This window comes from Erinaceus europaeus, chromosome 12, assembly GCF_950295315.1.
Source record: "Erinaceus europaeus chromosome 12, mEriEur2.1, whole genome shotgun sequence".
NCBI lineage: Eukaryota > Metazoa > Chordata > Mammalia > Eulipotyphla > Erinaceidae > Erinaceus > Erinaceus europaeus.
In genome coordinates, this window is record NC_080173.1 from 51,723,237 (window position 1) to 51,867,415 (window position 144,179).

The window sequence follows — 144,179 nt, forward strand, 5'->3', positions numbered from 1 at the left end:
TGAGAGAGGGAAGGGGTAGATAGCATAATGGCTATGCAAAGAAACTCTCATGCCAGAGACTCTGAAGTCCCAGGTTTAATCCCCTGTACCACCATAACCAGAGCTAACCAGTGTTCTAGAAAAAAAAAAAAAAAAAGGGAGAGAGACATTTGCTTCACCACTTTTAAAACTTTCCCCCTTGTTCAACCAGGAAGCAATTACAGAAGCCAGACCTTCCACCTTCTGCAACCCACAATGACCTTGGGTTCATACACCCAGAGGGATAAAGAATGGGGAACCTATGGGGGAGGGGTGGATATAGAGATCTGGTGGTGGGAATTGTATGGAGTTGTACGCCTCCTATCCTACGGTTTTGTTAATGTCTCCTTTTAAAAATAAATACCAAAAAAAAAAAAAACAAACTTTCCCTCTGCAGGTAGGAACTGGGGGCTCGAACCTGGGTCCTTGTGTATTGTAAGATGTATGCTCAACCAGGTGTGCCACCACCTGGTCTCCCTGTTGATTTCTCTCTGTCTCTAATGAATAAATAATCCCCCCCAATACTGCATTTTTTAGTATGAGTATGCCCATGAAACATTTAAGATATAGTTAAAGATAAAACAGGGAGTCGGGCGGTGGCGTAGCGGGTTAATGCAGGTGGCACAAAGCACAAGGACCGGCTTAAGAATTTTGGTTCAAGCCCCCAGATCCCCAACTGCAGGGGAGTCGCTTCACAAGCAGCGAAGCAGGTCTGCAGGTGTCTATCTTTCCCTCCCCCTCTGTCTTCCCTTCCTCTCTCCATTTCTCTCTGTCCTATCCAACAACAACGACATCAATAACAACAACAATAATAACCACAACAATGTTAAACAAGGGCAACAAAAGGGAAAATAAATAAAGTTAAAGTATATATCTGAAAATAAAATCTAACTAGATGCTCTTTTTTAAAGTTTTATTTTATTTTTTTATTTTTTCCCCTTCTGTTGCCCTTGTTGTTTACTGTTGTTGTTGCTATTGTTGTCGTTGTTGTTGGATAGGACAGAGAGAAATGGAGAGAGGAGGAGAAGACAGAGAGGGGGAGAGAAAGACAGACACCTGCAGACCTGCTTCACTGCCTATGAAGCGAACCCCCTGCAGGTGGGGAGCCAGGAGCTCAAACCGGGATCCCGATGCGGGATCCTGATGCGCCAGGTGCACTTAACCCTCTGCACCACCGCCCAGCTCCCAGATTTTTTTAAAATTTATATATTTATTTATTCCCTTTTGTTGCCCTTGTTTTATTTTTGTAATTATTGTTGTTATTGTTGTTGATGTCATTGTTGTTAGATAGGACAGAGAGAAATGGAGAGAGGATGGGAAAATAGAAAGGGAGAGAATTTCCAATTACTTAGAGTGGTAATGGATTCGTTATACCAAGCAAAGATTGTACTGCATTTGAGTCTCTAGGATTTGTTTGTATAGGGGCTAAGAGCCTAGGATTATCCATTTGAATGTAAGAACTCAGAAAACTTGTTTCTCTTGCAAGGTTTGCTTTTCCTTCTGAGGAATGAACAGACCTGATTTGGTAAAGCAGCTTGAAGGCTTTCTCGGATTCCCCAGAACCCCGCCCCAGTAGGGAAAGAGAGAGGCAGGCTGGGAGTATGGATCGACCTGTCAACACCCATGTTCAGAGGGGAAGCAATTACAGAAGCCAGACCCTCCACCTTCTGCACCCCACAATGACCTTGGGTCCATACTCCCAGAAGGTTAAAGAATAGGAAAGCTATCAAGGGAGGGGATGGGATACGGAGTTCTGGTAGTGGGAATCGTGTGACGTTGTACCCATTTTATCCTATGGTTTTGTCAGTGTTTCCTTTTTATAAATAAAAAATTTTAAAACTACATTATATGAAAAATTATTTTTCCCAATACAGTCATTACCCTACCCCTTTCACTACACTATAACCCACGTTATTTTACTTTATAGGATTTACAGTACATCAGCTCTCCAAGATGGAAGTTCACTTTTTACCCCATATTTATTTATTTATTTATTTATTTATAATAACCAGAGTTCTGCTCATCTCTGGCTTATGGTGGTTCTGAGAATTGAACATGGGAACTCAGAGTCTCAGGCATGAAAGTCATTTTTGCATAATCACTATGCTGTCTCCCCCACCCTGGAAGATCATTTCTTTCTTTCTTTTTTCAAATTATTTTCTTTTTTTAAGTATTTATTCCCTTTTGTTGCCCTTGTTGTTTTACTTTGTAGTTATTATTATTATTAATGTCATCATTGTTGGATAGGAGAGAAATGGTGAGAGGAGAGGAAGACAGAGAGGGGGAGAGAAAGATAGACACCTACGGATCTGCTTCACCGCTTGTGAAGCGACTCCCCTACAGGTGGGGAGTCGGGGGCTTGAACCTTATGCCAGTCCTTGCGCTTTGAGACACTTGGGATTGACTCGCTGCTCTACGGCCTGACTCCCGAAGACCATTTCTAACCGAGACTGTACTACTGCTGTAGGAAGTCTGAAAAGAGCAAGGTTGTTGAGTCTGTTTTAAGTATTCAAGGAAAGGGCATTCTTCTCAGCATCAGCTGACACTCTGCAGTATGGGATTCTATTACCCTCATTTGAGCTACCTGGTTATTCTAGCAATCAGATCTTTCTGTCTCCTTCCTGTTGCCTGGCCTTGGCACCAGCTATCACATACCCTATTTGCCTTGACTCCTAAGCACACAATTCTTCTTTCATTTTATTTTTTTTAAAACTTGAATGTCAGAAAATCAGAGTTTCTAGGATATTTGCAAAGCTGTAGCAATAGTGGAGAATGTGCGAAATCAGTACTGCCCTGTAAAATCTAAGGTATATGGTTGTCATAAAATTTCAACACTGTCCTCTGGCAGTTACTAACAACAGCCAAGTTGTTTGTTTCCAACTTTGGTATCACTTTATTGAGAGAATGTTGACTTATGAAATTGTTGTTGTCCTGGTAGTACATTCCCTAGGTACACCTGGTTGAGTGCACAAGTTATAATGTGCAAGAACTCAGGTTCAAGACCTTGGTCCCCACTTGCAGGGGGAAGCTTCATGAACAGTGAAGCAATGCTGCAGGTGTCTCTTTCTCCCTTTCTATCTCCCCCCTCAATTTCTGTCTCTATACAATGAATAAAAATATATTTTAAAAATAATTTATAAAAAGGAAGTATATTTCTCCTAGACAGGTGTCAGTACATTTCACCCTCTATCCGACCATCATCCTATTCCACCATAGGGACTGAGATCTCCAACCTCATTTTCATGCTCCTTCCTTCGCCCCTTCTGAGTCTCCCTCATTTGCTAAGATAGACTACAGACCACTGAGGTAGCACCCTGCATTGTCCTTTAGCAGAGATATGTGCAAGGAAATATTACTACAAGTAAGAAATTCTTCACATCATGACTTTAGTCATACTTTGCAAGTAACCTTTGGCAAATGACTGCATCTATTTCTGTCAATTTTTATTCTTATTTATTATTATTTTACCAGAGCACTGCTTAGCTCTGGCTTATGGTGGTGCTGGGAGTTAAATATGGAAGCTCAGAACCTCAGGCATGACAATCTTTTTTTTTTTTTTTTTTTTTGCGTAAGTATTGTGCTATCTCTTCCTAACCCTCTGGGTCAACTTCTAGTCCCCTCCCCCCCCCCTTTTTTTTTAATTGCCACCAGGGTTATCACTGAGGCTCTGTGACCAGCACTATGCAGCTCCAGGCAACAATTTTTTTCCTTTTTTTTTTTTTTTTGTTTCTCAGTTTTATTGAACAGGACAGAGATAAATTGAGAGGGGAGGAAAAAAAATAGACAGAGAGAGACAACTGCAGACCTGCTTCACCACTTGTGAAACTTTTCCCCAAAGGTAGAGAGTGGGGCTAGAACCTGAGTCCTTTCACATGGTAAAGTATGGCTTAACTGTGTGCATGACTGCCTGACCCCCCTCTAGTACCTGCTTATTTGAATTTCCCTATAACAGTAATAAAAAAGAACAAAATAACTTTCCAACTTAGATTGCTTTACCTTAAAATTTAGATTTCCCAGCATAAGGATCCTGGTTCAAGCCCCCGGCTCCCCACCTGCAGGGGAGTCACTTCACAGGCTGTGAAGGAGGTCTGCAGGTGTCTAACTTTCTCTCCCCCTCTCTGTCTTCCCCTCCTCTCTCCATTTATCTCTGTCCTGTCCAACAATGATGACATAAATAACAAAAACAACAATAAAAACAACAAGGGCAACAAAAGGGAAAATAAATAAATAAATATAATAATTTTTTTTTTTAATTTAGATTTCCATCCCAGTGGTTATAACATGATGTATTGGGCTTCTCTCACTATTTCATGAAAGGAAGAAAAATTATGGAAAACAGAGATCTTTAAGAGTTTGCCATTTTTAATATTCCTTATTTGGAAGGATGAAACATGTCAGTTTTCAGGACTGCAAGTTTTAAAATTGTAGTCTGATCCAAACTGGATAGAACTACAGGGTTCCAATTTCTTTGAACAACAAAAGAGGTTTATAAGGAAAAGAATGTGATTTACCCATTTAGACTCAGAATAGTACTTTCTGTAAAACAGTGACTCCTTTTTCTCCTCTCTACCACTTCCATTCCTTTGATCCTGTCATTCTCCCTTTTACGTATCCCTTTCCTCTTAAACTGAGATAAAACAGCAATTTATTACTTTAGCAAAATGACACAAGGGCTGAACAAATATGTCATATTCTGGCATCTTTTGGCACCAACATATATCAGGATAGGACTTAGTAAGAGTCCTGGGCTTCCTAGGACATAGTTCCTAAATCTGTGGTTTCCAAATCATCATTTATGGAAGTTTGGGGCAAGAAAAAATTAAAAACCTCTCTCGAAGGTCTGAATTGTGCCTTCTTGCCTACAAAGCTTAGTTTTTCTGTTTTGTCTGCCCTAATTCCTGATGTCAGGTCCCTGGGGTATCTGTGCCAAGCCTCCTTCTCAGTGACTGTGAATGTATGTTTTATACAGTGTGATTGCACTTTGAACTAAAATAGGCCATATCTACAAATCTGTTGGTGCAGCATGAGCTATGTGAGGTTCTTTGGTTTTTTTGTTGTTGTTTGTTTTGTTTTGTTTTTGTTTCTTTTTCCTTCTTCTTTTGGTTTCTTCTTGAATCAATTTATAATACTGAGCTGTTACCATATCAATTTTATTAAGAGAAGAAGAAATAATAGAAGATCCCAAAGACTTGCCTCCAGAGTGAGACTGTGTTCCTAGAAAACGCAGGAAGTCTAAAAATGAAAGAGCCCTAAATGCTTACCTTATAGTCTCTCTTCGGTGCTGCCATTACTTACTGGGGACAGGATGACTTTCAGTCCAAGCTTGTGAGTAAGCAAGCCACAAGTCAATTTATAGCTCCCTTTATGCCTTTGAAGTGTTTATTGATTTTGACTCCTATGCAAATTCTCTAGGGAGGCTGGCAGCAAAAGATTTTCATCTTCAGTTATTTGCAGCTAAAACTCCAAGGAAAATGCTCTCAGAGAATCACATTCCCTCAAATGTGATATAGTAAATTGGCAGGCTTTAATCTTGGGTGTCTTTTCTTCACCCCACCTTTAACCTAGGGTTGAACAGAAGTTCAGATTATTTTCTTTTCTAGTCATGGGACTAGGTATTGAGTGTAGACTAATTCTGATTAAATTCTCATAAGGATTTAAAATGCAAATAGAAATAGAGCCAAGGGTGGAGAAACTGAGGCTATCTGGCAATTTGCTGTCAACCTGATGAGCCTCCCAATCCTCTTAGCTACGCTACCAGTCTGGTTATTTTTTTTTTATTATTATTATTTTAGATTTGACGTTAAGGCAAGCATCATGGCTAAATTAAGTCAGCATGCCAACTGCAGAACACTGTAACCTTTAAAGACTTAGGATTCCATGAGAAATACTATAGCAGCATTCCAGAGACCCACACAGACATATACATTCTTGCCTGAAACAGAGGGCGTTGGCTTTCCTGCTAACTCATGTTCTATGAAGACCTGGTGGCTAACCCTTTATAAGAAGACACTGTCAAACAGGCTCATCTCAGCTTGAAGACAACAAACAAAGGGCCTGGGCTTAGTCATGTGGTTGCCAGTCATTCAGGATTGTTAAATAACCCTGGAGTAATAGTTGTGAAAAAGGAAGCAGAAGTACTGAAGAAAAAAAAAAAAACATAAAGGGGGAAGGACTAGAAAGAAAATAAGACAGGTGGAAATTTGACTTTTTCAACTTCCTGATGGAAAGATACCAAGAGAAGCAAAACGTTTTCCAATATAGAGGACCTATCGTCTGTTACATGTGTGTGTACATGCATTATCACAGTGCCATTCTCAAATATATATATATTTATATGTATACAATATAGGTGCTATGCTACATACTAAAATACATACACATACATATATACCATCTATAGTTATTATCCATCAGTATAGTATACATTTAATTTAATTTAATTAATTAATTTTTTATCCAGGAATTGAATCCAGGGCCTCATGCATGCAAAGCATGTGCTGTACCACATCCTGGCAAGTAAACATGTAAAAACATGTGAAATTAATCAAACTAACTATTTATTAATGAGAAAAGATATGAGGAGAGAGAAGGAACTAGACATCACTCTGGTACATGTACTGTTGGGGATTGAACTTGGGATCTCATGCTTGAGAGTCCAATGCTTTATCTACTGTGCCATCTCCTGGACCACTCAACTTACCTTTCAAATGAAAAACACAGTATGGATTAGCAAGATTCCATCTACTTCCCACATATCTAATGGTCATTCTAAGAGCCATTTTAAGTTACAGGAAAGAGTAACTAAGATTTCATGAGATCAACTTCCAGTGGATTGCACTTCAACTTTTTGTGTCCCTGGTTTTTGGAATTACTTCAATATCTTCTACAAGTAAGATTCATAGTAGAAGAATTAGAGTCATAATTGTAATGCTTAAAATTGACATTGAAGCACATAATTTTTGAGTCAGGGAGGCTGAATAAATAACAGTGTTTTGTAATGTAGTGAGTTTTGTAATGGCCTCTTAAATTCTTTCACATTTTTTTCTCTTCCCTTTTCAGTGTTTCACAGCCAATGTTTCTTTCCCTTCTGTCTGAATATTTTGGTTCCCTCACCAAATGTTTTAATATTCTCTTTTGCTTTGAAGCATTTCTTGCAGTGACTTCTATTTGCTCTGTGTATTCTTTACTCCTAATTCTTGCTATGAAGACCATTCTGACATTAAGAACAAGATAGACTTTTTTTTTTTTTTTAGAAATTCCAAATCTAAAAAAAAAAAAAAAAATTCCAAAACTACAGGTAAAATAACACTTTTATTTGAAAAAAGCATGCATTATTTATACTGTCATCTACTTTGTAATTGGGCAAACTGAAGCATGGAAATTTAAGACTTGCTCTAGGTTAGAGATAAAGTCAGTTGTATAATTGGGGCTATTTCCTCTGACTAATGAAATTCTGGAAACTAAACACAAAGCACCCAAGAATAAAGTCTGAATAGATTTAAAGAAAAATACTTATTTAAAAATACTTTGTGAGATGTATACAGAGGGAAATCAGAGTACTGCTCAGCTCTGGCATATGGTAGTACTGGGAACTGAGTCTGGGACTTCTGAGCCTCAGACAGGAAAGCCTTTTGCATAACCATTATGCTGTCTCCCCAGGCCAGATTTACTTATTACTGAGAGGAAGAGGACAGAGAGTCAGAACATCATTCTGATCATTATGGCACATGTGATACTGGGGATAAAGCACAAGGCCTTATGCTTTTATTTATTTTAGATTTTATTTTGCTATTATTCATTATATTATTTTTAGTTGGTTATCTTTTTTAATATTTATTCCCTTTTGCTGTCCTTGTTTTATTGTTGTAGTTATTATCGTTGTTATTGATGTTGTTGGATAGGACAGAGAGAAATGGAGAGAGGAGGGGAAGACAGAGAGAAGAAGAGAAAGATAGACACCTGCAGACCTGCTTCACCACTTGTGAAGTGACTCCCCTGCAAGTGGGGAGCCGGGGGCTCGAACCGGGATCCTTATGTCTGTCCTTGTGCTTTGCACCACTTGCGCTTAACTCGCTGAGCTACTGCCCGACTCTCTAATTAATTATCTTTTTTTAAAAATATTTATTTATTGGGAGTCGGGCTGTAGTACAGCGGGCTAAGCGCAGGTGGCGCAAAGCACAAAGACCGGCATAAGGATCCCGGTTCGAACCCCGGCTCCCCACCTGTAGGGGAGTCGCTTCACAGGCGGTGAAGCAGGTCTGCAGGTGTCTATGTCTCTCTCCTCCTCTCTGTCTTCCCCTCTCTCTCTCCATTTCTCTCTGTCCTATCCAACAACAACAACAACAATAATAACTACAACAATAAAACAACAAGGGCAACAAAAGGGAAAAAATAAATAAAATAAATATAAAAAAAAATATATATATATATTTATTTATTCCCTTCTGTTGTCCTTGTTGTTTTATTGTTGTAGTTATTATTGATGTTGTTGTTGTTGGATAGGACAGATAGAAATGGAGAGAGGAGGGAAAGACAGAGGGGGGAGAGAGAGATAAGACACCTGCAGACCTGCTTCACCGCCTGTGAAGCGACTCCCCTGCAGGTGGGGAGCCGGGGGCTCAAACCAGGATCCTTATGCTGGTCCTTGTGCTTTGCGCCACCTGCGCTTAACCCACTGCACTACCACCCGACTCCCAATTAATTATCTTTATTGATTTATTTGGATAGATACAGCCAGAAATCAAGAGGGAAGGAGATGATAGGGAGGGAGAGTGACAGAGAGACACCTGCAGCCCTGCTTCACCACTTGTGAAGCTTTCCCCCTGCAGGTGGGGGCCGGGGGCTTGAACCCAGTTCCTTGAGCACTGTAATATGTGCGCTCAAGCAGGTGTGCCACCACACGGGCCCTTATTTATTTATTATTATTATTATTTTTACCAGAGCACTGCTCAGCTCTGGCTTATGGTAGTACAGGGGATTGAACCTGGGACCTTGAAGCCTCAGGCAGAAGTTTTTTTGTATAACCATTATAATATCTCTCCTGCCCTACATTTATTCATTAACAAGAGAGAGCCAGAGTACTACTCTGGTACATGTGATGCCAAGGACCAAAATGAGAACAACAGACTTTTAAGTCCATAGCTCTAGCCACTGAGCAATGTCCCAGGTCACAATTTGATTATTTTTTCCTCTCTGCCCCACTCCTTTTTGGTTGAAGTACACACAAGTATTCCATGTGCAGATTGTAGAGTTTTGTTAAACAGAGAAGTCTATAAACATATCAGAAGGAGGGCTAATGATGTTTAAACATTACTGACTTCTCTACTCTTTCTGAAGAAGCAATATGGTGGTGGTTGGTGGTGGTGGTGGTGAAATGAATTTTTGAGAACCCTATATTTCTCCTTTCAGTTTTTCTAGAGAAGCCTGTCTGCAGCACATGCTATTCTCTTCTGTATAGTAACTATATGCTACTTCTATTCCCCTTTCACACATAGGAAGCAGGTGTGTAGGCTCACTCCTGACTTGTTGCACTACAACTACCTGGGTCATGGACCTTGGCAGGATGCCAAGGACTCTGCTCCTTCCTCCTCAGCAGAGTCACAACTATTGTTGCAATGGTATCTGATGGAGTGATGGGGTTGTTTGTTTTTTTTGGGGGGGGGTATGTGTGCTCAATCACTTCTGTGGTTTTTTTTTTAATTGACTTATTAACACAAGGTAGAGAGAGAGAGAGAGAGAGAAAGAAAACCAGAGCATCACTATGGCAAATGGAATGCAGAGGATTCAACTCAGTACCTCATGTTTCCAAGTACAGCATGCTTCTCATTAGGCCACCACTTGGGTCTACTTCTTTGATTTTGCAAAAGAAGGTTGCCTAGGATGGACCAGATAGCTCACTTGGATAGTGTGCTGCTCTATCATGTGTGACCCACATTCGAGCCCAGCCCTTGCATTGAAGGAAGCTTTGGTGCTGTGGTCTCCTTTTACGCTGCCTATTTCTATTGGGTGAAGGGGGGGGGGAAGAAAAAGGGGACAAGGAGAAGGAGACAAGGGGAAGGGGATTGTGTATAGTTTTAGGTTCACAATTTCTTTGTAGGGCACACATCTTTTAGGTAAATGAAAGACTACAGCTTGGATAAAATAAAATAAATGGGGGTATATAGCATTATGGTTGTGCAAAGAGACTCTCATGCCTGAGGCTCCAAGGTTCAATCCCCTGTACCATCATAAGCTAGAGCTGTGCGATGCTCTGGTAAAAAAAGAAAGGAAGGGGTCGGGCAAGGGTGTGGGTTAAGCGCACATGGCGAAAAGCACAAGGACCGGCTTAAAGATCCCAGATCCAGTCCCCCCTCCACCTGCAGGGGGCTTTCTTCATAAGTGGTGAAGCAGGTCTGCAGGTGTCTCCCCACTCTGTCTTCCCTTCCTCTCTTAGTTTCTCTCTGTCCTATCCAACAACAATGACAGCAATGAAAAGAATAACAATCACAAAAACAACAATAAAACAACAAGGGCAACAAAAGGGAAAAAAATAGCCTCCAGGAGAAGTGGATTCGTGGTGCAGGCCCCAGCGACAACACTGGAGGCAAAATAAATAAATAAATAAATAAATGAGAAATGAATATGCATTAAAAAAACTTTAGGGGGCTGAGCAGTAGCGCAGCAGGCTACGTTCATATGGCACAAAGCACAAAGCACAAGAACTGGCATAAGGATCCCAATTCGAGCCCCCAGCTCCCCACCTGCAGGGGGGTTGCTTCACAAGCAGTGAAGCAGGTCTGCAGGTGTCTCTTTCTCTCCCCCTCTCTGTCTTCCCCTCCTCTCTCCATTTCTCTGTCCTATCCAACAACAATGGCAGCTATAACAATAACAATTACAACCATAACAAGGGCAACAAAATGGGAAAAGTGGCCTCCAGGAGCAGTGGATTCATGGTGCTGGCACCAAGCCCCAGTTATGACCCTGGAGGCAAAAAAAAAACAAAAACTTTAAATAAAATAGGTTTCACTTAGTCAATTGGTTAGATAGGTCAATTATAGTTGAGATATATTTTGTACAGGGCTTAGTACTGATAAAGATTAGAAGATGAGCTTTGGGGGCCGGGTGGTAGTGCACCTTGTTGCATTCACATGTTACTGTACACAAAGACCAGGGTTTGAGACCCTGGCCCCCACCTGCAGGGGGAAAGCTTTTCGAGTGGTGAAGCAGGTCTGCAGGTGTCTCTCTGTTTCTCTCCCTCTCTAGCTTCCCTCCTTTCAGTTTCTGGCTGTCTCTATCTAATAAATAAATAAAGATAAGATGGTCCGGGACATGGTGGAGTGCATCAAGCATGGAGTCTCAAGCATGAGGTCCTGAGTTCAGTCCCCAGCAGCACATGCACCAGAGTGATGGCTGGTTCTTTCTTTCTCTCCTCTTTTCTTTCTCATTAATAAGTAAATAAAAATAAATCAATAAAAAAAGATAGGAGTCGGACAGTAGCGCAGGTTAAGTGCACATGGCGCAAAGTGCAAGGACCAGCTTAAGGATCCTGGTTCCAGCCCCCGGCTCCCCACCTGCAGGGGAGTCGCTTCACAAGCAGTGAAGCTGGTCTGCAGGTATCTATCTTTCTTTCCCTCTGTCTTCGCCTCCTCTCTCCATTTCTCTCTGTACTAACAATAAAGACATCAATAACAACAATAAAAAACAACAAGGGCAACAAAAGGGAAAAATAAATAAATATAAAAAATAAAAAATAAAAAAGATGAACTTAACTGTTCATCTGGAAAAAATAGCTAAATAAAACCAATTAAAAACGGAATTGAAGGGAGTTGGGTGGTAGCGCAGCGAGTTAAGTATATGTGGTGCAAAGCACAAGGACTAGCCTAAGGGTTCGAGGCCCCCCCCCACCTTCAGGGGAGTCCTTCACAAGTGGTGAAGCAGGTCTGCAGGTGTCTATCTTTCTCTCTCAATCTCTGTCTTCCCCTCCTCTAACCATTTCTTTCTGTCCTATCTAACAATGACGATATCAATAACAACAACAATAATAACTGCAAGGGCAACGAAAAGGAAAATAAATAAAATATTTTAAAAAATGGAATTGAAGAACAACAGAAAACATGCAAACAAATCTGCAAAAACAGAAAGTCAATACTTGGGAGTTGATGGGAAATGGGCTAGAGTTGAGTAGAGTTACTAATGAACTCTTTCCAGAAAAGATGACTTTTGACACCTAATCTTTGACAAAGGTGCCCAGACTATTCAATGGGGGAAAACAGAGTCTCTTCAACAAATGGTGTTGGAAACAATGGGTTGAAACATGCAGAAGAATGAAACTGAACCACTATATTTCACCAAATACAAAAGTAAATTCCAAGTGGAACAAGGACTTGGGTGTTAGACCACAAACTATCAGATACTTAGAGGAAAATATTGGCAGAACTCTTTTTCCGCATAAATTTTAAAGACATCTTTAATGAAACGAATCCAATTACAAAGAAGACTAAGACAAGCATAAACCTATGGGACTACATCAAATTAAAAAGCTTCTTCATAGCTAAAGAAACTACTTCCCAAACCAATAGACCCCTCACATAATGGGAGAAGATCTTTACATGCCATATATCAGACAAGAGGCTAATAACCAGAATATATAAAGAACTTGCCAAACTCAACAACAAGACAACAAATAACCCCATCCAAAAATGGGGGGAGGACTTGGACACAATATTCACCACAGAAAAGGTCCAGGAGGCCGAGAAACACATGAAAAAATGCTCTAAGTCTCTGATTGTCAGAGAAATGCAAATAAAGACAACAATGAGATACCACTTCACTCCTGTGAGAATGTCATACATCAGAAAAGGTAACAGCAGCAAATGCTGGAGAGGGTGTGGGGTCAAAGGAACCCTCCTACACTGCTGGTGGGAATGTCAGTGGGTCCAACCTCTGTGGAGAACTCTCAGAAGGCTAGAAATGGACCTACCCTATGATCCTGCAATTCCTCTCCTGGGGATATATGCTAAGGAACCCAACACATCCATCCAAAGAGATCTGTGTACACATATGTTCTTGGCAGCACAATTTGTAATAGCCAAAACCTGGAAGCAACCCAGGTATCCAACAACAGATGAATGGCTGAAAACGTTGTGGTATATATATATACAATGGAATACTACTCAGCTATAAAAAATGGTGGCTTCACCGTTTTCAGCCCATCTTGGATGGACCTTGAAAAATTCATGTTGAGTGAAATAAGTCAGAAACAGAAGGATGAATATGGGATGATCTCACTCTCAGGCAGAAGTTGAAAAACAAGATCAGAAAAAAAAAAAAAAAAAAACACAAGTAGAACCTGAACTGGAATTGGTATATCGCACCAAAATAAAAGACTCTGGGGTGGGTGGGTGGGGAGAATACAGAAGGATGACAGAGGACCTAGTGGGGGTTGTATTGTTACATGGAAAACTGGGAAATGTTATGCATGTTCAAACTATTGTATTTACTGTTGAATGTAAAACATTAATTCCCCAATAAAGAAATAAAAAAAAAAGACTTTTGAAGGAAGGGAGGGGTACAGGCTTGCCAATAAGAATGAGATCTTTCCAGTTCCTAGTGCATAAGCAATGGTAGAGAAGAGAGAATGAGCAAGCTGTTAAGCAGGTTAGTATGCCAAGACTGGTGAATTTATGCTAAAGAGTAGTAAATAAATAAGTCTAGGGTGGGGGTAGATAGCATAATGGTTATGTAAAGAGACTCTCATGGCTGAGGCTCCAGGTTCACTCCCACACACTACCATAAGCCAGACCTGTGCAGTGCTCTGGTGTTTCTGTCTTTCTCTCTCTGCATCTCTCTCAAAAATAAAATAAATAAAATACTTAAAAGAACTATCCCTAAAAAATAGTAAGTCTAGGGGCCTGGAGATATCTTATCTGGTAGAATGCTAGTGTTGTCATGCAAGAGGCCCTGGACTCAAGGTCTAGCACCTTAAGAGATCACCACTAATAGCAAGTACCCTAGGGAGCTCCACAGATAGTGGGGTGGTGCTATGCTATGGTCTCTCTCTCTCTCTCTTCCTTCCCCAATAAAAATGAAAAAAAAAGAAAAAAAAAGGACTTAAGAGGTAACTCAGCAGTATAGCAAGTCCCTGAATTCATACTATAGTACCACATTTAAATTAAAAAGAGGAAAAAGGAGGAGAAGGCTCAGAGAGACAACAAACAACTTTCTTTTTAATAAAGATTTTATTTATTTATCAATGAGAAAGATAAGGAAGAGAGAAAGAGCCAGACATCACTCTGGCACATGTGCTGCCAGGGATTGAACTCCGGACCTCATGCTTGAGAGTCCAATGCTTTACCCACTATGTCACCTCCTGAACCACAGCAAGCAACTTTCATACCTGAGGTTCTGAGGTCCCAGGTTCAATCCCAGGCACCATCATAACTCAGAGCCCAGCAGTGCTCTGGTAAGATGGTGATGATGATGATGATGATGATGATGATGATGATGATGATAATGATGATGAAACAAGTCTGAGAAATGGTAAGGACAATTTATGGAGATCCTTTAATAGTTACAAATCAGATTTGCTCTGACAGGAGGGAACCTTGTGGTTACTTGCAGAATGGAGATAACTTTTAAGAAACTGAACTATGGAGGGTTGGGTGGTGATGCACCTGGTTAAGCACACACGTTACAGTGCCCCAAAATCTGGGTTCAAGCCTCTGGTCCCCAGCTGCAGGGGGAAAGCTTCATGAGTGGTGAAGTAAGGCTGCAGGTGTCTATCTCTCTGCCTCTCTATTTCTCCCTCCTCTCTCTCAGTTTCTCTCTTTCTAACCAATAATAAATAACAGAACTAGAGATGGGTTAAAATGAAACAAAACTTGAGAGACAGAAAAACTGGAATGCTGTTGCAAAATTTTCCAGAAAAAAAAAGTTTGATTTCTTTTTATTTTATATTTGTTAACCAGAGCACTGTTCAGCTCTGGCTTATGGTGGTGCAGGGGATTGAACCTGGGACTTTGGAGCCTCAGGCATGAGAATCTGTTTGCATAACCATTATGCTATCTACCCTCCGCCCAAAAGCTTGGTTTCTAATGCCAGCTCTGCCATATATTAACTATATGACATTGAGCAAGTCACTGAGTCTCTGTGTACATGCTTTCTCATTTATAAAATGGGGATGATGACATCTACTTCTCAGAGTTACTGAGAGGATTAAATGTTTAATAAGGACTCAGTATATGATAATTAAATTAATCAGATTTATATATTACTAAAACTTCATTATTCCTATGACCACTCATAGAAATGTATTAGAGAAGATCCCATCTCACATCCTAGGTTGAAAAGAACACAGTTTTTTCTTCTAAAATGTATATACTTATGCATGTACAAACTATTGTATTTACTGTTGAATGTAAAGCATTAATTCCCCAATAAAGAGCTCGCTTCGGCAGCACATATAATTCCCCAATAAAGAAATAAATTATTTAAAAAAAAAAAGAAAAAGGAAAAAAAATGTATGTACATGCTGGGGAGATAGCATACTGGTTCTGCCAAAGGCTTTCCTGCTTGAGGCTCTGAGGTTCAATCCCCAGCACCACCAGAAGCCAGAGCTGAGCAGGGCTCTGATGGAAAATAAATAAAATGTATATACAATTTGAGATGACCCAGTGTTCAGGACAATGCTTCCTAGTATAATAGCAACTTACCACATTTAGCTATTTTAAAAAGTGCTTATTTATCTATATATTGTCTCTTTTCCTTTTTCTTTTCTTCTTTTTAACTGCCATAGCACTGCTTACCTCTAGCTTATGATAATGCTAGGGACCAAACCTGGGACCCCAGAGACTCAGGCATGAGAGTTTTTTGCGTAACCAGTATATTGTCTCTCCAGGCCTGCTTAGCTACTGAACACTGCAATGGGGGTACCGAGAGCTGAGATGTGTTGTAAAATGTAAATACAAACTGGAGTTCAAAAAATACTTGTATGGAAAAAATATCAATATTTTATATTGACTACATGCTGAAATTATAACATTTTGCATATGTTGGGGTAATTTCACTTGTCTCATTTTCTCTTTCTTTCTTTGACTTGGATAATATTAAATTTCATTACTGAAGACAAAAAGGAAAAAGAAAAAAAGAAAATAGGAGGGTTGGGTGATGGTGCACCTGGTAGAGCACACATATTACAATATGCAAGGACCTGGGTTCAAGCCCCCGGGCCCCACCTGTAGGGGTAAACAGTAGTGAAGTGCTGCAGTTGTCTATCTCTCCCACCCCATCTTGATTTCTGTCTCTATCCAAAATAAATAAATAAATAAGTTTTAATGGTTAAAAAAGTTCGGAATGTAAAAGAGAATAATAAATAGTAAAAAAGAAATAAAAACTCATTAAAAAAAAGAATCCTCTAATTTTTGAAACCACTCCCCTAATGACCCAAATTACATTGGTTTAATTAAACTGGATTAGTGAATGTTTTCTAACGAAACTTCTCAACTCATCTTAAGTCGCTACTTAGAACAACAGGAATAATTATGGTCAAAAGAGCCTCAGGTCAGGGCTTTCTTATGAGATGTAAGTAAAAATTTTGTTTGCAGGTTTTGCCCTGTATTTTTTTATTATTAATTTTTTTAGCCATAGGCCTGTGAGATAAATAGCTCACTTGAATAGTGCACTGCTTTGTCATGTGCGGCACGCAGGTTCGAGTCTGAAGGAAGCTCCAGTGCTGTGGTCTCACTCTCTTTCCGTGCCTCGCTCTCTAACTATCTCTATCTAAAACAACAGCAACAGCACTATACAATTTTCGCCCTGACTGTTGCATACACTAGTTTCCATTTCCAAAGACAGTCCTGGCGACCCTCATGCCACTCTCTCGGTTTCTCAAACCCTTCTCAACTTCTTCCAGCAGAAAGCAGGGGCAGCTCTCCAGCGGCGCTGACAGGTGCAGCTCAGGGAACCTCGTCCCGCGCCCTCGCACTGGCCCCTGGCACGCTGGCCGCGCTCTCGCCGCTCCGCCCCCAGCCTCGGCGCGCGCGCGCACGGCGGCGGGGTCGCGCCCGACCTGCGGGGCCGCGCACGCAGCTGCCGCGGCCGCCGCGGCCGCCTCCCTCCTCTCCCCTCCCTGCCACCTCCCTCCTGCCTCCCCACGGGCCCTCCTCCCTTCCCTCCCCTCCGCCCCCTTCCCCGTAGGCAGGCCGCCCGCCCGCCCGCCCGCACTGCCTCGCTGTCGGACCCTGGCGCTCGGGCTGGGTCGCTCCCCGCCCCCCAGGCTCTCCGGGTCGCTCTCCTCACGCGGTCCCCCGCGCTCGGTGGATGTGGCTGGCAGCCGCCGCCCCCTCCCTCGCTCGCCGCCTGCTCTTCCTCGGCCCTCCGCCTCCTCCCCTCCTCCTTCTCCTCAGCCGCTCCTCTCGCCGCCACCGCCGCCTCCACAGCCTGGGCCTCGCCGCGATGCCGGAGAAGAGGCCCTTCGAGCGGCTGCCCGCCGACGTCTCCCCCATCAACTACAGCCTGTGCCTCAAGCCCGACCTGCTGGACTTCACGTTCGAGGGCAAGCTGGAGGCCGCCGCCCAGGTACGGCGACCCTCGGGCTCCGGGAGCGAGCTGCCCGGCCAGCAGTTAGGCCGCGCCCGCGGGCTGGGCTGGGCTGGGGGCCGGGCGGCCGGGCCTGGGCGCTGCGGGCCGGGGCCGGGGCCGGGGCCGGGACCGGGCGGCGGCCTGGGGGCCCGGCCGGCGGCGTGCGCTGCCTGCTGGGCCCGCGCGGCGCTGCGGGAGCCGCGGAGCCCCGGCCCCGGCCCGGCCCGTGCGCCCCCCGAGGGCGAGCACACCTGCGCGGGGCTGCGCCGCGCCCGGGAGGGAGGCCGGCGGGGCCGGGGCGGCCGGGGCAGGCGCGGGGGGAGCGATTCGGCGCCTGGCTTCAGCCGCCTGACTCAGTCCTTTTCCCCGCTTCAAGCTTCTCCCCGCCAAGGGCGCATCGGAAGGGGCGGCGACCCGGGACTCCGGCCGCCGCGCTGAACGGGGAGGGGAGATTCTAGAAGGGGGAGCAGGCGAGGAGGAGAATGTTAATCCCACGGGCGGCTGCAGCCTGGCGGAGTTCTCTCGGCCGCAGGCTCCGGTCCCGGGGCCGGGTTTCCCGGGATGATCCGCCCCCTCTTGCCTTCCCCTCAAGTGACAGTGCAGCAGTGACTTTGTTCTCTCCTAACCTCTAGAGGAGCTGTAGGAGGGACCCCGTAGCTCGGCTCTTCCTCGTTGGCAGCCTTTGGAGCAGGTGGATTTATTGCTACAGTGATGGTTGCTTAGCAGTGCCCTCCTCTGAAAGAAGCTATTAGTTTGAGCATACCGCTGGTGGAAATATTCCATTACTCTTCATTGCAGCTTTTTGGTGAATCATGCTCCTCCTTCCCCACCCCCTCCACCCCTCACCAACCGTATTTGGAGTATTGTGTGATTTTTGGAGCCCTTTCGTATCCATGTCTTAGGCAGTAGACGTTGATGCTACCATGCTGTATGGTGTATTATGTGAGATCTGTAATGAAAAAAGGGGAGGGGGAACTCGTTTATTTGTCTTAAAAAGAATGATGGCTAACACATTTTGTTTCATGTCTGACTGCAGTCGGGGAGAAATCAGTAGGCCTCAGTCAAGCCTTAAAGAACAAGTTGTATGTGGCAGTGGGATATTGGAAATGCAGACTAGTATTTGGATGGATTGAAAGTTGGGCAGTTCTTTGAAAGCCTTGAGTACTCTGAAAATGACCAAAAGTGTAGAATTAAAGCGAGCACTGGCAGATTTGGGGGCCCTTACGTAGGGTCTGAATGCATCAAAAAGCAAAAACTTTTGGTGAAAAGTCAGATGACTTAAAAAATTTCCACTAAGAATGTGAAAAAGAATGAGTGCGTTTTAGGTTTAAATTAGGATCTGAGAGGGTTATTTGGGAGACAGTGTTTGTTTAAGACAAGTGACTGGAGTGTTTGCTATATATATATTGGCAGGGGGCAGATGGGAGGGATTCTAAACAGTTGTTTGTCCTGTGACTTGGCAAATCTGTGGGAAGAAGGATCTAGCAATGAATGAGTTTGCATTATATGAAAAGACTGACATAAAAAATTGTAAATTTACCGCACTAGTTTTAAATAATGGGTTCAGAATTTTGAGAAACATACATATTTAGGGGATTTTTTTTTTTTTTTTAAAGATCAGTATTGGTATTGTAGGTGATTGTTAAAAAGTGACAAGTTATTGAGTCTGGGGATAGGGCTGGATGCACCGGAGATCACAGGTTCAGACCCCATCATTACCATAAATCAAAGCTGAGTGCTGTTGTAAAAAAAAAAAAAAAACATTAATAACAACAACTAGTTGTTTAAGTATTAGGATAAACCAACAAGGAAATGCTTCTCTACTGCTTTTGTACTTACTTTCCTAAAGTTAAATACATGGTTTGGCCACTGAAGGAACACATGGTTGGTAATGTACTAGATGTTAGCAAGGGCATGTTGTCTTTTGGTTTTTACTTGAGCACTGGTCAGCACTAGCTTTTGGTGAGATCAAATCAATTTGTTGTACAATTGCTGTGCTATCTCCTTGGTCCAAGGATGTGTTTGACCAAACAAGAAAATAATGATTTTTTTTTTTTTTTAGTAACAACTTTTTTTTAACCAGAGCTCAGCTCTGGTTTTATGTTGATGCTGGGGAAATTGAACCTGGGACTTTGGAGCCTCAGGCACAAGAGTCTCTTTGCATAACCATTATGCTGTCTAAACCACCCCCCCCCCCCCATGAACTTTTCAGAGCATTTCTGTTAAGGAATCTTTTTTTCCAGGCTAGATGGTAACATAAATGAAGATGGCGTGATAGTGAATTTAAGTTTTTATTTATTAAAAGATTATTTGACTTTTAAATTGTATGCATTGTCACCTTTGGAAGCATGTACTTAGTAAAAATTAACATTAAAAGCATATTTTTGAAATTCATGTGTTGGAGCAATCAGTTAAATTGTGTCTTGTTGCAGAAATCTAAAAGTGTAGACTAAAATCTTATCACTAGAGTCTATAGATTTTTTTAACTGGCTTTGGGCTAGATTCCTAAGCATTGGAATCATATTGCACAAAGTATGCAAGTTGCTTGATTGCTTTAGTTGCAAAATTTTATGATAAGCCCAGAGTATTTGTACAGGTTACATATTAGAAAGTTAGTGGATTTTTAACTTAGTCTAGGGTGTGGACTCCTGGGGAAGGTGAAGAAATTAGTCAGTATGCACTGATTTAAGAAGTATCTGCCTTCTTATATACTTGAGTGTGGTCTCACTTGACAGACTTTGAAAATGGGCCTACAGAAATGGGACATTCACTTACTCTCCTCCCTTTGTATTAGGATATTTGGGGGCAACTCATTTTTGTAGCTATTTCAAATTCTGACTCTCTTTTTGGATAGTCAATTCCTACTTATGAGAGTGTAGTGGCTTGCATTGGGCTTTCTCTTATGGAAATATTTTACATGTGTCAGAGAAATTAACTTTATACTTCAAGGCCACAAGAATATACTAGACAGTTGGAGACTTCCACTAACAAAATATTCCTATTAGTGATGACTGAAGTGGCACTAACAGTAGGATAGTTACAGATATAGTCATTTATTTGGCAGACTAAAAACTTGGCACCAAAATGGATATTATTGTCATGCCCTCTGTTTTGGAATTTTCTGCCCAAATTTTGCATATTGTCTGTGCAATTATTTGATAGTTTTTTTTTTTTTAAACAAGGAAGTCAGTACTTTACCCAACATTATACTGTATCATTAAGTGATCCTATGAAGTTAAGTTTGAATGATAGCTGATAAAGTATTTTTCGTTTTTCTATTTAAACTACTTCTTTATTGTGAGACAGAAGGAGAGAGAGAGAGAGAGAGAAGGAGGAGAGACCAGAACCTTGTTTAGCCAGCCATAAGGTAATACCAGGGATTAAGCCTGTGGTCTCTGGACTGTGGTCTTCAAGGATGCAAGTTGGTGCTGAGTTATCGGAGCTTTGCTTTGCTTCTTAAAAATGTACTTACGAAGAAACTTCCAAGTATAAGACACTTTTATATGTCAAATTTTAATATCATTCAGCTATGAACTTTGTAGTGAAATTTCCAGATAAATGTATTTTACCATTTGAGGCACTTAGGCTTTACTCAATTTTTAAAAAGCTTTTTTTTTCCCTTTTATTTTGAAATTCTGGACATTATTCTGTTTATTTGTCATGGGTACTTATGATCCTATATTATCCAAAACATTACTAGTTATGTTCCTTATTATATTATTTAAGGTTTTTGTTTTCTTTCTCTCAGGATATTTATTGCTGTCTCTGCTTATTGTGTTTTGTTGCTGCCTATTGTGCAAATTCTTTTCTTCTTCTGTTTTCCTGAACTTGATATAAAGAGATATAATTATCAGGTAAACAAACTTTGAGTTTTAAAAGACATTTCTAAATGAGAATTTGATGGGTTCTTTTTTGAGTGAAGGGTATGAACTTTATTGTATGGACTTTGTATCAACTATTCTGGCTTTTCATATAGACGTTTTTTTAACTTCCTGGTTCTGGAATTGATTTGTCCAATACAGTCTGGATAAATGTGGTCTTGAGTAGTAAAGTATCAGTGAAACTCCTCTGAACTCTGCTACGTAAATGAGCCTCCCTCTTTCTTTCTTTCTTTTTTTATTTTTCTTTCTTTCTCACCTTTCTTTCTCCCCTTCCTTCTTTCCTTCCTTCCTTCTTTCCTCTCTTTCTTTCTTTCTTTCTTTCTTTCTTTCTTTCTTTTACCATAGCACTGTTCAGCTCTGGTTTATGGTGCAGGGGATTGAACCTGGGGCTTTGGAGCCTCAGGCATGAGTCTCTTTGCATAAGCATTATGCTATCTACCCCTGCCCTAGTTTATTTCTGTTGTAAAATAAATTTTATACTACTTTGTGATTCAGTGGCAAAGGACTGAATTTTCTCATAGCTGTTTTGTTCTCCAGATCTTGGAGATTACATTTTGAACACTATACAAGAGAACATGTCTCAGTTTAGTTGGCCACTTTTTTTCCTTTAAAATCTTTAGATTATTTCCCAATTTATTATATTAAAAATATTTCCCATTTTAGAAGTACAGAAAACTAACTCACCACCCAGACTGAGTATTTTGCTCCCATTTGTTTCATACTATATGATGTTTTTGGGGAATAAAATGAGTTTCACAAATAAACACTGAAGCCTGTTTTCATCTCTTTCCATCCTCAACCCCAGAAGCTACTTAGATAATGTCTTTGGGGTAGGTGATTCTTCTTCTTTTTTTTTTTTCTCTAGGGTTATTGCTGGGGCTTGGTGCCTGCACCACAAATCCACTACTCCGGAGACTATTTCCCCCCTTTTGTTGCCTTTGTTTATCGTTGTTGTTACTGTTGTCATTGCTGTCGTTGTTGTTGGATAGGACAGAGAGAAACCAAGAAGGGAAGACAGAGAGGGGAAGAGAAAGAAGATAAGACACCTGCAGACCTGCTTCACCATTTGTGAAGCGACCACCCTGCAGGTGGGGAGCTGGGGGCTCGAACAGGTATCCATACACTGGTCCTTGTGCTTCGTGCCATGTATGCTTAACCCATTGTGCTATTGCCCAGCCCCGGTGATTATTATTTCTGTGTATAGTGTTGTTAAAATTTTCAGAGGCTCTAGCCGGGCGGGTAGCTTCACGGGCGGGTAACAGAGACGCGGAGACAACGGCTGGGCAGGGAAGCTGTATTTCTTTATTCAGGAACAACCATTCATAAACTAAGACAAACTAATCACCAAACAGAACTCTGCTGTCTCTTTGCGGCGGCACAAGCACTCTCCCTTACTCTGGAACTCAGGAACCCTCCAACTCTGGAACTCTTGAACTCTGAAACTCTTCCACTGTGGAACTCTCTCTTACTCTGTAACTCTGAAACTCTTGAACTCTCGAACTCAGGAACCCGCCAGAGTTCGAGAGTGCCAGAGTTTCAGAGGGTTCCCGAGTACGAGAGTTCAAGAGTTTCAGAGTTATAGAGTAAGAGAGAGTTCCACAGTGGAAGAGTTTCAGAGTTCGAGAGTTCCAGAGTTGGAGGGTTCCTGAGTTCCAGAGTAAGGGAGAGTGCTTGTGCCGCCGCAAAGAGACAGCAGAGTTCTGTTTGGTGATTAGTTTGTCTTAGTTTATGAATCGTTGTTCCTGAATAAAGAAATACAGCTTCCCTGCCCAGCCGTTGTCTCCGCGTCTCTGTTACCCGCCCGTGAAGCTACCCGCCCGGCTAGAGCCTCTGAAAATTTTAACAACAGTATAGTTTGAGAGAGAGGCCAGTGATTATTCTTTCTGTATAGGGGTGTGTGTGTGTGTGTTTGTGTGTATACTCTACAACTCTCAACCCTAATGTATAGTTGAAAGCTTTTGTTCCATATCTAAGTAGCCACAAGCAACAAAGAGCAATACTCTGTATGTCTAAAAATTTTTACATTAATAGTATTTTTATGTTTGACTTTTTGTAGTTTTCTTCTTTCAGTGTCTCTTTTGTTAGAGAACTTGGCTCAATTTGTGTTTACTAATTATTTGCTCCTTATTATCTTTAGAAATTATAGTTCTCCATAAAAGCAAGACTTATTGCAAAATTTTAGCAATGAAATTTCTTGTTAGGCAAAGTGAATCAGATCTCAAAGACTGACTGGTATTTAGAATTGTCACACTGGAGAGTTCCTTATACTAAAACCTCAGGACTTTGGCAATCAGAAAAAAGCAAACAAAAACCTCTCATTCTTAATATGGTATATTTAAGGCTTATTCCTAAATGTGGATAGTACAAACTCATTCAGGAAAATATTTGTCTCAGATTGCTGCCTTCCTAACTCATAGAAACTTCCACTGTAAAATTGTTACCAATGATCAGGTTGCCTGCCTCTTCAGTTTCACTATCACTTAGCTTTTGATTCAGTTGAGATGGGTCTGTAAGGAACTCCAAGAAGCCTTAGCTTTGAAACAAAGAAAGGATACACTAACAGTTCATTCTTTAATAGCATCAAATGGATCAGTTGAAACAGTTTATATGCTAACTTTAACATTTTGATTCTATTTTAAGCTTGAAAACTGAAGATCTTAATACTGAAATTCCTTTGAATTACTAAATGTAATTTTATCTTTTAAAAAATATTTCATTATCTTTATTTATTGGATAGAAACAGCCAGAAATTGAGATGGAAGGGGGTGATGGAGAGAACACTGCTTCTACTTGTGAAGCTTTCCCCTTGCAGGTGGGGACCAGAGATTCTTGTGTTGTACTGGGAATTTAACCTAGGACGATGCTCATGGAAGACTTGTGTTCTACCACTGAGCCACTACACTCACCTTGCTTGTATTTTGATAGTGGAACACACAGGTAATATTTATTAACATGATGTTTTTTTTTTTTTTTTTTTTTTCTTAGTGGCCATTTTTCTCCTTTATTTCTTTTAAATTTTTATTAGACAATAGCAAACAGGGCCAGGAGCCTAGAAATAGCTTCTTTTTTTTTTTTCTTTTTTATTTAAGAAAGGATTAATTAACAAAACCATAGGGTAGGAGGGGTACAACCCCACACAATTCCCACCGCCCAATCTCCATATCCCACCCCCTCCCCCGATAGCTTTCCCATTCTCTATCCCTCTGGGAGCATGGACCCAGGGTCATTGTGGGTTGCAGAAGGTAGAAGGTCTGGCTTCTGTAATTGCTTCCCCGCTGAACATGGGCGTTGACTGGTCGGTCCATACTCCCAGTCTGCCTCTTTCTTTCCCTAGTAGGGTGGGTCTCTGGGGAAGCTGAGCTCCAGGACACATTGGTGGGGTCTTCAATCCAGGGATGGTGTTAATATTTGAGAAATCACAAACTGAGTCATCAGGTCAGAGGGAAAAACAACAACAGTAGCACTAACGTGTGTTAGTCAGGCATGGTTCTTAAACTCACATAGATTTTTTTTTTTTAATTTGCTTTCCCCCCCCCCTTTGTTACCCTTGTTTTATTGTTATTATTGTTGTTATTGATGTCGTCATTGTTGGATAGGACAGAAAGAAATGGAGAGAGGCGGGGAAGACAGAGGCTTAACCTGCTTAACCTGCTGCGCTACAGCCTGCCCCCCTCTTGTGTATTTTTAAAATATTTATTTTAGAGACAGAAATTGAGAGGGAAGGGAAGGGGGAGAGGAAGAGACACCTGCAGTACTGCTTCACTGCTCATGAAGCTTCCCCCTTTTGCAGGTGGGGCCTGGGGGCTTGAACCCAGGTCCTTGTGCATTGTGACATGTGTGCTTACCAGGTGCACCACCATCCAGCCCTCCTGTATGTGTCTTTGTGTGTGTGTGTGTGTGTGTGTGTGTGTGTAGGTGGGTGGTTTGCACATGCAATTCTGTTAACTTCATTGCTAGCTTTCATTCTTAGTAGTGGCTTATGGTGGTTCTTGGGATTGAATTTGGGACCTCTGGCATGAAAGTATTTTTGCATAATCATTGTACTATCTCCTCGGCCCTCCCTTTTGTTATTGTTTGGGAGGTGGCCTGGTGGATGAAGTGTTGAACCCATAGGCATGAGGTCTAGAGTTTGATCCCAAGCATCAGATGTGTCAGAGTGATGCTCTGGTTCTCTTTCTCTTTACTTCCCTAACCCCAATAAATAAGTAAATCTTTTAAAAAATGATCTATTGAGGGGGCCAGGTAGTAGCACACCTGGTTGAGTGCACATGTTACAATGTGCAAAGGACCCAGGTTTGAGTCCCTGGTCCCCACCTGCAGGGAGAAAGCTTCATGAATGGTGAAGCAGTGCTGCAGGTGTCTCGCTGTCTCTCTTCCTCTTTATCCCCCCCTTCCCTCTTGATTTCTGACTGTCTCTATCCAATAAATAAATAAAGATAATTTTAAAATGACCTATTGAGTAGTTACTGTGTATAAGGCAATAAATGCTAAAATAAAACACTTTGTATGAATTACCTTGATGCTTAGAATGTATCTCTAGTGACATGGGGAGGTAGTGTGCATTCCTTGTGTGAATGAACCCTGGTTCAGTCCCAGGTACAACATATGCCAGAACAGTGCTCCGGTCTTTCTCCCAAAATACACAATTCTTGTAAAAAATGCATCCTAATTTGAGATAAGACATACACTTTGATTTTGAAAAAATTGAGTGGGGTTCTGTTATTAGGATAAGTATTTTGTTTCTTTGGTTCTTCCCTCTGTCTTTCCAGAAGTGGTGGCACCCTGAGGAAAAAAAGAGTTGTATAAACAACTGGCTCCTCCCAAAACTCTAGAAGAATCGGAATGTACTTGCTACAGGATGTTGTGCACACACTGCGCCTGCCCAACACACATGAGCACTTGCCCTCAGAACTGCTACAGTAGTCGTGAGAGAATTGTCGTTCAGTACATGCAGTGTTGAATAGGGTATCTTGATGTTGGCGGATTAACTGCTTGGCTGCTATTAAATTCACTGTAGATGTTGATGGGTGAAAATGTGGTTGCTTAGATAAAGACTAAGACTTGTAATGAAACTACTTTTGTTGCTCTGTTGGAATTTTAAACTCTGGAAGGTTTTTTTACTTTCCTTTTTGGAGCACACCACAATAAGTGCTTCACTTCTAATTTTCTAAGTCAGTTTATGAATAGGCAGAATTTTTCTTTGTTTGTTTAAATATAGTCCTATAAATGGACCGTTGTATTATGAAATTTTTTTATGCTGTCTAGGTATGTTCTGATGAAATAAACAGTGTGAAGGAATATTGTCACTTAAAAAATAGAAGCATCTATTCAATGACATACTGTATAGAAACAAGACTTAGGGAGTCAGGCAGTGGCACACTGGGTTAAGCGCACATAGTACAAAGCACAAGGACCAGTACAAGGATCCTGGTTTGAGCCCCTGGCTCCCCACCTGCTGGGGGAGGGGCGTCACTTCACAATCGGTGAAGCAGGTCTACAGGTGTTTATCTTTCTTGCTCTCCCCCTCTCTATCTTCCCCATCTCTCTCACTTTCTCTCTGTCCTATCCAACAACAAGAACAACAAAATGGAAAAAAATGGCCACTAGAAACAGTGGATTCATAGTGCAGGCACCAACCCCTAACAATAACCCTGGAAGCAAAAAAAAAAAAAAATCAAAGACTTACTGGTGGTGTTTGTGGGGGGCATGGTGGTTAGAACATTGGGCTTGGGAGCATGAAGGTCTGGCATCCCATGTGCTGCATTGATGCTCTGATTCCTCTCTCTTTATTAATAAGTAAATATTTTTCTGGGTGGGAAACTGCAAATAATGGTTATGCAAAAAACTTTCATGCCTGAAGTATCTAAGTCCTAGATTTGATCTTCTGCACCACCAGCCAGAGCCAAACAATGCTCTGATAAAAACAATAAATGAATAAATAAACATTTAAAAACTCTAAACAGGTATATTAAGGAAATTTATTATTATTATTGTCACTGCTAGGATTATTGTTTCAGGCTGACTTTTTCAGATAGAAAGAGATGGATGGGGCTGGGTGGTGGCGCACTTGGTTAAGAACACACGTTACAATGTGCAAGGACTCAGGTTCAAGTCCCTGGTCCCCACCTGCAGGGGGAAAGCTTCACGAGTGGTGAAGCAGGGCTACAGGTGTCTCTCTCCTCTCTATCCCCCACTTCCCTCTTGATTTCTGGCTCTCTATCCAATAAATAAATAAAGATTAAAAAAAACCCAGACTCAGTTCTAAGAAAATAAAAAAGAGAGAGAGAGAGGGATAAAAAAAATAAAAGGGAGACAGAGAAAAAGAGAGGGAAAGAGACTGGCCACCAACATTTCCTTTAATGCCATGTTATTCCCATTTGGTTGGCCAGGGGCTTGAACCTGGATTGTATGCATGGAAAAGCATATGAGCTATTTTGCTGTCCCTCTTACACACACCTAGCCCCACAAGGGAAGAAGATGATGATGATTTTGTCTCCAGGTTTATTGATGAGACTCAGAGCAGGTAATATGACTCTACTGCTCCTGGAGGCCATTTTTTCTTTCTTTCTTTCTTTCTTTCTTTTTTGTTTTGTTTCCATTTTATTCAATAGGACAGAGAGAAATTGAGAAAGGAAGGGGAAGGCAGAGAGGGAGAGAAAGGTAGAGACCTGCAGACCTGCTCCACTGTTTGTGAAGCATCCCCCTTACAGGTGAGCTGCAGGTGCTCAAACATGGGTCCTTGAGTGGGTCCTTGCACTTAGTACATAGTTCTGTGTGTATTTAACTGGATGCACCACTGCCCAGCCCCTGGAGTTTGTGTGTGTATGTGTTTTCCTTTATTGGGGGGGGGGAGCAGTTAATGGTTTACAGGTGACAGTAAAATACAGTAGTTGGTACATGTGTAACATTTCTCAGTTTTCCACATAACAATCTAAACCCCCACCCAGGTCCTCCTCTATCATCATGTTCCAGGAACTGAACCCCCCTCCCCAGCAGTCCTTTACTTTGGTGCCATACACCAGATTTTTTTTTAAAGTTATCTTTTATTTATTTATCGAATAGAGACAGAAATCGAGAGGGAAGGGGATGATAGGGAGGGAGAGACAGAGAGACACCTTGCAACCCTGCTTTACCACTTGTGAAGCTTTCCCCCTGCAGGTGGGGACCAGGGACTTGAACCTGGGTCCTTGTGCATTGTAACATGTGCACTCAACTAGGTGCACCACCACCCAGCCCCAGGCTTTTTTTTTTAATGAGCCAAAGTAGTTTCACTTTATGTGTTAATAGATTTTTTTTTACTATTATAAATTTAATAATGTACTGTAATGTAGGTGATGTAATTTTCATCTAAAATTAATTATATTTTGTGTATTGGTAATTAATAAAATGACTATTCTAATATTTATATACTAGTAAAATCACTAATCTTAGGTATAGCTTTTTCTTCCTTTTTCTAGTTTTATTTATTTTTTCCCCTACCAGGTATAACTTTTTCACAGGGCTATCACATTACTTTTGTGTCCTTACCTAGTTCTGTGGCATATTAGTAACCTCAAGGCAATAGAAAAACCTGAAGGCAATAGTGTTTTTGAAAAATTTGAACACATTACCATCAACTGAACCGTATGTTGTGAAATATGAATTTATTAGTGATTTAATATTGATTTACAAAATTATAAGACAACAGGTGTATGATTCCACACTGTCTTCCACCACCAGAGTTCTTCTGTATCCCCACTCCTTCCATTGGAAACTGTAGCAGTTCTCCTAAGGTCACAGATATGGGTTAACTGTTATTTCTATAACTGTCTGTCTATATTTCCATATATTTGCCTTATTTTTTCCCGTGGTCTGTTCTCCGTTTTAAGTCATACCTATTCCTGTTACTCCTTCTAAATGTTTTCCTTTGTTCCTCTTCTCTCTCCAGTCCTCATGGAGTTCAGAGTCCTCTCTGTTCATCTTCCCCCTATCACCTCTCCCCCACTGGCAGGTGGATCCATATCCCCAGCCTATTTCTACCTTTCACTAGTGGGGTAAGGCTCTGGAGAGGTGAGGTTCCAGGACACATCAGTGAGGTCGTCTGCCCAGGGAGTTGAGGATGGAATCATGGTAGCAGGAGGCCTGGCAGTAGTGTACCTGGTTAAGTGCAGCACAAGGAATCATGGTATCATCTGTAAAGTGGTGGATGCTGGCACGCTCACCTGGACTCAGAAAGCTTGAATGTTTTGTTTTTTTTTTTCTCCAGGGTTATTGCTGAGCCTTGGTGCTGGCATTACAAATCCACTGCTCCTGGCAACCACTCCCCGCCTCCCTCAATTTTATTTGATAGGACAGAGAGAAATTGAAAGGGGAAGGGGGAGGTAGAGAGGAAGAATTGAGGAGATAGCAAGGGAGAGAAAGGTAGCCACCTGCAGACGTGCTTCATCACTTGTGAAGCATCTCAGCTGCAGGTGGGGAGCAGGCCTCCTCCCTCCAACCCCAGTCTCTCACTTTTGTTGAAATATATATATGAAAAATACTGTACTGTGGTCCAGGAGGTGGCACAGTGGATAAAGCACTAGATTCTCGACTATGAGGTCCCAGGTTCAATCCCTGGCAGCATATGTACCAAAGTGATATCTGGTTCTTTCTCTCCCTCCTATCTTTCTAGTGAATAAATTCTTTAAAAAAAAAATAGTGTACCAAACAAAAAAGATTCTGGTGAAGGAGGCTTGGGGGTTGGAGAGAGCCTTAGAATCCTGGTGCGTGATGGGTGAGAGTGTTGTGCAGAAACCTTTCACTGAAAGATGAGAAGTTGTACCCCTGTGTCAACTATGTTACTGTAAAGCCTTAACCCACCAATAAAAATGATTTAAAAAGAAAGAAAAGAAAATGGCCACTGGGACAGTTGTGTCATCATGCAGGCATTGAGCCCCAGTGATAACTCTAGTGGGGGAAAATAAAGCCTGCAACATACATTGAGATGATGATGTACTTTTTCTGATACTCCTGGTTCTTCTTTTCCCCTTAGGTGAGGCAAGCAACCAATCAGATTGTGATGAATTGTGCTGATATTGACATTATTACAGCTTCATATGCACCAGATGGAGATGAAGGTAAAACTTACGTTCTGTTTCATTTGTGGTCTCTTTCTCTGTATGTATGATATATATTTGTGTGTGTGTGTGTGTGTGTGTATGTATGTGTGTGTGTGTGTGTGTGATACATACAATATCAGCTTAAGATACCAGTTTATTTTAGAAATAGAAGGAGTAAAGATAGCTCAACTGCTAGAGCACACAGTTTACCATGCTGAGTATCTAGGTTCAAGTTTCTAGCCATCTCATGAAACACTGCAGAAAGGGGTAGCTTCATTAGTGGTGGATCAGTGCTGCGGTGTCTCTCTCCTTTCTCTTTCTCCCCTCCCCGCCTCATCGCACACCCTCTATTAAAATGAAGGGTCTGATGGTCTACTGGCATAGATGGAATTGTGCAAGCACAAAAATACCTGAGCAGTAATCTTAGTGGCAAGAAAGGAAGAAGACTTGGAGATACTTATTGCTAAAACTACCTTGTTCTTAGACAAAATAAATAAATAGCTGAGTATATTATGCCAAAAAGTACTTATGTTTAGTTGATTATAAATAAGATCAAACTGCTGTGACTTAAGTTGGAGAGACAGACTCTTCAAATGACTTTTTTTTTCCAGAGCACTTCTTAGCTCTGGCTTATGGTGGTGTGGGGGATTTAACCTGGGACATTGGAGCCATAGGCAAGAGAGCCCCTTTGCATTAACCATTATGCTGTCTACCCCTGCCCTCAAATGGCTTTTAAAAAAGTTATTTTATTTGTTACTACTATCAAATGACTAGTCAGTTTAAAATAGTGTTTGGTAATAAAGAGATTCTTTAATGTCTTTAACTGAAGAAAAGTATAGCACTTTAGCCAAGCATATCAAGGCAAGTTTTTTGTTGTTGTTACAGTTGGAGAACATTTAAATTCAGTTCAGGTTTTAAAATGATTTCCAGTATACATAGGTAAAATTAGTCAAGTAAATGCATACTACATCTGGCCTGGCTTCAGCACAGTTTTGTTTTTTAATCACCCTCTATTAAAATGCCAGAAAAGAATTCAAAGAAGTGGGCAGGGGTAGGTAGCATAATGGTTATGCAAACAAACTGTCATGCCTGAGGCTCCAAAGTTCCAGGTTCAATCTCTTGCACCACCATAAGCCAGAGCTGAGCAGTGCTAGGAACTTAAAAAAAAAAAAAGCTAAATGCTTTAAATATGTATAACTAAATGGTGCTAAACTCTTAATGATCTGTGTATTAAAGAAGTAGTGTTTTCTGCTTTCATTAAGAAGGTCAGGAGAGGGGCCCAGTGGTGGCTCACCTGGTTAAGCACACACACATCGCAGTGCACAGGGACCCAAGTCTCCACCTGCAGGGGGAAAGCATTACATATGGTGAAGCCGGGCTGCAGGTGTCTCTTTGTCTCTTTCCCCCTCTCTCTCCCCATCCCCTCTCAATTTCTGTCTCTATGTAATAATAATAATTTAAAAAATTAAGGGGCTGGGTGGTGGTGCACCTGGTTAAGCGCACATGTTACAGTGTACAAGGACCCAGGTTCTAGTCCCTGGTCCCCACCTGCAGGGGGAAAGCAGGGCTGCAGGTGTCTCTCTTCTTATCTCCCCCTTCCCTCTTGATTTCTCTCTCTCTCCAGTAAATAAAGATGATAAAATTTTTTTTAAAGATCGTATTTATTTATTTATTTATTTGTTTATTTATTAATGAGAAAGATAGGAGGAGAGAGAAAGAGCCAGACATCACTTTGATACATGTGCTGCCAGGGATTGAACTCGGGACCTCACGCTTGAAAGTCCAACGCTTTACCCACTGTGCCACCTCCTGGACCATGATAAAAAATTTTTTTTAAAAATCAAAATTTTTCACACATGTATCAACAACTGTATTTACTGTAAACCATTAATAACCCCAATAGAAATAAAAAAGGTCAGGACAAAAACTTATATAAGGGGGCTGTGTGGTGGCACACCTGGTTACAATGCATATGCTACAATGTACATGGACCCAGGTTCAGGCCCCTGGCCCCCACCTATAGGAAGGAAGCTTTGCAAGTGGTGAAGCAGGGCTGTAGGTGTCTCTCTTTCTCTCTCCCCTCTCCCCCTTCCATCTCAATTTCTGATTGTCTTTATCCAATAACTAAATAGAGGGAATACAAAAAAAAGAAAAACTTATATAAGGGGGATTTGATTTGTATTTCGTGAAATATGATTTTCAGAATAATGACATAAGAAACTATATTGCAAAAAGATATTTGTTCAGTAATCTTATTACTGATAGCACACATAATTACATGATAGAATATATATTCTGGGCAGGGGAGATAGCATAATGGTTATGCAAACAGACTCTCATGCCTGAGGCTCCTAAGTCCCAGGTTCAATCCCCCTACTCCACCATAAGCCAGAGCTGAGCAGTGCTCTGGTGTTTCTCTGTCTCTATGCCTCTTTCTCAAAAATAAAATAAATAAAAATATTTAAATATATATATATTCTTTTTTTTCATTTTTCTTTATTTCCTTTTGCTCCCCTTGTTGAGAATATATATTCTTAAATTAGAGAAAGCTCTAGAATTAAGTAAAAGGAAATACTGCAGTTTTCAAGTTAATATTGTCTTGCTCTGAAAGTATTAGTAATTGGCAATATTTTATATTGTCTGTCTGTGTGTGTCTCTCTCTGTCTCTCTCTCATGCATGCACGTACTCACAGTGAAAAGTAAGTCTTGTGCAGGGAAGACAGCAAAATGGTTATGCCAAAAGACTTTCGTAGCTGAGGCTCCAAGGTTTCAGGTTCAATCCCCAGCACCATCATAAGCTAGAGCTAAACAGTGCTTTAGTCTCTCTGTATCTTTTTCATTAAAATAATTTAAAAAAAAAGTCAATCCTACATCAAGAATATACATGTTAAAATTGTATCCTATAAGGGTCTAGGTGGTGTCACACCTGGTTGAGCACACGTTACAATGTACAAGGATCCAGGTTCAAGCCTTTGGTCCCCATCTATAGGTGGAAAGCTTTGCAAATGGTGAAGTAGGGCTGCAGGTGTCTGTATCTCTCACTCTTTGTTTCCCCCTTCCTTCTTGATTTCTGGCTGTCTCTGTTCAATAAATAACTAAAGATAATAAATTTGAAAAAAACAAACTACATCCTTTATATAGACAAACCAAAATGCTACTGCCAAATCTAAAACTATATATTAGAACCTGTATATATGTCATCAATGGAAAGTTACTATTTTTTAACATTTTATTTATTTATTTTCTCTTTTGTTGCCCTTTTTATTGTTGTAGTTATTGTTGTTGTTATGGAAAATAATTTTTGTACACAGCCAATTCTATGAACAAATACCTGGCTGAGTATATACCAAGGAAAAAGTTGGTACAAAACTTTCAAGTGATCATTTGTTTTGTGGTTATGGCCACACCATCTATTAATGATAAATTAAAAGACTCCTTACTTGTCAGGACCTGAGTTCAGGCACTCAGATTTTTCCTGTTTCTTTTGTAGGAGCTGATGGCAATACTAATCTCAGGACTGTGTAGGGAGGTGCATACTTTGCACTGTTTAAGTGCGAATGATTTCACCAACCCTTGAAGTGCAGGACAGTAAAGAAAAAAAAAGCACTTTTCAGCCATCTGTCTTACTGATTTCTGGTTTCTGAAATATTATACAGATCTCAAATAGATATTAAAATGAATTTATTTCTGTTTGAAAGACATTTTCATTTAAAGAAACAATTGTAGTAGGTCTTTCTAGAATATTGCACATATTGTAAGATGGTCTTTTTGATCAGTTAAAATTTTACACAAAGGGGTGGGGGTAGATAGCATAATGGTTACACAAAGAGATTCTCATGCCTAAGGCTCCAAAGTCCCAGTTTCAATCCCCACACGTCTTCAAATAATTGCCTGGTTTTAACTAAAGCACCAAATTTAGTAGCTATACACATGTATGTCAGTCTTATAGGAGGAAATCATAAATATTAATAGGTATTAGTTGGATTTTTAAATCCTGTCTCTCCTACTGAGTCAATTATTCTTTTGCCACATGTATAGAAACTACATGGTCAAATATAGTACTAGTTTCTAAAACAATAAAATAAAAAGAAATAAAAATGAAGAAATGCCATTATGTCCAAGGGAACAATTAAGCTACCTATATACTTGCAAGGCCAAATCTACCTTGACAAAAACCTTAAATGGCAAATTAAAATCATTTCTCATCCTCCTAAACTCTAAGATTAATGGGTTTATAAATGAGGCCAGGTTTTTCCTGTTGTAGGAGAGTAAAATTAAGAACTGTACCTTGGGGGCTAGGCAGTAGCGCAGCAGGTTAAGTGCAGCGGGTTAAGCGCACATAGTGCAAAATCAAGGACCAGCATAAGGATTCTGGTTTGAGCCCCCGGCTCCCCACTTGCAGCAGGGGGGTCACTTCACAAGCAGTGAAGCAGGTCTGTAGGTGTCTGTCTTTCTCTCCCCCTCTCTATCTTCCCCTCCTCTCTCAATTTCTCTCTGTCCTATCCAACAACAAAAATAGAAAAAATGGCTGCCAGGAGTAGTGGATTTGTAGTGCAGGCACTGAATCCCAACAATAACCCTGGAGACAAAAAAAAGAGATAGGGAGAGAGGAGGAGAGAGACACCTGCAGTCCTGCTTCACCACTCCTGAAGCTTTCCCCTTGCAGGTGTGGGCCAGGGCTTTGAACCTGCATCCTTGCACATTGTAATATGTGTACTCAGCTAGGTGTGCCACAGCCTGGCCCCAAAAAGAAAATACCATTTCTGATACAAAAAAAATAATATATAATGTAGTATCTCATAAGGGAATACCCATTCATTGGGGAAACTGACAATCCTTCCTAGCCGACTGAATCCACATGGATCCCAGTCACTTTCAAAGCCAGCAACAAGCAGCTCCTGACAGCTTTCAACCTGACGCTGTTGACTAGCTACGGAAGAAGGGCAAACGCTAGAAGAAGAAGAAGGGAATTTAAATGAAAAGAGTATAACTTTCTACAAGTAGTTATAATCCAAGTATAACTACTTATAGAAATAACAATATATGGTAGGGCCTCTTAACTATTGTTACTGTTTAGGTGAACAAAAAACAAACATGGATATTGAGCTGGTTGTAGGGAGGGACAAGTGATAGGACAGAGATTAACCTGAATGAAGCATACATATCTCACATAAATATATTCAGAATTTTAAAAACCTTCCTGGCCAAACATTTTTGTGGACCAGGTTGATTTCTGTTGAATGTGTAGCCTTTGAATAGCAATTCCAGGAAACTGTGGTGTGTTCCTCATATTCTCTATTACTTGTACATTAAGATAAACTTGAGTATAATTGTTGCATTGAAAGAGGAAAAACGGGGGTCAGGCAGTAGCGTAGCAGGTTAAGTGCACATGGCACAAGGCGCAAGGACCAGTGGAAGGATCCATGTTCGAGCCCCCAGCTCCTCACCTACAGGGGGGTCGCTTCATAGGCAGTAAAGCGGGTCTGCAGGTGTTTGTCTTTCTCTCTCCCTCTCTGTCTTCCCCTCCTGTTTCGATTTCTCTCTGCCCTATCCAACAACAACAGCAGCAGCAATGACAACAACAATAATAATGACAATAGCAAGGGCAACAAAGCGGGGGGTGGGGAGGGAATGGCCTCCAGGAGCAGTGGATTCGTAGTGCAGGCACTGAGCCCCAGCAATAACCCTGGAGGCAAAAAAAAAAGAAAGAAAGAAAGAAAGAGGAAAAACTTAGAACGAATTTTATATAGATGGATCTGGGGGTCGGGCAGCAGCACAGCGGGTTAAGCTCACATGGTGCAAAGCAAAAGGACCAGTGTAAAGATCCCGGTTCGAACCCCCAGCTCCCCATGATTGAGAGTTCAATGCTTTATCGCCTCCCAGGCTGCTACACTGATTTTTTTAAAAAAATATTTATTTATTTATGAGAGGGAGAACCAGAGCATTACTCTGGCAAATCTGATGCCAGGATTCAAACTTGGTACCTCATGTTTGAGTGCTCAATGTTTTATCCACTGTACCATTTCCCAAACTGCATTTTTTTGGGGGTAGCAGATGAAGTAAAGAGTATATTGATAAATACAGCACAGTGCTCTAAGTGCATTTTCTCTTCATGATTTTCTTTTTTTGCCACTAGACTTATTCTCAGGGCTTGGTGCCTACAAGATAAATTTACTGTTGCTGGCTGCGTGCCTGCCTATCTCTTTTTTTTTTTAAATTTTTTAATTTTTTTTATTTTTATTTTTATTTTTTTTTATTTAAGAAAGGATTAATTAACAAAACCATAGGGTAGGAGGGGTACAACTCCACACAATTCCCACCACCCAATCTCCATATCCCACCCCCTCCCCCGATAGCTTTCCCATTCTCTATCCCTCTGGGAGCATGGACCCAGGGTCATTTAGGGTTGCAGAAGGTAGAAGGTCTGGCTTCTGTAATTGCTTCCTCACTGAACATGGGCGTTGACTGGTCGGTCCATACTCCCAGTCTGCCTCTCTCTTTCCCTAGTAGGATGGGTCTCTGGGGAAGCTGAGCTCCAGGACACATTGGTGGTGTCTTCAATCCAGGGAAGTCTGGCCGGCATCCTGATGACACCTGGAACCTGGTGACTGAAAAGAGAGTTAACATACAAAGCCAAACAAATTGTTGAGCAATCATGGACCCAAAGCTTGGAAAAGTGGAGAGGAAGTGTTAGGGAGGTACTCACTGCTAACTCTAGTGTACTTCTGCTTTCTTACTTTGGTGCCATACTCCAAACTCAGTCAATTTCTGCTTTGTGTTTCTACTTCTTCTTTTTTTTTTTTTTTTTACATGCATAACATTCCCCAGATTCCCATTTAGCAATACAACCCCCACTATTTCATTCATCATTTTTCATGGACCTGTATTCTCCCCAATGCCTGCCTATCTCTGTCTCTTCATCCATCCCTCCTTCCTTCCGTCTTCTTCCTCCTTTTTATTTTTTATTTGTATACAGACATATTGGGAGGGAACAAGGAGATAGTGAGAAAGTGTGGAAAATACCTGCAGCACTGCTTCACTGCTGATGAAGCTACCTCCCAAAAGATGGAGACCAGAGGCTTCAACCTGGGTCCTTAAACATGGTAACCTGGGAGTTGGGACGGTAGTGCAGTGGGTTAAGTGCACGTGGCGCCAAGTGCAAGGACCGGTGTAAGGATCCTGGTTCGAGCTTCCCGCTCCCCACCTGCAGAGTAGTCGATTCACAGGCAGTGAAACAGGTCTGCAGGTATCTCTTATCTTTCTCTCCTCCTCTCTGTCTTCCCCTCCTCTCTCCATTTCTCTCTGTCCTATCCAACAATGACGATAACAACAACGATAACTACAATAATAAAAAAACCACAAGGGCAACAAAAGGGAAAATAAATAAATAAAATTAAAAAAAAAAAACAAACCATGGTAACCTATGTGCTTTACCAGGCGCATCCTGCCTAGCCCTTTGTGATTTTCTTAATAACATTTTCTTTTCTTTAGATTACCTTAGTCTGAGAGTGCAGTACTTAACCTTATCACATAAAAAATATTTATCAATCATCACCCTACATTTGAATGACTTAATTTCAACAGTCAAAAGATTCAGAGTGACTGAATGGATTGAAAAGCAAGATCTATCTTTTCTCCCAGGAGGTCTCCATATTGATGCTGAACTAGTGCAGACACTGGATTAACATAGTGCACTACAGCCCAGAGCTCCTGGGCCCAAGCGAACCCTCTCCTGCCTCTGTCTCCTGAGTAGCTGGCACTACAGCATGCCGGGAAAGATCCATCTATTTTTTTTTTTCCTTCTTTTGCCTCCAGGGCTCAGTGCCTGCACTAGGAAGCCACTGCTCCTGAAGGCTATTTTTTCCCCTTTGTTGTCCTTGTTGTTTTATCGTTGTTGTGGTTATTATTGTTGTTATTGATGTCGTTATTGGATAGGACAGAGAAATGGAGAAAGGAGGGGAAGACAGAAAGGGGGAGAGAAAGACACCTGCAGACCTGCTTCAACGCCTGTCAAGTGACACCCCTGAGGTGGGGAGCTGGGGGCTCGAACCGGGATCTTTACACCGGTCCTTTTCGCTTTGCGCCATGTGCACTTAAACCCCTGTGCTGCCGCCTGACCCCTAGATCCATCTGTTCTGTCTTGAAGAAACACCCATCCAAAGAAAGACAAATAGAAGCCTTAAGTGACAGGATGGAACAAGGTATTCTGAGTCAGTAATGCCAAAAAAGAAAAAACAAAACAAAACAGGAACAGCTATTCTTTTTTAAAAAAATATTTGTTATGTTTAATATTTATTATTATTTATTATTAGAGATAAAGATTGAGAGGAGAAAGGGAGGGAGAGACACCTGCAGCTATGCTTCACCACTCATGAAGCATTCCCTCTGCTGGTGGGGACCAGGGGCTTGAACCCGGGTCCTTGCGCACTGTAATGTATGTGCTTAACCAGGTGTAGCACCGCCTGCCCCCCTCCCCAAACAGCTATTCTATTCTAACTTCAGATAAAGTAGACTTTCAGGCAAAGGTGGAAAAAAAGGCAGACATGGACACTACATATTGGTCAGAGGATCAATCAAACAGGAAGATATAATCATTGTTAATATATATGCTCCCAATGTGTTTGCACCCAAATATATATATATTAAAAAGTACTTTACTGACCTTAAAGGAGACATTGACAGCAACACAGTATTAATAGGAGACCTCAACACACCACTCACAGCAAGAGACAGATCATCAGAACAAAAATTCAGCAAGGAGGGGTCAGGCGGTGGTGCAGCTAGCTAAGTGCACATGGCATGAAGCGCAACAACCAACACCAGGATCCTGGTTTGAGCCCTGGCTCCCCACTGCATGAGTGATAAAGCAGGTCTGCAGGTGTCAGTTTTTCTCCCCTTCTCTATCTTCCCCATCTCTCTCAGTTTCTATCTGGCCTATCCAAGAGCAACAGCAACAACAAAACAGTAACAGCAATGGAAAAAAAATATGGCCACCAGGAGCAGTGGATTCGTGGTGCAGGCACCAAGTCCTAGCAGAAATTCAGCAAGGGAATAAAGGCCTTAAATGAAGTCATAGATGAGATGAATTGAACAGATATATTCAGAACCTTTCAAAAAATTTTACCTTCTCAAGTGTACATGGAACATTTTCAAAGATTGACCATGTGTTGGGACAGGAAGCCTTAAAAATATGTGAATATTGAAATCATAAAAAGTACCTTTTCTTTTTTTAGTTGTTTCCTTAAATTAAAAAAAAATATTACCTTAATTTATTGAATAGAGACAGTCAGAAATTCAGAGGGGAAAGGAGAGGGGAAGACAGAGAAACACCTGCAGCACTGCTTCACTACTTGCAAAACTTTACCCCTGTAGATGTAGACTGAGGTCTCAAACCTGGGTCCTTGTGAATTGTAACATGTTTGTTCAACTTCCACCCAGTACCTAAAAAGTATCTTTTCTGACCATGAGGTAATGAGGTTGGAAATCAACCATAAAAAGAAACAAAAAAATATGCCCAATCTGTGGAGCCTGAACAATATACTTCTGAATAACACTTGAGAGACTGAAGACCTCAAAAAAGAGCTTATAAATTACCTGGAGAGGGTCAGGCAGTGGCACACCTGGTTAAGTGCACATATTTCCAGGGTCAGGGACCCTGGTTAGAGCTCTCATTCCCCACCTATAGGAGGATGTTTCACAAGTGGTGAAGTGGTGAAGCAGATCTGCAGGTGTTCATCTTCCTCCTCTCCCTCTTTCTCTGTCCCCTTCCCCTCTCGATTTCCCTCTGCTCTGTCTAGTAAAAAAAAAAAAAGGGGGGGGGAATGGCCTCTGGGATTCATAGTACTGGCACCGAGCCCCAATGATGACCCTGGTGGAGGGAAAAAAAAAATTACTTGGAGCACAACAAAATGAAGAGACCAACTACCAGACCCTATGGGATGCGGCAAAAGCTGTACTAAGTGGGAAGTTTATTGCAAGACAAGCCCATATTAACAAGTAGTGAAGATTTCCTGTAACATCAAAACTGAGTCAATCTGAAAAGGATCAGCAAAGAGACCCCAGGAAGAAGGAAAAACTCAAACAGATTAATTCTTCTTCTTCTAGTGTTTGCCAAACAGATTAATGAAAAGACTAGAAAGACAATTGAAAAGATTAATGAAACCAAGGGCTGGTTTTTTGAGAGGGTAAATAAAACAGATAAACCATTGGCTAGATTCACAAAAAGAAATAGAAAAAAAGCTATGATGAAAAACATTCATCAACGAGAGATGAGACGATAACAAGAGGAGATACAAAGAGTCATACATGAATATTATGAGCATCTCTATGCAGATAAATTGGGCAACGTAGAAGAGGTGCATTTCTAGAATCATACCACCTGCCAACCGTAACCCAAGAAGAAGTTTATAGCTTAAAGAAGCCAATCACTAGACAACCAGCATTCAGATTTTTTTCCCCCAAGAATAAAAGCCCAGGCCCAAATGGCTTTACTAGTGAATTCTATAAGACTTCAAAGGAGAACTAACACTGATTCTCCTCAAACTTCAGAAAATTGAAAAGGGGCAAGCATTCCTAAATACATCCTATGGGGCTAACATCACTTTGATCCCCTTAGCAGGAATGGACTCCACCAAAAGAGAAAATTATAGATCTAGCTTCCTGATAGGGGCCAGGCAGTCACATACCTGGTTAGCACTCACATCACAGCACACAGGGACCCAGGTTCAAGCCCTTTATCCCCACGTGCAGCATGAAAACTTCATGAGTGGTGAAGCAGGGTGGCAAGTGTCTCTCTTACACTCTGTCTCTTCCTCCCATCTCAATTTCTCTCTATCCAACAGCAAATAAAAATATTTAAAAAATAGGTCTATATCCCTGATGAACGTTAAAGCAGAGATCCTAAACAAGATCTTGGCAAATCAAATCCAATAACATATCAAGAGAATAATTTAACAAAACTAAGTGGGACTCATCCCTGGGAAGCAGGGATGTTTCAGCATCTACAAGTCAATCAATGTAATCATCATTATCAACAAAAAGAAAGATAAAAATCACATGGTCATGTCTACTGATGGCAAAAAGACATTTGACAAGCTCCAGTACCCATTTATAGTAAAGACCCTCTAGAAACTCGGAATAGAAGGACTATTCCTCAGCATAATAAAGACCATTTATGGCAAACCTACAACTAACATAATTCTCAATGGGGAAAAACTTCTCCCTAATATCAGGAACCAGACAAGGATATCCACTATCTCAACTATTATTCAACATAGTCCTCGAGGTCTTTGCCACTGCAGTCAGACAAGAAAGAAGTATCAAACGTATACAGATTGGAAAGGAAGACATCAAGCTATGACCATTTGCTGATGACATAATCATATACCTAGAGAACCCCAAAGTCTTCACCGAAAAACTTGGAAATAATAAATTTGGCAAAGTAGCAGGATACAAAATTAGCATACATAAATCTGTGGCATTTCTATATACAAACAGGGAGTCAGGAAAGGAAAATAATACTCAATCCCATTTACAGTCAAAACCAAAAAGATAAAATACCTTGGGGTGAATCTTACGAGGAGGTGAAGGACTGTTACAACGAAAACTATAGGACATTGTTTAAAAAAAAAAAAAGGAAAAGGAGGGGACAGTCAGTCAGTGGTGTACCTGGTTAAACACACACACTACAGCGTGCAAGGACCTGGGTTCAAGCCCACTGGTTCCCACTTGCAGGGGGAAAGCTTCGTGAGTGGTAAAGCAGGGCTGCAGTTATCTCTCTTCTCTCTTCCTCTTTCTCCTTCCCCTCTCAATATCTGTCTTTGTCTAATAATGAATAAATACATAATCAACTTAAAATTAAAAAAAAAAGAGGATTTGTAGGAATGGAAAAAACATTACTTGTTCCTGGATTAGAAAAATAAACATTATTAACATGGCCATTCTACCAAAGGCAGTTTATAATTTCAATGAAATCCCTATCAAGTTCTTTTTTTTTTTTTTAAATCTTCCTTTTTTTTCTGATTTTTTTTTATTGGGGAATTAATGTTCTTAATGAATGGTATTTTTCAAGCAAATCCAAAGATTTTTGTAGAATCACAGAAATCCAAAGTGTTCTGAGCGAGAAGGAAAAATATGGAGGTATCATGCCCCTTAACTTCAGATTATACTACAAAGCAATAGTAATCAAAACAGCATGGTACTGGAATAAAAATGGACATTTGGTACAATGGAGCAGAATTGAAAGCCTAGAAATGAACCCACACATATATAACCAGCTAATATATGGCAAAGGTGCCAAAACCATTCAATGGGATAAAGAAGGTCTCTTCAACAAATGGCACTGGGAAAATTGGACAGCCACGTGGAGAAAATGAAATTAACGAAGAGCTTTAAATTATTCTAAATTTTAAACAACCCATTTTTTTAAATATTTATTTTATTTTATTTATTCCCTTTTGTTGCCCTTGCTGTTTTTTTTTTTATTGTTGTAGTTAGTATTATTGTTGTCGTTGTTGGATAGGACAGAGAGAAATGGAGAGAGGAGGGGAAGACGGGGAGAGAAAGATAGACACCTGCAGACCTGCTTCACCGCCTGTGAAGCGACTCCCCTGCAGGTGGGGAGCTAGGGTTCGAACTGGGATCCTTATGCTGGTCCTTGTGCTTTGCGCCACCTGCGCTTAACCCGCTGCGCTACAGCCTGACTCCCAAAACAACCTATTTTTATACTTAATGCCTGTGGGACAATATTGTTCTGAGAGGCGATAATCCAAAACTGCTATTGAAAGAAAAGTGAAATTAGACAACCACTTAACACCACACCCAAAGTCAAATAAAAATGGATCAAAGGTCTGAATATTAAACCAGAAACTCTAAAACTTATAGAAGAAAACTGGTGAAACTTTACACAGTCTTCATGTCAAAGATGTATTTGGAGACTTTTTCTCATGGGCATGGGAAATGTTTCTTTTCTTTTTTTTTTTTTTTTTGTTTCTTTTTTCTTTAACAACAGAGTACTGCTAAGCTCTGGTTTATGGTGGTGTAGAGGAATTGAACCTGGGACGTTGGAGCCTCAGTCATGAGAGTCTCTTTGCATAACCATTATGTTAGCTACCCTCACCCAACATGGAAAATCAAAACGAGTAAATAAATAGGACTACATGAAATTATATAGCTTCTATACATCAAAAGCAAACTACATAAGGATAACCAGGCAACTCAGTAAAATGGGAGAAGATATTTGCACATCATGTATCTGAAAAGCAAACGATATCGGATATCTATACTGAACTGTTATATAGCTACAAAAGAAGTGAAAATAACCCAATAAAAAAGTGGGCCAGGGGCCGGCTGTAGCACAGTGGGTTAAGTGTACATGGTGCAAAGTGCCAGGACTGGTGTTAAGATCCTGGTTCAAGTCCCTGGCTCCCCACCTGCAGGGGGGTCACTTCACAAGCGGTAAAGCAGGTCTACAGGTGTCTCTCTCTTCTCCTCTCTGTCTTCCATTCCTCTCTCAATTTCTCTCTGTCCTATCCAACAAAGACAACAATAATAATAGTAACAACAATAATAATAAACAAGGGCAACAAAAGGGAAAAACAAACCAAAAAAAAGAAACACTCTACTTATCATTGGAAAAATGCAAATTAAAACTACACAGGGATACCATCTCACACCTGAGAGAATATCAAGAAATGACAAGTGTTAGCAAGGTTGTGGAGAATAAGGAACTCTGCTATGTAGCTGGTCGGAATGCAGATTGGTACAACCCTTTTGGAAGACAGTATGGAGAGTCCTTAAATAAAAACAGTATTTATCCAGCAATACCACTCATAGGCATAATCCAAAGGATGATGCAACACTAATTCAGAAGGACATATGCAAACCTATGTTCATAACTGTGTTATTCACAATAGCCAAAGAGTGGAAGCAGCCTAATGCCTACCAACAGATGACTGGCTAGATAAGTTATGGGATATTTGTTCCATGGAATACTACTCTGATCAAAAAAAAGATGATACTGTGTTCATTGCGACAAAACAGATGGAACTAGAGGTGCTTAGTGAAATAAGAGACGAAAGACAACTACCAGATGGTTTGACTCATGGAATATATCGATCTGATACCCATGAATTAAAAAAAAACGTAAATTGGAGGTTGGGCGGGTTAAGCGCACGTGGCACAAAACGCAAGGACCAGCATAAGGATCCCAGTTCAAGCCACCTGCAGGGGAGTCACTTCACAGGCGATGAAGCAGGTCTGCAGGTGTCAGTCTTCCCCTCCTCCATTTCTCTCTGTCCTATCCAACAGCTAACAACATAAACAACAACAATAATAACCACAACAAGGTTAAAACAAGGGCAACAAAAGGGGGGAAAATGGCCTCCAGGAGCAGTGGATTCATGGTGCAGGCACTGACCCTCAGCAGTAACCCTGGAGGCAAAAAAAAAAAAACAAAAAACCATAAATTGTTTTTATGACTTGGGAACTAAAGTGGTTATCTGTGGGAAGGTGGGGACACAGATATTTGGTAGTGAGTATGGTGTGGAACTGTACACTGTAGTCTTAACAATCTTGTAACCTACTACTAAATTACAAACACACACACACACTCCCTCTCTCTCTCTCTCTCTCTCTCTCTCTCGTGACATGGGAGTTGTAGTAACTATGGTCTTGGACTCTCAATTATGAGGTCCTGAGTTTAATGCCCAGGATTGCATATTATCAGAGTGACACTCTAGTGCTCTGGTTCCTCTCACTCATGAATCAATAAAGAATTCTTTAAAAAAAAAAAAAAATATATATATATATATATATATATAATTAAGAGTATATTTATTTTTCCTCATTTTTATTTGTATAGTAGTGGGTTATAATATTTGAAGATTACAGTGTAGAACAGTATCTTTATTTTAATCAGAGAAACCAAAACACTGCCCAGCTATTATGGCATATGATGCCAGTGGTGATTGAAATTGGGACTTTTGAGCCCTCAAACATGCCAGCAAAGGGCTCTGGTTCTGAGATATCTCCCTGACCTCCTAGTTTGTTTGCTTGTTTGTTTATTTTACCAGAGCACTTCTCAGTTCTGGCTTATGGTGGTGTAGGGGATTGAACCTGGGACTTGAGAGCCTCAGGCATGAAAGTCTCTTTGCATAACCATTATGCTATACCCCCACCCTATTTATTTATTTATTTATTTATTTATTTATTAAAGATTTTATTTATGGGCTGGGAAGACAGAATAATGGTTATGTAAAAGACTGGGAGGCTCAGAGGTCCTAGGTTCAGTCACCAGCACCACCCTAAGCCAGAGCTGAGCAGTGCTCTGGTATGTCTCTCTTTCTGTATCTTTCTCTGTGTATTTTTCTTTCTCTCCTTAAAAGTGAAATTATTATTTTTAAAAAATAAAAAAAAGCTTTGACTTAGAAAAAAGATTTTATTTTATAATGAGAGAGAACAAGGAGGGGAACAGAGAGAGACCACACAGCATTGCTCCACTATCCACTAATCTCCATCCACCACCCCACCACCCCTTGGTGTGCTGCTCATGGTACTCCCAAGTGGTACTGGGGCTTAGGCCAAGGGTCTCATGCAACAAGGCATGTGCATCTGAGGTGATCTGTCTCTTGGCTCTAACTCTGGTTTTGATTCTTGTTTATTCTTTGTAGGTTGTGTTTTCTGCCTTGTTGAAAGGCAGGCATAATGTGTTGGGCATAAAGTTTAGGGGGAGAAAAATCATTCTGTTTCAAAATGAGTTCTACTGTTCTAGGTTCCTATACTTTTCATATTTTGAATTAGCTTATTGCTTTCTATTTACTTTGTACTGAGGAAGTGTTTTGTAAAACTGTTGTTACAGAGGGACAGTTTCAGATCTCCCCAACATAAGCAGCATACCTTACCCTTTGTGATTCACTTTCAAACACTTAAAATAAATTTAGTTTTTATAGTAGACTGTCATCGCCAGAAGTAGAACTATGGATGAATCACTTTAATTAGGGGGAGGGGCATGGTGATTCTTCTGCTCCTTAGCCAAGTTGCTTTCCCCCCCTTTTTATTATTTCAGATATAGAGATGTAGAAGGACATCACCATGGTTTACCATTTTGGCACCTCTGTTAGTGCTGTGGTGTTTTCATGTGCCAGGGTTCAGAGCTATGGCATTGTGTCTGATAAGACACCTAACAGGGTGAGCTACCTCCATTAGGAGTTCTGTAGCAGAAGATGATATTCCATTCAAATATTTGTAGGTAGAAAGGTTACTGACTTTAACCTAGAAACAAAATGCATTGTTAGTTTAAAGTGATATTTTAATGATATGAACAGTGTTGTTAAAGTTTAAATACCTTATGTAAACATTACACAAGAGTAATTTATTTTATATCAGAGCAATGCTCAGCTCTGGCTTATGGTGTTGCAAGGAGGTTGAACCTGGGACTTTGGAGCCTCAAACATGAGAGTCTCTTTTGCATAACCATTATGCTGTCTACCCCCAGCCCACAAGAATAATTTTTAAACTTAAAAACTATAGATTATCTTCATGACATGGTACTTAACATATCGTCCTTATCTTTTAGAATTATAAATGAGTATGTTTGTTGAATAAATAAATAAATAGATAGTGTAAGCACCAGTGAGATAATTCAGTCTGTTAGAGTACCAGCTTGCTTCCCAGAAACTGCAGGTTCAATCTCTGACACCACCTTATACCAGAGCTGGGCTGCGCTCTGGTCCTCTCTTGCTCTTCCTTCTCTCTTATTTATTTTCCTTCTAGCACATAATAAATAAATACATAAAGAGATCGTTTTTAAAAGTGGTATACTGGGCCAGCAATATAGCTCAGCTGCATAGTTCATCTGTTTTGTCATGTGCTCAACCCTGGTTCGAGCCTGGCTCACACTGTAGCCGAAGAAGCTGCAATGCTGTGGTACTTTCCCCTTTATCCCTGTCTCTCTCTTTCTGAAAAAGTAGGCTTAGAACAGTGAAACCCTGCTGATGATTTAAAAAAAAAAAAAGACCCCTCAAAAAAATTAAGTGGCATCTTTATCTTAGAAAAAGATAGAGGACTGGCAAAATAGCTCACTTGGGTAGTGCACTTCTTTGCCTTATAAAAGACCTGAGTTTTAGCCTGACCCTTAACCACATTGAAGGAAGCTTTGGTGCTTCCTGGAGCAGCGAAAGCCCAGGATAACAACAGGGATAGACACATGCCTAAGACTCTTGATGTCCCAAGTTCAGTCCCAGCCACCACCATAAGCTAGAGTTGAGCAGTGCTATGGAAGAGAGGGGTTGAGAGAGAGGGAGAGAATATGAGATGTGAGGCTTCTTGTCTTCACTCTCTCTAAGTCTACTATCTACCCTTTTCAGTCTCAGAAGTAAACACTGGGGGCCAGGCTGTAGCACAGTGGGTTAAATGCATATTTATTATTGGATAGAAACAGAAATTGAGAGGGAAGGGGGAGATAGAGAGGAGAGAGAGACAGAGAGACACCTGCAGACCTGCTTCACCACTCATGTAGCTTCCTCCTTGAAGGTGGGGACCAGGGGCTTAAACCCAGGTCCTTGCACACTGTAGTGTGTGCACTTAACCAGGTGCACCACCACCGAGTCCCTCACCCAGCTTCTTAAACACCTTTAAAGGATAGTTTGTAAAGTAAAACCAAGTCTGAAGTGGTCTTTATCTACCATAAACTTAAAACCAGTTGCAAAGGCAATTGAGACACAAAAAACTTTTTTCTTCAAAAAAGAAACAGTTGTATAGTGTTAACATATGACAAACCCTTGAATTTCTGCTTGTTCATCTTGTTAGGTTTTCTTTTGAGTATTTTAAAGTTTTTATTATTAAGTGTAGTGATTCATATTTCAGATATGTATTAGAGTTCTTTAATTCCCTGGAATAAAACAAAACAAACTTTTTTTTTAACCAGTGCACTACTCAGCTCTGGCTTATGGTGGTACAGGGAATTGAACCTGGGACTTTGGAGCCCCAGGTATGAGAATCTCTTTGCATAACCATTATGCTATCTACCCCTACCCCAAAACAAACATTTTCTTTAAACAGTCATTCATTGATAGACATTTAAGTTATTTGCATATTTTTTTTAACTTCTTAAATTTTATTTACTTATTATTGGATAGAGACAGAGAGATACAGCCCTGCTTCACCACTTGTGAAGCTTCCCCCCCCTGCAGGTGGGGCCTAGAGGCTTGAACCTGGGTCCTTGAGCACTGTACTCTGTGCACTTGACCAAGTGCGCCATTGCCTGGCCACATTTGTTTGCATATCTTGACTGTTGTCAAAAATCCTGCAGTGAACATGGGAGATAGAAATATCATTTTATTTGAATACATACCCAGAAGTGGGACTGCTGTGTTATCTTTCCTTCTCTTCCCTTCCCTGTCTCTCTCTAAAATTTAAGAGAGAGAGCAAGAAAGAGCAAGCATACAAGCACGTGTAAGCAAGCTGGGAGCGGTGGAAATGGGCAGATACAAAGACTCAGGCATATGGGTGAGGGATGGAGGAACTATATTCCTAAGAGTTATATTAATATTTCCATTGGCCTTTATGTCTTTTAATATTTAAATTTTTCTTCATAAGATTTTGTACATTTCTTAAGTATGTTTATAGACATTTTATACTTTTTGTTATTATGAAGACTTGGCTTCCATGAAAATAGTTATGGGATATATAAAGCTCTTGATTTTGATTTTTTTTTTTTTTCTTCTTTTTACCCCAGAGCACTGCTCAGCTCTGACTTGTGGTGGTGTGGGTTCTTGAACCTGGGACTTTGAAGCATTAGGTATGAGAGTCTCTTTGCATAACCATTATGCTATCTACCCCCACCCACTCTTGATTTCTTGATAGCTTGTATCTTGCTACCTTACTGAATTTTCTTATCATTTCTGGAAGTTTTGTGGTTGATTCTCTTGGATTTTCCAAATTTCTAATCTCTGTACAGGGGTTGGTTGCATTATGGCACATCTGGTTGAGGGCACACATTACAATGCACAAGAACCTAGATTCAAGCCCCCCAGTCCCTACCTGCAGCTGGGGAAAGCTTCACCAGTGGTAGAGCAGTGCTGCAAGTATCTCTTTATCTCTCTCTCTCTCCAATCCCTTCCCAGTTTCTCTCTGTCCAAACACATACATACATAGTTTTTAAAAGTTTCTGTTGAGTAGTTGACTTTTTTTTTTAATGAGCTTTAATTGTGTTTTTAACATCTGTAAAGATGAACTTTTTTGTGTGTCTTAATATGTTTTACTAAATTGGCAGGTGTCCTACCAGGTGAGTTATCTCACCAGACCCCTTTTAAATTTTTTAAATCTTTTTTTATTTTATTATTATTTATTTATTTTTATTGTAATTATTTTTTTAACCGAGGTACTTTTCAGCTTTAACATAGTAGTGGTGCTGGATATTTTACATGAGTGGGGAGTGTGTCAGGGGCAGTGGCACATCAGTTTAAGCACACATAATACAAGTGTAAGAACCTGCGCGAGGATCCCTGTTCAAGCCCCTGCTCTGCACCTGCAGGGGGACGCTTCACAGCAGTGAAGCAGGTCTGCAGGTGGCTATCTTTCTATCTTCCCCTCCCCTCTCAATTTCTCTCTGTCCTGTCCAATAAAATTGAAAAGATGGCTGCCAGAAACAGTAGATTTTTTTGTTGGCACCAAGCCCCAGTGATAATCCTGAAGGTAATAAATAAATAAATAAATAAAATAGAGATTTTACATGAGATCTTCCACATGCAAATTTTATACACTTCCATGGGTCTATCTTCCTAGTCATTTATTTATTAGGCATTTTTTGCTTTATGTTGCATACTACTGATTGAATAAAAGGATTCTAAGCACATGTAAGTGTCTTCAGTAAATATATTTTATGAGAGGGAGAAATCCAAAACACATCTCAAGCATATGTGATAAATTCTAGGTTTGGGGAGTCGGGCGCTAGTGCAGTGGATTAATCACATGTGGCGTGAAGTGCAAGGCTGGAGTAAGGATCCCGGTTCGAGCGCCCGGCTCCTCACCTGCCGGGACGTCCCTTCACAGGCAGTGAAGTAGGTCTGCAGGTGTTTATCTTTCTCTCCTCCTCTCTGTCTTCCCCTCCTCTCTCCATTTCTCTCTGTCCTAACAACGACGGCATCAATAACAACAATAATAATTACAACAACAATAAAAAACAAGGGCAACAAAAGGGGAAATAAATAAATAAATAAATAAATAAATAAATAAATAAATAATTCTAGGTTTTACTGCTGAGCTGTACCTTCCTGGACAATATTCCAGCCATGGAAGAAAATATTAGTTAATTAATTAACTTATTTATTTATTGGATAGAAACAGACACCTGTAGCTCTACTTTACCACTCATGAAAGCTTTTCCCCAGCAGATGGGAACCAAGGGCTTGAACCCAGGTCCTTGCACACTATAGTGTATGTGCTTAACCTGGTGCACCACCACCTGTCCCCGCCACAGAAAATTTTAGTTTAGATTTTATTTCAAAAGAAAATCAGGACTCTAGTCTGGGTGGTGCCATAGTAGATAAAGTGTTGGACTCTCAAGCATGAGGTCTGGAGTTTTTTAATCAGCAGCAGCACATATACCAGAGTGATATCTGGTTCTTTCTCCATCTCTCTCTCTCTCTCTCCCTAAATAAAATTTTAAAAAGTCAGGGCTTACTTTGTAATTGCTGTGTTATTCATTGAAAATATAGGTTGGCTCTAACAGTAATAATAGGTTCCCTCATGGCAATATATATTTGCTAAAGAAAATGCACTATATTTCTTTTAAGACTCACTATTGCAGAAGGGAAGACCCAGAATTAACTTATTAAGCAACAAAGTAGGAAAGACCAACAGAGAAGGCGATGATTACAGTGAGATAAGTATATTGGGTTTATAAACTTAACCATGGAAGCCGAAGCATTTACTTTCCTGAGAACCTTGTTATTCTTTGGTGAAGTGAGCTTGGTATATTGAACCGAGAACAGACTATTTTCTGGAAGTACACATGTGAGAGAAGTTCAGAAATTTTGGCAGAAACAGGTACAATGAATGAATGTTTGTCTTCCTTAGTTATAGTTTTAATATTCCGCATATTAGAGTGCTGTTAATTCTCTGGGAAAAATGGCTGAGAGAGAGATTGACATTGACACTCATCTCAAACAGCTATTCCAGCATCTGTAGTGCTGAGGATTAAAACTGGGGCTTTGGAACCTCAAGCATGAAAGTACTTGCATAACCATTATGCTGTCTCCCCAACAGAGTATCAGTTTGTACATATCCTTCCTCAGATGTTCTGTGCATTTTTTTCCTTTATTGGGGGATTAATGTTTTATATTTGACAGTGAATAGAAGTTTGTACATACATAATATTTCTCAGTTTTCCACATAACAATACAACCCCCAATAGGTCCTCTGTCATCCTCTGTCATCTAGGACCTGTACTCTCCCCACCACCCACCCAAGAGTCTTTTTTTTTTAAAAATATTTATTTATTCCCTTTTGTTGCCCTTGTTTTATTGTTGTCGTTGTTGTTGGATAGGACAGAGAGAAATGGAGAGAGGAGGGGAAGACAGAGAGGGGGATGAGAAAGAACAGACACCTGCAGACCAGCTCCACCGCCTGTGAAGCAACTCCCCTGCAGGTGGGAAGCTGGGGGCTTGAACTGGGATCCTTCCGCTGGTCCTTGCGCTTTGCACCAGGTACGCTTAACCCGCTGCGCTACCGCCTGACTCCCCACCCAAGAGTCTTTTACTTTGGTGCAAAATATACCATGTTCTGTGCGTTTGTAGACATATGTATGTATATGTTCATTTGTGTGTCTGTACGCACACAATCTTTTTTCCCTTTTTAAATATTTATTTATTTTCCCTTTTGTTGCCCCTGCTGTTTTTTATTGTTGTTGTAGTTATTGTTGTTACTGATGTCATCGTTGTTAGATAAGACAGAGAAATGGGAGAGAGGAGGGGAAGACAGGGAGAGAGAAAGATAGATGCCTGCACACCTGCTTCACCGCCTGTAAAGCGACTGTCCTGCAGGTGGAGAGTCGGGCTCAAACCAGGATTCTTGAGTCAGTCCTTGTGCTTTGCGCCACATGCGCTTAACCTTTCTTTTTCTTTTTGTACCACGTGTGCTTAACCTGCTGCCCTACCGCCTGACTTCCTCTTTTTCTTTTTAAGCCAACACACCACTCTGGTTACATGCAGCACCAGGGACCCCAGGCACTCAGGTCTTGTGCTTTGCCACTTGAGTTCTTCTGGCCATAAAAACATATGGAGGTGTAGCAAGCAAGTAGAAAGACCTAAAAAAGACACCATAATCAAATAGTTTCTGAATAGTTTTCAAATAGTACTGAATCAAATAGTTTCTACTTAGACCCAGATACCCTCCTCACCTGCTTCCTAGTTCACTTTTACTCTTAGACTAAGCTTGTCAAATAAAGTAAGGACTACAAAAGCTGGATAAGGGTAACAGACTGGCATACTTTAATAATGGTCCTTTTGGTCACTACCAGGCCACCCCATCATCCAGGGTCCTAGTCAGGGAACCCTGGGATTCCCACATAGACATGATGGGAATCTAACAGATCCCTCTCTTCACTGTTGCTGCTCATCTCCATCAGGAACAGTATCATGGACCCTCTTGTGGGCCTCTACCTTGTCCTCAATGTGGAACAAAATGATAGGGACTGCCACACTCTCCAGTGGGAGGCTGGGTCAACACTGCCACTCGAGAAAGACTGATCTTGAAATGAGTACAGCCTAGAATGTTTCTAGTATGACCACAGAATGCGAGCTCAGACCTACAGGGATGCAAAGGTTACACAAGTTCCTGTGCTGAATATGGGCCCTGGATTAGATTGATGGGGTTTACAGTTAACAGTTTTAATATACTTTCCCCATATTTGGGAACTTCTCTCTCTCTTCATGTCAGACTGATAATGTGCTGATGTTGTAACAAGGTTTATGGGTGGCACATCTCACGCAACTGCGTGAAAACCCGTCATTATGTTATGAACTACGAAAGGATCTGGGAGCTACTCTCTTCCCTGATCCAGCTTTCTATTCTTATTTCCAACTCTGACACCATCTCCCCAGACAATACCTTTAGCCCACCTGCATGTTAGCTGTTGGGCTCAGGCAAAATTAGTACAGTCATGGGCCCCTTGGAATATACATAAAATAGACCTACTAGCTTTTTCCAAAATGGAGATCCCAAATCTCATCTGATATAGTCTTACCTTTAGGTTCCTGATTATTAAAACAATTGGTTCTGCTTTATATTTTAATGCTTTCTAGCCACCCAGTTGCAGATGCTATCATTACTCCAACCTGACTTTCCTGGTCAGAGGACCTCAGCAGTGTGTTCTGGAACCCCACCTTCCCAGATCCCTACTCTAATAGGGAAATATAGAAACAACCTGGGGATGTAGATCAACCTGCCAGTGCCCATGCCCAATGGAGAAGCAATTACAGAAGCCAGACCTTCCACCTTTTGTACCCCATAATGATCCTGGGTCCATGCTCCCAGAGGGATAAAGAATAGGAAAACTTCCGTTGGAGGGGATGTGATACAGAACTCTGGTGGTGGGAATTGTACCCCTTTTATTCTACAGTCTTGTCAATGATTATTAAATCAATTTTTAAAAAAAGAGGGCGATGGTAAATAGCATAATGGTTATGCAAAGAGATTCTCATGCCCAAGGCTCCAAAGTCCCAAGTGCAATCCCCTGCACCACCATAAACAAGAGCTGAGCTGGTGAAAAAAAAAAGACATTTACGGAGGTCAGGCTCGAACCTGGGTCGTGTGAATGGCAGAGCAGGCACTAAGTGAGCAATTCTCCTGCCCCTGCCCCAGATCCCTCTTTGTGTGAATATATATTATTTGTAACGAAATTTTATCCTAGCTGTAAGTCCCCATTCACATAAAATTATTTGAGGTTTTTTTTGTTTGTTTGTTTTGTTTTGTTTTGTTTGTTTTACTATCATCAGTGGATCTTGTCTGGGTTAGTATTGATGGCTCAGTGACTTAGTCCCTTAGCCTGTTGATTTTTGAAATGATTCATTCACTCTGATCATATTTACTGCACACACTATGTGTTGGAAACTGTAAAGCATTAGAAGTTAAGTGGTGAACAAAACCAACAATTAGCTATTAGATACATAAGTTTGATTTGGAAAGATACAATAACAAACATGTAAAATGCTGATAAGCACTCAGAAATCACAAGAAGATGATATAGAGTGACAATACCTTAAGATGGTGAGTAGAGTTCTAATTGAATGGAGCAAAGACCTGAACTATATAAAGTATGTATTAATAGGTATTTGGAGAAAGAATATCTCTGGAGATATTTGGAGAACACTTATAGTCTTGAGGAATGACATAGAAGCCTGGTAAGCAATTCTAGTTATTGTTCCATGGCTTTTAAAAAAATTTTTATTAGTGATTTAATGATGATTAACAAGATTAACTGTACCCTAATCAGGGTACAGTTCCATACAGCTCCCATCACCAGAGTTCCATGTCTCATCCCTCATTGTAAGCTTCCCTATTTATTCCTCTGGAGATATGGACAAAAATTCTTCATGGGATATAGAAGGTGGAAGGTCTGACTTCTGTAATTGCTTCTCTGCTAGACATGGACATTGGCAAGTTGATCCATACCCCCAGCCCATTTCTGTCTTTCCCTAGTTGGGTAGGGTCTAGAGAACTGAGACTTCAGGGCAAATTGCTGAGGATTGCTCCTTTTTTTTTTTTTCTTTATTGGGGGAGGTTTAATGGTTTACAGTTGAGTAAAATATAATAATTTGTACATGTGTAACATTTCTCTGTTTTCCACATAACAATTCAGCCCCCTCTCGGTCCTCCTTTGCCATCATGTTCCAAGACCTGAACCCTCACCCCACCCTAGGGTTTTTATTTTGGTACAATGCACCAAACCCAGTCCAAGTTCTGCTTTTGTTTTCTTATTTTTCAGCTTCTATTTGATTATTAGTGATTTTTTATTGTTGCAGTTATTATTGTTATTGATGTCATTGTTGTTGGATAGGACAGAGAGAAATGGAGAGAGGAGGGGAAGACAGAGAGGGAGAGAGAAAGATAGACACTTGCAGACCTGCTTCCCCCCCTGTGAAGCAACTCCTCTGCCGGTGGGGAGCCGGGGGCTCAAACCAGGATCCTTACACTGTTCCTTGTGCTTTGCATTATTAGTGATTTAATAATGATCGACGAGATTGTATGATAAGAAGGGTACAGTTCAGGAGTCGGGCGGTAGCACAGGGGGTTAAGCGCAGGTAGCACCAAGTGCAAGGACAGGCGTAAGTAACCTGGTTCGAGTCCTGGGCTCCCCACCTGCAGGGGGAGTCACTTCACAAGCGGTGAAGCAAGTCTGCAGTTGTCTTATCTTTCTCTCCCCCTTTCTGTCTTCCCCTTCTCTCACCATTTCTCTCTGTCCTATCCAACAACAACGACATCAGTAACAATAACTATAACAATAAAATAAGGGCAACAAAAGGGAATAAATAAATATATTTTTTAAAAGGTACAATTAATGCAATCCCCACCACCTGAATGCCATATCCCATCCCCTCCATTGGAAGCTTCCCCATTCTTTATCCCTCTGGTAGTATGGACCAAAGGTCTCTATGGGGTGCAGACGGTTAGAGGTTTGGCTTATGTAATTGCATCTCTGCTGGACATGGGTGTTGACAGGTCGATCCATACTCTCAGCCTGTTTCTGTCTTTCCCTAGTGGGATAGGACTCTGGAGAACTAAGACTTTGGGACATTTGGTAAGGATTGCTTCATGTTCTTATCAATTTTGTTCTCTCAGTCTATAGTTATTGGTATGTCATTGTGGGTAGGACTCCATTTGAGACTTTGACTTCACTGATTCCTCTGCTACTTGTGAGGAATGCACTAGTAGACAATTAAGAGTAGAAGAGACTAGTGAAAAGATCGTTGATCTTTAAGAATTGGACTGGAATTACAGTGTTGGAGACATTTAAGGGCTAGGCTATTTATAATTTATTATTTTTATTTTTAGAATTAATTTATTTTATCATGAGAAAGATAGGAGGAGAGAAAGAACCAGCCATCACTCTGGTACATGTGCTGCTGGGGATCGAACTCAGGACCTCATGCTTGAGAGTCTAATGCCTTAGCCACTGCTCCACCTCCTGAACCACATTTACTTATTATTATATTTATAATTTACTTAATAGATGTATTGAAATAGTGTGAGATGCAGGGACAGACATGGCGGGAAGCAGTTAAAATACTTCCCTGCCTTTGAGTTAAGTTACTAGATAAATGATAGTGCTGTTTATAGAATATCCAAAACTATAACTGACCAGGTTGCTTCATATTCTATGTTTTGCTAAGTTTGTTGTTATAAACTGTTTTTTGGATTATATTTTAATTATATTTTAATTTATATATTATTGGATAGAAACAGAGAAATTGAGGGGGGGAGATAGTGAGGGGAGGCCTGGCTGGCTGGTGGTGCACCAGGTTGAGAGCACACAGTACGAACAGCACAAGGATCCTGTTTCAGGCCCTTAGCTCTCTAGCTGCAGGTCGCTTCACAAGCAGTGAAGATCTGCAGATCCCTTTCTCTCCCCCTCTCTACCCTCCCCCTCCTCTCTCAAATTCTCTGTTTCTATACAATAAAATGGAAAAAAAAAAAAAAAAAGGTTACCAGGAGCAGTGGATTCATAGTCCCAGCACTGAGCTCCAAGGATAACCCTGGAGGCAAAAAAAAAAAAGGTGATTCATACATGTACAAAATCATATATGTATAATATATACATATATGTGAAATCATATATGTACAAAATTCTGTTGCAGGGACCAGGTAGTGGAGCACCTGGTTGACTGCACATGTTACCATGTGCAAGGACCAGTGTCAAGCTCCCAGTTCCTACCTGCAGGGGGAAAGTGAGTTCTATAGCTGTGCTGCAGGTCTCTCTGTCTCCTTCTCTATTTGTCCCCTCCTCTCTCAATTTTTGGCTCTATCTAATAAATAAATAAAGATAATTTAAAAGAATCAAAATTGTGGTATCACCAAAAGCTTTTGTTTGTTTGTTTGTTTGTTTATTTCTGGGTGGGGTGGAGAGAGGACCAGAGTATCACTCTGGCACATGTGTTACTGGAGATTGAACTCAGGATCTCATGCTTGAGAGCCTAGTGCTTTATTCACTGCTCTACCACTCAGGCCACTTAATATGAAATTGAAATTTCTAATGACTTTGTGAAGATTGAACTATAGTGATGTCAGAAATATTGGAAATTCGATTTCTAGGTGATTTATTAAAAAACATAATGTGTAGACAGTTTGCCTGGCTCATAGAATGTGATTAACTGAGTCACTTGTGACTTGTTAATCTTGTGACTGTTAGACTTACTCTCAGTGATGTTTTCATTGAGATATAATTCACATACCATAGTAAGCTGTCTTTAAGACTTTGCGAGAACTAGTTATTGTTGGAAGGACACAATTTTGGTGGTGGGTGTGGAGTGGAGCTATATCCTGTAATCTTATAATCCTATAAACCAGTATTAATCACAAGTGAAAAAACTTGACATACAATAAAAGTCATTCATCTAAAGTATATACTTTAGTATTATTTTAGTATTTCATAAAATTATACAGGATTTCCAGAAACGATTTTAAGTACCCCTCTCATATTAATTAAATAGTGGTTTATATGTCTACAATTTAATAGGAGTGTACATAAACACCATTCCCATCACCAAAAGACTGTGTCCCATCCCAACCACCCCCCCCACCCCCCCCACCCCCTGCCGCGCTGGGAAGCCCAATGGCCACCCTCCCCTTCACCACAGGGTTTTTACTTTGGTGCCCTGCTCTAGATTTAATCACACCCTGCTTCTAGTTTCCCTTTCTGTACTCCCCTCACCCACCCACCCCAGAGTCTTTTACTTTGGTGCAATACACCAACTCCAGTTCAGGTTCTACTTGTGTTTTCACTTCTGATCTTGTTTTTCAACTTCTGCCTGAGAGTGAGATCATCCCATATTCATCCTTCTGTTTCTGACTTATTTCACTTAACATGATTTCTTTTTTATTTTTTTATATTTATTTTATTTATTCCCTTTTGTTGCCCTTGTTGTTTTATTGTTGTAGTTATTATTGTTGTTGTCGTTGTTGGATAGGACAGAGAGAAATGGAGAGAGGGAGGGGAAGACAGAGAGGAGGAGAGAAAGATAGACATCTGCAGACCTGCTTCACCGCCTGTGAAGCGACTCCCCTGCAGGTGGGGAGCCGGGGTTCGAACCGGGATCCTTATGCTGGTCCTTGTGCTTTGCGCCACCTGCGCTTAGCCCGCTGCACTACAGCCCGACTCCCACTTAACATGATTTCTTCAAGCTCCATCCAAGATGGGCTGAAAACAGTGAAGTCACCATTTTAAATAGCTGAGTAGTATTCCATTGTGTATATAGACCACAACTTGTTCAGCCACTCATCTGTTGTTGGACATCTGGTTTGCTTCCAGGTTTTGGCTATTACAAATTGTGCTGCTAAGAACATATGTGTACACAAATCTTTTTGGATGGGTGTGTTGGGTTCCTTAAGATATATCCCCAGGAGAGAAACTGTAGGATCATCGGGTAGGTCCATATCTAGCCTTTTGAGAGTTCTCCAGACTGTTCTCCACAGAGGCTGGACCCATTGACATTCCCACCATCAGTGCAGGAGGGTTCCTTTGACCCCACACATGTTGTACGTTTGTAAAAGGAGTTGTTTACATGTTCATTATCAGGGAATGAGAAGAGGGTGAGAGAAAAGACCAAAGCATTGCAGAACTCTCACGTACGCTAGTGCCAGAAATTTAACCCGTCACCACTGGGGCCATAGACTTGTAAGACCTGTGCTCTAACAGGCTTAACTTTCTTCCTGGCCCTGCGTGATTTTTTTTTTTTTTTCTCCTTTTTCACCAGAGCACTAGTCAGCTTTGGCTTATGGTGATGTGGGGATTGAACCTGAGACCTTGGAGCCTCAGGCTTGAGAGTCTCTGCACAACCATTATGCTATCTACCCCCACCCCTGTGTGATTGTTTTTAAAGAGTATATTTAGCTTAGCTAGTAGCCTAAATATAGATTCATTTGAAATGACACTCTTGCTAATAGGAATTTACTCATTAAATTATGACTTGTTTTAGTAAAGTTTTTATTCTTGAAAATGTTAATCATAGTAGTCTGATCATATCAGTTCAGTCAAATTTGTGAATTAATGTCTTTATTTTTTCCATTCCAGAAATACACGCGACAGGATTTAACTATCAGAATGAAGATGAAAAAGTCACATTGTCTTTTCCTAGTACTCTCCAAACAGGTAAGAAGTGTGGTTTTGTGGGAAGAAAAAAAAAAACATAATGAATAGTTAACATCTTCTGAAGAAATTTATATATGCCAAACGACCCCGTTGCTTTTTCCTTTTTTAGAAAATTACTAACACAAAGACTTAGAGATTGATTTACATTTTTATTGATTTATATTTAAAATTAGATGTATTTTTTGACAGATAGATCAGAATATCATTATGGCAAATGTGGTTTGAGGATTAAGCCCGGGGCCTCATGCCTGAAAGGGACGCACATTGTGTGCTGTACCAGAGCTCAGGCCACAAGACAGAATTTTTGGCAACAAAAGTTAAATTGATTGCAATTTTTTTTTCTTTTTTTTTGCCTCCAGAGTTATTGCTGGGGCTTGGTCCTACGCTACAAATTCACTGCTCCTAGAGGGCATTTTTCCCATTTTGTTGCCCTTGTTATTGTTGTTATTATTGTTACTGCTGCTGTTGTTGTTGGATAGGACAGAGAGAAATTGAGAGAGATGGGGGAGACAGAGAGGGAAAGGAAATAGACACCTGCAGACCTGCTTCACCACCTGTGAAGTGACTCCCCTCCAGGTGGGGAGCCGGGCCGGCTCAAACTGGAATCCTTGCGTGGGCCCTTGTTCTAAGTACTATGTTCACTTACATGGGTATGCTACTGCTTGGCCTCCTTATGCTCCGTTTTTCTCATTCTCATTCCTCTTTCTCATCAATAAGTAAACATGTATGTCTATTTTTTTTTTTTTTTTAAGACTAGATAAAAAGATAGTGCTGTGGTACATCAACTGTCTCTACCTCTAACTTTGCTCAAAATAATTAAGGAATGGAAATAATTGGGCCATACTTCCATTATTCTTCCCAAGTCCCTCCCTTGGGTAGGATTTTTCTCAGTGTCTCACTTTATACCCAAAAGTTCTATAATTTTCCTTGGTGAGTGACTGGGGAAAATAGTCAACTGATAAGAGAACCAAACTTGCTGCCCGAATCTCCTGGTTTAATCACCTGCATCAAGTGTACCAGAGTACTCTGGCATCTCTCACTCTTTCTCTCCCTCCCTCCATCCCTCTCCCTCTCCCTCTCCCTCTGCTCTCTCATTTTTTTCTCTATTTCCATCTCTCTCTCTCTCTCCCCTCTCTCTCAGTAAAATGTATCTTTTAAAGAAATTGCTTGGGGTAGGGGGAGATAGCATAATGGCCATGCAAAGATTCTCTCATGCCTGAAGCTCCAAAGTCCCAGTTCAGTCCTCTGTACCACCATAAGCCAGAGCTGAACAGTGGTCTGGAAAAATAAAATAATATGGAAGAGGAGAACAAAATTCAGGAGCACCACTCTTCTACTTGCAGTGCTGGAAATCTAACTAGGAACCTCAACCACAATAAAATGAGTGTGTGTGCATATGAGACCCACTCCACATAATGTGGCTTTTTGTTTTTCTTTCTTTTTTCTCTTTAAGGATTTTATTTATTTATTTATGAGAAAGATAGGAGGAGGGAGAAAGAACCAGACATCATTCTGGCACATGTGGTGCCAGGGATCGAACTCGGGACATCATGCTTGAGAATCCAAAGCTTTACCACTGCACCAACTCCCGGACCACAGGATTTTATTTATTAATAAGAAAGATACGAGAGAGAAAGAGACAAACATCACTTCGGTACATGTGCCGCCAGGGATTGAACTTGGAAACTGATACTTGAGAATTCAGTGCTTTATCCATTGAGCCACCTCCCAGACCACTTTGTTTTTCTTTTATTGATCTGGTAGATCACACTTATTGATTTATATGTATTGAACGAGTGTGGCATCTCTGGGATAAATCCCATTTGGTTGTGATATACAATCTTTTTAATATACTGCGATATCCATTTGAATTTTGTTCAGTATTTTAGCATCTATGTTCATCAGAGACACTGATCTATAGTTTTCTTTCTTGTTGTATCTCTCTTTGCTTTTGGTATCAGGATGATGTTAGCTTCATAGGAGGTGGAAGGGAGTATTCCTGTGTCTTCAATATTTTGGAAGAACTTAAAAAATTTAGGTATTAATTGCTCCTTGAAGGTTTTGTGGAATTTATTTGTAAAACCATTTGGCCCTGTGCTTTATTGTTAGGAAGGTTCTTGATAACTGCTTCAATTTCTTTGGCTGTAATTGCCCTGTTCATGTTTACTAGTGCCTCCCCCTCCCCACCCCACCCCCCTTTTGAAGAACCAACATTTAGCTTCAATGATCTTTTGTATGGTTCTCTTATCTATCACCAAACCTGCTCTGCAAGAATTTCTAAAAGGTCTCCTATAAACAGTAACCTCACCACCAAAAATATACCACATATCAGAAAACTCAGAAAAATTTAGAAGGGCAGGGGAGATAGCATAATGGTTATTTTTGGTTAACTACAAAAGTTCCAGGTTCAATCTCCCACACCACCATAAGCCAGAGATGAGCAGTGGTCTAGTGTTGCTCGCTCTCTCCCCTCTCTCTCTCTCTCCCCCTCCCCTTCCCTCCCTTTTTCTCAAAAATAAAATAAAGAAAATTTAGAATAATGACATTGAAATATTTTAAATCAGGGATTCAGGCAGTGGTGCGTGCTTCTGATTGAGCACACACATTACAGTGCCCCAGAACCCTGATTCAAGTCCCTGGTCCCCACCTGCATGGGGAAAGCTTCATGAGTGGTGAAGCAGGTCTGCAAGTGTTCCTTTTCTACTTCCTCCTCCCCTCTCAATTTCTCTCTGTATTTCTCCATTCATAAATAAATAAATAATAAAAGTAAATATCTTAAATTTATAATATCAGTAATGTTAGTGGCTGGAATTTGCCTATTAAAAGGCACAGAGTAGGGAGTCGGGCCGTAGTGCAGCTGGTTAAGTGCATGTGGTGCAAAGCGCAAGGACCAGCATAAGGATCCTGGTTTGATCCCCCGGCTCCCCGCCTGTAGGGGAGTCACTTCACAGGTGGTGAAGCAGGTCTGCGGGTCTATCTTTCTCTCCCCTTCTCTGTCTTCCCCTCCTCTCTCCATTTCTGTCTGTCCTATCTAACAATGGCGACATCAATAACAACAATAAGACCTACAACAACAATAAAAAAAAACAAGGGCAACAAAAGGCACAGAGTAGGAAGATGGATTAGAAAAAACAACCCAACCATATATTGTCTGCAGGAATCTTACCTAATTCAACAGGACAGAAACAGACTCAAAGTAAAAGGATGGAAAAGTATCATACAAGCTAACTGACCACAATAAGAGGTCAGGAATAGCTATTCTCATATCTGACACAATAGACTTTAAAGTAATAAAAGATAAGGATGGACATTACATAATGCTCGGGATCAGTCAACCAGGAGGACTTAACAATGATTAATATTTATGTACCCAGTGAGGAGCCATCTAAATACATCAAACATCTACTGAAAGAGCTACAGAAATTAATAGTAACACAGTAATTGTAGGAGACTTCAACAGCCCACACTCTCAAATTGACAGATCACCTAAGCAGAGAGTTAATAAAGAAACAAGATAATTAAACGAAGAAATAGATAGACTATACCTATGAGACATTTTCAGAGTTCTTCACCCCAAGAAACTAGAATACATATTCTTTTTGGGTCTGCGTGGGACATTCTCAAGGATAGACCTTGTTAGGCCACAAAGACATTGTCACCAAATTCAAGAACATGAAGTCATCCCAAGCATCTTCTCAGACCATAGTGGAATTAATCTAACACTTAACAACAAATAGAAAATTAATAAAAGTCCCAAAATACGGAAACTTAAGAGTGTATTCATTGTTTAACAACTGCTGGGTCATAGAGGGAATTAAGGAAGAAATTAACATATTCCTAGAATCAAAAGAAAATTGAAGATATGAGCTATCAAAATATTTGGGATACAGCTAATGCAATACTAAGAAGGAAATTCATACCCATACTGGCACACACAAGGTGGGAGTCCTGGCTTCTGTAATTGCTTTTCCGCCAGACATGGGCATCGGCAGGTTGATCCATACCCCCAGCCTGTCTCTGTCTTTCCCTAGTTCAGTAGAGGTCTGGAGAGGCAAGGTTCCAGGACACATTGGTGAGGTCATCTACCCAGGGATCTGACACAATTTCTTAAGAATGTGTCAGTTTAGCTCAGAAATGTAGCTCACTCTTAGAGTGCATACCTCCACATATATGAGGTCCTGGATTCAGTCCCTGCCATCAGTAAAAACAAAACAAAAAAGCATGGCACTTAATCTTTAGGGATGACTGTACTGCAGTGCCTGATAATTTCACTCGATGCTATTTTTAGAACCAGTTTGAAGTACACATGAAAATTAGTTTCGGGCAGAGGATATAGCCCTAATAACCTAATAGTTATGCAAAGAGAGTCTCATGTTTGAGGTTCCTAAGTCCCAGGTTCAGTTCCCCCATACCACAAGTCAGAGATGAGCAACATCCTAATTTTTTTTTTAAAAGTCAATTTAAATACTTCATAAATAATCTGAAGATTTCATCTAGAAACAATTTATACTTGTTATTCACTTAGTCTGTATAATTAGCATATCACAATAACATTCTTGACTTTTGGGTCTTTGCAAAAAGAAAATTCAATTTTGGAAGGTGAAGATTTGACATTTTAAAAAAAATATTTATTTATTTATTCCCTTTTGTTGCCCTTGTTGTTTTATTGTCATAGTTATTATTGTTGTCATTGTTGTTGGGTAGGACAGAGAGAAGTGGAGAGAGGAGTGGTCCAAGAGGTGACACAGGGATAAAACTTTGGACTCTCAAGCATGAAGTCCCGAGTTCCATTCCCAGCAGCACATGTGCCAGAGTGATGTCTGGTTCTTTCTCTCTCCTCCTTCTTTCTCATAAATAAATAAAATCTTAAAAAAAAAAAAAAGAAATGGAGAGGGGAGAGAAAGATAGACACCTGCAGACCTGCTTCACCGCTTGTGAAGTGACTCCCCTGCAAATGGGGAGCCAGGACCACAAACCGGGATCAGTACGCTGGTCCTTGCACTTTGTGCCACGTGCACTTACCCCACGCTGCTGCCCGGTTCCCAGATTTGACTTTTGAGAGCATCCAAAAGAGCAAGAGGGTTTTGAATAGTCAATGTCTTTACTCTGCATCATACCAAAATGGCAGTTTAAAATAATAGTATATGAAAGGTTTGGTATGATTGGTTAATTACATTATAGTTCTACCACATTTATTTGTTAAACTCCCTTTTCCAGGTCTTGTTATAGATAGGCATGGCAAAGCATCAGTTACGAGTCAACATTTTCCTAAGTGTGCACACATGTGTGTTTCTTGATTTTTAAAATATACAATGAGATTATTGTGTGCACCTAAATTTAGTGGATAATTACAGCCTTTTTGCTTTCCTGAAAAGAGTATATACACTCAGCAAAAACTCCCAGTTGTCTAAATTGGTTCTGATCATTTGCAATGTTAAAATATTTTGGGGTTGTTTTTTTTTTCCTGCCACCAGGGTCTTCCCACCACCACTTCTTTTCCCCTCTCTTTCTGTTTTATTTGATTGAGAAGAGAGAGAGACACATGCTAACTTGCAGACTTGCTTCACCACTAGTGAAGCTTCCCCTCTGCACTCAACTATGTGTATTGCTGCCCAGTCCCCTAAATGCACTTTTTTTAAATATCAGATTTGAAATGATTTGAGATGACTGTAAGAGGTTTATGCCCTTTTGCTGATCATATTATTGGTTTTTCTCTATAGTGTTTACAAAAGTATGGAATCAATATTCCATTAGATTGAACAGCTAGTGCCTTGGTTATTTGTTTATTTACAGAGCACTGCTCAGCTCGGGCTTATGGTGGTGCTGGGGATTGAACCTTAGGCACGAATGTTGTTTGTGTAACCTTTATAGTCTCCCCAACCATTTTGTCTTGTCTTAATGATAGAGAAACTGTCTTTATTGGGGTTAGGTGATGGTGTGCCTTGTTGAGTGCACATGCTACAATGCACAAGGGACTAGGTTCAAACCCCTGGCATCCACCCGCAGGGGGAACACGTCACAAGTGCTGAAGCAGTGCTGTAGTCATCTCTCTGTCTCTTTTCCACTCTATCTCCCCACTCCCCTCTTGATTTCTCCCTATCTCTATCCAAGTAAATAAATAAAATATTAAAAAAGAAGAAAAAATTGTCTATATCTTCTCTTTTGTGTATGAAATTATCTAAAAAGGAACAATTTACTTGGCGTAATTGGCAGAGACCGTGACTTTTGAATTAAATAGTCTTACATTTTTATCTTGTTCTTGCTATTTGCTAATTATATGACCTTGAGTAAGCTATCTTTGCACTCAGTGCCCTCCTTGTCTTTAAAAAATGGAGCCAGTTGCACCAAAGTAAAAGACTCTGGGGTGGGTGGGAAGACTCAGGTCTTGGAACATAATGGCAGAGGAAGACCTAGTGGGGATTGACTTGTTATGTGGAACACTGAGCAATGTTATGCATGTACAAACTATTATATTTTATTGTCGACTATAAACCATTAAAGAAATTTTTTAATCTAAAAATTTTTTAAATGGAGACAATAAAGTTTACACATACATTTATTTTTTAAACAAATTTCATGATTTTTTTTATTTTAAAAGTACATGCACATATTAACACACATATTGAATATCCTAAATAAAACTTAGATAAATTTAGAATATTTTAACCCTAAGTCAGCAATTTGCAACTGACACAACCCAGTGAAGAGTAACTGAGCCTTAATAAAATGAAATAGATATGATTTAACCAATAGCAATCCAACAAGTTAGTGACAAATTTAACTAAATTTGGAGTTCTGCTTAACTCTATATCAGTGGTAGGGCTATATTCTTTTCTTTTTTATTAGATGGATCAATGGTTTACAATACTCCATTGATTAGTTTGGGTCCCCTTGTCAAAAATTAGATGTCCATAGGTGTGGGGGCTTAGATACTTTAAAGCACTATTCACAATAGCATGCCAAACATGTAGTAATAAATGCTCAGTTTTTGTTTTTATCCTTATGTAGTGATAATTTGATAATTTTTACATTAATAAAATTAAGGAACTTCTAATAGCCCCCTTAGACATTTTAAGGGTTGCTTTAGAATTTGCCAGTCATTTACTGTAGTAAATATTACATTCTCTCCATTGCTAGGAAAGAAAGGAAGGGATAATTTGAATATTGTAAATAGCTGACTTTGAATTAATACCTTAAATACTCATTTTTTAACAACTTGTACTTAATATCTTCATAAAAGTGGTCTTCATTTATCTTCAATTACAGGTACAGGAACTTTAAAGATAGACTTTGTTGGAGAGCTGAATGACAAAATGAAAGGTTTCTATAGAAGCAAGTATACTACCCCTTCTGGAGAGGTACGCTATGCTGCTGTCACACAATTTGAGGTATGTGTTAGTCATCTTTAAAATAATATGATCTTAGTGGTCCCGGAGGTTTTAAAATAATATGATCTTAGTGGTCCCGGAGGTGGCGCAGTGGCTAATGCACTAGACTCTCAGGCATGAGGTCCTGAGTTCAATCCCCAGCAGCACATGTACCAGAGTGATGTCTGGTTCTTTCTCTCTCTCCTCCTATATTTCTCATTAATAAATAAAATATCTTAAAAAATTATAATATGATCTTAAATTAGATATTCTGACAAAGATCTGTTCTATTATCTGTGTGATTTGTGACTAGGTGTATTAGACCATAATTTTGTTCATGATTTTTAGAATTTGTATTTTATATTCAGGCAATTATCTATAGATAGGAAGGGAGTTAGGGATGTGAGCTGGGGCATGATTGTATACATATGTTTTTTTTTTTTTAATATTTATTCCATTTTGTTGCCCTTGTTTTTTATTGTTGTTGTAGTTATTGTTGTCGTCGTTGTTGGATAGGACAGAGAGAAATGGAGAGAGGAGGGGAAGACAGAGAGGGGGAGAGAAAGGTAGATACCTGCAGACCTGCTTCACTGCCTGTGAAACGACCCCCCTGCAGGTGGGGAGTCGGGGGCTCAAGCTGGGATCCTTAACACCAGTCCTTGCGCTTTGCACTATGTGCACTTAATCCCGCTGCGCTACCGCCTGACTCCCCATGTTTATGTTTTATGTATACAGTAACATTTTGTTCCATACATCTATATATTACATACAGACTTATATACAGTACATATAAAGTACAATAATTCAGTAGCTGTATTGTTTTTATATTGTGTATTTAAAAAAATATACGTATTGATTTTAGCATCAGGATTATTGGTAGAGCTTGGTGCCTACAAGACATCTCCATTACCCCTGGTGGCCTTTCCCTTGCCCCCCTCCATTTGGATAAAGGCAGAAAAAAATTTGAGAGGGAAGGGGGAGGGAGAGAGGGAGAGAAAAAGATACCTGCTACACTACTTCACTGCTCATGATGTTTATCTCCCTGCAAGTAGGGACGGGGGTTTGAACCTGGGCCTTGCGCATTGTAACATGTGCACCCTACCAGGTGTGGCATCACCTAGCCCCACTGCTATGTTTTCTCTTCCTCCCCTCCACCTATTTATTTTATAGTATTTTTTTTACTAGAGCACTGCTTTAAAGGGGTGTGTGTGTGTGTGTGTGTGTGTGTGTGAGAGAGAGAGAGAAAGAGAGAAAAAGAATAATATTAGACCATCACTTGTGTATATATAATAACCTGGGGTCAAACTCAAGGCCACATGCTTGCATGTCAGTGACCCCACTCGCTATACTGTTCTATCTCCAGCCCACATTGTGCACATCTCTTAGTATTCAGCACTTGTGTTTTTCCTACTAACTTAATAATAATGCTGTTGTATATCCTTTTGCTTCTTTGATATGCTCTTTATCTTCATATATAAGACACATGTGATATATATCTTTATCATGTTTCTATCCATATACCTGTACTGGGGTTTTGCCACCAAAAATTTGCATTCTTTCTTTTCTTTTCTTCCTATTCCCCTCACCCCACTGGGGTTATCACTGGGGCTCAGTATCAGCATAACAGTTCCACAGTTAACCAGCTGCCCCCCTCCCTTTTCACTTTTCTTTTTGTTAGAGGGTCAAAGACTTCTCTCTGCAGGTGGAAAGGTTGTGGGCTTGAACCCAATTTGCTCACTTTCAAATGCACTACCACCCAACCCCCAGTTTAATTTTTATTTGTTTTACTTGATGTGTCTTCCTTTTGAAGAATTTTATGCTGCCTTCTGTTTAAAAATAACATTTTCCACAACTCTTTTAAAAAGCTTAATTCTAGTTTAAATTCTAATAATTTATCTCCAACCCTTTTGAGTACTTCATCCTGGTATCATTACTGTAGCATATATCTTCAAATATTATTGTTTTTAAGTAAGCATGCATAGGTGGTGTATTTCCTATGTATTTCATACCTACTGTAATTTCATTTGCCTTTGTTTATTGCTAATTTTGTGGCAATATAACAGATACATTTGTTGGTGGAAAAATTTAAAGGAGCAGGGCTTTCAAAATAGCTCACTCTAAATAATGTGCTGCTTTTGAAGTCAGCTTCCACCACATTAGAGGAACCTTGGGTGCTGTGATTTCTTCCCTTTGCTCTCCCTGCCACTCTGTCAGAGTGTTGAAACCCTGGAGATGACCAAGAAAAGAAAAAGATACATGTAAACAGACTTTTAAAAGGAGAAAGGAAGTAGAAAATATAGATTGCTCTCCTCTCTGCCTCTGTGTCTCTATATATTTATAGCAAGCAGCAGCCTCTTACACCTAGAACCTTACTAACATTCCCAGTTGGTTATCTACTACCTTAACCAGTTACAATTATAGACATGTTCAAATCTGCCTTCTCTATAGATAAAATTTATTGGAATACTCAGAATTTTCTTTCTTTTTTGGTAGCACTAAATCAGTGAATCTTATTTCCTTTCTTAGGCCTAAGCCAGTAATAGGTTATTTTCTTACTTACATCACTTATTTCCTTTTGTTACCAGTTCTCCCTTCCTGCCATGAATTTTAAAACTGATTTATTCAACTATAGAAGTTGAATAAATAGGAGTCTGGTGGTAGCGCCTGAGTTAAGCGCAGGTTGCGCAAAGCGCAAGGACCATCTTAAGAATCCCAGTTCAAGCCACTGGCTCCTCACCTGCAGGGGAGTCGCTTCACAAGTGGTGAAGCAGGTCTGCAGGTGTCTATCTTTCTCTCCCCCATCTCTTTCCATTTCTCTCTGTCCTATCCAACAACAACAATAACTATAACAATAAAACAAGGGCAACAAAAGGAAATAATAAATATTTTTAAAATAATAAAAGTATAAATAATAAAAAAATAATAAAAGTTGGTTTACAATTTTTCCCTGTTACAGGATACCTTTATAGAGTAGCATGTTGTTTTACTTTGCCCCAGGTTATTTATTTAACTGTTCCTTTGCCCATGAATTTAATCTTTTAATTTTTTAAATTTTAACCAGAGCACTACTCAGCTCTGACTGGTGCGGGGGATTGAACCTGGAACTTTAGAGCCTCAGGCATGAGAGTCTGTTTGCATAACCATTATGCTGTCTACCCACCACCCAATTAAAAAAAACCTCAGCAGGTGTTCTTCTCTCTTTTTTACCAGTTTTCACCATAATATTTATTGAACCATATTAGTATGCAAATCCAGGTCATTCTTCAGTGCAGTAAATGTTTACATCTTCATTGTGGTATCTTTTAAATAATTTTTTATTTGTGGTTAATAGTAGTTAGCAAGATGGTAAGATTACAATGTATAGTATCCTCACCTTCCCACCTCCCAGAGGTAACCATTATAGTTGTCACAAGTCTTAGAAACAGTTTGTTTCCTTCTGTTTTGTTTTGTTCTCTAGGGGGCTTAGGGGTAGCACAGCTCAGCGGGTTAAGCACACATGGCACAAAGTGCAAGGACCAGCAAATCAATCCCAAGTCCCTAGCTCCCCAACTGCAGGAGAGTTGTTTCTCAAGTGGTGAAGTAGGTCTGCAGGTGTCTGTCTTTCTCTCCCTCTCTATGTCTTCCCCCTCCTCTCTCAGTTTCTCTCTGTCCTAATCGGCAACAGCTATAACAACAATAACAATAACAACCACAACAAAGGCAACAAAATGGGAAAAATAGCCTCCAGGAGCAGTGGATTCACAGTGCTGGCACCAACCCCCAGTGATAACCCTGGAGGCAAAAAAAAAAGTTGTTTTGTTTTCTCTAAGTTAATGTGTATCAGATCTCTAGATTCCACATAAGAGTGAGAGCATCTGGTAGTTGTCTTTCCTCTCATTACTTATTTCACTAAGCATAATCCAATTCCATTCATTTTGTCCCAAAGAATACAGTATCATCTTTTGTTTGCAGACTAGTACTCCATGGAATATATGTCACATAATTTCTTTCTTTTTTTTTTTAATATTTATTTTATTTATTTATTCCCTTTTGTTGCCCTTGTTGTTTTATTGATGTTGTTATTATTGTTGTTGTCGTTGTTGGATAGGACAGAGAGAAATGGTGAGAGGAGGGGAAGACAGAGAGGAGGAGAGAAAGAGACACCTGCAGACCTGCTTCACCGCCTGTGAAGTGACTCCCCTGCAGGTGGGGAGCCGGGGTTCGAAGCGGGATCCTTATGCCGGTCCTTGTGCTTTGCGCCACCTGCGCTTAACCCGCTGCGCTACAGCCCGACTCCCACATAATTTCTTTAACCAGTCATCTATACATGGGCATTTAGGTCAACATGTAAGTTCTGTATTTTGCTTGCTGAGCTATTCCCCTTCTTGATATTATTATTATTATTATTATTGTTATTATTATTATTATTTCTTTTCTTAACAGAGCACTGCTCAACTGTGGCTTATAGTGGTGCCAGGGATTGAATCTAGGACCTTTGCTGCCTCAGGCATGAGTCTTTTTGCATAACCTTATCCTATCCACAGTCCCCCTAAACTTCTAGATCTTATTATCTGTACCATTCACTTAATTTTACTTGGTGTAAATTCACTCAGTACTACTGCTACTCCTAAAGGTTTTTGTTGCTACCATAGTTTTCAGATGTCATATTCAGTTCTTTTTTTAATATTTTACTTAATTTATTTACTTTGAGTAAAGGTAGAGAGAAATTGAGAGGAATAGGGAGTCGGGTGGTGGCACAGTGGGTCAAGCGGCGTGGCACAAAGTGCAAGGACCAGCCTAAGGATCCCGGTTCAAGCCCCTGGCTCCCCACCTGCAGGGGAGTCGCTTCACAGGCAGTGAAGCAGGTCTACAGGTGTCTTTCTCTCCCCCTCTCGGTCTTCCCCATCTCTCCATTTCTCTTTGTCCTATTCAACAACAATGACATCAATAACAACAACAGTAATAACCACAACAATGTTAAGCAACAAGGGCAACAAAAGGGAAAATAAATAAATATAAAAAAATTTAAAAAAAAGAAATTGAGAGGGAGAGACAGAGCTGGGGAGACAGTATAATGGTTATGTCTGAGGCAACACTGGTCCTAGGTTCAACTCTCAGCATTACCATAAACTCTGTTTCTCTTTCATTACAATAAAATAAATAATATATATTTTATATTCCCTTTTTTGTTGCCATTGTTTTTTTATTGTTGTAGTTATTGTTGTTGGATAGGACAGAGAGAAATGGAGAGAGGAAGGGAAGACAGAGAGGGGGAGATAAAAAGAGACACCTGTAGACCTGCTTCACCGCTTATAAAGCGACTCCCCTGCAGGTGGGGAGCCAGGAGCTCCAACCGGGATCCTTATGCCAGTCCTTGCGCTTTGGCCACGTGCATTTAACCCACTACGATATCGCCCAACTTCCTATTTTTTTTAAATATCTATTTATTTATTGGATAGAGACAGCCAGAAATTAAGAGGGAAGGGGGTGATAGAGGAGAGACACCTGCAACACTGCTTCACCACTCGCAAAGCTTTCCCCCTGCAGGTAGGGACCGGGGGCTCGAATCTGTGCCCTTGTGCACTCAACTAGGTGCGCCACCACCTGTCCCCTAGTAATATATATTTTAAAAAATTGTTTAAAAAGAAAAAGGGGGGAGTTGGGCGGTAGCACAGCGGGTTAAGCGCACATGGCACAAAGCGCAAGGACCGGCGTAGGGATCCGGGTTCAAGCCCCTGGCTCCCCACCTGCAGGCGGTGAAGCAAGTCTGTAAGTGTCTTTCTCTCCCCTTCTCTGTCTTCCCCTTCTCTCTCGATTTCTCTCTGTCCTATCCAACGAGTGACATCAGCAACAACAGTGATAGCCACAGCAGGGCTGCAACAACAAGGGCAACAAGGGGGGGTGAGGTTTGGCCTCCAGGAGTGGTCGATTCATGGTGTGGTGCAGGCACTGAGCCTCAGCAATGACCCTGGAGGCAGGTGAGATCTTGAGCTTGAACCCAGGTCCTTGTGCATTGTAATGTGTACTCTATGGGGTGTACCGCCACCCAGCCCCCATTTTCAGTTCTTAATAGAATTCATATGACTCTATTTGAGTGTAGTTAACCAAGTAGCATTTTTCCTTGGAGAAACACTGTTTTACAGAGAAGTATTTTTCCTCTGCTATTGTATATTTTACTAGTTCTTAGGATGATAGAGTATACTGTCATTGGGTCTATTCTTAAATTTTATGCTATTTTGTTAAAGTTTACTTTATAAATATCCTAATGAACCAGTAAGATTTATTTTGCTGTAACAAATTTGCTGGGGGGGGGGGTTATTTCATTTTTTTAAAGCCATTTTACTGAGGAAATGTTGATTTACAGGATTGTTGTTATCATAGGTGTTCAATTGCACAACTCCCCAAGATGGGTGTGACCACACCTCACTCTCTACCAAACCATCCTCTTCCTACTTCACCATAAAACACTGGAATTGTGTTAAGTGAAATCAGCCAGAATGAGAAAGATGAATACCAGATGCTCTCACTTATAGGTGGAACTTAAGAAACAAGGAAGGAAAGGCAAAACACAGGGTGAAATGTATTTTTTTTTTTTTTACTTTTAAAGAAAGGATAAACCTTTTTTTTTTTTTTTTAATAGAGGTAGAAATTGAGAGGGAAGGGGGAGATAGAGAGAGACACCTGCAGCACTTGTGAAGCTCACCCCAGCCCCACAGATGGGGCTATATACGATCTGCATGATAATGTGTGTGCTGTGCAAGTTTTCCACTACCCTATCTAGCTCCAAAAATGAGCCCTCCTTGTGTAGGTCAAGTGGTGGCAGTTTTGTGTGTAGTATATAGAAATGCCATAAAAAAATGACCTGGTTAGAATTAATAAAGCATGTCTTTATTCTCATTGCTGTCATTGTAGATAAAGTACAAGGTACATAAAAGATTCTGGAAATATTTAAAAATAAAAGCTAGAGAAGCAACGGTTCATATTTTCCCAGCTCTGAGACCTTAAAAAGTATTGTTCTATATTGTATTAACACTAATGATGAAGTTTTCATTAAGTTTGAAAAGTTGAAATGCTTTATTGAAAATAAAAATATTCAGCCCAGGAGATAGCACAGTGGATAAAGCATTGGACTCGAAAGCATGAGACCCCAAGTTTGAACTCCAGCATCACGTGTGCCACAGTGATATTCTGGTTCTTTCTCCTCCCCCTCCCTCCCATTAGTAAATAATAAGTAAATATATGGGTCCAGGTAGTGGCACACCTGGTTAAACACACATATTACAGTGTACAAGGAACTAGGTTCAAGCCCCTTGTCCCTACCTGCAGGGAGAAAGCTTCATGAGTAGTGAAGCAGGGCTGCAGGTGTCTCTCTGTCGCTCTCCCTATCTACTTCCCTTTCAATTTCTGTCTCTATCGAATAATAAATAAACAAAAATATTTTTAAAAATAAATAAATATATCTGTTTACTGGGGTATGTGTGTGTAAATGTAAATTATTCTAATAAATGTTGAGATCTGTAGTACCTTGCTCCTGCATAATTGCTTATATAGGAATGGTAATAAACTTTGTATTTCTTAAATTATTATTATTATTATTATTTAAACCAGAGCACTGCTTAGTTCTGGCTTATGGGGTTGCAAGGGACTGAACCTGGGACTTTTTGCATAACCATTATGCTATTTATCCCTGCCAATTTTGTATTTTTTTTTAAAGGTTTAATTTTTTAATCTTTATTTATTTATTGGTTAGAGATAGCCAGAAATTGAGAGGGAAGTGGGTGATAGGAAGGAAGAGAGACACCTACAGCCCTGCTTCACCACTTGACAAAGCTTTCCCCCTTGCAGGCGGGGACCGGGGCTCAAACCCCAGTCCTTGAGCACTGTAACATGTGCGCTCAACCAGGTGCACCACCACCCGGCCCCCCAACTTTGTATTTTCTTGAGCGTTTAATAGAAAGCCAGTCATTTGAACAAGTAAATGAATCAATGATAGCAAGGATGGTAGTTTACTTCATGAAGTTATATGTTATGTTAATGTTTCATTTTCTTTTCTTAAGGCTACTGATGCCCGGAGGGCTTTTCCTTGCTGGGATGAGCCTGCTATCAAAGCAACTTTTGATATCTCATTGGTTGTTCCTAAAGACAGAGTAGCTTTGTCAAACATGGTATGTATATGTATATTTAAACTCTCAATAAACTTTTAGCATATTTAAGCTGCCAATTAAATGAAGTAGAATATAATAGCCTAGCACAATATTTGTTACTTAATAGGAACCAAAAATGTTAATTTTACTTATTTTCTGCTAGTCCCTCTTTTTCTTAGTTATCTTATTTGGAGAATTTCCCTTCTCATGGAACACTTTCCTTCTAAACTACATTAAGTAGATTATTTATTTTAAATTCAAAGCCAAATAAATAATATGTTTAAAATACATTACCAAAAAGGAAAAAAAAAGTCTGATTTTCTTATCAAATGTCAAGAATTAGTCACTTAGGGACATATATTTAGGTTTTTGACATACTATATACTAAAACATACCACTTTAGCTGGTGATTATTAATCTCATTCTTAAATAGAATAAGCATTTACCAATCTAATTATTTTAATATGTAGAGTAGTTTGTAGATTATGAATCTGAGGAACTGTCAAAATTTACTTTTGCCTCCCTAATTGGTGGAAGTAATTTATAGATAGAATGTAAAATGTTAAATAGGAATATTTACAGTTCAGCGTGAATGAATGAGTCATTCAGTCAGGTTTGTTCTCTGTAGAAGTCTTTTTGAGAGAATAGAGATATTTGAGGAAACTGAACCTCAGGGGGGGAAAAAAATAGGGAGAAAACAGAAGAGGAACTAGAGATACTATATGTAAACTAGACATTTCACAAATTTGTTTAATTTTCATCTTGGACAAAAAATGCTCTAAATAAATCTGTATTCTTTGAAATGTTAGATTTAACTATTTCATTTTATTTTTATTAATTGTTATCTTCCTTATTTCACATAAAAAATGTTGAACTCTTACTTGGACCTTTTAGTATCTGGCATATAAAAAGTATTCTGGAAAAGTTACTTCTTTTCTCACACAAGTCTGTAGTGTTTTGTTTTTTGTTTATAATACCTTAGCCCCTAACTTCTTAGAGTAAATGCTTTATCAGGTAACTTTTTGTTGTTAAGAAAGATCTTGACAGCATAAAGCACTGGATAAATTGGGATAAAGATTATTGTTGGATCTATTCAATGTAAACCTGTTTATATCTTTCTTTTTTATATATATCTTTTTGAAGAATGTAATTGATCGGAAACCATATCCTGATGATGAAAATGTAGTGGAAGTGAAGTTTGCCCGCACACCTGTTATGTCTACGTATCTGGTGGCATTTGTTGTGGGTGAATATGACTTTGTAGAAACAAGGTCAAAAGATGGTGTGTGTGTTCGTGTTTACACCCCTGTTGGCAAAGCAGAGCAAGGAAAATTTGCGTTAGAGGTAAATGTACTTGAAGAGGATTGTTTCAACAGTCCATAACTCCAGGTTGGGGAATTTACATTTCTGATCAATTATTAGTACAGTTATTAATCTGAAATGTGTTGTGTTACTGTGCTTTGCTTTTAATAGAACTTTGTAACTACCAGATTTGGTGTTGCATTTATTTTTATAAGACTGTGATTAAAGAATTAGAGTAGACCATGGCTAGTCCCCACCTGTAGAGGGGAAGCTTCAACAAGGGTAAAGCAGGGTTGTAGGTATCTCTCTCTCTCTCTCCCTCTCTGCCTCTTCCCCCATCCCAGTTTCTCTCTGTCCTATCAACTAGAAAAGCAGAAGGGGGTTAGGGGGGTGGCTGCAGTAACCCTGGTGGCAATTAAAAAATAAAGAAGAATTAGAGTGGAAATAGTTTATCCAGAGAGTAGATGGGGAAAATGTATGTAATTATATTTTTCATACTGAATTATAAATTCATTAGTTTGGCCAACATTTACAAAGTTGGAGCTAAGGAAACCATCTTTGGAGGTAGGGCTTCCCAAGTTTCTTAGAAGTTTGAGATACTTTGGCTTATAACAGGATTCCTTTGTGGATTTCTGTATGAATTACAATAATATATATGTTTATATATTTTTTTTAATTTTAAGAAGAAAGGCGGTGGTTTTTTTTTGTTGTTGTTGTTGTTGTTGTTGTTATTTTCTTTTTTCTTCTTTATTTATTTCTGGTGGTAGTTGTTTTTTCTTCTTTCTTTCTTTATTGATTTACCAGAGCACTGCTCAGCTCTGGCTTATGGTGGTGCTGGCAATTAAACTTGGGACCTTAAAGCCCCAGGCATGAAAGTCTTTTGCATAACTATTATGCTATCTTCGTACCCCTAAATTGTTCTTTTTGTTTTCTTTATACTTTTTAGGTTGCTGCTAAAACTCTGCCTTTTTATAAGGAGTACTTCAATGTTCCTTATCCTCTTCCTAAAATTGATCTCATTGCTATTGCAGATTTTGCAGCTGGTAAAGTAAATTTCATTTTATTACTGAGCTGTAATAACTTTTTGAATTTTATTATTTTGAGGAAGAAGTATGTATGTGTATATATATATATATCAATAAATGTTTATATTTATTTTATGAAGGTGCCATGGAGAACTGGGGCCTTGTTACTTATAGGTATGTCAATGATGCATCACCCTGCCTTACCTTCTCAATCACTGCTTTCATCAGAGCTTCACTTTCTGTTACAGTTGAGGAACTTTTGCTTTATAATCTGCTATAAATTTTCTTACTTTCCCCCAATTCTGTGTGCCTTTCAAGAATGCAGATAAATACCCTCTGGTGCTACTATCTAAGAGTGTAAGATTTTTAAAGTAAGCATCTGGCATTAGTAGTATTTTTAGATGTATTTTTGGCTGCATTTCTCATTTTGGTGCCTTCTCTTTCTCCCAGCAATTTCACAGTTATTTATCCAGCTTGAAGAACCTTCCATGACTTACTGTCTTCTAGCCAAGTTTTTACATGTCTGTCACCACAATATAAACATGTGGGTTTTATAATTTTTAAAGTAGGGCCTATAAGCAAATTTTTCCTTTCAGTCACCTTTGATGACCTAAGTTTTGGACAGCCTACTCAGTGTTCTTTTTTGAACTCTGGAATGTATCTTTGTATCTTTCCCTCACTTGCTGTTTTCCCTCTTTTATTAAAAAGGGCTGTCTTCTTTCTGTATTTAAATAATTTCTAATCCCATAGATAAAGTTTTTAAAATTTTTATATGTCACATCTTTTGTTTCAGAATAAATTTTACTCTCCCTGGAACTTTTTCTATCCTTAAATTTAGAGGTAATGTTTTCTCCACTTTTCTAAATCCTAACTCGAACATTTTATTTAGTTTACTGTTTGAATCCAAACACACACACACACACATGTACACACATACACACATGTACACACGTACACATGTACACACATACACACACGTGCATACCTGATTTTATTGCAATACTTTCATTGAGGTATTTTTTGTGTTTTTTGTTTTTAAACACAGGGAGACTGCATTGCTTATTGATCCAAAAAACTCCTGTTCTTCATCACGCCAATGGGTTGCTCTGGTTGTAGGACATGAACTCGCCCATCAATGGTTTGGAAATCTTGTTACTATGGTATTTAATATTTTTAAGTGCTCAAATATATTTATCTTCATCCTGCTGCACATTATTTTGACTACATAGTATTTCAGGTTTGGTTGCCACATTATGACAATAAAATGAATGATAGAAAAACTTTATTAGGTTTAACTTTAAAAATTATTTATTGAATAATCACTGTTTTGATTAAGAGCATATGGATAACCTTTATTCAGCAGAAAACACTTCTAACCCTTCTTTAGTTTGGCTGCAAAAAAAGTCATTATAGTAATTTGGGTGAGAGGAAGATTCCTTAGGTAGAAGTTCCATGCAGTGAGATTTCAATCTAATTGTAGCCTCCTCCTCCACTTCTACTTAAAAAATATATATATATATATATATATATATATATATGTAATTTATTGGATAGATACAGAGAAATCAAGAAGGAAGGGGAAGATAGAAAGACACTTAAGGCAGGGGTCGGGCAGTCGCATTACTGGGTTAAAGCTCAAGGACCAGTGCAAGGATCCCAGTTCATACCCCTGGATCCCCACCTGCAGGAGGGTCACTTCAGAGTTGGTGAGGCAGGGCTGAGCATGTCTTCCAAGTGTCTATCTCCCCCTCTGTCTCCCTCTCCTCTTTGTTTCTCTCTGTCCTGTCCAATAAAACTGTTAAAATGGCCTCCAGGAGCAGTGGATTCGTAGTGCAGGCATGGAGCCCCAGCAATAACCCTGGAGGCAAAAAGAGAGAAAGGAAAAGAAAAAAGAAAGATACTTGCAGCACTGCATTACCATTTATGAAGCTTTCCCCCTGCAAGTGGGAACCAGGGACTTGAATCCAGGTTCTTGAGCATTGTAGCATGTGCACTTTACCATTTGTATAACCACCCAGCCCTAATTGTAGCTCCGTAAGTCATGTATTTTTATTTTAGTGATAAAAGGTAGCCTAACAAAAACCTGATCATAAAATAGGTTGAAATGTTTTCAGGTTTTGTTTTTATTTTCCTAAAATGATAGCTTAAAATTTGTTAGAAATGAAAACAAAGAAGCTATAGAATAATGCAAAGCATACTAAAATTTTCAACTGTTCCATTGAAAACCTCTCACTATTCATGGGTCTGTAAACAACTGTGTTAAAACTTGAGAGCACTGAGTTCTAGCAAGGGAAGTAGAAGTACCTCCAAAGAACTAGAGACCATAGAGCAAGCATTTGTGACTGCCAAAAAAGAGAACTAGGCTTGAATGTTAGTTTTGTCTGTGTTACAGAAAAAAGGCGAGAAGGTAAGACATTCAGCTTTAGAAACTATCACATAAGTTTCTGAAGAAGTCAGACTTTGAAAGTAAACCTTTTGCTTCTGTTTTGAATGTTTCAATTTTTACTTAGGGGTTAGAAAGAAAAAAATTAATATTATTTTATGTAGAATTAAGTATGCTAGGACATGTATTCAAATATATACAAAAATGTTCTATTTGTAGCCCAGGAGGGTCTTTTAAAATAGTATTTCTCCTAATACAGCAAGTTTTCTGGGTTTTTTTGTTTGTTTGTTTAGATTTTGTTTATTTATTTATGAGAAAAATAGAAGGAGAGAGAAAGAACCAGACATCACTCTGGTACATGTGCTGCCGGGGATTGAAGTCAGGACCTCATGCTTGAGAGTCCAGTGCTTTATCTACTGCACTACTTCCCAGACTACTGCTACCTTTTTTTTCTCTTTCTTTCTTCTCCTCACCACTGAACTGATCTTATTCATATGAGTTTTAAGGATACTTATTTTTGGGGTTTGGTGGTGGCACATCTAGTAGAGCACACATGTTACCTACCATGTGCAAAGGACCCAGGTTCAAGCCCCCAGTCCTCACCTGCAGGGAGAAAGCTTTATGAGCAGTGAAGCAGTGTTGTAGCTATCACTTTTCCCCCCAATTACCTCCCCCTTCCCTCTCAAATTCTCTCTATCTCTATTCAAAACTTTTTTTTTCCTCCAGGGTTATCCCTGGTGCTCAGTGCCTGCACTACAAATCCACTGCTCCTGGAGGCCATTTTTCCCCTTTGTGTTGCCCTGGTTGTTGTTATTATTGTTATTGTTGACACTGCTGTTGGACGGGACAGAAAGAAATTGAGAGAGGAAGGGAAGTCAATGAGGGGGAGAGAATGATAAACACCTACAGACCTGCTTCACTACCTGTGAAGCGGATCCCCCCCCCCCCCCCCCCCGCAGGTGGGGAGCCAGGGCACATGAGCCAGATCCTTATGCTGGTCCTTGTGCTTCACACAGCAGCATCACTCTGGTACTACATGCAATGCTGAGAATCAAACTCTATTCTCTATTCTTTTAAGCCCAACACATTATATCTACTACATCACCTCGCAGGCCACACTTTTCAGAATTTATTTAAAAGAATATCTATTTATGGTTGGGGGTAGATAGCATAATGGTCATGCAAAGAGACTCTCGTGCCTGAGGCTCCCAAGTCCCAGGTTCAGTCCCCTGCACCACCATAAGCTAGAGCTGAATAGTGCTCTGGTAAACAAAACAAACAAACAGAAAACAAACCAAAAAAAGAATACCTATTTATTTTTATTTTATTGAGAGAAAAATATACAGAAGAAAAGAAACCAGAGCACTATTTACTTAGGCTTATGATGGTGTAGGAGATTAAACCTGGGACCTCAAAACCTCAGACATGAAAGTCTTTATAACCATTATGCTGTCTCCTCAGCATAATGGTTATAAAGACTTTTTTAAATACCCTTTTGACCAAGCTGTAGCTCAGTGGTAGAGTGTATATATATATATGAAATGTTCTTCAGTATTATATAAGTCTTTTTAGCATCTATCTTGGATTTGTAGTTTTTCTCCTTCCTTCTTTTCCCTCCCTCCTTCCTTCCTTCCTTTTCTCTTTTTTCTTCTAGTAGAGGATGAGACAGATTGAGAAATAGAGTAACAGAGAAGGAAAGACACCTGCAGCACTGCTTCACCACTTGAAACTTTCTGACTTTTTAAAGAGAAATTAAAAAAAATAAAAATGTGAATGACTGTGTGTGTGTGTGTGTGTAAGAAAGAGAGAGAGAGAGAGCACCAGTGCATCAGTCCACGTATACAGTGCTAGGGATCAAACTCAGGATCTCACATATGCAGGTCCTGTGCTCTGACATTTAGTTTTTAAATTTTTTTTGATTATTTAATTTTTGATAAAGGAGAGAGAAATTGAGAAGGAAGGGGGAGATAGGGAGAGAGACACCTGCAGCGCTGCTTCAGCACTTGTGAGGCTTTCCCTCTGTGGTTGGGACTCAGGTTTGAAGCTTCATACTGTAACAGGTGTATTTTTTTTAATGGGAGAATTTAAAAATTTATCTTTATTTATTTATTGGATAGAGACAGCCAGAAATCAAGAGGGAAGATAGAGAGGGCAAGAGACACCTACAGCATGCTTTACCACTTGTGAAGCTTTCCCCCTGAATGTGGGGACTGGGGGCTGGAACCCAGATCCTTCTGCATTATGACATGTACATTCAACCAAGTGCATCACCACCCAGACCCTGTTTTAATTTTTTTTTGCTATTTATTTTATTTATTCCCTTTTGTTGCCCTTGTTGTCTTATTGTTGTAGTTATTATTGTTGTTGTCATTGTTGGATAGGACAGAGAGAGATGGAGAGAGGAGGGGAAGACAGAGAGGAAGAGAGAAAGACAGACACCTGCAGACCTGCTTCACCGCCTGTGAAGCGACTCCCCTGCAGGTGGGGAGCTGGGGTTCGAACCGGGATCCTTATGCCGGTCCTTGTGCTTTGCGCCACCTGCGCTTAACCCGCTGCGCTACAGCCCGAGTCCCTTATTTAATTTTTAATCCCCCTCTCCACTTACTACTAAGATAGAGGAGAAAGAGAACCAGAGTATCACCTTGGCACTTGCAATGGCAGGTATGGAACTCAAGACCTCATAATTGAGAGTACAATGCCTTGTCTACTCTGCTACCTCCTACAAATGTTTTTAATTGAATTTTGGTTAATTTAGAGTTCAGTGGAAGGGGATATGTTAGTTTTTCAAATTAGTGAAATGACAAGCGTTTTTCCTTTACATATTCCCTTATTTTATTTTTAGGAATGGTGGACTCATCTGTGGTTAAATGAAGGTTTTGCCTCATGGATTGAATATCTCTGTGTAGACCACTGCTTCCCAGAGTATGATATCTGGACTCAATTTGTTTCTGCTGATTACACTCGTGCGCAGGAGCTTGATGCCTTAGATAATAGCCATCCTATTGAAGTGAGCCTTTCATTCATTGGCCTTTGCTCTTGTTTGTAAAGAAATAAGCAATGTGGTATAGATAATCTTAGGACTCTAAATGGTGTGTGTGATTTTTTTCATCTTTATAACTTATGCTTCCAGTCTGGAAAATGTAGCAAGACTAAGTTCTTAATTATATCTCTTTTTACTATTTATTTATTTAGTCAGCTCCAGGGCTTCACCACTCTGGGCTGACTTTTTCAGATAGGCAGAGAGAAGGAAGGAAACATATTACTGAAGCTTCCTGTAATGCAGTAGGATTGGGCTTGAACATGGGTTGCCTAGCTTTATTTCAGCTAGTTTCTGTGTATAAGTTTTCCTTCAAAGAACTAGACTTAATAATCTTCTTTGACATAGTAAGCCATGGTGCTATTTAATTTTGAGCCACTACAATTAATACAAAAAAATATATATATATTTTTTTCTCTCTTTCCCACACCAGTCCTCCAACCCTACATCCTAATAGATGATGCATAATGACTTGCTTCCCAGCAAAACAGAACCAAGACTGTAACCCAGACCCTAAAGCTGATGGAAATAATGTTATATATTCCAGTTTTGTAGTGTTAGTTTGTACTTTTCTTTGAGGATCATCCTTACACATTATGAAGGAGTTAAAGGCAGAAAAGTATCATGAGTTAGATGAGTTTTCCTAGAAAGCTTTTTATGTAGTTCAGTATTACAGGCTGTCTGCTTCCTGTCATAACCCTGAATCCTACTGTCTGCCAGGTCAGTGTGGGCCATCCTTCTGAAGTTGATGAGATATTTGATGCTATTTCATATAGCAAAGGTGCCTCTGTCATCCGAATGCTACATGACTACATTGGGGATCAGGTAAACATGAATTTTTTAAAATCCACATTCTTTTATGGCATAACTTTAGAGCTTTATGTGGAAAAAAATATTTGATTTTACTTGAATAATTTTCTGGGATATAGAGGGATATTGTCCTGCTCTGGCTTAATCTTCATTTCTTTTTACACTGACACTTGTGTTCTGGGTGGGTGGGAAGTTGGTATAAAACCTAAAAGCAAAAAATAGATGACAAAGAGTATGTATTCTTACACTAAAATCAGTAGATATTGGAAGGATGTATATTTTTTAGTAAATCCTGACAAGATAATTTCTGTAAATTATTTTTTAATATATTATGCAAATAGACTACAAATTCTAAGATCTCACTCTCCTGGATTTTAAAAATTGTGTTTTTTCAGGACTTTAAGAAGGGAATGAATATGTATTTAACCAAGTACCAACAAAAGAATGCTGCCACAGGTAACCCTTAATAACTTGAGTTAGAAATGGAAAGTGTTAGTTTTTTTTTTTTCCCTCTTCTCCCCCTCCCTCCCCCCATTGCCTTAATACTTAACTTTCCATGTAAGGACTGGAAGTGTAGTTGATTTCTTTGAAGCCATGTATAAAGTCCAGCAATGTGTTTTCTGTATCTTAATATTTTGCCACTTTTAAATAATCTGAAGAGTCCTATCAATATTTATCTGACTTGATCTTTTTATGTTTTGGTGATTTGTTATTATTGTGGCCCTGACTTGATCATTAACCATTAAAATAGTTGAGAAATTAACTTTTTAAAAAACTAATTAAATTATGGAATTCCAGAGTTTCATGAAGGAAAATACTAAGATTTTTAGCATATGATAGTCTATAATTCACTGATGTCAGAGACATAAGAAAGGATTAGATTGTGAAAGTTGATTGAATGTGAAGAAGAGTCAGGGTCTTGGCTTCCTCAGTAAACAGAAATAATTAATATATATCTTTATGTACTATTGTTACAGAATCTAATAGCATAACAAAGTTCAAAGAACTCTGATCATAGGCTGTTCTTGAGGTTGATGATTTATGAATCAAAAATACAATATCTGCATCGCTGTTCAAGACATGCTGTCACCTTGATTTCCTTTCCCTTGCTTCTAAATTTCCATCTTGGTTTGTAAAATAAGACATTTTGGGAGCTAGAATGTGGTGCACCTGCTTAAGCATACACATTACGGGGCACAAGGATCTAGGTTCAAGCCTCTGGTTCCCACCTGCAGGGGGAGAAGCTCCGTAAGTGGTGAAGCATTACTGCAGGTGTCTCTCTCTCTCTTCCTCTCAATATTCTCCCTCTCTAAATTTGTCTCTGTGTAATAAATAAAATATTTAAAAATAAAATAAACATTTTGTTTGTTAAAACAGGGCTACAGGAAAACATACTATTCCAAATTTTGAAAATATTTTGCATTGATGTTTAATATACTATGTTTAATAACTACAATTTGTATTCTCCCATTCTCATCACCTTCCCCCATCCCCCACCCCACCCCAATGATTTACTTATTTTGTGAGAGAAGCCAGAACATCCCTTCACTCTGACACATGCAATAGGACAGAACCAGGGGCTTTGGAACCAGGCAGTGGCACAGCTGGTTCAAGGCAACTGGTCCCATCTCTTCTTTTTCTCCCCACCACCTAGCTCCTCATTTTTGATAAATTGAAATAATTAAAAACATCAATATGTTGGGAGTCGGGTGGTAGTGCAGCGGATTAAGCGAAGGTGCCACAAAGTGCAAGGATCCCGTGAGGATCCCGGTTAGAGCCCCTGGCACCCCACCTGTAGGGGAGTCCCTTCACAAGAGGTGAAGCAGGTCTGCAGGTGTCTTTCTCTCCCCCTCCCCGTCTGTCTTCCCCTCCTTTCTCCATTTCTCTCTGTCCTATCCAACAACAGTGACATCAATAACTACAACAACAATAAAAAACAAAAGGGAATAAATAAATAATTTTTTTAATTTTTTTTATATTTATTTTATTTATTCCCCTTTATTGCCCTTGTTATTTTATTGTTGTAGTTATTATTATTGTTGTTGTTGGATAGGACAGAGAGAAATGGAGAGAGGGAGGGGAAGACAGAGAGGAGGAGAGAAAGATAGACACCTGCAGACCTGCTTCACCACCTGTGAAGCGACTCCCCTGCAGGTGGGGAGCCGGGGTTCGAACCGGGATCCTTGTGCCGGTCCTTGTGCTTTGCGCCACCTGCGCTTAGCCCGCTGCACTACAGCCCGACTCCCTAAATAAATAATTTTTTTTAAAAAAAGAATATCAATATGTTTTATATAGAATTTTGTAGAACATAAAACAGTATAATAGAGTATACATTATGGAGAAGCAAGGGGGATATTAATTTGACACTGTTCCTAAAGTTAAAAGAAACAAAGCATTAAGAATTATACAAGAGGCTGGGTGGTGGAGCAACTGGTTGAGTGCACATTTTACAGTGTGCAAGACCTGAGTTCAAGTCCCTGTTCCCCACCTACAGGGGGAAAGCTTCACAAATGGTGAAGCAGTGCTGCAAGTGTCTGTCTCCCTATTTCCCCTCTTCTGAATTCTTTAAAGAAGAATCATATAAACTGGTTTATTTAGGAAAATGAAAGTGTAAACATTTTAAATTTTCATTTTGCTTAACTTCCAGAGGATCTCTGGGAAAGTTTAGAAAACGCTAGTGGTAAACCTATAGCAGCTGTGATGAATACTTGGACCAAACAAATGGGATTCCCCCTAATTTATGTGGAAGCAGAACAGGTAAATTCTTATAAAAATATCTTCAATTTGTCTACTGTGTTGAATGGAATTCAATACAGTGTTATCAGATTTACTTTTTCTATATATTAGCTGATATTTAATCCAGTGCCTATACTCTCTTCTGAATGGTTTGTTCATTTTTTTTTATCTCTCCTAAATGATTTAAAATCCCCCATTATTAAAGTTATATATGCTTATGGTAGAAAATAGTGCTCTTTCTATAAAGAATAAAATTAGGGGGGCCAGGCGGTAGCAAAGTGGGTTAAAGCACAAAATAAGGACCAGCGTAAGGATCCTGATTTGAGCCCCTTGCTGCCCACCTGTAGGGATCTTGCTTCACAAGCAGTAAAGCAGGTCTGCAGGTGTCTTTCTCTCCCCTTCTCTGTCTTCCCCTCCTCTCAGTTTCTTTCTGTCCTATCCAACAATAACAAGGGCAACAAAATTGAAGAAAGATGGCCTTTTGGGAGTGCAGTAGGTTTGTAGTACAAGCACTCAGCCTCAGTGATAACCTTGGAGGCAAAAAAAAAAAAGAATAAAATTAGTCGCTGTAACACTAAAGTATTACTATTTTGAGGACTAAATGAGATAGAAGTAACTTCTCTTGTGTCCTATAGTATTGTTTTCACCATAATTGTATTTATTATATTAATAAGACATTTGAGGGAGTCGAGCGGTAGCGCAGCAGGTTAAGTACACGTGGTAACAAAGCTCAAGGATCCCAATTTGAGCCCCCAGCTCCCCACCTTCAGGGGAGTCGCTTCACAAGCGGTGAAGCAGGTCTGCCGGTGTCTGTCTTTCTCTCCCCCCTCTGTCTTCCCCATCTCTCTCCATTTCTTTCTGTCCCATCCAACAACAACGACATCAATAATAATAACTACAACAATGTTAACCATCAAGGGCAACAAAAAAGGGGGAAATAAATATTTTTAAAAATTTTTTTTAAAAAGACATTTGACTATAACTTTTGTTTTGTTTCAATAGGTAGAAGATGATAGATTATTGAGGTTGTCCCAAAGGAAGTTTTGTGCCAGTGGACCATATGTTGGTAAGCAAATGGCTGTAAGTGGTAGATGATCAGTTAATTTACAAGGTTGTTCCGAGTAATAGAAATAATTACTTACTTCCTACTGTTATTTAATAGAATTAAATAAAAATTAGGAAATGATAATAGAAATGAAATACATTGGAATTGGCGTATTGCACCAAAGTAAAAGACTCTGGGGTGGGTGGGTGGAGAGAATACAGGTCCATGAAGGATGATAGATGACATAGTGGGGGTTGTATTGTTAAATGAGAAACTGGGGAATGTTATGCTTGTACAAACTATTGTATTTACTGTTGAATGTAAAACATTAATTCCCCAATAAAGAAATAAATTTAAAAAAAAAGAAATGAAATACAACAAATTAAAAAAGGAGATTCATGAAGTATTCATGGTATTATATCCTTAAATTTAAAATTTTGTGTCTGTATTATTAAGAGTTTTTTTTAAGATTTTATTTATTTATTAATGAGAAAGATAGGAGGAGAGAGAAAGAACCAGACATCACTCTGGCACATGTGCTACTAGGGATTGAACTCAGGACCTAATGCTTGAGAGTTCAAAGTCTTATCACTACGCCACCTCCTGGACCACTATTATTAAAAATTTTAACAAAGGATAAAATATCTTTTTGTGTCTCCCCACCACAACCACCAGAGCACTGCTCAGCTCTGGCTTATGCTGGGGGTTGAACCAGGAACTTCGGAGCCTCAGGCATACAATCTCTTTGCAATAACCATTATGCTATCTACCCCCTCTGAAGGATAAAATATCTAAGAAGTGATATCTTTAGTCTTAATCCTTAGATATGCTGGTATATATTGTATGGATAGCCACTTTGGTTTTGTTTTGCTTAATTCTTGAGCATAATAAGTAGGTAAATAGTAGCCAGGAAGTAGCCCAAGTAACAGAGACTCTCAGTTTGATTGATCCCTGGTCCCTAGTGATATATGTACCACTCACACACACAGTGTGTGTGTGTGTGTGTGTGTGTGTGTCTCTGACTGTCTGATATGAAAGTCTCTTAGAAGAAATAATGTAAGCCTTAAAAAAAACTTAAGTAGAACCAAGTAGATACAAAGCAGTCTGATACTTGACAAGCATGTCTAGAGGTCCTGAGCTACAAGGTTTAATTCCCAGCCTAGCCAAGCTGAGCAGTGTGGAAAGTGCAGAAAAACCATATATTTCAATTAATCCTTACTTTCCTGGACAAAAGACTGACATGCAGGAATATTTGAAAAAGCAGAGTTGAAAGGTAGTATTTTTCAAATATATTGCATGTCAGTTGTTTGCCCAAGAAATTAAGGATTAATTGAAATATATCGTGGTGTGTTTTTTTTTTTTCCTTTATTTGGGGAGTAACACTAGTTTGTACATGCATAACATTTCTCATATTTCCACACAACAATACAGCCCCCACTAGGTCCTCTGCCATCCTGTTCCAGAACCTGAACTCCCCCACACACACACATACACCCATCCATCCACACCAGTTAAAGTTCATTTTTTTTTTTAAATTAATTTCTTTATTGGGGGGGGGTTAATGTTTTACAGTCAACAGCAAATACAGTAGTTTGTACATGCGTAGCATTTCTCAGTTTTCCACATAACAATACAACCCCCACTAGGTCCTCTATCATCCTTTTCTAGGACCTGTACTCTCCCCACCACCTACCCCAGAATTTTTAACTTCGGTGCAGTACACCAACTCCAGTTCAGGTTCTGAGAACACTGCTCAGCTCTGGATTATGGTGATGCAGGAGATTCAGCCTGGAACTTTGGAGACCTAGGCACAAATGTCTTTCTGTATAATTTTTTTTTTTTTTGCCTCCAGGGTTATTGCTGGGGCTTGGTGCCTGCACTACAGATCCACTGCTCCTGGAGGCTATTTTTCCCTTTTTTGTTGTTGTTGTTGCCCTTGTTTGTTGTTGTGCTTGTTGTAGTTGTTATTGTTGTCATATATCTGTTGTTATTGGATAGAACAGAGAGAAATGGAGAGAGATGGGGAAGACAGATGAGGAGAGAAAGATAGACACCTGCAGACCTGCTTAACTGCTTGTGAAGTGACCTCCTGCAGGTGGGAACCGGGGGCTCGAACCGGGATCCCTAACGCTGGCCCTTGTGCTTTGCGCCATGTGCGCTTAACTCACTGCGCTACCGTCTGGCTCCCCTGTATAACTGTTATAGTATCTTTTTCTACCACCACCCCTCACCCCCTGTATTTAGAATTACTCTTTTTTTTTCCCCACCTGCCCCGCCCCGATGCACCCAGAATTACTCTTTTAATAAATATGTCTGAGTGGTCTGAGAGGTGGCACAGTGGATGGATAAAGCATTGGACTCTCAAGCATGAGGTCGTAAGTTCAGCCCCCAGCAGCACATGTAACAGAGTAATATCTGGTTCTTTCTCTCTCCTATCTTTCTCATGAATAAATAAATAAATAAGTTTGACAAGTCAGATGACAAGTCTATTATCCAAATCTTTTATTGTCAACGGTTGCCCTTTTTTTTTTGGCTCATATCTGTAATATGTGTTATACGATTGGCTGGTTTTACAGGTTTTTCTGATGACTAATATAGGCAGTGTTAAAATCCTTAAATACAGGGAGTCGGGCTGTAGCGCATCGGGTTAAGTGCAGGTGGCGCAAAGCACAAGGACCGGCATAAGGATCCCGGTTCGAAACCCGGCTCCCCACCTGCAGGGGAGTCGCTTCACAGGCGGTGAAGGAGGTCTGCAGGTGTCTATCTTTCTCTCCTCCTCTCTGTCTTCCCCTCCTCTCTCCATTTGTCTCTGTCCTATCCAACAACAATGACAACAACAATAATAACTACAACAATAAAACAACAAGGGCAACAAAAGGGAATAAATAAATTAAATAAATATAAAAAAATAACAAAAAAAATCCTTAAATACCACAATATTAGAAGGAAATTTTAATTTGTGGGGCTGGGTGGTGGTGCACCTGGTTGAACACACATATTACAAAGTGCTAGGGCCTGAGTTCAAGCCCCTGGTTTCCACCTGCAGGGGAAAGCTTTGCAAGTGGTAAAGCAGGGCTGCAGGTGCTTCTCTCTGTCTCTCTCTCTCCCTCTCTACCGCCCTTCCTCTCAGTTTCTTCCTGTCTCTAGCCAATAAATCAATAAAGATAATAAAAAAGAAACTAAAAAAATGTTAATTTGTCATTTAGTATAATACTAAACTATATGATTTATTAATTAGAGTAGGTTCATTAATGTGCAAGGCAGTAATTTTTTTAATTTTTTTTTTTTGGATAAGAACAGAGAAACTGAGAGGGGAGGAGTAAGAGATAGGGAGTGAGAGAGACATCTGTCCTGCAGCACTGCTTTAGCCCTCATGGAGTTTCTCCCTACAGGTGGGGACTGGAGACTTGAATCCATATCACTACACATTGTAACATTTGCAGTCTACCAAGTGCACCACCACTCAGCCCCATGTAACTGTTTTATTTGGCATCTTAATACACAGTCCATTTTTCTATCCAATACTTGGGAGAATGTTCATGTGCCTTGAAAAAACTTGGATTTTTGGATTTGACTAGTCAGTAATAGAACCAACGAGTCTTGCCTATCACAAAAATTATCCGCTCTTCACTATTTTGGTAGTGTACATATCTGTAAAAAATTATACTTTAGATTTTTTTTTTTTTTTGCCTCCGGGGTTATCACTGGAGCTCTGTCCTGCACTACCAGTAAACTGCCCTGGTGGTCATTTTTCCATTTTTGATAAGATACAGAGAGGAATAGAAAGGGCTGATAGAGAGGAAGAGAGAAAGAGCGACACCTACAGCACTCTTCACTTGTTAAGCTTCCCCTCTGCAAATGGGGTTAGGTAGAGATGGACTTGAACCTAGGTCCTTATGCATGATAATGTGTACGCTCTACTAAGTGTATCACTGCCCAGTTCAAATGTTGACATTCTTTTACTGTGATTTTTTTTTATTTGATTTATTTTCATTTCTCTCCCCCCCCCCCATTCTATTATGTTCTGCTGTGCTCTACTATGCTTTTTTTCCTCTTCCTTTTTTTTTTTTTTTTTTTTTAATGCTCTTCTGGTATATGGTGGTGCCAGAGACTGAGTCTAAGACTTCTGGGACTTCAAGCATGCAGGTCTGGTATACAGATACCTGACCCCACTATTTCATTAGTAAATTAACATGCTTTTTTGCATTATTATTCATGCTACCTATACAAGTTCCTATTCCATTAAAACTTAGCTATTGGGTTAACAGACTGAAACCAATGTATAAGATTACACTCTACAAAATGAGAAATTATTTTTCAGCTTTTCTGTTTGTTCTCTTTTTTAAGGGGAAGACTGTCCCCAGTGGATGGTTCCTATCACAATCTCTACAAGTGAAGATCCCAACCAGGCCAAACTGAAAATTCTAATGGATAAAACAGAGATGAGTGTAGTTTTGAAAAATGTCAAACCAGAACAGTGGGTGAAGGTAAGTCCAGAATTTTTATCAAAATTGATTTATTTCTTTCATTCCCTGTCCATTTTATGGCTAACTTTAGTTTCTACTTCAGTTTAAAACAGCTAGAAAAGGGAAAAATTCTAAATTTTCCTTTATTAAATTTAGGTCCAATTTTCAAATTGAATTGTCTAGATATTTTCCCTTGCCATAAGTAAAGAAGTAATAGGAGATAGAGAATAGAATTAAATAGAAGAAGAAGAAGAAGAAAAAAAAAGAAGAAGAAGAACAAAAACCTAGCAGGCTATTTGTAAAGTCCCGTTAACCAAACCATATAGTGTCTTGAATTTCAAGCTGATCTGTCATTGTAATAACATATACTACATTAATGATAGGTTATGATTGTTACGTCTACAACTATAATCAAGTGAGATCAGACATAAAATAACCAGTTTTGTGCCACTGAAATGTGTAATTAATTTAACTAGTGATTTTAAAGTCATTCCACAAAACTAATAGTTGTTAAATATTATTTTTCATTATTATTTATTTTGTAGCTATTACAGTACAAGTATTGACAAGTTTTTCTCCAATTATGGGTTCCTACTAGGATATGCTTGAATTGTACTCAGGCTTTTGTCCTTTGAAAAATCATTTCTTCCTAATGGACTGACTACTATGTTGCCATTTGAAATTACAGTCTGGAAGAGTATGTAGCAATATAAAAATTTTCTTGTAAATAAGAAAAAGTTATATGTCCGCTATGGTTTTACTAAAGTGAAAGATAGAAACTAAAAATAAAGTGATATTCAAATTGTGGAATGGTATAAAAATGTGTGTGAGTGTGTGTGTTATGTGAGGTTTGATTCATCTACTACTTTATTAGTAAAATATTTGGGGGCCAGGAGATAGCATACTAGTAGACGCAACACTATCTGTCCTAGTTCTTCCCTTCTGTGGGGAGGGGCAGTTCTCATTAGGAGTGGTGGAAGTATGCAGGCTCAAAGCCCCAGCAAAGCCCTGGGGGATGGATATATATAAAACATAAAATTTTTTAAAAGACCCAGGAAGTGGTGTAGCGGAGGAGCTTGGGACTTTTCAGGCATGAGGTCCCAAGTTCAGTCTCTGGAACTACATATTGCCAGAGAGTTGCTCTGGTCTCTCTTTCTCTACTGTGGCTATCTCATGAAATAAATAAAAGCATTTTAAAAGCATTTCTTTAAACCATTACATGTAGGGAGTCAGATGGTAGTGTAGCGGATTAAGTGCACATGGCACAAAATGGAAGGACCGGCTTAAGGATCCCAGTTTGAGCCCCCGGCTCCCCACCTGCAGGGGAGTCGCTTCATAGGCGGTGAAGCAGGTCTGCAGGTGTCTATCTTTCTCTCCCCTTTTCTGTCTTCCCCTCCTTTCTTGATTTCTCTCTGTCCTGTCCAACAACGACAACATCAATAACTACAACAATAAAACAACAAGGGCAACAAAAAGGGAATAAATAAATAAATATTTTTTTAAATGTTATATGTAAGTGCACTGTTATGCCATGTGTGTGACCCAGGTTTGAGCCTGGCCCTCATTGCATTGAAGGAAGCTTTAGTGCTGTGGTCTCTTTCACTCTCTGTGTTTTTGCCTTCTCTTTATATATAATGACTGGGGAGGTAGCACATTGGTTAGAGTGCTGAACTGAGTTTGATTCCCTAGACATGTGTCAGTGTCATGCTCTGGTTCTCACTCGCTATATATTTAACATTTACTTACTTAATTTGATAGGACAAAGAATAATTGAGAGGGTAGGGGACACAGAGAAAAAGAGAAGGTGCCAAGTGGTGGTGCATCCAGTTAAGCATACATAGTGCTAACCACAAGGCCCACCTCAATGATCTAGGTTCAAGCCCCCAGCCCTCCACCTGCATCGGGGGAACAACACACACACTTCACAAGCAATGAAACAAGGTCTGCAGGTGTCTTTTTTTCCCATTCCCTGCCAGTGGATTCTTAGTAAGCGCTTTGCACTGAGCCCTAGCAACAACTCTGGAGGCAGAGAGAGTCCTGTGGCACTATTCTTCTTCTTCCTCTTCTTCTCCTTCTTCTTCTTTTTTTTTTTTAGGACATAGACAAATTGAGGAGGGAGGGAGGAGAAAGATAGATTCACCACTCATTAAACTTCCTCACTTGCAGAAGTAAATCTTCACAAGTGGTGAAGCAGTCCTTGCTGTAGATCCCTCCCTTTCCCTATTTCCCAGTTCCCTCTCACTTTCTCTTTATGTCTATCTAATAAATACTAAAAAAAGAAAAAAATGTGGCCACTGGTAATGGACTGGTGATGGGACCAAACCACAAAGGTTCTCCAGTGGAAGAAATAATCTCTTTTTCCCCTACCCTCCCTCTCTCTGACTGTTGGTAAATAGCCTACAGATCTTCTAGGTCTCTAGCACCTTCTTATTCTGCTGAAACTCAGCAGATGTGTTTGTTTTAATTTTTTATTTTCATTTATTTATTTTTAATTAATTTTTAAATATTTTCATTTATTAGTGAGAAAGAAGGAGGGGGAAAGAACCAGACATCACTCTGGTACATGTGCTGCTGGGGATTGAACTCAGGACCTCATGCTTGAGAGTCCAATGCTTTATCCACTGTGTCACCTCCTAGACCACTATTTTTTTTTATTTATTTATTTTGCCTCCAGGGTTATCGCTGGGGCTCTGTGCGTGCACTGCGAATTCACTGCTCTGGAGGCCATTTTTCCCATTTTTGTTGTCCTTGTTGTTGCACTTGTAGTTATTGTTATTGTTGTCATAGCTGTCATTGTTGGATAGGACAGAGAGAAATGGAGAAAAGAGGGGAAGACAGAGGGGGAGATATAGACACTATGCAAACCTGCTTCACCTTTTGTGAGGTGACCCCTGTCGGGGGGACCCAGGGGCTCAAACCAGGATCCTTATGCTGGTGCTTGTGCTTTGCACCACCTGCGCTTAACCCAGTGCACTACCGCCAGGCTCGTTTTTTTTTTTTTTTTTTTTTTGAGAAAGAAGAGGTGAGAGGACCAGAGCACAACTCAGTTCTGGAATAAGGTGGTGCTGGAAGCAGAACTTACAGCATCTGGGGCCTCAAGCATACAAGTTGGTGTTCTAATTGGCTGAGCTATCTCCCCAACCTATTAGTAAAATTTTAAGCCTTCATCAGAGATTCCATTCTCCAAGTCACTAAGATTAGAAATACAAATTTATATCTGGGTTCGAGTCCCCAGTCCTCGCCTACAAGAGGAAAGCTTTGCAAGTGGTGAAGTGCTGCAGGCGTCTCTCTTGTACCTCTCCCTCTCTGTCTCCCCCTTCCTCTCTCCTTCTGGCTGTCTCTGTCCAATAAATAAAGAAAATTTAAAAAAATTATTAAAAAAGAAATACAAATTTATTCATATTCTTACCTCCTTCCCAAATTTTGTATTTTATTTGATATATTTTATATTAATGAGGGAGGGAGAGAGAGAGATACAAAGAGACCAAAGCATTGCTCAGCTTTGGTTAATGGTGATGCTAGGGACTGAGCACAGGACCTCAGAGAAGCCTTGGGTATGAGAATCTTTTGCATAACTATTAAACTATCTCCCCAGCCCTAAATTATTCCTGTCTTGTTTTGTTTCATTTTATTCTGTTAGGTTAGCCTATGTGCTCTTCATGGTTTTTCATGCACTTGCACTAGAACTAGAAATAGAACTCTTCATACCTAATAAAAGATTGATTTTTAAAAATATGGAGCTGGGGAGACAGCATAATGGTTATGCAAAAGACGCATGCCTGAGACTCCTGTCCCATGTTCAGTCTTCCTTACCACCATAAGCCAGAGTTGAGTAGTGCGCTGGTCATCACCTGTGTTTCTTTAAGAAGATGTGACTATTGCCATTAGTTTTTAAAAATAAATATGTAAAATCAATATTAAATCACTAATAAAATTTTAAAAATAAAATTAATGAACCTAGGGGGCAGTAGACAGTTACCCAGTTGAGCATATGTCTTTTTTGTGTGGAACACTGAATTCAAACACCAGCATCACATGGAAGCACCACAGATGGACTCCATGGATGGCAGAGCTGTGTTGTGGTATCTCTGCTCTCTGTTTCTCCCTCTCTACTCTTCACACACATATGTACCTTAGAAAATAAAGGAAAAGGGGGCCAGGCGGTGGCTCACCAGCATTCACGTTACAGTACTCAAGGATTCAAGTTCAAACCCTTGGGCCCCACCTGCCAGGGGGAAGATTCACGAGTGGTGAAGTAGAGCTGTAAGTGTATCTCTATCTCTCTCCCTCCTTATCTACCCCTACCATCTCAATTTCTTCTCTATTTAATAACAAATAAATTAGTTTTAAAAAGAGATGAGAAGGGGAGTCGGGCTGTAGCGCAGCGGGTTAAGCGCACGTGGCGCAAAGCACAAGGACCGGCATAAGGATCCCGGTTCGAACCCCGGCTCCCCACCTGCAGGGGAGTCGCTTCACAGGCAGTGAAGCAGGTCTGCAGGTGTCTATCTTTCTCTCCCCCTCTCTGTCTTCCCCTCCTCTCTCCGTTTCTCTCTGTCCTATCCAACAACGACGACAATAACAATAATAACTACAACAATAAAACAACAAGGGCAACAAAAGGGAATAAATAAATAAAATAAAATATTTAAGAAAAAAAGAGATGAGAAATTGTACCCCTGTGGCAGTAACTGTACTGTAAACCATTAATCCCAAATAAAATGATTAAAAAAAAAAAAACGAAAGAAAGGAAGAGAAAAAAAAATCAAGTGAAACAAAAAAACAGGGTCAGAGAGGCTGGTCAGCAGTGTTGCTCACGGGCAAGACAGTAGGTTCATTCCATTGTGCCAGATAACAAAAACAGTAATTAAATAAATTATTTAATATGCATTGGATATCTTTTCAGTTAAACCTGGGAACAGTTGGATTTTATAGAACCCAATACAGTTCAGCTATGCTGGAAAGCTTATTGCCAGGCATTCGTGACCTTTCTCTGCCCCCTGTGGATCGACTTGGATTACAAAATGACCTCTTCTCCTTGGTGAGTAACTCCCAAGTAATATAATGGATTTTGTTGATTAAAGGATTTTGGGATGTGTGTGTGTGTGTGTGTGTGTTGTTTGTTTGTTTTTGGTTGGTTTTTTTTGGAGTGTCTGAAGCATAATTAGAAGAACATAGTTCTTCCTGTAAGCGAGATGCGTTTGGGACTAAAACAAATGACTATTAATTAACATGCCAAAATTAACCTATAAAATTTACAAAACAAATCCCTTTTGACTAATCCTAAACCAACTTTTTTCAACTAGAGCTATCATTTATAAGGCAAAAACTCTTTTCATTAGGAAAAGGGCCTGGGAGACAAAATAATGGTTATGTAAAGACTTTCATGCCTGAGGATTGAGATTAGATTCAGTCTCTGTCAACATCATAAGCCAGAGCTGAGCATTACTCTGGTTTAAAGAAGGAGAAATGAGCTTTAAAGAAATTTCTATACTAGGATGCCTTTTCCATAATTTGAGATAATTGTGTTTGTTTGTTTGGAAGATAGGAGGAGAGAGAAAGAACCAGACAGCACTCTGGTACATGTGCTGCTAGGGATTGAACTCAGGACCTCACACTTGAGAGTCAGTGCTTTATCCACTGCACCACCTCCTAGACCACAATTATGTTTTTTTAAATAGTAGTTCAAAGTGTGGGAAGTCTAGCTGATTTTTTTTTTCTTTTGACCAAAGCACTGCTCAACTCTGGTTTATGGTGGTGTGGGGGAGTGAACCTGGGACTTTGGAGCCTGACATGAGAGTCTCTTTGTATAATCATTATGTTATCTATCCCCACTGAGTCTAGATTTTTATTTATTCATTTATTTATTTTTTGCCTCCATGGTTATTGCTGAGGCTTGGTGCCAGCGCTACGAATCTACAGCTTCTGGAGGCCATTTTTTCCTTTTGTTGCCCTTGTTGTTTTATTGTTGTTGTTATTATTGTTGCCACTGCTGTCCTTGTTGTTGGATAGGACAGAGAGAAATCGAGAGAGGAGGGGGAAGACAGAGAGAGAAAGATAGACACCTGCAGACCTACTTCACTTGTGAAGTGACCCCCATGTAGGGGGGGAGCCAGAGCCTTGAACCGGGACCCCTATGCCTTATGCCATGTGCACTTAACCAACTGCACTACCACCCAGCCCCCTGAGTCTAGATTTTTTTTTTAATGTTTATTTATTCCCTTTTGTTGCCCTTGTTTTTTTTTATTGTTGTAGTTATTATTGTTGCTGTTACTGATGTCATTGTTGTTGGATAGGACAGAGAAAAATAGAGAGAGGAGGGGGAAACACAGAGTGGGAGAGAAAGATATGCACCTGCAGACCTGCTTCAGTGCCTGTGAAGCAACTCCCCTGCAGGTGGGGAGCCAGGGGCTCGAACTGGGATCCTTATGGATCCTTGCACTTTGTGCCACCCGACTCCCGAGTCAAGATTTTTTAAAGACTTATTTATTATAACTGAGAGAGAGAACTTTACATGAGAAAGAGAAACCAAAACATGGTACCAGGGATTGAACAGGAATCTCAGACATACAGGTCTGACATTTTACCAGTAGTCATCTCCCAAAGTGCAAGTCTAGTTGACATTCCATTACTGCTCAGATTTTAATAGCTCACTAACTTTTGAATTAATTTCTATTTGACTTTATTCCAAAAAGAAGTTAAGGCAACGATTGACAGTATTATTTTTGTGACTCCAACATAAGCTAATTGATAAATCTCTTTTACTATGATAACGCTGTCAGATGCTCCTAATGTTCCTTTAAATTGGACTTGAAATTTTCCTTTCTTTCTGCAGTATCTAGTTGTGGATTCCTCCTTTATAGAACACAGATTAGCATTGATGCACAAAACCTTACATCTGCTGATCTCATTGCTGAGAGAGAGACCTGTCCCAGGAGAGTCATGTGTTTGTGCAGTTGGCTGCTATAATAGAAGTTCTCTTTTCTAGCTCTGTTAGTTAATTCTGAAAGGCCTCTGAATTTGTAGTGCCTACCAGTTTGCATTCCTTTAGAAAAGAGTAAAAGGCTGAAGTTGACACAGTTTGCAAGTCTAGTTTTGAAAGAGCCTCTGTCAAAAACTAAAGCTCCAAATATTTTTATAACTTTTCTGAAACTGTGAAGATTTTTAGCCAAAAACAAAACACTGCCAAGGCTCCAGAAACCAAATAGAAATAAAAGATTTTTTTTTTCTTTCCAGATGGGTGTAATTTTAGCATATCTTTCTTTTTTAAGTATTTCTTTTATAAACAGCAGAAAAATTAATTAGGGATGTTGTAACAGTACTAAGTTCATATAATCTCATATTCTTTAAGCCAGAGAGGTGACTAAATAGTAGTAAATAATTCTGAAAGTGTGTGCTTGTATTTCGTATTTTGTGCTTGTTTGAAGACTAGATTAATTAATGTTTTTTCTCATCCCAGGCTCGAGCTGGAATCATTAGCACTGTAGAGGTTCTAAAAGTCATGGAGGCTTTTGTGAATGAGCCCAATTATACTGTATGGAGCGACCTGAGCTGTAACCTGGGGATTCTCTCAACTCTCTTGTCCCACACAGACTTCTATGAGGAAATCCAGGAGTTTGTGAAAGATGTCTTTTCACCTATAGGGGAGAGACTAGGCTGGGATCCCAAACCTGGAGAAGGTAATGAATGTGCTGAATGGGGAATGAATGGATCAGAAATTGGTTCTTGGGAGTCGGTTGGTAGCACAGTGGGTTAAACGCACATGGCTCAAAGTGCAAGGACTGGAGTAAGGATCCTGGTTCGAACCCCCAGCTCCTTTCCTGCAGGGGGTCACTTCATAAGCGATGAAGCGGGCCTGCAGATGTCTGTCTTTCTCTCCCCCTGTTTGTCTCCCCTCCGCTCTTGATTTCTTTCTGTCCTATCCAACAACAGCAATAGCAGCAGTGACAATGATAATAATGATGACAACAACAAGGGCAACAAAATGGTAAAAATGACCTCCAAGAGCAGTGGATTCGTAGTGTAGGCACCAAGCCCCAGCAGTAACCCTGGAGACAAAAAACAAAAAGTAAAAAAAATAAAATAAACTGGTTTTTGTTTGTTTTTTTTTAACTTAGCTATGGTTAGTATCAATAACATTTGTCTGGATGCTACTATATGTTAAACTAGCTAGAAATTAAGGCTTGATTTAAAAAAAAAAAAGATTTTATTAACACAAGATAGGAAAGAGAACCAGGGCATAACTAAAAATCTGTGGTATTGTGTGAAAGGAGAGAGTAATTACTGAAGTGACAGTTGAATAATGGAGAGGAGCAGGATATAGACAGCAACACAGATGCACAGAAACAAGACCAGAGGGAGTCGGGCGGTAGCGCAGCGGGTTAAGTGCACGTGGCGTAAAGCACAAGGACCTGCGTAAGGATCCGGGTTTGAGCCCCCGGCTCCCCACCTGCAGGGGAGTCGCTTCACAGGCGGTGAAACAGGTCTGCAGGTGTCTGTCTTTTCTCCCCCTCTCTGTCTTCCCCTCCTCTCTCCATTTCTCTCTGTCCTATCCAACAACGAAGACATCAATAACCACAACAAAAAAACAAGGGCAACAAAAGGGAATAAATAAATATTAAAAAGAAAGAAACAAGACCAGAGGAGATATGTGAACATAAATGCAGATTAATTGATTGATATTGTACTTTCCAGGGCTAGGTGGTGGCACACCTAGCTGAACACACATGTTGCAATGTGCAAGGACCCGGGTTGAAGCCCCTGGTTCCCACCTGCAAGGGTAAAAGCTTTGTGAGTGGTGAAGCAGTATTACAGGTGTCTCTCTCTCTCCCTCTTCCCTCTCAATATCTGGCTGTCTCTACCCAATAAATAAAGACTTAAAAATTTCAATATTTATAAATAGATATTGTACCTTCCTTTCATGATGGTGGCAATGTGAACCTTTTGGAGGCTCACAAACATCTCTATGAAATAGAATGCATTTTCTAAGCTTAGAAAATATATACTTTTAAAGTATGCAGTTTAATCATTTTTTGTTCACCATGTTGCCCAACCCATTGCACACATCTAACTCCAGAAATGTTTCTTTTTTTAATATTTTATTTTATTTTAATGGGAGAGAGACATATACAGAGAGGAAGTTGCACAGAGAGAAAGGCCAGAGCACTGCTCAACTCTGGTTTATGGTGGTGCTGGGGATTGAACCTGGGACCTCAGAGCCTTAGGCATGAAAGACTTTTGCATAACTATTATGTTGTCTCCCCAGCCACATAATTATTTATTTAACCTCAAAAGAAACTGCATACTTATTGGATACTCAACTCCCCATTCTTGGACAACCTCATTTCTGAGCAGACACTAATATTCTGCTTAATGAATGTGCCTATCCTGGATATTCCATATAGATGGAATTATACTTTATCTGGTCTTTTGTCTGTTTTTTTTTCCCAGTTAGCATAATGTTTTCAAGTTTCATCCACATTGCCATATATATCAAAATGGCATTGATTTTTTTTTTTTAGCCAAGTAATATTACACTATTTGTATAATATTACACCTTGTGTATCTGTTAGTTGATGAGTATTTGGTTATTAAGTTTAATGAGTATTTGGTTACTAAGAATATCGTGGGGGCCAGGTGGTAGCATACCTGTTTAAGCACACATAGTACTACGTGCAAGGGCCTGTACAACTATCCCAGTTCAAGCCCTGCTCCCCACTTGCAGGGGGTCCGCTTCATGAGGTCTGCAAATGGTCTGTCTTTCTCTCCCTCTCCTCTCCTCTTCTCTCTTCTCCCCTCCCCTCCCCTCCCCTCTTCTCTTCCCTTTCTTTTTCCTTTTTCTTTCTCTTTTCTTTTCTTTACCAGAGCACTGCTCAGCTCTGGCTTATGATGGTATGGGGGGATTGAACCTGGAATTTCAGAGCCTCATCAAGCAAGAGTCTCTTTGCATAGCCATTATGCTATCTACCCCTATCCTCTTTTCTCTCCCTCTTTCTATTTCCCCCTCACCTCTCAATTTCTGTCCTAGCTAATAAAATGGAAAAAATAGCCTCCAGGAGCAGTGGATTCATAGTGCCGGCACCAAATCCCAGTGATAACCCTGGAAGCAAAAAAAGAAAAGAAAAAATATCTCTATAAAATATTTATATATGTTTTTATATGGACATATGCTTTCGTTGAATATACCCAAGAATAGAATTTTTGGGTTTATAACTCTTTGTTAATCTATTGAGACATCTCAAGACTTTTCTACTCATGTCATTTTGCATTCCTACCAGTGGTGTGTGAGAGTTTTAACTTCTCTATATCCTTGCCAACACTTAATTTTATTTGTCTTCTTATTTCAGCTATCCTAATGAATATAAAGTAACATCTTGTTGTCTCAGTTTTCTTTTCCTTGATGAGCGTCTATTTATATTCTTACTAGTAGCTATTTGTATATCTTAGAAGGAATGTCAGTTATTTATTTTTAAGTTTTAAGGCTTCAGAATAGGTGGTGGTACACACATTACAGTACACAAGGACTCAGGTTCAAGTTCCCAGTTCCCACCTGCAGGGGGAAAGCTTCAGAAGTGGTGAAGCAGGGCTGCAGATGTTTCTCTCTCTCTCTCCCTCTCTCTGTCTCCCCCCATCGCTCTCAATTTCTGGCTGTCTAAATTTTAAAAAAGTTTTAAGGCTTCTATTTATTATAGTACACTGTTTTTCTTTGTGGTCTTTGGCTTAAAGCTACATGGCTTAATCCCATTCTTTGCGTACACACTCTTCTAACAGTGTGATTACCTAGCTAGAGGATTTAATAAATTAAGATGATTAGCATTTGTCACAGTAGACACAATTAGCACATTTATTTGCTTGTCTAGTCTGTCTCACACTTTACATTTCCCCCATAATTTAATAAATTTAATCATGTGTTCTCTGCAATACTAAGGTTAGTTCAAATCATAAACATTTATAATAACATAATTATAAGATATTCTTGTAGTGTGTTTGTAAAAATGGACTTTTAAATAGCTGTTTATCTCTTATTTCTCAATCAGGTCATCTTGATGCACTTCTTAGGGGTTTAGTTCTGGGAAAATTAGGAAAAGCAGGACATAAGGCAACATTAGAAGAAGCCCGTCGTCGGTTTAAGGACCATGTGGAAGGGAAACAAATTCTCTCAGCTGACCTGAGGAGTCCTGTAAGTTTGCATAATTACTATGATTTCTAGTTGACTACATCATTCTGCATAGTGTGGAATATATTTAGTAATAATAATAAATGACCAATGTACAAACTATGTCTGACCTAATTTTACTATATACAGTAAAAGTGGCTTCTCATTGAGGCCTGACAGTCCAAACCATAGTACTGAAAGGTGATTATCACAGTACATTCCTTTGAGAGAACTGGTGTGCTCTGCTGTTTCTTACTACATGCCACCTACATTTCTGGTTATTTGTATATGCCTTTAATTAACTCTTTGTAACAGTTTGTATGTAGCTTTCATATATTGTTACTTAAAAAAAAATTTTACTTCCTTTCTGTCTTATAGAACATTTAAAGAAGATATGTTTAATCAGATGCATTCTTTTTGGTTCCTATACTCCCTTGTAGGTCTATCTGACTGTTTTGAAGCATGGTGACGGCACTACCTTAGACATTATGTTAAAGGTGAGAATCTATGGAAAGGATTCCAATCCCCTGCTTTTTAAAATCTGGTTGATACAGAAAGCATGAGCTTTTAAGAAGTTTTTTAAAAGGTATGGGAGGGACGCACTATTAATTACAAATAAAAGATGGTGACAGGGAGAGGGGTTGGAGAGGCAGAGACGGGTCAGGGTCATTAAATTAATTTAACAATTAGCCTAATTAATTGTTTTAAAAGGGGGTTGTCAGCTGGAAAAATAGCTCGACTGGCAAAACATTGGGCTTGTAAAGTGTACTCTTAACTGAGTGTGCAACCACCCAGCCCCAAACATCTGATTTCTTCTTTGCGTGCCTGAAGTTTCCAGCTAGACCACACTAGATGTGCCAGAGTAGTGCTTGGGTTTTTCTGTTTGTCTGTGAATTCTCTCCCATATGTAATAAAATGCCTTTTTTAAATGGTGGATGGTGTCTCAGTATGGAGCACATGTGAGGCTCTAGGTTCAATCCATAGCACCATTAAAAACAATAACTGAAAAGTAGAAAGCTGGTGGTCCGGGAAATGGTGCAGTGGATAAAGCATTGGACTCACAACCATGAGATCCCAAGTTCAGTCCCTGGCAGCACATGTACCAGAGTGATTGATGTCTGATTCTATTTCTCTCTCCTATCATTTCTCATGAATAAATAAAATCTTTAAAAAAAAAAAATGAAAGTGTGGCAAAAAACACAAAACTATAGCTGAAGCACTAGTAAAATGGTTACGCAAAGTGATTTTCATAGTTGAGATGCCAAAGGTTCAGTCCCCAGGATGACCATAAACCAGAGCTGAGCTTTGTTCTGCTTTATAAAAAGTAATAATAGGGAGTCGGGCGGTAGTGCAACAGGTTAAGCACACGTGGCGCAAAGCTTAAGGACCGTCATGAGGATCCCAGTTCGAGCCCCTGGCTCCAAACCTGCAGGGGAGTCGCTTCACAAGCGGTGAAGCAGGTCTGCTGTGTCTATCTTTCTCTCCCCCTCTCTGTCTTCCCTCCTCTCTCCATTTTTCTCTGTCCTGTCCAACAATGACAACATCAATAACAACAATAATAATAACTACAACAATAAAAAACAAGGGCAACAAAAGGGAATAAATAAAATATTTTTAAAAAATAAAAAGTAATAATTAAATGTATGTATAAATATATATGCAGATATTAGGAAATAATGGGTGAAATTGTGTCTGTTCCTATATCATCTTTTAATTTTCAATTACAAGCTTATGCATCTTAATAATCAATATCATTATTATTATTATTTATTTATTAGTATTGTTATTATTATTTTGCCTCCAGGGTTATTGCTGGGGCTCGGTGCCTGCACTATGAATCCACTGCTCCTGGAGGCCTTTCCCTCCCACTTTTGTTGACCTTGTTGTGGTTATTATTGTTGCCATTCATTGTTGGACAGGACAGAGAGAAATGGAGAGAAGAGGGGAAGACGGGGGAGAGAAAGACACCTGCAAACCTGCTTCACCGCCTGTGATGTGACTCTTCTGCAGGTGGGGAGCCGGGGGCTGGAACCAGGATCCTTACACCAGTCCTTGCGCTTTACGCCACATGCGTTTAACCCACTGCGCTACCGCCCGACCCCCCCCCCCTTTTTTTTAAATGAACTCAGAGCCTCACATGTGTATGATAATAATGCTGAGTGGTCTCAGTCTCCTGGCACAGTTTTCTCATTGCTGTGTTAGAAAGCAGAACAGGGAGAGAACGACAAGTTCAATTCGTTTGAATCTTGGCATCACGTTTGCCAGAGTAAAGCTCTGATTTTCTCTCAAACACATTCATCAAAGTGGTGCTGTGGTGTCTCTCCTTCTCTCTCCATGTTTTACTCCATGTTTGAAATTGAAAAAAGAAAGGGGGGTGCACCTGGTTGAGCACACATGTTTCGACGTGCCAAGACCCAGGTTTGAGTCCCCAGTCCCCACCTGCAGAGGGAAAGCTTCACAAGTGGTGAAGCAGGTCTGCAGGTGTTTCTCTGTCTTTCTTCCTCTCTCCCCCCTTCCCTCTCGATTTCTAGCTGTCTCTAGCCAATAAATAAATAATGATAATAAAAAATTAAAAAAAAAAAAAGGAGGGCAGGCAGTGACACACCCAGTTAAGTGCACATACTACCATGTAAGGACCCAGGTTCAAGCCTCCGTTCCTCACCTACAGGAGTGATGCTTCACAAGCAGTGAAGCAGGTCTGCTGTTGTTTCTCTCTCCTTTTTTTTTTTTTTTGCCTCCAGGGTTATTGCTGGGGCCTGTGCTACAAATCCACTGCTCCAGAGGCCATTTTTTCCCTTTTGTTGCCCTTGTTGTTTGTCATTGTTGTTGTTACTATTATTTTGTTATTGCTGCTGCTGCTATTGTTGGATAGGATAGAGAGAAATCGAGAAAGGAGGGGAAGACAGGAGGAGATAAAGACACCTGCAGACCTGCTTCACCATTTGTGAAGTGACCCCCTACATGTGGGGGGCCCAGGAGCTCGAACTGGGATCCTTACACTCATCCTTGCGCTTGGCACCAAATGTGCTTAACCCTCTGTGCTACTGTCCAGACCCCTCTCTCCTTCATCTCCCCTTCCCTCTCAATTTCTCTCTGTCTTGTCAAAGCAAGAAAGGAAAAGCAAACAGAGAGAGAGAGAAATGGCTTCTAGGAATGGTAGATTCATAGTGCCAACACCAAGCCCCAGTGATAACCCTGGAGGCAAAAAAAAAGAAGAGAAAGAAAGAAAAGAATTTGTGTCTATTTAACAAAAGGGAGTTTACAATGAAAAGAAGTTTAATGAAGGGTTCTTGAAACTATAAGAGGTGAGGATTGTTTTCTCTTAGTAATTTAGGAATAATGAAGCTAAATTAAGATCACGTCTGCTTCAAAGTATTTTTGAATTGTGGTGTTGTGGTGCCATCTAGTGAGCTGTAGTGTAACAAGTTCTTCTAACGGGAATAAAATGTTTAATGAGCGCTGTTAAAAACTAGAGCTGGACATTGGCGCTGACAGGTGGATCCATACTCCAGCATGTCTCTCTCTTTCCCTGGTGGGGAAGATGTTGTTGACTGTAACCTCATCGATTTGATGTGATCTGGGGCCCATATTCAGCTTAGGAGCCTATGTGGCCTCTGCATCCCTGTAGATCTGAGCTCACATTCTATGGTCATGAGTAGGAACGTTCCAAGCTGCCCCAATTTCAGAACCCATCTTTCTCAGGTGAAAGATGAGTATGTTGTCCAGCCTACCTTCAGAGGATGGAACATTCTCTACTGTTGTTGATCCATGTGGAGGGCAAGGTCCTATGGGTTGTTCCTGATAGAGATGACTGGTAACAATGGATAATGAATGTCCCTTGGTCCATGCTCCCAGAGGGATAAAGAATAGGAAATCTATCGGGGGACGGGACAGGATAGGGAGTTCTGGTGGTGGGAATAGTATGGAGTTGTACCTCTCTTATCCTATTGTTTTTGTCAGTGTTTCCTTTTTATAAATAAAAATTATATTAAAAAATAGAGCTGGAATCCTTAGAAGTGATCTATTCACCTTGTTCATTTTACATAAGAACAAACTGAGAACAAGAGAAGTTAAGGACTTAAGATCGGGAGTCGGGCTGTAGCGCAGCGGGTTAAGCGCAGGTGGCGCAAAGCACAAGGACCGGCATAAGGATCCCGGTTCGAGCCCCGGCTCCCCACCTGCAGGGGAGTCGCTTCACAGGCGGTGAAGCAGGTCTGCAGGTGTCTATCTTTCTCTCCCCCTCTCTGTCTTCCCCTCCTCTCTCCATTTCTCTCTGTCCTATCCGACAACAACAATAATAACTACAACAATAAAACAACAAGGGCAACAAAGGGAATAAATAAATATAAAAAAAATTAAAAAAAAAAAAAGGACTTAAGATCACACTGCTTATTAAAGACAAAACTGAGACTTGAACCTAGGTCTTCTGAGTTTTGTTTTTGCCACACGAGCTCAAAGGAAAGTAAAAGGAAACTGATAAGCTGTGATGGGATCTCCAGATACTGGTCAAAGTCAAGTCTTTAGGGGGAAAGAGACCAAAACAGTACAAGTTGTTTTGAAGAGGTATCTCAAATATATATATTTGGCCAGGTGGTGGTACACCTGGTTGAGCACACGTTACAATGCAAAAGGACCCAGGTTCGAGTCCCTGTTCCCCACCTGCAGAGGGAAAGCTGTGTGAGTGGTGAAGCAGGGCTGCAGGTGTCTCTCTCTCTCCCTCTCTCTCTCCCTCTCTCAATTACTTTCTGTCTCTATCCAATAATAAATAAATAGATTATAGAACCAAAACTTCCTTTAATGTAGTGGGCACTGGGCTTGAACCTGGGTTATTTGTCAGCCCTTGTTCTCATTAAGAATATAGGGGGTGCAGGTGGTGGCACATCTGGTTGAGTGTACATGTTACAATGCCCAAGTACCCAGGTTCAAGCCCCCAGTCCCCACCTGCAGGGGGAAAGCTTTCCAAGTGGTGAAGCAGTGTTGCAGGTATCTCTCCCCCCTCTGTCACCCCCTTCCCTCTTGATTTCTGGCTGTCTCTATCCAGTAAATAAAGATAATACCAAAAAATAATTTTAAAAAAGATATAGGGCTGGGGAGAGAACATTGTGGATATGCAAAAGGACTTTCATGCCTGAGACAGCTAAGGTCCCAGGATCAATCCCCAGCACCACCATAAGCCAGAACTGAGCAGTGCTTGGGGGAGGAGGTATATATAATTTTATTTATTTGTGGCTATTTAAAACTTTCAAGTTCATGATGACATGTTTAGAGACTTGTAAAGTACAAAAGGAGTAAAACGGTATACTTGTTGTTGCTCTTGTTACCAGGACTTCACTACTGCAGAGTTCTCACAGAGATCACAACACTGGAGCTTCCTCTAACGTGGTGGAGTTTGTGCTAAAGCAAACCTTTAATTTATAGGAGGACTCGGGTTCAAGCCCCTGACCACCACATGGAAGCACCGTGCAAAGGGGAAGCCGCACGAGTGGTGGAGCAGTGCTGTGTTGCTACTGCTGCTTTGCGGCATGCTCTCTTTCTCTTTTCCAGCCAGCATTTCACACCTGCACATTGCCACTGCTCCCAGTGCAACCTTTTTTTCCTTTCTCCACCTAGAGGGTGAAAGGCAGAAAGAGAGTAAGAGTGGGGACAGGGAGAGATGGAGAGAGAAGGAAAGATACCACAGTAGCTCTCGTCCACTTATGTGTTTTCCCCTTTGCAAGATGCTGCCACAGGGTGTGTCTGGAGACTCAGAGCTGGGTCCCGCGTATGTGAAATGTGCACTCTATTGGTTGTGCCACCTCCTGCCTCACTGTGTCTGTCTCTCACCTTCTCTCTGGGGGAAAAAATTAAAAGGAGTCCTGGGTACTGGACAGCTTACAAGCATAGCACGTGGGTAGGACTGGCTGTGTGGTTCTGTAGTAGAACACTCACGCCTTGTGTGTATGAGGGCCTGGGTTGATTCCTGACACTAAACAAGACAAATGGGAGTGAGATAAGCTTCATGGTTATGCGGTGACATAAATGCCTGAACATTTACATCTGGTAATGTATTGTCATGGCAAGTGACAAAAACGCTTTCCACCCATCCTGAAAAATATTTTGTTAATTTCATACACTGCAGTCTTAACCAATGAGAATATCGACCAGTTTCATGTTGTTGGGAGAAATTCATAAAAGCATGTGCATTACTTTCAGCAGAGAATTAACCATTTCTTTATTTTTTCACTACAGCTTCACAAACAAGCAGATATGCAAGAGGAGAAAAATCGAATTGAAAGAGTCCTTGGGGCTACTCTTTCACCTGAATTGATTCAAAAAGTCCTCACGTTTGCACTTTCGGTAAGTTAAAAAGAACTGCTTTTAGAGGGGATTTGCCACTGGTGAAGTTCTCTGTGAGAATAGTGCAGAACTTGTCTGCATGAGATCTTGAACTCAATCCCTAACAACACATACGTCAGAGTAATGCTCCGGCTCTTTCTCTAACCAAGTGAATAAATAAAGTGTTAAAAAAAGGGGGGGGGGAGGGAGTCGGGCTGTAGCGCAGCGGGTTAAGTGCAGGTGGCGCAAAGCTCAAAGACTGGCATAAGGATCCCGGTTCGAACCCCGGCTCCCCACCTGCAGGGGTCTTTCTCTCCTCCTCTCTGTCTTCCCCTCCTCTCTCCATTTCTCTCTGTCCTATCCAATAACTACAACAATAAAACAACAAGGGCAACAAAAGGGAATAAATAAAATAAATATTAAAAAAAAAGAAAAGACTTTAAAAAAAGGGGGGGGTGGGTAACTTGGGAATAGTGAGTTGTCGTATACCAGACTTTTATCCCCGAGGTCAGGAGGTCCCATGTACAATATAATACCACTGACACCACCATATTCCAGGGACCAGCAGTACTCGGGGGTCCCTCTCCCTCACCTTCCCCCTCCCCCAAATGAATGAACTTAAAAAATAGATATAGATGGGATGGGACATAGCTTACTTGGTAGAGAAGACATTTTGCCATGTTCTAGGATCCAGATTCAAGCCCTTGGTACCACTTTGCACAATACCAGAGGGCAGCGCTATAAACAGTGGAATAGCGTTCTGATGTTTCTCTCTGTGTGTCTATCTGAAATAGAAAAAGAAGGAAGGGAGATAAGAGGGGATGGAAGGAAGGAAAGAGGAGGAGGAAGGGAGGGGAAAAGAACGACATTTTGGGAGCCAGGCAGTAGTGCACCTGGTTGAATGCACACACTACATTGTGCAAAGACCCGAGTTCAAAGCCCCTGGCCCCCACCTTTAGGGGGAGGCTTCATGAGTGGTAAAAGCAGTGTTACAGGTATTGCTCTTTCCTTCTCTATTTCCTTCTCCTTTTCAATTTATCTCTGTCTCTATCAAATAAATAGTTTTTTTTTTGCCTCCAGGGTTTTTTGCACCACGAATCCACTTCTCCTGGAGGCCATTTTTTCCCCTTTTGTTGCCCTTGTTGTTTATCATTGCTGTTATCATTATTGTTGTTAACTGTTGTTGGATAGGATAGAGAGAAATGGAGGAGGGGAAGACAGAGAGGGGAAGAGAAAAACACCTGCAGACCTGCTTCACCTCCTGTGAAGCGACACCCCTACAGGTGGGGAGCCAGGGATTCGAACCGGGATCCTTAGGCCCGTCCTTGTGCTTCACATCATGTGTGCTTAACCTGCTGTGCCACCGCCCAGTGCATAAATAAAATATTTTTTAAAAGAATGTGTGCTGAGAGAAGTGCGATCAGGCTGGTGGGAGGCCCCAGCTGCAGTTAAAAATATATATGGGTTAGGGGCCAGGCGGTGGCACATATGGTTAAGTGTACACATTACAGTGTGCAAGGACCTAGGTTCAAGCCCCTGGTCCCCACCTGCATGGGAGAGGCTTCACAAGTGGTGAAGCAGGGCTGCTGGTGTCTCTCTGTCTCTCTCCCTCTCTCCTCTTCCCCCTCTCAATTTCTGGCTATCTCTAATAATAAATCAATAAAAATATTTAATAAATATATATGGGTCCAAGGAAATAGCTCAGCATTAAGACACAAGATTCAATCTCCACCACCATATACCACTGCTGAGTGATAGTCAGGTCTACCTCTCATAGAAAAATGAATTAGGGAGTTGAGTGGTAGCGCGGCGGGTTAAGCGCAGGTGGTGCAAAGCTCAGGGACTGGCGTAAGGATTCCGGTTCGAACCCCCGGCTCCCCACCTGCAGAGGAGTCGCTTCACAGGCAATGAAGCAGGTCTACTGTGTCTATCTTTCTCTCCCCCTCTCTGTCTTCCCCTCCTCTCTCATTTCTCTCTGTCCTATCCAACAATGACAATATCAGTAACAGTAATAACTACAACAATAAAACAAGGGCAACAAAAGGGAATAAATAATTAATTAAACATAAAGAAAAAGAGTTTAAAAAAATGAATGGACTCTTTTTCCAAAGATATAAGAAATTATTACCCACTAATCTATGACAGTTGTCCTTGATTCATTATCCACTCACTATTTTTTGTTTGCATGTGTGTTTGGTTTTTTTTTTTTTTTTTTTTAAGATTTTTATTTATTCATGAGAAAGATAGGAGAGAGAGGGAAAGAACCAGATATCACTCTGGCACATGTGCTGCCAGGGATTGAACTCAGGACCTCATGCTTGAGAGTCCAGTGCTTTATCAGTGCACCACCTCCCAGACCACGTGTTTTTGTTTTTTAACGAATATTTTCTGATTTTTAATTATCTTTATTTATTGCATAGAGACAGCCAGAAATCAAGAGAGAAAGGGTTGATAGAGAGGGAGAGAGACACCTGCAGCTCTGTTTCACTACTTGGCAAAACTTTCCCCTTGCAGGTAGGGACTGGGAGCTTGAACCCAGGTCCTTGCTCACTGTAACATGTACACTCAACCAGGTGCACTACCACCCACCCCCTTACTTATTTATGAGAAGGGTAGAGGGGGAGAGTATCATTTTGGCACATGTGATGCTGGGGTTCAAACAAAGGACATCATGCTTGGGAATCTAACTTTACTGTGCCACTTCCCAGACTCATACTATCCTTTAAAAAAAAAAACTTTATTTGTTAGATAGGATCAGCCAGAAATGAAGAGATCGAGAGGGAAGGGGAGGTAGATAGAGAAACAGAAAGACATGCGCAACAGCACTTCACTGCTCATGAAGCTCCCCTGCAGGTGGGGACTGGCGGCTTGAATCTGGTTCCTTTTGCATTGTAACATATGCACTCAATTGAGTGCACCACCACCACCCAGCCCCTCTCTTACTATTCCTTAAATCTAGTCCAAGACTTCCTCTCAAAAGCTGGAATGGGCAGTACAACTGGTAAAGCACACAAACTGCCATGTATAAGGACCCAGGTTTGAGACCCTGATCCCCATCTGCAGAAGGGAAGCTCCACAAGCAGTGAAGGCAGGCTGTGGGTGTCTCTCACTCTCCTATTTCTTTCTGTTTCTATCATAAATAAATAAAATTTAAAAAAAGAAAACCTGGATGGGAGTCTGGTGTTAGCACAGCGGGTTAAAGGCAGGTGGCGCAAAGCACAAGGACCGGCATAAGGATTCTGCTTCCAGTCCCTGGTTCCCCACCTGCAGGGGATTCGATTCACAAGCCATGAAGCAGGCCTGCAGGTGTCTAGCTTTTTCTCCTCCTCCCCCTGTCTGTCTTCCCCACCTTTCTTCATTTCTCTCTGTCCATTCCAACAACAATGACATCAATAACAACAACAATAAAACAACAAGGGCAACAAAAGGGAATGAATAAATTTTTAAAATTTCTTTTTAAAAAACCTGGAATGGGGAGTCGGGCTGTAGTGCAGCGGGCTAAGCGCAGGTGGCGCAAAGCACAAGGCATAAGGATCCCGGTTCGAACCCCGGCTCCCCACTTGCAGCGGAGTCGCTTCACAGGCGGCGAAGCAGGTCTGCAGGTGTCTATCTTTCTCTCCTCCTCTCTGTCTTCCCCTCCCTCTATTTCTCTCTGTCCTATCCAACAACAACAACAATAATAACTATAACAATAAAACAACAAGGGCAACAAAAGGGAATAAATAAATAAAATAAATATTTAAAAAATTATTTAAAAAAAAAAAACCTGGAATGAACTCTTGTTTATTAGACTCTGTCTTCCTCTAGTGATGAGAATTGGGATAGAGAAAAACTAGAAAGCTTATTATCCATGCTTATTTTCTCTTTCTCGTGACTTCTTTACAGAAACCAAGCCGGTTTCTGTTCAGTAGCCTGTTTGTACTATCTCAGTGCATCATTCTCAATGTAGTTATCTCTAGGTTAAATCGTCCCTTCTGTGCTGTAAATTTCTGATGCTAATTATAAAACGAAGATCAAGTGTTTTCAGTGTGATTACTAAAGTATTTGCCCTTTTTGGCACCGGAAGATGGTTTGGATACAGAAAACTTTTAGTTCTTTCTACTTTTAGGAAGAGGTACGTCCACAGGACACTGTATCAGTAATTGGTGGTGTTGCTGGAGGCAGCAAACATGGAAGGAAGGCTGCTTGGAAATTTGTAAAAGACAACTGGGAAGAACTTTATAATCGATACCAGGGAGGATTCTTAATATCTAGACTAATAAAGGTATGTGACGGTTTTATTCTGAGTAGTTGCCTTATTTGTTAGCTTTATTAAAGGATTTTTCCATCACATATCCTGCACCCTCTAGAATAAAATGAAATTGGAAGAATAGTTTAGGGGAAATGAAAGTTTGTTTTTAAATCACTTTCCATTGCACTTACTATCCCAATTATTTTTTCAGCTGTCAGTTGAGGGATTTGCAGTTGACAAAATGGCAGGAGAGGTTAAGGTAAGAACATCACTACTTACTTTTCAACCTAGTTAGTGAAAGCACTAATCAAATTACAGTGACAGAATACTGGGGTAATATATTGGGTTATCAAAAAAGTCATGACATGTTTTTCTATGCAAAAATGCATCATGACTTTTCCAACAACCCAATACTTTAGTGCATCCTTATTTTGCTTGGAGAAAGACACCTTAGGTTATAACATTATTATCTGGTAGGTTATATCATTATTATCTGGTGGATTTGTAGTTGGAAAAAGTTAGAAGGGTTCATATGCCATCTTGGAGGGCCCTGAGCTACAGCAAAAGAATGTGAAACTTGGATTCTGTTGACTTGGTGTCCCATATTAACTAGGATTTCAAGCTTTTTTTTTTATTATTATTTTTTATTAATAAGACTCAAAAGTAAATCCTTGATACAGTTTATTTTTCCTTTTTTTTAATTACCACTAAAAACGGTGTGGCAAGATGATTATTTGGGGACTTGCCTCTTAGTCCTTAGAAAGGGTGATAATCATTGTCCTAATGGACTGGGAAGCACAAGGTCCAGAGTTTCCAAGTTTGATCCTAGTATTATACGTGCCAGAGTAATACTCTGGTTCAGTGATGTCCCGGTTTTCTGTCTTCTCTTTCTTGTGTTAATAAGCAAATAAATCTTGAAAAAGAAAAGAAAGGTTACTATCAGGTTAATATGGACTTAGACCTGATAAAGTTTAATATTTAGGGAGAATATACATTTAAAAATATTAATATTTTTTTCTCTTTTTTACCCTCTTATCAGAGTACTGTCAGCTCTGATTTGTGGTGCTGGGGATTGAACATGGGACATTGGGTCTGTCAGGCATGACAGTCTTTTGCATCACCACTATGCTATCTAACCCCCCCTTTTTTTTTCTTTCAGAAAGGTTTTGTTGGCTTAAAGAGTACATAAGTTGGAAAATATTTATTACTTTTTATGGGTGGAGAGAACTAGGACATGACTCAGTACCACCACCTGGACCTTCTCCCCCTACTTTAATGACTTTATGTATTTTGGGGAGAAAATTTCTAAATAAAAAAAAGTATTAATGAGGGGAGGGAAGACTACAATATCACTTTGGTACAAGGGATGCCAAGGATCAAACTTGGGATCTCGTGCTTATTGGTGCATCGTTTTTTCCATTACATCACCTCCCAGGCCACTAAGCTACTAATGAGAGGTAGAGAGAGAAAGAGCTAAAGAGCATTCCTCTAGCATATATGAAACCAGGGGTTGAATTTGTGCTGGGGGGTGGGGAGTGGGCATCCAGCGCTTTATTCACTATGCCACCTCCCAAGTCACTTTACAGTGTTATTTTCACCTTCTTGTAAGTGTGGTAATTATCAGGTGTAAATTGAGAAATTCTAGGAGCTATAATACTATATAATATCATTTGAATCACTCTGCAGATTTTTTTTTAATTGCCACCAGGGTTATCACTAGGGTTTAATCCTTGCACTATAAATCTATTACCCCTGGCAGTCTTGGCCTTTTTTTTTTTTTTAATTTTATTACCCCTGGGGTTATCACTGGAGCTTACTGCTGGCAGTAGAATCCACAGCTCCCAGTGGCCATTTTTTCCCCTAATTTATTGTATATCACAGAGAGAAATTGGAAGAGGGGGAGATAGGAAGGGGTAGAGAACGATAGACAACGGGGGTCAGGTGCTGGCACAGCAAGGAACAGCGTAAGGATCCCGACTCAAGCCCCCCGGCTCCCCACCTGCAGGGGAGTCGATTCACAGGTGGTGAAGCAGGTCTACAGGTGTCTTTCTCTCACCCTCTTCCCCTGCTCTCTCCATTTCTCTCTGTCCTATCCAACAACAATGACATCAATAACAACAATAATAAAAATAACCACAACAACAATGAAAAAAAAAAAGAAAAAGAATAAGAAGGGCAATGAAAAAAGGGGGGGAATAGCCTCCAGGAGCAATGGATTCATGGTACAGGCACCAAGCCCCAGCAATAACCCTGGAGGCCAAAAAAAAAAAGAGAAAGAAAAAGAAAGAAATATAGACACTTGCAGACCAGTTTCACCACTTGTGAAGCATCCCCCCTGCGGGTGGTCTGGGAGCTCGAACCTAGATTCTTGTAATATGTGCGCTTAACCAGCTTTGGCACTGCCTAGCTCCCTCCCCTTTCTTTTTCCTCGATAGGACAGAGAAATTGAGAAGGGTAAGGGAGAAAGACAGACACCTGGAGCCCTGTTTCATCACTTAAGGAGACCTGGGGCTTGAATCTGGGTCCTTGTGCATGTTGATGTGTGTGCTCACCTGGATGCACCAGCACCCAGACAGACCCTTCAAAATGCTCAGTAGGAGTGAGGTCTTCAAGATGTTTACGCCTTGAGAGTCTCTGTCTTCATTTAGTTTGCATTGCTTTACTTTACTGCAGAGGTAATAAGGACAGAACATAGACTCTATTAAAATTTTTCTAAAAGTGAAAATTCCTTGAATGGCTTATAAATGAAAGTGTCCTGATGAGGGCCAGGAAGTAAGTCGCCCAGTAAAGGACACCTTTGACCAAGCACCTTGGCCACCACATTGGAGCACCTGCACTGGGAAGCTGCACAAGTAACAGAGCAGTTTTGTGGTGTCTCTCCTTTCTTTTTAAGATTTTATTTATTTATTAATGAGAAAGACAGGAGGAAAGAGAGACAGAACCAGCTATCACTCTGGTACATGTGCTGCTGGGGATTGAACTTGGGACCTCATGCTTGAGAGTCCAATGCTTTATCTACTGTACCACTTCCCAGACCATGTCTCTTTGTCTCTGCCCCTTACCCTTGATCAGAGAGGGAGAAGCTGTGGAATTATACAGGTGTGAAAACTTTGCTGTCAAAAGAAAAAGTGGCCTAAGGGAGTCAGGCCACAGCAGGTTGAGTGAACATGGCACAAAGTGCAAGGACCAGCATAAGGATCCCAGTTCCCCACCTGCAGGGGAGTCACTTCACAGGCAGTGTGGCAGGTCTGCAGGTGTCTGTCTTTCTCTCCCCCTGTCTTCCCCTCCTCTCTCCATTTCTCTCTGTCCTATCCAACAATGATGACATCAACAACAACAATTAACTACAACAACAAAACAACAAGGGCAACAAAAGGGAAAATAAATAATAATTTAAAAAATAAAAAAAAAAAAGATAAAGAAAAAGTGGCCTAGTCTGGTTTATAAAATAAAAATGTTAGGTTTGAGCCTGATTCCCACTATACTAAAGAAAACTTCATTGCTGTGGTATCTTTCTTTTTCTTTTTTATTTATTTATTATTACTATTTCTCTATTGGGAGATTAATGTTTTACAGTACAGTAGACAATAAATAAATACAGTAATTTGTTACATGCATAACATTTCCCAGTTTTCCACATAACAGTACAGTCCCCAGCTGTGGTATCTTTTCTATCTGAAAAAGCTGACCTCAAGTGGTGAAGCCCCAATAAGGATAAAGGAAAAAAGAAAGTTTCAGTCTGACTGCAGTGTAAAGAACAGTGTTTGCAATGGGGAAGATTATTATACATACAAGAAAGATAACAGTAATTTAGAAAAAAATAGAGTAAAAACTTTGGGGTCTAAGTCAACAGATACTTAGTAGTAACTTCTCTGTGTTGTGAATATATCATGGGGAAGTAGAAGAAAAAGTTAATTCTCAGCTTTTTCATATGTAAGTTGCAGTGCTATTTGTAGAGATGGGACTAAAAGCTTTATATTTTACTAAGATCCTAAGAACCCAATTGTGATAAGGAATCTTTGACTAGGAGAGTTGTCATCTATGTAAATAAGATCACTAATTCTGAAAAAGATCAGACTTAATCTGAAAACTTCACACCTGCAACAACTAGTTCAAAGCAAACTCTCATCCTCTTGTTGCTTGGAATTGTGTTGTTTTCTATGAAGCTAGATATACACTTCATTAGAAAATGATTCACCTAACTTTTAATCAGTATTTCATAGATTATTACAAATTTGGAAATACTTTTATTGTATGAGAGATAATGAGTGTATAAGTACATTACTAGGATACAGCAACAATTTAATCTTCTTTTTTTATTTATTTATTTTCCCTTTCGTTGCCCTTGTTGTCTTTTTTTATTATTGTTGTAATTATTGTTGGTGTTGTTGATGTCATCATTGTTGGGTAGGACAGAGAGAAATGGAGAGAGGAGGGGAAGACAGAGAGGGGAGAGAAAGACACCTGCAGACCTGCTTCACCGCTTGTGAAGCGACTCCCCTGCAGGTGGGGAGCCGGGGGCTTGAACAGGGATCCTCATGCTGGTCCTTGTGCTTTGCACCACTTGCGCTTCACCAGCTGCACTACCTCCCAACTCCCAGTCTTCTTCATTATTATCATCCTTTACAAGTTTATCATTATTTGAAGCAGCCAAGATACGTTAAATCTTTAAGTACTGTATGCCAAGTATTATGCTGTTTACGTGGATTGTCTCTTTAATCTTCTGGAGTAAATATTTGCTCATGGATAAGAAAACCAATTTAGAACAGTTCATTTACTCAAAGTCAGGCCAAGCCTAAATAAAGACTGAAAGTTCTTACGCTATTAACTTTTGATGGGGTTTTAAGAATTTAATACTTGGAGTAGTCGGGCAGTGGCACAGCGGGTTAAACGCAGGTGGTGCAAAGCACAAGGACCAGCATAAGGATCCCAGTTCCAACCCTCAGTTCCCCACCTGCAGGGGAGTCGATTCACAGGCGGTGAAACAGGTCTGCAGGTGTCTGTCTTTCTCTCCCCCTCTGTCTTCCCCTCCTCTCTCCATTTTTCTCTGTCCTATCCAACAATGATGACATCAATAACAACAACAATAATATCTACAACAGTAAAACAAGGACAACAAAAGGGAATAAATAATTTTTTTAATTTAATAACTAAAAAAATATTAATACTTGGGGAAGAATTCCTGTGTGCACATCCAAGGAGTCTATTGTTTTCTTTTCACTTGGCGTAGATCGATAAATTTTTCATGAGTAAAGCTTATGAACCCTTTACAGACCCAGACCAATAAGAATCTTTAATGCCCTGTGATACTACTAATATGAACTTCTTATTATGCTTGTAATGATCCTAATTTGGGGATGTTTTGTGCCAGGCTTTCTTCGAGAGTCACCCAGCTCCTTCAGCTGAGCGTACCATCCAGCAGTGTTGTGAAAATATCTTGCTGAATGCTGCTTGGCTAAAGCGTGATGCCGAGAGCATCCACCAGTTTCTCCTTCAGCGGAAGGCCTCACCACCCACAGCGTGAACCCTACGCGTGACGGCACTGCGGTTCTGCTGCTTCGCTGCAGGGATAAGGTGGAGCTACCGAACAGCTGATTCTTATGCCAAGAATTTGGAGTCTTCTTTCAAACCAGTGGGGGTTGGACAATGAATGTAGTTAACTGGTTCCTGCTCACACTCCAGAATTGAATTCTATTGAAAAAGGAAAATCAGCAATTCAGCAAAAAGTAAAAAAAAAAAAAAATGTAAATATGATAGTAATAAAATAGAGCATAACGAAACTGTGAAACTTCCTGAAGCCTTGTCAGTGGTTAAAAGTATTTAACACTCTCCTATTAATGACAGATGTTCTGTTTTTATAACCTACCAAAAGGAAACTAGAGGCTTCTGGGTGAAGAGGAATTTTGTGAAGCGGGTTGTACAAGCAGCCTGTAAGCCAAGGGTGGTATCCATTGCTAGAAATGGTTAAACATGAAAGGCTGATAGCTGGTATAACATAGTCTGTGCATAATTCCAAGTGATTTGAAGTGGGGGGCATGGGGACTGATCAGGAAGACATATTTTCCTGCATAACTCAATCTGAACTAAGGATTGTAGTTTTCCTCCTTGTCTTCCCTTCTGTGTGACCCCCTGAACCTCCTTATCTCCCTCCTCCCCCAAAAAAATATTTAGAAAAACCTAACCTGGTCTGGGTTTTTTTTCCCTCTCCTTAATTCCACCCCTCCCACCTCTGGTGTCCTTCGTAGAGATAAATATGGAGACATCTTTTATAGCCACATTAAATAAGAGAACTGATTGATATTTTTTCTTTTTTAATTTGACTTTTAAGATCCCTGAAATGCATATAGATGAGACAATAGAAAAGAAAAAGCATTCAACAGTTAGACCTTCCTGAGTTATTCTGCTGGAAATGGTCCTAATTGTTTGATAGGCCAATTACTGAACATCTTTTATGACAGTATAAAACGGCATCTCCTGGTCATTGTGGGCGTGTAAGTAGTCAGTGGTAACTGGTTAAACCACAGGGACTGTGTGTGCCACTCTGCTTCAACAGTGTAGCCTGCTAATAAGCCTCACCTGTCTAATCCAGTGAGTTTTAATTCTAAATCTTAATCCTTTCCTCTTTCCCTACCACTTTTCTTCCACTTTTAAATAAAAACATTTTTGTGTTATTAACAGGAATTCATACTTGGTGTGGCTCAACTGTATTTCAGAAGGTCATCAGATTGTGAGATTGCTTCCTTGAAACATTTTTGTGCTATGTTTTAAAAATAATAATAATTAAAAAAACAGTTGGCGTTAATAAAAATGTCAATGTGAAATTGATGTCATGATTTTAATTTTCTTTGATAAGCTAAGAAACTTTCATTCAGTAGGATTATATGAATTTTTACAACCCGTAGAGTTTTTTTTTTAGTCTAAAATAGTCTTGTTCCTGAATTTCTAATGAATAAAATGCCTAAACAGAAAAGCCCTGAGATTCTTTCTAAAATAATTTTGGGTTTTCAACTTCTTTGAGGCAGCCTTGCCCAGGTGTCATGCACTGAGCCACTTTTAGGCTGTCCAGGCATATATATTTAAGACACCAAAAATACTTAGGACAAATCCAGCTCTTAAATAACATAATCTTATCATCAGTAGTGCTGAGTGAAGTTTTAATTTCATTGTCATGCAAGCTTTGTGTAATAGTCTGAATTAGGTTGGGAAGGAGCTTATGCTGGATACCATCCATTTCCCTTTCAGAGTCATTTTCCATCCTCCTGCATTTCAGGCCTTGACCCACGTGGACTGCATTGACAGATTCCTTTGCCCTCTGACTTCAGGTTGCATTGAACTAATTAGTTACATCATCAGAAGATCAAGCAGTATGAGGAAAGGATGGTCAGGACATTTTCCTGGCTTCCTTATTGCCAGGTCACTTGTGTTGTGTGTGTCCCTCTACCAAAGACCACAGCTCCTAGCAAGCATCCCTAACTTCTAGCTACTTGTCTTTGCCCCTTCAAATCTAGGGGTGGAAAGGACAACTTTGCTACCTCTGGATTGCCCCATTATTCCTTGTGGGTTTCCCTGAATTCTGCTTGTGTCTTTGTAAATAGTCCCTTTATTAAACTTCAAGAACCCATTTTTAGTGTGTTCTCTTTTTTTTCTACTAATATTTTGACTGAGTACCATAGCCCTAATGCTTTGGGTCTGTACATGTCTTAATCCAGTATTATATGTCAGATGTTTTAATTTACTACTTTCCACCCAGGTAGCTCCTGTTCTAGCTAATTTACTCATTTACAGGTAAGAAAGCAGACATTGGGAGCTGGGTGGTAGTGCAGCGGGTTAAGCGCACGTGGTGCAAAACCCAAGGACCTACGTAAGGATCCCGGTTCAAGCTCCCAGCTCCCCACCTGCAGGGGAGTCACTTCATAGGTGGTGAAGCAGGTCTGCAGGTGTCTATCTCTCCCCCCTCTGTCTTCCCCTCCTCTCTCCATTTCTCTGTCCTATCCAACAACAACAACATCAACAACAATAACTACGACAATAAAACAAGGGCAAAATTATATATATGGCAGGGGTAGATAGCATAATGGTTATGCAAAGAGACTCTTAATGCCTGAGGCTCCATAGTCCCAGGTTCAATCCCTGGCACCATTATAAGCCAGAGCTGAGCAGTGCTCTGGTAAAATAAAAAAAATTTAAAAAGCAGACATAGAAAAACTAGGTGGCAGGGCAACAAAAGGGAATAAATAAATAAAATAAATATAAAAAAAATTTTTTTAAATAAAAATAAAAAGAAAAACTAGGTGGTTATACAGGAAATAACTATCAGAATTAGGGGGTCAGCTCAAGTTTGCCAGTCTCAAACATGTTCTTTCAGCTAATTGCCATTTGTCAATCAGACTGGGTGACTTTAAAGATACTTAGTGATTTTTGGCTCTGGGGAAATAACAGCAATTTAGCACAACACTCTTCATGCCTGAGATACCACAGGTCCCAGGTTCAATCACTGGCACCACGGTAAACCAGAGTTAGTGCTCCTGCAGTTAATAAAATAATTTTTTTAAACTTTTTATTTTTATTTATTGGATAGAGACAGCTAGAAATTGAAAGGGAAAGAGGTGATAGAGAAGGGGCGCACCTGGTTAAGCACACACACATTCTAATGCTTACGGTCCTAGTTCAAGCTCCTGGTCCCCACCTGCAGGGGGGAAGTTTCACAAGTGAAGCAGGACTGTGGGTGTCTCTCTTCCTATCTCCCCCTCAATCTCTGTCTCAATCCAATAACAAATATTTTTTTTGCCTCCAGGGTTATTGCTGGGGTTCAGTGCCTGCATCATGAATCCACTGCTCCTGGAGGCCATTTTTTTCTCCTTTTGTTGCCCTTGTTGTAGCCTTGTTGCGGTTCTTGTTGATGTCGTTCGTTGTTGGATAGGACAGAGAGAAATGGAGAGAGGAGGGTAAGACAGGGAGGGGGAAAGAAAGACACCTGCAGACCTGCTTCACCGCCTGTGAAGCAACGCCCCTGCAGGTGGGGAGCCAGGGGCTTGAACCAGGATCCTTACTCCGGTCCTTGCGCTTTGCGCCACGTGCGCCTAACCCACTGCGCTACCGCCCACCCCCAATAAATAATTTTTTTAAAGGGAGAGAGAAACACACCTGCAACACTGTTTCATCTCTCGGAAAGCTTTCCCCTTGCAAGTGGAAGTTGGGGGTTCAAACCCCGGTCCTTGGACATTGCAACGTGCGCCCAACCAGGTGCGCCATGACTTGGCCCCATAAAAATTATTTTATATATAATCATTATTACTACTTTGGATGCTTCTTTTCTCTAATACTTTTTGGTTAATTTTGGGGTGGAAATCAGAAGGTTGGGAAGAAAGGTGAATGTGCTGATACTTCCTAAAGAGAAACATGTATGGGGAGTCGGGCGGTAGCGCAGCGGGTTAAGCGCATGTGGCGCGAAGCGCAAGGGTCGGTGTAAAGAACCCGGTTGGAGCTCCCAGTTCCTCACCCGCAGGGGAGTCGCTTCACAGGCGGTGAAACAGGTCTGCAGGTGTCTTTCTCTCCCCTCTCTGTCTTCCCCTCCTCTCTCCATTTCTCTCTGTCTTATCCAACAACGACGACATCAATAACAAGAGCAATAATAACAACAAGAGCAAGAGCAACAAAAGGGAAAATAAATAAATATAAAAAAATTTTTAAAAAGAAACATGTATAAGGGGCCAGGCGACGGCACACCTAGTTAAGCGCACGTAGTACTGTATGCAAGGACCCAAGTTCCAGCCCCCGTTCCCACCTGCAGCACGGACACTTAAGCTGCAAAGCAGGTCTACAGGTATCTTTCCTTCTACCCCTCCGTTCTCAATTTCTCTCCCCTTTAAATCCACATAATACAGAGCACAAGGTCCCACGCACAGAACCTGGAGGATGCTTCACAAGCGGTGAAGGTCTGCAAGTGTCTTTCTCTCCCCCTGTCTGTATTCTCTTTCCCCTCTCAATTTCTCTGTCCTACTCAATAAAAATGGGGGGAAATGGTCGACAGGGGCAGTAGGCCCCGAGTCCCAACTACTGGAGGGAAAAAGGGGGGGAATGTGTGTATATATATATATTATAATTAATGAGAAGCAGTAAAGCCTTTTGGAAAAGTGGGTGATTGTTGAATTCTCAACTTGCAGTTCCTAAGTATGGGTTTTAGGGAACAAGGAGCCACCTGAAATTATTCATTTAAAAAAAAAAAAAAGGGAATCTGGCGGTAGCACAATGGGTTAAGCACAGGTGGCGCAAAAGCGCAAGGACCAGCTAAGGAGCCGGTTCCAGCCCCTGGACCCCACCTGAAGGGGAGATGCTTCACAGGCAGTGAAGCAGGTCTACAGGTGTCTCTCTCTCCCCCCTCTGTCTTCCCCTCCTCTCTCCATTTCTCTCTGTCCTATCCAACAATGACAACATCAGTAACAGTAACAATAATAACTACAACAATAAAACAACAAGGACAACAAAAGGGAATAATTTTTTTTAAGTATCCTGGCTCAGGAGGTACAATAGAAAAAGCAGTAGCCTCTCAAGCATGAGGTCTCTGACTCAAGCTCTGACATCACATGCACCAGAGTGATGCCCTAGTTCACTGAGTCTTCCTCCCTCTCTCCTTCATCCCTTCCTCTCTCCCTCCTTCCATTCTTCCTTCCTTTCCAATCTTCTGATCCGAAGTCAGACGCCTTATCCATTAGGGCACGCGGTCTCACTCTTCCTTCCTTTCCAGAACACTGCTCAGCTCTGGCTTATGATAGTGCCGGAGATTGACAGCTCTGGCTTATGCTAGTGCTGGGATCTGTGATGCCCCAGGTATGTAAGTCTCCTTTGTTTGTTTATTGCCACCAGGGTTATCGCTGGGGCTGTGGTTTTACAAATCCACGGCTCCTAGAGGCCTTTATTTGACAGGACAGAGATAAATTGGGGGGGGGGGGCTGACACACCTGGTTAACCGCACATAGAATGAAGCGCAAATGTCCCAGTTGGAGCCCCAGCCTCCCATTTACCAGGTGAACACGAGCGGTGAAGCAGGTCTGCAGATGTCACTCTGTCTCTCTCCCTCTCTATCTTCCCCCTCAACAAGGGCAACAAAATGGGGGGAAAAAATAGCCTCCAGGAGCAATGGATTGCAATGCCGGCACCAAGTCCTAGCAATAACCCCGGGGGCAAAAAAAAAAAAAAAAAAGCTTCATCCATGGTGAATGAAGCAGTGCTATAGGTGTCTCTCTCTCCCTCTCTGTCTTCCCCATCCATCTCAGCTCCTCTTTGTCTCTATCCAATGAACAAATAATAAAATATTTTTAAAAGGGAAGGTATGTTTACTTATTGACACAAAAGAGAAAAGGACAGAGAACCAGAGCATCACTCTATAGCAATACTGGGGCTCAGACTTAGAACCTCATGTTTTTGTTTGTTTGTTTATTTATTTATTTATTTTCCCTTTTGATGCCCTTGTTCTTTATTGTTGTTCTAGTTATTGTTATTGCTGTCATTGTTGTTGGATAGGACAGAGAGAAATGGAGAGAGGAGGGGAAGACAGAGGGGGAGAGAAAGACAGACACCTGCAGACCTGCTTCACTACCTGTGAAGTGACTCCCCTGCAGGTGGGGAGCTGGGGGCTCAAACCGGGATCCTTACACTCGTCCTTGCACTTTGCGCCATGTTCACTTAACCCGCTGCACTACCACCCAGCTCTCATGTTTTTAAGTCCTGTGCTCTAGCCAATGTTCCACCTCCTGGACTACATACTTTGCAAGTTTTAAAGGGAAAAAAGTGACTATCCCTTCTTATAAACCTACCTCCTAACACAATCATGGTTAACAGAAATTCGGGGCATATTTTCCTAGCTCTACTTTTGTACTCTAGTTTATGCATTAATCACTATTCAAAGAGATTTGTTTTAAGATGAGAGAGAGGAAACAGCATCACTTTGTCACATGCAATGCCAAGGATAGAACTCAGAACCTCATGCTTGAGAGTCCAGTGTATTATCCATTGTGCCACCTCCCAGGTTGCACAATTAATGATTTTTAACAGTGAAGAGAGGCTTGTTCCCTTTTATAGCCAACACCACACAGTAAGTATGCCTTGGGAAGCTACTTGTACCAGAACAGTGATCCTAATGTCAGGGAGCCAGTCATCATAGACGACTGGGAAACAAAGTAATAGTTGGCAAATGCAGACACTGAGAAGCATTTCTTCCTTGTTTAGACTCACTGGTTTGTGAATGTTTTTCATCCTGTCTGATGTTAAGAGCCAGTTTTGTGGGGTGTACACATTTGAGGAGTGCGTCTTTTAAGTTCCTGGCTCAACAAGGTTTAAGTGGTTTGTGAAATGAGTTCGCCCAATGTTCTTTCCTTACTGGAGATGTGAACTGCACTATATTTGGAACTAACACTTAAAACTCTAGACAGTGCTGCTTGGGTGTTTAGCTACAAATTTTGGTCGTTTTTACCATTAACTGAATTTAAGAAGTTATATGTGGTAGTCCAGGAGGCACTAGACTCTCAAGCATGAAGTCCTGAGTTCAATCCCAGACAGCACATGTACCAGAGTGATGTCTGGTGCTTTCTCTTTCTCCTCCTAGCTTTCTCATTAATAAATAAATAAATTTTTTTTAAAAAGAAGTTAGATGTGGTAATGAGTTTCATAAAGGCTTTGGTGAAGAAGGGATGTAGCTGGCTTGGCGGGGGGGAGTGCCTTTCTCACAGATGGCAACCTGCAGGCAGGGACTTAAGCTTCCTGAAGTTGAAATGAGTTTCTCCCACTGGGGCTAGCTTACCTGGTTAATGCTTGCCTGAGCAACTGTGTTACTTCCTCTCTGCTTGCACCACTAGTTTAGTGGCTTTCTATCCATCACGTCTTCCAACAAGTAAAACAAATGTGCCATCTATCTATAAATGACTTGAGTGTGCACCAACCCAGGGAAAGAATTGCCATAGGAGTCATTTGTGTAGCTTTAAATGGTCCTGTCATCTTTGTGCCACCTTTGCTTTTCCTGAAGTAGGATGCTGGGTAAAGGTTCTCAAGGGTATGTGGCCATCATCAGGGAGAAAAATCTATATTCTACTCTTTTTTGCCACGAGGGTTTTTTGTTTGTTTGTTTGTTTGTTGCCTCCAGGGTTATTGCTAGGGCTTGGTGCCTACACCACAAATCCACTGCTCCTGGAGGCCATTTTTTCCCATTTTTGTTGCCCTTGTTGTCATTGTTATTGCTGTTGTCATTGTTGGATAGGACAGAGAGAAATTGAGAGAAGAGAGGAAGACAGAGAGGGGGAGAGAAAGACACATGCAGACCTGCTTCACCCCTTGCTAGGGGCCATCCCCTACAGGTCTCAGGGATCCCAAAGGAAGAGGGGAGTCAGCAAAGAATGAGAGACCAGTGAATTGATGCTGAATCAAGCACAAGCAGACATCTCTGTCATGGTCAGGCAAAACTTTATTTTAATAGTCTCATAAGGGCTTAGATCATTAATACAAAAATCACCAAGGCTTTGATCATTAATATAAACATTTACCAAGGCTTTGATAAAAAAATCACCAAGTAAGAAAAGTACAGGTAGGGGACACTTTCTGCTTCGTGAAACATCACAGTTTCTACATCTTTCGTTGTTTCTGTGTGCTAGACAGATGCCTTATTAACTAAGGTTAATAGTCTACCTATTATATATGATTGTGTCATCCTTTTGCCCCGATGCGCCAGACGCCATGGCTCATAGAAAGTTCAAGCTGGGAGTTGGGTGGTAGCGCAGCAGGTTAAGTGCACGTGGCGCAAAGCGCAAGGACTGGCATAAAAATCCCAATTTGATCCCCCGGCATCCTACCTGCAGGGGAGTCGTTTCACAGGCGGTGAAGCAACTCTGCAGGTGTCTATCTTTCTATCTCCCTCTCTGTCTTCCCCTCCTCTCTCCATTTCTCTCTGTCCTATATAACAATGACGACATTAATAATAGCAATAGTAATAACTACAACAATAAAACAAGGGCAACAAAAAGGAAAATATATATATAAGAAAGTTCAAGCTTGGGAGTCAGGCGGTAGCGCAGTGGGTTAAGTGCGAGTGGCGCAAAGCGCAAGGACCAGCATAAGGATTCCAGTTCGATGTGCTTTGGGAGGTGGCACAGTGAAGGCACTGGACTCTCAAGCATGAGGTCCTGAGTTTGATCCCCGGCAGCACATGTACTGGAGTGGTCTGGTTCTTTCTCTCTCTCTCTCCTATCTTTCTCATAAATAAATAAAATTTAAAAAAAATTTTTAAAAAAAGGATTCCAGTTCGAGCCCCCAGCACCCACCTGCAGGGGAGTTACTTTACAGGTGGTGAAGCAGGTCTGCAGGTGTCTATCTTTCTCTCCCCCTCTCTGTCTTCCCCTCCTCTCTCCATTTCTCTCTGTCCTATCCAACAATGAGGATGTCAATAACAACAACAATAATAACTACAACAATAAAAACAAGGGCAACAAAAATAGAATAAATAAATATTTTTTATTTTATTTTTTAATCTTTTAAAAATTTATTTATTTATTTATTCCCTTTTGTTGCCCTTGTTGTTTTATTGTTGTAGTTATTATTATTGTTGTTGTCATTGTTGGATAGGACAGAGAGAAATGGAGAGAGGAGGGGAAGACAGAGAGGAGGAGAGAAAGACAGACACCTGCAGACCTGCTTCACCGCCTGTGAAGCGACTCCCCTGCAGGTGGGGAGCCGGGGTTCGAACCGGTATCCTTATGCCGGTCCTTGTGCTTTGCGCCACGTGCGCTTAACCCGCTGCGCTACAGCCCGACTCCCCAAATAAATATTTTTTAAAAAGAAAGTTCAAGCTTATTATGTTTCTGGGTGTCTTAAATAACTTGAACAGTCCCATTTTTATAAAATCTGTTCCAGTGTTTGATCAAGGAGTTTTACTTTGTCCTTACTGAGAAGACACCAAGGTGGTGCTGACCTGGCCATTCTCTCCATAAAGTTAACATCTCTAACTAAAATCCATCTTCTTTGTATGCTTACTATGTAACCTAGGTTCTCATGTACTATTCCTGTATAAGGAAGTGGAGGCATAGTGGTAGTTTAAAAGGCCCATTATATCTAGGCAGGTACTGTAACTTTTCATTTCTTAATTATGCTATGTAAGGTGGCCCCTCCACTGTGAGAACCACAAATCTTTCCTTATATTTTAGGGGGAATACTAAAGGAAGTGGTGTAGACAAAGGGGAAAATAATTCCTCCTCTTGGAGCCTCCTGAAAAATTCCGCATTGCTGATATTGCTTGTTCCATTATGATCAATCTTACAGAGAGCAGTGCAGATTTTGTCATTACTTTTGTTATTGGTCAGGCTCTGAGCCTGGCCATTGAATATTATTAAGATCACACAGAGCTTAATCCCAAGCTCTACACATGTCAAAAGGCAAGATGGTTTCAGTTTGGCCTGGAGAGTCTAGTGCTGAACTTCCTGCGGAGCTGGTACTGTGCCAAACAGCTGGCATGGCAGCGCCTGCACCAACCACTCATGAAGCATTCCCCCTGCAGGTGGGAAGCAGGGGCTTGAACCCAAGTCCTATGTGCATGGTGGTATGTGTGCTTAACCAGTGTGCCACCACCCAGCCCCCTGTTTTCTTTATTCACCAAATATTGTGGCACCATGCTCTTAATTTACAATGTGCTATTTGATGTGAGAAGCACGCATTTGGGCTTCTGATCAGAGGATCTTGGGTATTGAAATATCATGTTTATCGGAAAAGCCTCAGCATTTGGACTTGAGTCTAGTGTTGCCAGTCAGACAAAGAGGAGAGGGACAAGTGATCCAGGCAGCAGAGAGTTCTTCCTGACCCACTCAAGGAACCAAAAGAATTCCAGACTAGTTGACAGAGTTTGAGGGAAAGTGGTGAAAGAGGGACCAGGAAGGTAGGCAAAGGCCAGATAAAAGGAGGTTTAATGATTATGAACTTTATGGGTCCAGGAGATGATTCACCCAGTAAAATGTCCACTTTCCCATGGATGAAGACCCAGGTTCAAACCCCTAGTCACAACATGGGAGTACTATGCATGGGGAAATTTCATGAGCAGAGGAGCAAGGCTGTAGTGTCTATCTCTATCTCTCTCCCCCTCTACATAGAAACATATATATAAACTATAGTTAAAGAATTGAGCAGGGGGCCAGGGAGTAGCGCAAAAGGTTAAGCACACATCTTGTGAAGCACAAAGACTGACATAAAGATCCCAGTTTGAGCCCCCGGCTCCCCACCTGCAGGGGAGTCGCTTCACAGGCAGTGAAGCAGGTCTGCAGGTGTTTATCTTTCTCTCCCCCCTCTGTCTTCCCCTCCTCTCTCCATTTCTCTCTGTCCTATCCAACAACAATAGCAACAGCAACACTAATAATAATAATAACAATGATAAACAACAAGGACATCAAAAGGGGAAAAATAGCCTCTAGGAGCAGTGGATTCATAGTGCAGGCACTGAGCCCCAACAGTAACCCTGGAGGCAAAATAAAAGAATTGAACAAACATTAATCTCTTCATTTCTATAGTGAGAATAATAGCTTTCAGAGTTACTAGGGACAGAATAGAAGATACAAGTCAGAGGTCTTTGTAAGTTGTAAAGCACTATTGGAATGTTACTTAATAGTAGTATTGGTAGTAGCAATTTGCCTCCTTTTAAGCAATGAAGCAGTTGTTCAAATCTCAGTGGGAATATGAAGTAGCCTATAAAACCATGATCTTCTTGAAGGAGGCAATGGGAAGGCCAGGAGTTTATCTTAGCTGTTTAGAGCAGGATGACACCATTTATGGTCATGTGTACTTCTCAACTCTACACCAACTCCCCAACACCACTTGTAGAAAAGATCAGTATTCATGTGGTCCAGGAGGTGGCGCAGTGGCTAAGACACTAGACTGTCAAGCATGAGGTCCTGAGTTCGATTCCCGGCAGCACATGTACCAGAGTGATGGCTGGTTCTTTCTCTCCTCCTATCTTTCTCATGAATAAATAAATAAATTCTTTAAAAAAAAATGAAAGATCAGTATTCTGCCTCCTCAAACCTAACAGATTCTCCCTCACCAATGCTTCCTGGAACCTCACCTCTACAGAGCCCTACCCCACTAGGGAAAGATAGAAACAAGCTGGAGTATAGATTGACTTGCCAATGCCCATGTCCAGTGGAGAATCAATTACAGAAGTCAGAACACCCACCTTCTACACCCCTCAAAATTTTTTGTTCCATACTCACAGAGGGATAAACAAAAAGGAAGTTTCCAGTGGGAGGGATGGGACACAGAAGTCTAGTGGTGGGAACTATATGGAATCATACCTCTATTACAATCTTGTAAATCAATATTAAATCACTAACAAAAAACAAAACATAAAACAACAACAAAAAGATATTCTCAGAGACAAAAGACATTTTTTCTGGACTGGAGAGGCAGAATAATCATTATGCAAGACTTTTGGGGCCGGGTGGTGGCGCACCTGGCTGAGCACATATTACAGTGCTCAAGGACCTGGGTCTGAGCCCCTGGTCCCCACCTGCAGGGGGAAAGCTTCAGGAGTGGTGAAGAAGGGCTACAGGTGTCTGTCTCTCTCCCTCTCTATCTTCCCCTTCCCTCTCAATTTCTGGCTATCTATATCCAATAAATAAATAGAAATAATTAAAATTTTTTTAAAAAAAAGTTCCCCAGACAATAACTTAGATCCACCTGCATATCAGATGTCAGGCTCAGGAAAAAAAAACAAAACTAGTATAGTCATGGGCTCTTTGGAATATAACTAAAATAGGCCTACTAACTATCTACAAAATGGAGACCCCGCAACTCTTCATATGAACTTTTCCAGCCTTTAAGTTCATGATTAGTCAACAATTTGTTTTTCTTTATATGTTAACTCTTTTCTCAGCCATCAGGTTCTAGATGCTAACATGATGCCAACTGTACTTCCCTGGGCAGACAACCCCACCAATGTGTCCTGGAGCCCGGCTTCCCCAGAACCCCACCCCACTAGGGAAAGAGACAGGCTGGGAGTATGGATCGACCTGTCAATGCCCGTGTTCAGCGGGGAAGCAATTACAGAAGCCAGACCTTCCACCTTCTGCAACCCTCAATGACCCTGGGTCCATGCTCCCAGAGGGATAGAGAATAGGAAAGCTATCAGGGGAGGGGGTGGGATATGGAGATTGGGCGGTGGGAATTGTGTGGAGTTGTACCCCTCCTACCCTATGGTTTTGTTAATTAATCCTTTCTTAAATAAAAAAATTTAAAAAATTTAAAAAAAAAGAAGCCAGACCTTCCACCTTTTGCACCCCATAATGAACCTGTGTCCATACTCCCAGAGGGATAAAGAATAGGAAAGCTATCAAGGGAGGGAGTGGGATGCAGAGTTCTGGTGGTGGGAATTGTGTGGAGTTGTACCCCTCTTATCCTATGGTTTTTGTCAGTGTTTCCTTTTTATAAATAAAATTTAAAAAAAAGAAAGAAAATTGGGAGTTGGGCGGTAGCGCAGCCGGTTAAGCAAACATGGTGCAAAGCACAAGGACCGGGGTAAGGATCCTGGTTCGAGCCCCCGTTACCCACCTGCAGGGGAGTCGCACAGGCGGTGAAGCAGGTCTGCAGGTGTCTGTCTTTCTCTCCCCCCTCTCTTCTACATGTCTTCCCCTCCTCTCTCCATTTCTCTCTATCCTATACAACAATGACAACATCAATAACAACAACAATAATAACTACAACAATGAGAAAGAACAAGGGCAACAAAAGGGAAAATAAGTTAATTTAAAAAAAGAAAATTAAAATTCTTTTTTTAAGAAAAAAGAAAAAGAAAATTATTTTTTTTAAGAAAAGAAAGAGAGAAAAGAAAGCAATTAAAAAAAAAAAAGACTTTCAAGCCTGAGGCTTTTAAATCCCAGGTTCAATCTCAGGACCACTGTAAAGTGGAGCTGAAAAAAAAGTAAAGCTCTTCCAGAAAACAATGAAAGAGGTTGGGAACAGATAGCACAATGGTTCTGCAAAGAACCTCTATACCTGAGGCATGAAGGTCCCAGGTTCAATCCCCTGCACCACCATAAGCCAGAGCTGAGCAGTGCTCTGGGAAAATAAATAAATAATAAAAAAATTAAATGAGTTTTTGAAAAAGAAAAGCAATGAAAGGAAGACAGGAAGAGAAGGAGGGAAGAAGAAAAGGAGGAAACAAGAGGAGGAGGGAGGAGGAAGGACATTAAAAACAAATAAACAAACAAAGACAGGGGGCTAGACAGTAGTGCAATGGTTAAGTGCACATGGCCTAAAACATAAGGACCGGCATAAGGATCCTGGTTCCAGCCCCCGGTTCCCCACCTACAGGGGGGTTGGTCTACCTGCTTAATCTTCACAAGTGGTGAAGCAGGTCTGCAGGTGTTTATCTTTCTCTTCCCCCTCTCTGTCTTCCCCTCCTCTCTTGATTTCTCTCTGTCCTATCCAACAACAACAGCAATAACAATAATGACAACAACAAGGGCAACAAAAATGGAAAAAAAATGGCCTCCAGGAGCAGTGGATTCATAGTGCAGGACTGAGCCACAGGGGAAAAAAAAAAAAAAAAGACATTGTTTCCTCCCAGTCAGAGCTTGTGTCCAGCATCTCCTTGGTCAGCTTTTATAGAAGCCGTCATCATTCCCAATGATACTCCTCTGAGCCTTCTGTGGCAAAAAAAATTATCCCACTTAACACCTGTTATGTTAGGAAAATTTAAATACCCTCTTAACTCTGTGATGTCTTACTCTTTTTATTACTTTACTACTGCCCACTGGAGCCTTGTTTCTATGCAACTCCAAGCTCCCAGTGATATTTTAATTTCAGACAGAGCAAAAGAAAAGGAGAGAGAACACATCAGCATTCCATAATTCATGGAGCGCCTCTCGATACCATGCATGGTGTTCCTATGTGGTGCCAGGGGCATGAACCGCGGTCCTCACACATGGTAAAGTGCACACGTGGACTGGAGAAATAGAGTAGTGGTTTACATAACAGACTTATGCCTGAGGCTCTGGGGTCCTACATTTGACTGCCAGTACCACCACAAGACAGAAATGAGCATCACTCTGATTTAAAATAAGGAAAAGAAAGAAAAAAATGTGTACTCTTCCAGATGAGTTCTCCTGGACCCTTTTCTATTCCTTTTTTTTTTTTTTAACTTTATTTGATAGGACAGAGAAATTTAGAGGGAAGGGGGATAGAGAGGGAGAGACAAGGAAGTTGGGCGGTAGCGCAACAGGTTAAGCACACGTGGCGCAAAGCACAAGGATGGGCTTAAGGATCCCAGTTCGAGCCCCTGGCCCCCCACCTGCAGGGGAGTCACTTCACAGGCGGTGAAGCAGGTCTGCAGGTGTCTATCTTTCTCTCACCCTCTCTGTCTTCCCCTCCTCCCTCCATTTCTCTCTGTCCTATCCAGCAATGATAATAACTACAACAACAATAAAAAAGGGCAACAAAAGGGAAAAATAAATAAATAAAATATTAAAAAAAGAGAGGGATAGACAAGAGAGACACTCGCAGTACTACTTCACCACTTATGAAGCTTCCCCTCCTGCAGGTGGGGAGGAGGGACTTGAAGCAGGTCCTGGTGCACTGTAATGTGTGCACTTAACCAGATGTGCCATGGCCCCCTGTTGTATGCTTTACATTGGGTTGTTCTAGCTCTCCCCCACCAAGAAAATTGGATCAGTCCTGCTAATTTCGCGGCCCGCTTGGCCCCGCCCCAAGGAACCCCGAGAGGTTTCCAGAGTTCCAGAGTTGCATAGTTAGAGAGAGTGCTTGGCGCCGTCGCGGGGGAAAGAGGCAACAGAGTTCTGTTTGGTGATTAGTTTGGGTTAGTTTATGAAATCGTTGTTCTTGAATAAAGAAATACAGCTTCCCTGCCCAGCTGTATGTCTCTGGTCGTCTCTGTTACCTGCCCGTGAAGCTAGCCCGGCCAGCTAGAGCCTCCGAATTTTAACAACAAATGGCGCCCACTTGGACCTGACCTGCGCATCTCTCAGATAAGTGAAGACAATTTGGCTACCTATGTACTATGGCCTTCTCTTCTGCTTGTGAAGAGATCTCCAAAGGCCTCTGCTCTTTCTTCACGAGACTGTTTTGCTGTTTCTGGAACATTTATCTCTTGACCACTCTGTGGTTTCCACTCGCTCGGCCGAACTCAGAACAGCCAGAGGAGTCGGGAAGAGTCAGCGGGCAAGAGGCGAGGCGCGGAGCTGCCTTTTCCACCTGGTGGAACAGCCAGCCAGCCGGCTGCGCCCGGACAACCCCGCGCACTGCGCCCACAGCCCCGCAGCCCTGCAGCCTGCAGGAGGCTGACGCCAACATGCAGGAGCCCGATGCCACCACACAGGAGCCCGACACCAACACACAGGAGCCCGACACCAACACACAGGAGCCCGACACCAACACACAGGAGCCCGATGCCACCACACAGGAGCCCGATGCCAACACGCAGGAGCCCGATGCCAGCACGCAGGAGCCCAATGCCAGCACGCAGGCCAGCCCACAGGAGCCGGCTCTCCACCGCGTGGCGCAGGGCACTGGATGCGTGATCCCTCCACGCTGCTCGGCCACTGCGAGCAGGGCAGCAGATATGACAGGGCCATGGAACAGGGCAGCAGACATGGCAGGGCCATGGGGCAGGGCTGCGGCGGCCTATCATGGTCGCCACCCCTGGGCACCTCGGCCTGCACCTTTTACAAGGCTGGCCTGCCCGCCCTTGTGCTATGAATTCTGGACAGATCCTGGACCTCCCAGACCCCCAGGCTCCCTGCCGAAACTGGGCACACGAGAGCTCCAGCTACCGGTCCGGTCTGAAGGCAGACAAGCTGGAGTATGCAGAGATTTGTACAGAGATCACAACCTGCAATTCCTAGAAGTGAAGCTGCCCAAGAGACCACCACTGGACAACGCACCCCCCCAACAACTAAGACAGTACATATCTAAATTCGTGTTTAAAATGACATGTCTTCGTAACAAAGGTTTCTCTCCTTGTGCATTAATGACCATGTTTATGTGTATGTTTGGTAAACAGTAACTTTAAGGCTAAATTCTTACTAGTCAAAGTTAAATGAAAAAGGTTTTCAACCTAATTCTCATAAAGATAAAATTAACTTACATTTAAAGTCTGAGGTAAAAATTAGTTAACAATCAATATATTTTAACTAAGTTGGTCTAAACAAAAGGTTAAATAGACTTGTTGATATGTAAAACTCTCCATTACCTTCTCTATTAGAAATGGTAGATTACACAATGGCTATGCTAATTATTCTCATGCCTGAGGTTTTCTTTCCTGCACACACCTAGGGTGTGTCTCCATCTTGAATGGGTGTAACAAAAGGTTAAAAAGACGTTGTTGATATGTAAAAGTCTCAAATTCCTTCTCTATTAGAAACGTTAGATTGTGCTTTGGTTATGCTAATAACAAGTTTTGTTTCATAGTAAGTAAATTGCAGCCAGCTGCCTTTGGGACTCTAGGCCGTTCCCCACCCCCATGCAAATGCCTGTCGAGGCAAGTATGCCCCCCAGAGGCAAGAAATGTTTTTTTTAAGCTGATAAAGTTTTGCCCACAGAGACAAAACATGGCCCCCTCAGGCCTTCCCTTGGCAGCACACTGGTTCTTGTTACTTGCTTACATGTTTCTCCATGTTTGTGCCAGTTTCTTTTTTTTTTAAAAAAATGCCTGTACGATATAGGTTTCTGTTCACCCCACACCCTTGATACTGTAGTCATTTAGTTAAAAAGAAAAGGGGAAATTGTTGTATGCTTTACATTGGGTTGTTCTAGCTCTCCCCCACCAAAAAAATTGGATCAGTCCTGCTAATTTCGCGGCCCGCTTGGCCCTGCCCCAAGGAACCCCGAGAGGGTTCCAGAGTTCCAGAGTTGCATAGTTAGAGAGAGTGCATGGCGCCGTCACGGGGGAAAGAGGCAACAGAGTTCTGTTTGGTGATTAGTTTGGGTTAGTTTATGAATCGTTGTTCTTGAATAAAGAAATACAGCTTCCCTGCCCAGCCATATGTCTCTGGTCATCTCTGTTACCCACCCGTGAAGCTAGCCCGGCCAGCTAGAGCCTCCGAATTTTAACAACAGCCCCCAGGCCCCTCTATTCTTTTAAATAATAATTTTTTTTTTATTTTGCAACCTGGGAGGTGACACAGTGTTGATACATTAAACTTTTAAGCATGAGGTCCTGAGTTCAACCCCCATATGCCAGTGATGTTCCTGTTCTTCCTCACACATAAATAAGTGCTTGCAAAATTATTTTGGGAGCCACAAAATGGATTACATGGGTGGTCCAGAAGATTAATAAGTGAGTAAAATGTCTGATCTAAAAGCCTGTGTTCAATCCTAGCATTGTATGTGCCAGAGCGATGCCTTGGTTCTCTCCTGTAAATCAGTCAATCTAAATAGCTCACACAGATAGCACACCTACTTTGCCGTACACATAACCTATGTTCAAGTCCAATCCCTATTGCACTGGAGAAAGATTCAGTGCTGTGGTGTCTTCCCCTACCACTCTGCCTGTTTATCTCTTTCTATCTGAAAAAGTCAGCCTGGAGCAGTGAAGCCCCTATAATGATAAAATAATTTAAAAAAAATTTTTTTTCAGTGGGACTGGGTGGTGTACCCGGTTAATCTTCACAAATGGCGAAGCAGGTCTGCAGATGTCAGTCTTTCACCCTGCCTCCTCCTCTCTGCTCAATTTCTTTATGTCCTACTGAAAAAGAAAAAAGATGGAAAGAAAAAAAAGGGGAGGGAGTCAGGCAGTAGCGCAGCGGGTAAACACAAGTGGTGCAAAGCACAAGGACCTGCATAAGGATCCTGGAGCTCCCGGCTCCCCACCTGCAGGGCAGTCGCTTCACAAGCGGTGAAGCAGGTTTGCAGGTGTCTATCTTTCTCTCCCCTTTTCTGTCTTCCCCTCCTCTCTCCATTTCTCTCTGTCCTATCCAACAACGATGACATCAATAACAACAACAATAGTAACTATAACTATAAAACAAGGGCAACAAAAGGGAATTAAAAAAAAGGAAGAGAGAAAGGAAGAAAGGGGGCGGGATTAGAGAGCATAATGATTATTCAAAGAGACTCTCATGCCTGAGGCTCCAAAGTCCGAAATTCAATCCCCCGCACCACCATAAACCAGAGCTGAGCAGTGTGCTCTGGTTAAAAAAAAAAAAAAAAAAAATGGGAGCGGATTGGGTTAAGCGCACGTGGCGCAAAGCGCAAGGACCAGAATAAGGATCCCTGTTCTAACCCCTGGCTCCCCACCTGCAGGGGAGTCACTTCACAGGCGGTGAAGCAGGTCTACAGGTGTCTATATTTCTCTCCCCCTCTCTGTCTTCCCCTCCTCTCTCCATTTCTCTCTGTCCTATCCAACAACAACGACAGCAATAACAACAACGATAAATAACAAGGGCAACAAAAGGGGGGGTTGGGAGTCGGTTGGTAGTGCAGCAGGTTAAAGCATCCCGGTTCAAGCCCCGGCTCCCCACCTTCAGGGGAGTCGCTTCACAAGCGGTGAAGCAGGCCTGCAGATATCTTTCTCTCCCCCTCTCTGTCTTCCCCTCTTTTCTCCATTTCTCTCTGTCCTATCCAACAACGACGACAATCATAGTAACTACAACAATAAAACAACAAGGGTAGCAAAAGGGAATAAATATTTATCAAAATTTTAAAAGATTTAAAAAACAAAAAAGGGAAAAAATGGCCACCAGGAACAGTGGATTTGTAGTGCTGGTGCCAAGCCCAGTGATAACCCCCCAAAAAAATTATTAGTGATTTAATATCGAGCTATAAAATTTTGAGACAATAAGGGTATAATTCTACACTTTTCCCACTACCAGAGTCACCATTCTCCCCACTGGAAATTGCAGCAGCCCTCCTAAGGTCACAAATATGGACTGACTTATTTTTTTGACTGTCTATTTCTTTACGTGGTGCAAAACGATTTACTTCTGTCTAGGGAAATAACTCAATTAGTAAAGCACTCGTATACTTGAGGTTCCTGACTCAATTCCAGATACTTCATGTGGTTCTCTGGCTTCTCTCTCACTCTCACATATGTAACAAAATTTATATTTTAAATACTTTTTTTTTTGCCTCCAGGGTTATCGCTGAGTGTCAGTGCCTGCAGCACGGATCCACTGCTCCTGGAGACCATTTTCCCCCTTTTGTTGCCCTTGTTGTTATATATTTTAAATACTTTTAAAAACATTTACTTTTAATACTTTATTTATTGACTTTAATGAGATAGAGACGCTAGAGCACTGCTCAGCTCTGGCTTACGGTGGTGCTGGGGATCCTACCTGGGACCTCAGAGCCTCAGGATTGAGTCATTTTGCATAACCATTATGCTATCTCCCCCAAGCCTAAAATCAGTCTTTAAAGAAAGCTTCACTTGTGAAAGAGAACAAGAGTGTTACTTTAGCACATGGGACATCAGGGATTGAATTCAGGACCTCACGCTTGCAGGGCTGGGTAGTAGCCCACATGGTAGAGCACATATTACCATGCAAAAGGACCAAGATTCAGTCCACTGGTCCCCACCTGCAGGAGGGAAGCTTCACAAGTGGTGAAGCAGTGCAGCATGTATCTCTCCCTCTCTTTCCCTTCCCTCTCAATTTCTGTCTCTATCCTCCCCCCAAAAAAGTAAAAAAGATTAAGCACAGGTGGTGCGAAGCGAAAGGACCGGGCATAAGGATCTCAGCTCGAGTCCCCCCCACACACACACCTACAGGTGAGTCACTTCACAGGCGGTGAAGCAGGTCTGCAGGTGTCTTTCTCTCCCCCCTCTGTCTTCCCCTCCTCTCTCAACTTCTCTCTGTCCTATCCAACAACGACAGCAATAACAACAATAATAACCACAGCAACGATTAAAAAAAAAGGGAGGGCAATAAAAGGGAAAAAAAAAGACCTCATGCTTGCAAGTCTGGTACTCTAGTTACCGTACAGCCTCCCAGACTACTTAAAAATATATGTATTTTTATCAAGAAGGAAAATAGCAGAGCAACTGTCAACTCTACCACGTGTGGTAAGAGGGATGGAACGTGCAGTCTCAGATATGGAAGTCTTGTCCTTACCACTGTGATATCTCTTCAGCCTGTTATGACAACGGTCCTGTGAATGAGACATATCCAAATATCATAAAATGGATGAGAAACCTGGGGCTTATTTCTCTCCCAATCTTGCAGTACTGGCGTATTGCTAATGAGAGCTTAACACTTCATTTTGGGCCATTTCCTCTGTGTGCGACATCTTAAACATTACTAAATACTGAGAATAAGAGCAGAGCTTTTGCAGGTAAAGACACTGGATTTGGATCCCATTACTACAAGCCTCTTGTCATCTATAGTTGATCAAATTAGACAGTTATTCCCTGAAGCAATGACTTTCATGAACTCTCTACAGTACTACACGTTACGGGTTGCAAAACTGCACTTTCTCCTGGACCTATACATACTTTTATTTTTACTTATGTAATATTATTCTTATTTATCTTTATTTTAATGAGAGAAAGAGAGACAGACAGACACATACCAGGACTCTGCTCAGCTCTGGTTTATAGTGTTATTAGGGATTGACCCTGGGACCTTGAAGCCCCAGGCATGAGTCTTTTGCATAACCATTATGCTATTTTCCCAGCCCTATAAATACTTTTAAATTTAGTCGCACTAAAAGAGGTCTATAGTTGAATACCAAAGAATTCTTCCTGCTTCTGAGAGACCCCAAAATGCATATCAATCAGTTGCCCCAGAAATCTGTGACTAATCTATGCAAATGACAGACTTCATTCAGGGAGCATGGTTCCACAGTTCCATTATAAAAAAAAAGGAAGTGGGCAACAGAGATAGCTTAGTGGCTATGCAAAAGATTTTCATGCTCCAAGCTCTGCAGTCCCAGGTCCAAATCCTAGCACCTCCATAGACCAGAGCTAAACAATGTTCTGGTTGAAAAAGAAGGAGGAAGAGGAGGAAAAGGAGGGGGAGGAGAAAGAGGAGGAGGAGAAGCAGCAGTTAATGGAACTTTGAGAAAAGCATAGTTCCACATATGCATTAAGCAGAGTTTTCCAATCATCTGTCAATTGTTTGCACAATAATTGTTTGTATTAAAAACACTGGTGTACATAGGACCCTACCCCCCACCACACACACACATTATCCGTCTTTCTTCGTTCTTAGATGACATAATGTCCCCAAAGTGACAAAGGTAGAAACCAACCTTCTAAAGCCTTTTCTTCAAACATCCTTTCAACAACTCTTCATTTCTTGAACTGTTGTCCTTTCCAGTGAGGCAATGCTGAGATCAGTCAGAAAGACTTTCTAAGAAGACTGACTTGGATTTCTGTGTCTGTTGCAGTCGATTCACGATGAATTGACTTGTATCAATGAAGCGTTTGACACAGTTCACAAAACAGGCCTCAGCCCAACTGTCCAGCTTTGGCCCAGGCTTGTCCATGCACTTTTCCCAGCATAGGCCAGTCGTCTGGTGCACCAGCTGCTGGAAGCACTGCTTCTGTGTTTCTACCTGGATGAAATGGTGTAGCTGTGGGTCCAGGGTCCAAAGCCTCAGTGGAGAGTGGGGAGAAGGAACTCATCCCTAAATGACCATGTCTGCGGAAATGACTGGCAGCAATTTTTAAATCACTGTTAAAAAAACGTACTTTTAGGGAGTCGGGCAGTAGCGCTGCAGGTTAAGCGCAAGTACTGACGCAAGGATCCTGGTTTGAGCCCCCGGCTCCCCACCTACAGGAGAGTGGCTTCACAGGCGCTGAAGCAGGTCTGCAGGTGTCTGTCTATCTTTCTCTCCCCCTGTCTTCCCATCCTCTCTATTTCTCTCTGTCCTATCTAACCACAACGACATCAATAATAACTACAACAATAAAACAACAAGGACAACAAAAGGGAATAAATAAATAAATATTTAAATTTAAAAAAACGTATTTTTTTAAGCCACTGGATAGTAGGAGGCCTGAGTTCTGATGAAGCTCTAAAACTGACTTATGTGAACTTGAACAAGGCTGCCTCTGGAACTTTGGCCCTTTTCTGCAAAACAAGAGGGTGAAAGAGATGATAATAAAAGAAGATAACAGGGCTGGGAGGTTGTGCAGCGGGTTAAGCACACATGGCACAAAGAACAAGGACCGGCCTAAGGATCCCGGTTTGAGCCCGCAGCTCTCCACCTGCAGGGAGGTCACTTCACAAGTGGTGAAACAGGTCTGCAGGTGTCTTTCTCTTCCTGTCTTCCCCTTCTCTCAATTTGTCTCTGTCTTATCCAACAATAATAACAACAACAATGGCAACAAAATGGAAAAGATGGCTTCCAGGAACAGTGGATTCATAGTACAGACACTGAGCCCCAGTGATAACCCTGGAGCAAAAAAAAAAAAAAAAGGGAGTTGGGTGGTAGCTCAGCAGATTAAGTACAGGTGGCACAAAGCAAAGCTCAAGGACTGGCATAAGGATCCCGGTTCAAGGCCCCGGCTCCCCACCTACAGGGGAGTCGCTTCACGGACGTGAAGCAGGTCTGCAGGTGTCTATCTTTCTCTCCTCCTCTCTGTCTTCCCCTCCTCTCTCCATTTCTCTCTGTCCTATCCAACAACAATGACATCAATAATGAAACAATAAGGGCAACAAAAGGGAATAAATAAATAAATATTTTTAAAATTTTTTTAAAAAGATAACAAAAACACCACTCAGAACAGCTTTGCCATGAATGTGCCACCCAGGTTTAAGCCTGGCACTCATCACATTGAAGGAAACCTTAGTGCTGTGGTATCTATCTATCTATCTATCTACTATCTCAAACAGACAAAAACAAAAGCACTGAGCTAGGGGCTCAGTGAGTAGAGCACAGGACTTGCATGCATGAAGCCCTGCATCTGATGGCTGTACCCACATATGCAACAATGCTCTGCTTATTTTTTTCCTCCCCTCTCATAAAATAGATAATTTATGGGAAGATAGAATAATATTATGCAAAAAGACCTTCATGTCTAGACACCAAAAGGTCCCAGGTTCAATCCCTAGCACAGAGGAAGTGGGGGTGCGGGAGGAGGAGGCGGGGCAATAGCGTATGCAGTTGAGTGCACGTTACCAAAAGCAGGGCTTCAGGTGTTTCTTTCTCCCTCTCTCCCTCCCCCTTCCCTCTCAATTTCTCTGTTTCTACCCAATAAATAAATGGAGGAGGGAGGAGGAGAAAGAAGTATGGGAAGAAGAAAGAGAAGGAGGAGAGAAAGGAGGAGGAGGGGAAGAAATAATAAGTAATTTAATCTTAAAATACTAGCTACAGCACAGGACAAATGACAGTGCTGTGAAAGCCATTGAACATTCTGCAAATATTAGATATGGAGGTGGAATGATTTTAAGTGCTGTAGAATACAACATTAGATGTGCCCCACCTGCAGTGGTAAAGCTTCAGGAGTGGTGAAGCAGGCTACAGGTCTCTCTCTCTCTCTCTCTCTCTCTCCTTCTCCACCTCCCCTCCCTCTCAACTTATCTCTGGTCTGTCAAATAAAAAATAAATATTTTAAAAATATTAGATGTGGTTATCATCTCAAGCTTCACTGTCTATAGTTACTCAATGAATCTTAGATTTTTTTCATGCTACTATCTGTGTTAGATGCCAGGATCCTTTTTTAGTTTTTATTTTGTGTCTACTTATTATTGGATAGAAGCAGAGAGAAATTGAGAAGGTAGAGGGAGACAGAGAGGAAAAGATACAGAGAGACACCTACAGCCCTGCTTCATCACTTGTGAAGCTTTCCCCTGCAGGTGGGGACCAGAGGCTTGAACCCGGGTCCTTGCACACTGTGGTGTGTGCACTTAACCAGGTGCGCCACTGCCTGGTCCCGGATGCCAGAATCCTAAAGGAGAAGGAACAAGAGGCTACCCTGAAATTGTTCCCAGTCTATTGGAAAAAATAAAAAGGGAACTAGAAAAAAAAAAGTAATTATTATTTGTATATTTATGAGACCGACAGAGGAGGAGGAGCTAAGGAAGGAGAGAGACCTGAAGCGCTGCTTCACTGCTCATGAAGTTTTCCCCCCTTTAGGTGGGGAATAGGGACCTGAACATGTGTCCTTGTGCATGCTAGTATGCGAACTAAATCGGGTGAACCATTGCCCAGTCTCCCTCCTGTTGTTTTTGTTTTCTTTTCTTTTTTACGGTATATTTTGTTAAGGATTAGTCAATCATGCTGAGTTCAAATATTCACAAATTAACATCTCTAGAAAGGGGTGAAGGTTGGATATAAGCCATGACATGTTCTTTGAGTAAAAAAAGGTCTCAGGG

The 144,179-nt window shown here is 40.7% G+C and overlaps 1 protein-coding gene and 1 non-coding gene across 2 annotated transcripts; one reads left to right on the forward strand and one right to left on the reverse strand.

The window, feature by feature from the left end:
• Positions 1–17,154: 17,154 nt before the first annotated feature.
• NPEPPS (aminopeptidase puromycin sensitive) lies at positions 17,155–120,711 on the forward strand. The gene is made up of 23 exons (XM_060203620.1): positions 17,155–17,571; positions 30,466–30,550; positions 59,817–59,894; positions 67,161–67,282; positions 75,298–75,405; positions 76,528–76,728; positions 77,633–77,729; positions 77,852–77,885; positions 78,757–78,871; positions 82,937–83,101; positions 83,852–83,956; positions 84,337–84,397; positions 86,589–86,698; positions 87,680–87,743; positions 92,070–92,209; positions 97,092–97,226; positions 99,645–99,864; positions 103,222–103,364; positions 103,781–103,837; positions 109,569–109,676; positions 113,764–113,919; positions 114,098–114,145; positions 119,258–120,711. The coding sequence occupies exons 1-23, from the start codon at positions 17,314–17,316 to the stop codon at positions 119,408–119,410; spliced, it is 2,763 nt and encodes a 920-aa protein (XP_060059603.1). The 5' UTR covers positions 17,155–17,313; the 3' UTR covers positions 119,411–120,711.
• Positions 53,462–53,563, reverse strand: LOC132542358 (small nucleolar RNA U13). The gene has a single exon (XR_009553439.1). It is a non-coding gene; the product is annotated as a small nucleolar RNA U13 (small nucleolar RNA).
• Positions 120,712–144,179: the final 23,468 nt, after the last annotated feature.

Coding starts and splice junctions, on each gene's coding strand:
- NPEPPS (XM_060203620.1), top strand. CDS start 17,314: ATGTGGCTGGCAGCCGCCGCCCCCTCCCTCGCTCGCCGCCTGCTCTTC. Junction 77,730..77,851: donor TATTGCAGATTTTGCAGCTG/GTAAAGTAAATT, acceptor TATTTTATGAAG/GTGCCATGGAGAACTGGGGC. Junction 103,838..109,568: donor CCTTAGACATTATGTTAAAG/GTGAGAATCTAT, acceptor TTTTCACTACAG/CTTCACAAACAAGCAGATAT.